Genomic DNA, 144,179 nt, shown 5'->3' on the forward strand with positions numbered 1-144,179 from the left:
GGTTTCCAATGAACTTATAGTCTCTTTCATGAATTTGCCTGTATATATGGAAGACAGTGCTATATTGGCTAAGCTATGTAGCTGGGGTGTATCAGCAGTCTCTGACATCAGGAGGAGAGTTTGGCCGGGGACGGATATAGCAGATGGCACGAGATACTGCAAAGTAAAATTTACTGATACTGTGAAATCATTGCCGTACTCTACAAAGTTTGACACACTTGAAGGTGGAGAGTACTTTAGAGTTATACATGATAAGCAGGTCAGAGTTTGTAGGCTTTGTATTCAGCCTGGGCATATTTTGAAGGACTGCCCTGAATTTAAATGTTATAAGTGTGGGAAGCAAGGGCATTATGCAAGAGAATGTGTAGGTGGAAAGGAAAGGGCATTTTGCGAAGGATGTCGCATGAGAGCTGACGAGTGCAACTGTGGAGAGGTTGTGAATGAGGAGGGGAGCCAGGATCTTTTTGTGGAGGCTGATGTATCACCCCGAGCAGAAGAAGACGATGGTGGAGAGGACGTGGTGGAGGGTGAAGAGACGGAGAAAAGAAGAGGGGAGAAGATGGAACAGAAGATGGATGAAATAGGGGGCAGTATGGATTCAGAAATAAGAAGAGGGAGTTTTCAGGAGGAGGGGGGGAGTTGGCTGGGTGGAGGTACTGGGGGCTCACAGATTTTGGGGGGGGCCTCGGGCTATATGGGTGCCTCGGAAGGAGGTGAAGTGGAGGGGAGTGGGATGCTGACAGGGGAGGAGACGCAAATGGATACAGGCAGCACAACAGGCACAGGAAAGGAGAATTCGAGTTGGTTGTAAGAGATGGATTTAGAGTCAATTTCAGATTCAGAAGACATGGAAAAGATTGATAGAACAAGGGTAAGCTACAGGAAGAGGAAAGCGGCGTTGGAGGTGAAAAAGGACGAAAAAGGAAGAAAACATGACAAAAGGTAGAGGATAATGAGAAAATATTTTTTCTTTTTATTATTTATTGGAATGGTTAATTTTATGTCAATCAATGCGAATGGTTTAAGAACAATGGAAAAATTTCAAAGAATAGTTAAAATGAAGAATTCTGATATTTTATGCCTGCAAGAAACACATTGGGACAATGTATGTATTTTAGAAGTAAAAAAAATATGGAGAGATTTAATTTTGTTAACAATGGCAGGGGGAATTCAAGTGGGGTTGCTATTTTATTGAGGAAGGATGTGGTGGATAATGTGAAACAGATATAATGATAATAATGGGAGGATTTTAATTTTAGATTTTGAATATATGAGTATGGTTTTTAGAATTATAAATATTTATGCGCCAAATACTGAAATAGAGCGCAAAGATTTATTTTTAGAAATAGGAAAATGGTGTGAGGGAAACTATTGTAGTCGGGGATTTTAATGTTAAAATGGATAGACTGGATATGACAAGAGGAGCTATTTTTAGAAGTGATGTATCTAGGGGGGTTTTAAAGATGTTAGAAAAAGGAATGATTGATATGGAGAGAGGAAAATCCAGAAAAGAGAATTTTCTAGAAGGCAGGTGGTTTTAGGGGATTTGAAACAAACGAGGATAGATCTGGTTTTAGTAAAAGAAGGTTTAAGGAATTTTATGAAAGATATTAAGTATGTTTTTACAACTTTTAGTGATCATGCAGGTTTAAGAAATCGGAAATATTGTCTGGAATCACAAGATGCCTGTCTTTCATTTGCTGTACACCATGTATTTTTCAAATGTTTTATGATGAGTATTTAGGTATTTGACGTTGGTGTCTGTAATTACTCTGGCTGCTTCGGTGCCATTTGACGGTAGCTGCAATGTAAAACTGATTTATAGCTCAAATATGCACATTTTTCGAACAAAACATAGATTTATTGAAAAACATGATAAGACTGTCATCTGATGAAGTTGTTTCTTGGTTAGTTAGGTTGGTTTTGTGCATGCTACCTGTGCTGTGAAAAATGTCTGTCCTTTTTTGTATTTGGTGGTGAGCTAACATAAATATACGTGGTGTTTTCGCTGTAAAACATTTTAAAAATCGGACATGTTGGCTGGATTCACAAGATGTTTATCTTTCAAATGCTGTATTGGACTTGTTAATGTGTGAAAGTTAAATATTTCTAAAAAATATATTTTGAATTTCGCGCCCTGCACTTGAAGTGGCTGTTGTCATTGTGCCCGGCTTCGGGCTTGCAGCCAGAAGAAGTTAAGTAAGCATGTGGAATTAATGTATAATGCAAAACTAGAGAAATTTGAAAGTATGTTTGTAAAGGGGAGTACTTTAGTGTCTATGGAGGGGGATTTAGGGTTAACTTCTGAAATGGTGTATGTCTAATGTCTATATTAGATTATGTAATTTATGTTGATTAGTGAATATGATGGTAATTGTTTTTTTTGTTTTGTTGTTGTGTAAATGTGTTTTTTTCTGATGTAGATGGAATGAAATGAATAGAAGGATTGTTAGTGTTTGTGATTTGGTTGAAAATTACTATGACATTTTAATAATAAAAAGAAAAATAAATTATACGCCTGATCTCCTCTGATCTTGGAAGCAAAGCAGGGTCGGGCCTGGTTAGTACTTGGATGGGAGACCGCCTGGGAATACCAGGTGCTGTAAGCATTTTGTCCACTAGGGTGTGCTCTTGCATTATTTCATCAGCAACACTGCCTTGTCGTAAGCATTTGATGCTACAGTATATGTAATTTCTTCCACTTTTTGACCCAAAGTTCAAGCTGCTTATCTAATTGGTGAAAATGCACTGTCTGTTTATCAGACTCACTTTGACTTTATATGGTGTACCAAGAGCTGTTCCTTCGCTTACGGCCATACCAGCCTGAATACGCCCCTTTTTGGAAGTTTCAGGAAGTGAGTGAGCAGCAGGTGTTGGATTGTTTGGAGAGAAAATCGTTTTTGGTGGTTTTTATACTTTAAGTTTGGAAGTTTGTGGGGAGTGTAGTTTATTTTCTTTGTAAATTTTAGCGTTTTTATCCCCCAACGGCGTGAGCTGTTTGGGGGATTCTACGTAAAATAACCGGACGGATTCAATGGCTTCGACATCAAGAATAACAACAACAACGAGAATGGACAACGGAGAAAAAAAGAGCGTCGAATGAAGAGTTGAGAAGAAAGTATGAGAAAGAATTGACGGTGAACGTGGAAGTTATTGGAGAAGAAAAAATAACGATGGAATTGCTGAGAGGAATAAAAGTAGTATGTGGAATGATATTGGGATGTAGAATGAAAGACAGAAACAAGTACGAAATAACCATGTCACACGCGAAGGGAAAAGAAAGACTAAGACAGGCTAAGAATAAAGAGCTGTCAAATAATGGCGAAAGAACTGGGGAACGATGAACTTGTGGTGTCCTTTTTGAACTTGCCGGCATATATTACGGATGAGGAAATACATGAGAAATTACAAGGATGGAAAGTGAACGCGACAACACCAATCAAGGAGGATGTGGCCAGGAACGGACATTGTAGACGGGATGAGATTTTGTAAGGTAAAGTTTACGGACAGTGTGCAATCATTACCTTACTCAACCAAATTCAATACTGTCGATGGATTTGAATATTTCCGAGTGATCCACGATAACCAAGGTATGTAGACTATGTATTCAACCAGGACACATACTTAAGGAATGTACAGAATTTATATGTCATAAATGTGGTGAAGGGCATTATGCCAGAGAATGTTTGAACATCGGTGATATGTGTAGAAGGTGTGATAGACCTAAAGACAGATGTAAATGTAAGAAGGGAAATTATGTCTTATTTCTGCAAACAATGGACCTCATTACTGAAGAATATGAGGGGAGTGTGGCTATGGAGAGGGAGGAAGAGAGTGATAGGGAAAGTGTGTCGCAGGTGATTCCAGAGACGGCTATAGAGATGCTTGGAGAGTATGTAATGCCTTCTGGCAGTACACGAGACGCAGTCTTGGTCTCTGCTGCTGAAAAAGTGGAGCAGCAGCACATGATTGGTGAATTGGATACACAGGTAGATATGGTGCAAGGTGCTTCTCAGGTGCCTGAACCTGCTTTAAACCTGTGTGAAAATGAAACCAAGGAGAGGGCTGGGTCCACTGGAGTTGATGGCACTGTTAAAGCGCATTTTACAAAAGGCTTGAATGTTGCTCCCCTCCCAAGTCCTAGTCATGAGTCGGACGAAGAAATAGATAGTGAGGATTTTCAGTTGTTTGCAAGAAATAAGAGATCATTGGCAAAACTAGGGAGGTGATGGGAGCGGGAAAAAAGAAGTCTATTTTGAAATGACATGTTTGTTTTTGGCTATATTTCTGGATACTTTAACAATGATTAAAGTTGCATCACTAAATGGGAACAGTTTGAGAAATATGAACAAATTGGAGCAGGTTTTGGTGTCTGTTACAGCAGACATGTGGTGTTTTCAAGAGACTAATTGGACGGACTCCAAAATGCTGGAGATTAAGAGCAAATGGTCTGAGATGTTTTTTCACTTCCGTGACTACAAAAAATTATGTGGAGTGGCTATTTTGGTAAAAAATTGTGGTTGAAAATGTCAAGCAGGTATATGCAGATAATCAGGGCAGACTTATGTTATTGAGTTTAAAGTTCAAAATGTCATTTTTCGTCTAATTAACCACCTAACTGAGGAACTCAATTTAATCTTGCGCAATACCCTAGATGCAGTTGCACCCCTAAAAACTAAAAACATTTGTCATAAGAAACTAGCTCCCTGGTATACAGAAAATACCCGAGCTCTGAAGCAAGCTTCCAGAAAATTTGAACGGAAATTCGCAACACCAAACTGGAAGTCTTCGAGTAGCTTGGAAAGACAGTACCGTGCAGTATCGAAGAGCCCTCACTGCTGCTCGATCATCCTACTTTTCCAACTTAATTGAGGAAGATAACAATCCAAAATTTATTTTTGATACTGTTGCAAAGCTAACTAAAAAGCAGCATTCCCCAAGTGAGGATGGCTTTCACTTCAGCAGTAATAAATTCATGAACTTCTTTGAGGAAAAGATCATGATCATTAGAAAGCAAATTACGGACTCTTTAAATCTTCCTCCAAAGCTTAGCTGTCCTGAGTCTGCACAACTCTGCCAGGACCTAGGATCAAGAGACACTTAAGTGTTTTAGTACTATATCTCGACACAATGATGAAAATAATCATGGCCTCTAAACCTTCAAGCTGCATCCTATTCCAACTAAACTTGGAATAGGCCCTCCTATGTTGAACATAATAAACGGCTCTATCCACCGGATGTGTACCAAACTCACTAAAAGTGGCAGTAATAAAGCCTCTTGAAAAAGCCAAACCTTGACCCAGAAAATATAAAAAACTATCGGCCTATATCGAATCTTCCATTCCTCTCAAATTTTAGAAAAAGCTGTTGCGCAGCAACTCACTGCCTTCCTGAAGACAAACAATGTATACGAAATGCTTCAGTCGGGTTTTAGACCTCATCATAGCACAGACAGCAATTGTGAAGGTGGTAAATGACCTTTTAATGGCGTCAGACCGAGGCTCTGCATCTGTCCTCGTGCTACTAGACCTTAGTGCTGCCTTTGATACCATCGATCACCACATTCTTTTGGAGAGACTGGAAACCCAAATTGGTCTACACGGACAAGTTCTGGCCTGGTTTAGATCTTATCTGTCGGAAAGATAAATTTGTCTCTGTGACCGGTTTGTCCTCTGACAAATCAACTGTACATTTCGGTGTTCCTCAAGGTTCCGTTTCAGGACCACTATTGTTTTCAGTATATATTTTACCTCTTGGGGATGTCATTCGAAAACATAATGTTAACTTTCACTGCTATGCGGATGACACATGAAAAACCTAAATTAGCGGTCACAAAGTAGACATGCTAACGACGTTACCACCATGACATTTAATCGTTCTCAACATATATATAGTCTAGCTATGTCAGCAAAATAGTTTTGTCCGTAAAATATCATTAATGAATACACAGCTGTACATTTCAGTGAAACATGGTGAAGCCCCAAAATTGCCCTCGGTAGAAGCCTGTGTTTCAGACATAAGGAAGTGGATGGCTGAAAACGTTCTACTTTTAAACTCGGACAAAACAGAGATGCTTGTTCTAGGTCCCAAGAAACAAAGAGATCTTCTGTTGAATCTGACAATTAATCTTGGTTGTAAAGTCGTCTCAAATAAAACTGTGAAGGACCTCGGCGTTACTCTGGACCCTGATCTCTTTTGACGAACATATCAAGACTGTTTCAAGGACAGCTTTTTTCCATCTACGTAACATTGCAAAAATCAGAAATTCTGTCCAAAAATGCAGAAAAATGTATCCATGCTTTTGTTAATTCTTGGTTAGACTACTGCAATGCTCTACTTTCCGGCTACCCGGATAAAGCACCAAATAAACTTCAGTTAGTGCTAAATACGGCTGCTAGAATCCTGACTAGAACCAAGAAATTTGATTATATTACTCCAGTGCTAGCTTCCCTACACTGGCTTCCTGTTAACTTCTTGTGAATAGGGGGCGCTGTTTTCACTTTGGGGAAAAATCGTGCCCAATTTAAATGGCCTCGTACTCTATTCTAGATCGTACAATATGCATATTATTATTACTATTGGATAGAAAACTCTCAAGTTTCTAAAACTCTTTGAATTATATATGTGAGTAAAACAGAACTCATTTGGCAGCAAACTTCGACAGGAAGTGAAAAATCTGAAAACGATGCTGTTCCAGGGCCTGCCTATTCAATTGCTTAATATTTATGGATATGCATGCACTGCATACGCCTTCCACTAGATGTCAACAGGCAGTGGAAGGTGGAATGGGGTGTCTAGCTTGATGTGAGGTCGAACAAGAGCTCTTGGAATGAAGTGACCAGAATTTCCTTTCTCTACCTAGGCGCGGGAAGGACATCAGCATTGGCTTCTGAAAAGCGTTCGGTATACACGGTGGATGTCTCTGGCTCTGATTTTATTTGATAGATGTGATAAAAACATCATAAAGTAGTTTTTCAACCGAGTTGTATCAGTTTATTCAACGTTTATTGCGACTTTTGGAATTTCTTTCTTTGCGTCAGGAGAAGATGGGCATGTTCGCGCCACATGGCTAGCTAAGGTTGCTAATTCGACAGGAGAGGACATTCTAAAACCAAACAACGATTTATTCTGGACAAAGGACTCCTTGTACAAGATTCTGATGGAAGCTCAGCAAAAGTAGGAAAAAAATGTTGAGTCCTATTTTCCTCCTTTTTGCGGGCGCTGTCTTGCAATAACGTAAGCTGTTTGTTATGGTAAAGTTATTTTTAAAAATCTAACACGGCGGTTGCATTAAGAACTAGTGTATCTTTCATTTGCTGTCCAACATGTATTTTTTATTAAAGTTTATGATGAGTTATTTGATTAGATTAGGTGAGTGTCAGAAATATATCCGGATAATTTTGTGCAGTTTGGCTACGTATTCACATTGTAAAACCACGATTTGTACCGCTAAATATGCACATTTTCGAACAAACCATATATGTATTGTGTAATATGAGGTTATAGGACTCATCTGATGAAGATTGTGAAGGTTAGTGAATAAATGTATATCTTTTGCTGTTTTTTTCGCTATCGCTACCGTTGCGTTGAATGAATGTGGTTGTGTGGCTGGCTACTGTAGTAAGCTAATATAATGCTATATTGCGTTTGCTGTAAAACACTTAAAATCTGAAATTGTCTGGATTCACAAGATGTTTGTCTTTCATTTGCTGTACACCATGTATTTTTCATAAATGTTTTATGATGAGTATTTAGGTATTTCACGTTGGTCTCTAGTTATTCTAGCTGCTTTGGTGAGAGTTGTGATGGTGGCTGCAATGTAAAACTATGATTTATACCTGAAATATGCACATTTTTCAAACAAAACATATGCTATACAATAAATCTGTTATAAGACTGTCATCTGATGAAGTTGTTTCTTGGTTAGTGACTATTTATATCTTTATTTGGTCGAATTTGTGATAGCTACCTATGCGGTAAAAACATTGTGAAAATATGCGGTTGAGTCTTTTGCTATTGTGGTTAGCTAATAGAAATACATAGTGTTTTCACTGTAAAACATTTTAAAAATCAGAAATGGCTGGATTCACAAGATGTGTATCTTTCATCTGGTGTCTTGGACTTGTGATTTCATGATATTTAGATGCTAGTATTTACTTGTGGCGCTATGCTAGGCTATGCTAGTCAGCTTTTTTACTGATGAGGGTGCTCCCAGATCCGGGATGGTGACTCGTGAGAAGTTATTAACCTATAAAGCGTTACATGGGCTTGCGCCTACCTATCTTTCCGAGTTGGTGCTGCCGTACATACCTACACGTACGCTATGTCACAAGCCTCCTAATTGTCCCTAGAATTTCTAGGCAAACAGCTGGAGGCAGGGCGTTCTACTATAGATCTCCATTTTTATGGAATGGTCTGCCTACCCATGTGAAAGACGCAGACTCGGTCTCAACCTTTAAGTCTTTACTGAAGACTCATCTCTTCAGTGGGTCATATGATTGAGTGTAGTCTGGCCCAGGAGTGTGAAGGTGAACGGAAAAGGCTCTGGAGCAACGAACCGCCCTTGCTGTCTCTGCCTGGCCGGTTCCCCTCTCCACTGGGATTCTCTGCCTCTAACCCTATTACAGGGGCTGAGTCACTGGCTTACTGGTGCTCTTTCATGCCGTCCCTAGGAGAGGTGCGTCACTTGAGTGGGTTGAGTTACTGACGTGATCTTCCTGTCTGGGTTGGCGCCCCCCCTTGGCTTGTGCTGTGGTGGAGATCTTTGTGGGCTATACTTGGCCTTGTCTAAGGATTGTAAGTTGGTGTTTGAAGATATCCCTCTAGTGGTGCGGGGGCTGTGCTTTGGCAAAGTGGGTGGGGTTATATCCTTCCTGTTTGGCCCTGTCCGGGGGTATCATCGGATGGGGCCACAGTGTCTCCTGACCCCTCCTGTCTCAGCCTCCAGTATTTATGCTGCAGTAGTTTGTGTCGGGGGGCTAGGGTCAGTTGGTTATATCTGGAGTACTTCTCCTGTCTTATCCGGTGTCCTGTGTGAATTTAAGTATGCTCTCTCTAATTCTCTCTCTCCTTCGCTCTTTCTTTCTCTTGGAGGACCTGAGCCCTAGGACCATGCGTCAGGACTACCTGGCATGATGACTCCTTGCTGTCCCCAGTCCACCTGGCCTTGCTGCTGTTCCAGTTTCAACTGTTCTGCCTGCGGCTATGGAACCCTGACCTGTCCACCGGACGTGCTACCTGTCCCAGACCTGCTGTTTTCAACTCGAGACCGCAGGAGCGGTAGAGATATTCTTAATGATCGGCTATGAAAAGCCAACTGACATTTATTCCTGATTATTATTTGACCATGCTGGTCATTTATGAACATCTCCACCTGGCACAGCCAGAAGAGGACTGGTCACCCCTCAGCCTGGTTCCTCTAGGTTTCTTCCTAGGTTTTGGCCTTTCTAGGGAGTTTCCTAGCCACCGTGCTTCTACACCTGCATTGCTTGCCGTTTGGGGTTTTAGGCTGGGTTTCTGTACAGCACTTGAGATATTAGCTGATGAACGAAGGGCTATATAAAATAAATTTGATTTGAATGATACATAGAAACTGGGGGGGGTGATATTTTGAAAAAATGTGGGATGAATTGGTGTTATTTGGCGTGTCTGGTAAATGTGAAGGTGTTAATGTGGGTTTGTTGAATGTTGTTTTGAGTTGTGAGGTATGCTATTTTTTGTAGGAGGAATTATGCTTTTTTTGAGGTGGAGGGTGGGATATTTTTGTAGTTTTGTTTAAGAAGCATATAGATGTGTTTTATTGTTATGGAAAGGAATGTTTTGATGAAGCTTTTGTGGAGGGGAGTGGGTTGATTTCAAGGGTGGATGGTGGAAGAATCACTTATAATTTTTTGAAAGTATTGGTATGTTTATTTTTTTGGTTTTCATTGTTCGGGAGTTGATTTCAACATTCCTGTTTTGTGAGATTGGAATTTGTTAGGCTTTTATTCGTTTGTTGTATTTTATTTATTTGAGTTTTGATTTGATAGGGGGTGAATTGTTCACCTGCCTATGTTAGTCTCGGTTTTTGTGTATTGTACATTTGATAAAATATTGTAATTGAAACTTTTTTATAAATAAAAAAAATATATAAAAAAAAAACGATCTCGTCTGATCTTGGAAGCTAAGCAGGGTCGGGTCTGGTTAGTACTTGGATGGGAGACCATCTGGGAATACCAGGTGCTGTAATCATTTTGTCCACTAGGGTGTGCTGTTGCATTATTTCATCAGCATTTGATGCTAAAGTATATGTACTTTCTTCCACTTTTTGACCCAAAGTTCAAGCTGCTTATCTAATTGGTGAAAATGCAATGTCTGTTTATCAGTATTTTATGGTGTACCAAGAGTTGATCCTTCGCTTACGGACATACCAGCCTGAATAAGCCCCTTTTTGGGATTGAGGAAGTTGGTTGTTGAGTGGGAGAAATATTTTTTTTGTTTGGTGATTTTTTGTTAAACAATTCTTGTTGGAATTATTAGTGAAGGTTTTTCCCCCTAGCAGCTTGCGCTGTTAGGGGAAAGGTATTTTCATTTCCTTAAGGGAAGTTTGAAAGACCAAACGGACTTGTAAAGAAGCATGGATGTGAGTAGGAGATTGGTTTCTGATTTGGACCGAAGAGTGGGCGATATGGCTTCGACTACTGGGAAGAATTTGAAGGGGGAAATGAAGACTGGCAGAGGTGCGGCAGGAGAAAAGATGGCTGGGGAGCGGGCTGTTCCCCGGGTATTTTAAAGAAGTTTAACGGTGGCGGTGGAGATCATTGGGGAGGACAAGATAACGATGATGGAGCTGCTACGGGGGATCAAGGAGGTATGCGGTTTGGTGGTGGGGTGTCGTTTTAAAACGAAGAATAAATATGAGATAACAATGAGTCATGCGAAAGGGAAGGAGAGACTTATGGATGGATTTAAAATTAAAGACTCGTGTGTAATGGCGAAGGATTTGTCACATGATGAACTGGTGTCCTTTTTGAATTTACCGACGTATATCTCGGATGAGGATATAATAAATAGACTGGATGGGGAGTCGCAGCAGTGTCTACAATCAAGAGGAGAATGTGGCCTGGAACGGAAATTGCAGACGGTACGCGTTTCTCTAAGGTACGATTTTCAAACAATGTCCAATCGTTGCCATATTCGAATGAAATTTGAGACTCGAGGGGGCTGAATATTTCAGGGTTATACATGACAGGCAGGTGAAAGTGTGTAGGCTTTGTATTCAGCCTGGTCATGTAGTACATGATTGCCCTGAATTTAGGTGTTACAAATGTATGGAGCAGGGGCATTATGCACGGGAGTGTCCTGGGAGAAAGATGTGAATCAATTAACTGTATATGTGGTGAAAGGGTGAAGAGCTTGCGATAATGAATTAGAGAGGCTCAGTATCTGAGGAAGGGTGTGTGGAGGAAAGTGATCTGGGAGAGGAGAATGATAGAGGGGATCAGTGGGATGCATGAAGGGGTGAGAAATCCCAGCAAGTCTGCAGAGATGGGGGTGACGGAGCTGGGATCCAGTATGGACAGTGCGGTAGAATGGTTAAATTCAGAGGGTGTGGAGGGAGAAGATGCGAGATGTGGAAGAGCTCAGATCGATTTTCAGAAAGCTGAGTGTGGCAAGGACCCATGCACAGAGCCTCTAATGGAGGATGTACAACCTGACGGGACTCTTCAGAATGTCAAACCTATTGTGGGGGAAGGGAATGCTCCAACTTCTCCTAACAGTCTGATGGGATCAGGGGATGAGATAGATTGGAGTGCTTCAGGCTTCAGTAAGTCAAAAGAGAATATCGACAAAGTGCAGTAAGAAGCTCAAATATCTGAAGGAATGAGGTGAAATCTATGGCAAATGTTTGTGTTAACTAATGTCGGGTATAAAGATATTTTCTTTAAATGGACGTGGGTTGAGTGGGGCTGACAAGCTGAATGTTAATAGCATTGACGGATGCAGATATTATATGTGCACAGGAGACAAAATGGTCTCCTGTATCTATGGGTTTTGTGAGTAGAGTATGGACAGATCTATGTTTTGTTAGTCATGGGGTAGTAGGTGCATGTGGGGTGGTGATACTGATTTAAAGGGGGGTAGTGGAAAATGTACAGAGAGTGAGAACGCCTTATGAAGGTCGACTTCTTGCTGTAGATTTCTCAGTGGGTTCTGTTGACTATCGTATAATTAATGTGTATGCCCTAAATGTAGAAAAGGAGGGAGGTTTTTTTTCAGGGCATTTCGGGCTCTGTGTAATGACAATACAATTTTGGTTGGGGATTTTAATGTGTGGTTGGGGATTTTAATGTGTGGTTAAGTCGGTTAGATGCGACGAGCAGTGTGCAATTCCGCTCTGACACCTCATGAAAGGAACTGTTGCCGGTTATGGGAGATTATGATTTACATGATGTATGGAGAGAACGTTACCCTGGGAGGGATTTTTCTAGAAGGCAAATAGTTTTAAATAAGGTGAAACAAAGCAGGATTGATTACTGTTTAACAGGAAAGCATGTACAGCATCTAATACATGATCCTGAATATGTTTTCAATGCTTTAAGTGATCGTGCTGTGTTGGTATTTTCTTGTAGAGTAAAGACACCTACTAAATCTGGTGGGCTGTGGTGTTTAAATAATAGCTTGCTAGAGGAGGAAAACTATATTGATATGATATCAGAATGTTTTTGGAGGGCCAAAAGACAGCAGTTAACCTCTACCGCTTCTCTCCCGGATCCGGGATCCTCATCAAAAAAGCTGACTAGCCTAGCGCGACAGGGATATCATATAATATGCAAGAAATCACAAGTCCAATACAGCAAATGAAAGATAAACATCTTGTGAATCCAGCCATCATTTCCGATTTTTTAAATGTTTTACAGCAAAAACACAATGTATTTCTATTAGCTAACCACAACAGCAAAAGACTCAAACGCATATTTTCACAATTTTTCTACCGCATAGGTAGCTATCACAAAACCGACCAAATAGAGTAATTAGTCACTAACCAAGAAACAACTTCAGATGACAGTCTTATAACATGTTATACAATAAATTTATGTTTTGTTCGAAAATGTGCATATTTGAGGTATAAATCATAGTTTTACATTGCAGCTACCATCAACATATCACCAAAGCAGCCAGAATAATTACAGAGAGCAACATGAAATACCTAAATACTCATCATAAAACATTTGAAAAATACATGGTGTACAGCAAATGAAAGATAATCTTGTGAATCCAGACAATATTTCAGATGTTTTACGTGTTTTACAGCGAAAACACAATATAGCATTATATTAGCTTACCACAATAGCCAAACACACAAATGCATTTATCAGCAGCAAAAGGTAGCGATCGCAAAATATATAAAATTAATCACTAACCTTGACCAACATCAGATGACAGTCCTATAACATCAGGTTATACAATACACATATGTTTTGTTCGAAAATTTGCATATTTTGAGCTGCAAATCGTGGTTATACATTGTGAATATGTAGCATCGATTCACCAGATTGTCCAATATCTCCATTCACTCACCTAATCTGACCAAAGAAATCATAAACTTTAATAAAAAATACATGTTGGACAGCAAATGAAAGATACACTAGTTCTTAATGCAACCGCCGTGTTAGATTTTTAAAAATAACTTTACCATAACAAACAGCTTACGTTATTGCAAGACAGCGCCCGCAAAAAGGAGGAAAATAGGACTCAACATTTTTTTCCTACTTTTGCTGAGCTTCCATCAGAATCTTGTACAAGGAGTCCTTTGTCCGGAATAAATCGTTGTTTGGTTTTAGAATGTCCTTCTCTCCTGTCGAATTAGCAACCTTAGCTAGCCATGTGGCGCGAACATGCCCATCTTCTGACGCGAAGGAAAATTCCAAAAGTCGCAATAAACGTTGAATAAACTGATACAACTCGGTTGAAAAAAACTACTTTATGATGTTATCACATCTATCAAATCAGAGCCGGAGACATCCACCATCTATACCAAACGCTTTTCAGAAGCCAATGCTGATGTCCTTCCCGCGCCTAGGTAGAGAAAGGAAATTCTGGTCACTTCATTCCAAGAGCTCTTGTTCGACCTCACATCAAGCTAGACACCCAATTCCACCTTCCACTGCCTGTTGACATCTAGTGGAAGGCGTATGCAGTGCATCCAAATCCATATATATTAAGCAATTGAATAGGCAGGCCCTGGAACAGAGCATCGTTTTCAGATTTTTCACTTCCTGTCGAAGTTTGCTGCCAAATGAGTTCTGTTTTACTCACAGATATAATTCAAACAGTTTTAGAAACTTGAGAGTTTTCTATCCAATAGTAATAATAATATGCATATTGTACGATCTAGAATAGAGTACGAGGCCATTTAAATTGGGCACGATTTTTTCCCAAAGTGAAAACAGCACCCACTATTCACAAGTTAATGGAGGAGAACATGGGGTTGTGGTGGGAGGAGCTGAAAATCAAATAAGGAATTGACTATAAAATATGCTGTTAAGAGGAATTATTTTTTGAAAAAGAAGGAGGGAACTACGTCAGAAGGTTCAATATGAACTTGAGTGTATAGCAAATGATGATCATGGGGTGGAGGATTATATACTGGCTAAGGATGCACTTGATGAATATGAGAAGAAGAAATGTTATGCGGCGATTGTAAGGAGTGCAATATGCGATAGAGGGAGAAAGATGTACTTCGTTTTTCTTGAATTTAGAATAAAGAAGGCAAGAGAAGACTTATATTACGGAGTTAATTAAATGATAAGGGGGCTAAGGTTAATGATTTGGTGGGGATTCTGGAAACGGTAGAGAGATATGCTTATTTAAAAAAAGAGGTTAATGTTTCCTGTATGGATAAGGTGCTTGATCATGCGGATACAAAGTTAAATGATTAATGTTGCATCACTAAATGGGAACAGTTTGATAAATATGAACAAATTGGAGCAGGTTTTGGTGTCTGTTAAAGCAGACGTGGTGTTTAAGAGACTAATTGGACGGACTCCAAAATGCTGGCGATTAAGAGCAAATGGTCTGAGCTATTTTTTGTAGTCACAGAAGTGAAAAAACATGTGGAGTGGCTATTTTGGTAAAAAATGTGGTTCAAAATGTCAAGCAGGTATATGCAGATAATCAGGGCAGACTTATGTTATTGAGTTTAAAGTTCAAGAATGTCATTTTGTCTAATTAATCTTTATGCTTCGAATATTGAATCGGAAAGGAGAGATATGTTTAATAACATAAGAAAACTGTGTTCAGAGAACTGTATACTAGTAGGAGATTTTAACGTGAAGTGTACTAGAATGGATGTCTCGAGATGTGATAGTTTGACATGATTCGTCTAGAAATGCTTTATGGGAATTAATGAATAAGGAAAATCTTGTAGATATTTGGAGGGCTGAAAATTTAAATAGAAGAGAGTTTGAGAAGGCAGGTGGTGTTAAATGAACTAAAACAAAGTAGAATTGATTTATGTTTAGCAAAGGTAGATGTGGTACAACAGGTCCAGAAGATGTCATAATTTTTACAGCATACAGTGATCATGCAGTAATGTCATTTCAGATAGGTTTTGCTGTGGAGATGGGGGGAGGTGTCTGGTGTTTAAATGCCAGTCTGTTAAAGGAAGAAAGTTATATAAAAGGAAATTTTTGAATGTATCGAGGATGAAATGTCTAATGTACTGTTAAGAGAATGTGTGTTTATGGTGGGAGGAAGTGAAAGTTAAAGTAAAAAACAGGAGTATTAGGTACTCTAAAAATCGTAACCGTTTAGATAAGCAGAAAGAAAAAATGCTTAGAAATAGGATGTTACATGAACTTGAAAAGGCTGATGCTGATCCAGACTATGATGTTGTGAACTATTTGAAAATCCATGCAGAGCTAGGGTTTTATGAAAAAAAGAAATGTTTAGGGGCTATTGTTAGGAGTAAGGCACAGTACGCCTTGGAGGGAGAGAAATGTACTTCCTTTTTTCTGGGGCTTGAAAAACAAAAGCAATTTAAGAGTTATATTGTAGAATTAGAAAATGAAAAAGGTGTAAAGGTAAATGATTTTGTTGACATCTTAGATTCAGTTGAATCCTTTTACAGAAATCTTTATAAAAAGAATGATGTGGACAAAGTGTGTGTAGCAAAAGTGTTGGAGAAAATCAGTGCCAAAGTATCTCAGGCAGATAGAATGATGTGTGATGAAGATATTAATTGTGGAAATCAAAAAAGCAATTGAGAACACTCAAGGAAATAAAAGTCCAGGTTTGGATGGTTTAACAAATGAATTCTATAAAGCTTTTGTGGATATTTTGGCACCCATTTTATTGAAGGTTTTTCAGTATATGGAAGAGAATAAGTAAATCCCTGAGTCTGTCAATTGGTATGTTAACCATCTTATTTAAAAATAGAGGCAGTAGGTTAAAGTTAGAAAATTATAGGCCTATTAGTCTTCTGAATTCAGATTATAAAATACTGACTAAAGTTTTGGCTAATAGGATGAAAAAGGTGATTGGAAGTATTATTACATCAACACAAGCCTACGGAAAACCTGGAAGAGATGTTGCCGATGTAATTTGTACAATTAGAGATGTTGTTAATCAAATGAAAAAGGTGTAGTTTTAACTTCTGGCTGCAAGCCCGAGGTCGGTACACTTATGACAACAGCCAGCTCAAGTGCAGGGCGCAAAATTCAAAATATATTTGAGAAATATTTAACTTTCACACATTAACAAGTCCAATACAGCATTTGAAAGATAAACATCTTGTGAATCCAGCCAACATGTCCGATTTTTAAAATGTTTTACAGCGAAAACACCACGTATATTTATGTTAGCTCACCACCAAATACAAAAAAGGACAGACATTTTTCACAGCACAGGTAGCATGCACAAAACCAACCTAACCAAGAACCAACCAACCTAACCAAGAACCAACCAAACTAACCAAGAAACAACTTCAGATGACAGTCTTATAACATGTTATTCAATAAATCTATGTTTTGTTTGAAAAATGTGCATATTTGAGCTATAAATCAGTTTCACATTGCAGCTACCATCACAGCTACCATCAGAAATAGCACCGAAGCAGCCAGAGTAATTACAGACACCAACGTCAAATACCTAAATACTCATCATAAAACATTTGAAAAATACATGGTGTACAGCAAATGAAAGACAGGCATCTTGTGATTCCAGCCAATATTTCCGATTTCTTAAAACTTCTTGCGACTACAGGGGGTGCTGTTCCGAATTAGCATTTTGTCGTCTCCAAATTAAACTGCCTAGTACTCAATTCTTGCTCGTACAATATGCATATTATTAATTCTATTGGAAAGAAAACACTTTCTAGTTTCATACAAAGTTGGAATGATGTCTGTGGGTGACCCAGAACTCTTTCTACAGCGAAATCCATGACAGACAGTGAAAGGTCTGAGAGCGAAGCTCTGGTTTCAGATCAGTTTTTAAGGTCTCTGTCTATCCTATGGAACGACACGAACTGCACCCGCCTTCCCCTGGATGTCAGTAACCAATGAGAAGTGGAATGGGCCTTCTCCGTAGCTCTCAGAGGTTATAAAAGACCAAGGAGTGAGAGTAGCCCCCCTTTCGACGCTCGCCCTTACGCAGGAAGGGACCTCCGGACGCCATTTTCACAGGCTCGGTTATCAACTTGAAATGTATCCGTCTGTAATTTAATTCGATATAGGACTTAGAAACATCATAAGGTAGTTAATTTAAACCGTTTTATAGGAAATTATATCCGTTTAGTGCGATTTTGAGGAATTTCTTTGTTGTGCACTCTGAAACTTTGGACACGTTTTTGGGTCCCGTTCGATCGTTAGTGGATATTTCGAAGGACAGAGGACATCTATCGACCAAAAGACGTTTATAACATAGAAAGGATACATTGCCCAAGAATATGATGGAAGAACAGCTCATAGTAAGCAATATTTAATATGATAAATTGTTGTTCTGTCGAAATATTTTAAACGCATATTTCGCCATTTTGTTTGGTGTAGCTTCACTTGGCGAACCCTGTATTGAAAAGTAAGGATAATTTTACAAATGTAAATCAGCGGTTGCATTAAGAACTAATTTGTCTTTCGATTCCTGTCAACCCTGTATTTTTTAGTCAAGTATATGATTAGCTTTCAATTAAACTAGATCACTCTGATAGATGACGTCAGACATATTGAGGCTTGATTTCCTAGTATTTTTATTGTGTAACCACGGTTTTGTATGGCTAAATATGCACCTTTTCGAACAAACTGTATATGTATGTTGTAAAATGATGTTACAGGAGTGTCATCGGAAGAATTCTGAGAAGGTTAGTGAAAAAATTAATATCTTTTGGCGATGTTGACGTTATAGCGCTCTTTGGCTGGAATCGATGCTCTGGTAACGTTTGCACATGTAGTATGCTAACTTATCGATTTATTGTGTTTTCGCTGAAAAACGCTTAGAAAATCTGAAATATGGTCTGAAATCACAAGAACTGGGTCTTTCCATTGCTATGCTTTGTCTATTTTTATGAAATGTTTTATGATGAGTAAATTGGTCATACACGTTGCTCTATCTAGTAATTCTAGTCGATTTGTGATGGTCGGTGCAATTGTAAACTGTGATTTCTACCTGAAATATGCACTTTTTTCTAACAAAAACTATCCTATACCATGAATATGTTATCAGACTGTCATCTGATGGTTTTTTTTATAGGTTATTGGCTATCAATATCTTAGTTGAGCCGAATTGGTGATAGCACCTGAAGGAGTAAGAAACTGATGGAGTTAGAATAGTGGTGTATTTTGCTAACGTGTTTAGCTAATAGATTTACATATTTTGTCTTCCCTGTAAAACATTTTAAAAATCTGAAATGGTGGCTTTATTCACAAGATCTGTATCTTTCATCTGGTGTCTTGGACTTGTGATTTAATGATATTTAGATGCTACTATCTACTTGTGAAGCTATGCTAGCTATGCTAATCAGTGTGTGGGGGGTGGGGGGTGATCCCGGATACGGGGTTGAGGTTCGGTAAAGGTTAAGTGTTTTACAGCGAAAACACAATATAGCATTATATTAGCTTACCACAATAGCCAGAAACACAAGCCATTCCCCAGCAGCAAAAGTTAGCGATCGTAACAAACCAGCAAAAGATATATAATTTTTGACTAACCTTGATAAGCTTCATCAGATGACAGTCCTATAACATCAGGTTATACATACTTATGTTTTGTTCGAAAATGTGCATATTTAGAGCTGAAATCAGTGGTTATACATTGTGCTAACGTAGCATCTTTTTCCCACAACGTCCGGATATTTTTCTGGCACTCACATATTCTGACCAAATAACTATTCATAAACATAACAAAAAAAATACATGTTGTATAGGAAATGATAGATACACTAGTTCTTAATGCAATCGCCGTGTTAGAATTCTAAAAATAACTTCATTACGATATGCAGTTTACGTTATGGCGAGAGCGTGCCCAAAACCTGGCCGCAAACTACTAGTACACATGTACGACAGATATGTGAAATAACATCATAAAATGGGTCCTACTTTTGATGATCTTTCATCAGAATGTTGTACAAGGGGTCCTCTGTCGGGAACAATCGTTGTTTGGATTTAGAATGTCCTCTTCTCCAGTCAATTAGCACAGAAAGCTAGCGAAGTGGCGCTAAGCTCGTCTGCGTTTGTTCACGAAGGAAACGCAACACGCCTAACGTCCCGAAAAAATTTCAATAATCTAATAAAACTATTGAAAAAAACATACTTTACGATGATATTGTCACGTATCAAATAAAATCAAAGCCGGAGATATTAGTCGTCCATAACTTCAGCTTATCAGAAGGCAAATCCAGGTCCCTTCACGCGCTCTCCAGAAAACAGGAAACTGGTGACACGTCATACAAAGAGCTTTTGTTCGACCCCAGATCAAGTTATTCACTCCATTTCTTCTCACTGCCTTTCGACATCTAGTGGAAGACGTATGAAGTGCATGTATTCTAATAAATATCAAGGACCTTTATAGGCAGGCCCTAGAAGAGAGCATCGATTTCAGATTTTCCACTTCCTGTCAGGAAGTTTGCTGCAAAAGGAGTTCTGTTTAACACAGATATAATTCAAACGGTTTTAGAAACTAGAGTGTTTTCTATCCAATAGTAATAATAAGCATATTGTACGAGCAAGAATTGAGTACGAGGCTGTTTGAAATGGGCACCTTTTATCCGGCTACTCAATACTGCCCCTGCAGCCCAAACAGGTTAACAGATACTTTCCCTATAGAGAGGTCAGTAAGGCAGGGTTGTCCTTTGTCAGCTCTGTTGTACAGTGTTTCTACGGAACCTTTAGCTGTTTTAATACTTGGAGACAGAGGTGAGGGGTGTTGGAATCCCAGGTGGTAGTGTCAGTGTTATACATCAGTACGCTGATGACACTACTTTTAATGTGAAGGATGTAGGTAGCATTGAAAGCATTATGAAAATCATAGATATCTATTGTAAGGCATCGGGGGCTGAAGTTAATATAGAGAAGACGGAAATTATGTTCTTTGGGGATATCAATGCAAATAAGTGTGAGATTCCATTTAAGGTAGCAAAGGATTTTATGAAGGTGCTGGGAGTAAATATTGGTGTAGAGGAGAAAGAGGCAAGGGATATAACTTGGACAGGGATCCTCAATAAAATCAAGCAAACTTTGAATTTCTGGAAAAATAGAAAATTAAAGTTAAGGTAAAATAATTGTAGTAAATGCTTTGGTATCATCTAAACTTGTGTATGTTTTGGGAGTTCTAGACATGCCAGAGTGGGTTCTAAATAAATTGAATAATGTGGTGTCAAATTTTATATGGGATGGTAAAGGTGTTAGAATTAAACAGAAAACATTGATAGCAGACTATGATGGAGGTTTAAAACTTGTAGATTTATGTTAAAAGAAAAGCTATTAGGATAAAAATAGTGAAGGAATATTTGTATGACAGCTTAGATTATGGCTGGATTTTTTTTTTTTCAAAGTCTATTTGGATGACAGTGGTGGATGTGAAGATAATGGTTTGTTGATAGGTCTTAAAAGGAAAATGTTTGAAAAGATACCAGATTTTTATAAAGAAGTGTTAAATGCATGGGCAGAGTTGTTGCCTAATGTGTATTATGAGTGTGGGCATATTGACCTAATTATGAATCATCCTGTTTTTCTGAATGAGAAAATTAAGTACAAAGAAAAGGTGTTATATAGTGAAGTATTCATGAGTGCAGGTCTTAGACAAATAAAAGATTACATATGAGGTAATTCCGGGTTTTTTTCCTGAGGAAGCTATTTGACACCATCCATGAATGGGATTTAGAGGTGGGAAGGGGAACAGTGAAGAATATGTAGTAGAAGATAAAATAAAGTATAGCAAGCACATGGGTGGATTTAAAAAAAATAATGTTAGGGTAAGGTTAAAAGAATAACAGATGAATCTGATGTGCACTGGCAACCCCTTTAGGATAAATGGTTAGACTTATGTATAAAAAGACTATAATGACTAAAAAAAATATATATATAAAAAAAGACCAGAATCAGAATTTAAAATAAGGCTTGGGTTAAGAACCAGGGATTCAGAACCAAAAATAGAGACCAGGGGCCAAGCTCAGAGCTGTGGTCTAAGAGGAACAACCCAATGAACAAACGAAATAAATAAGAGACAATCATAAGTGCTATCAAACAATGGCTATTCAACCATGTACAAATCATACCACACTAAAATTTAAAAGTGCTATAGAAGTATCCAAAAAATAAATAAAGGTAAAATCACATCACACTAAGGAATCAAAGAATATAAAAATAAGTGCCATCATATTTATGGTCAGTGCTTAAAAAAATATAAGGAGTAAATCCATAAATAAATAATTGAATATACAAACATTTATAATGGGCGGCTCTCCCACAATCCCCCACCACCTCCCCCACCAAATAACCCATGTCACTGCACCGGAGAGGCCCCCTCCCATCAGGTAAGTAAGCCAAGAAATTTTATATTTTTCATTCAGGCCCTTAGGATCTATCGTATTGAGGCGCACAATCCAAGTTCTTTCCATCCCCTGTCGTTGTGTCCTGGACCAGCTCCCGTTTGTCTCCAGACCAAGAATTCTCAAGCCCTCCACTGCATGTAGGCCAAAATGCAAATACAGTACTCTTATTACCTTTAGCCATATGGTATAGATGTTGTTTTAGTCTGACCTGTAGTGTATTCTTTGTTTCTCCTATGTAAATCTTTTGGCACAATTTACACTTGATTCCATAGATCAAGTTTACAGTGGACAATTCGATCCTCTATCTTACGAGGAACCCCCGCCCGGAGAAGGCATTAACAATATATATTTGGGTCTCCCCAAATATTTATCAAATGTATTAGGTGCCTCTCGTCTGGAAGGCAGAGTGGACTAACCTGTCCCCAAGGTTTTTGTTTCTTCTATAGGCTGAGATTACTTCAATCTACCAGCCCTTCCACAGCTTGCTGAGCTTCCCTGAAGTTAGACCTCAAGGTCCTATTAAATCCACCCAAGCTCCCAGAGTATGTTGTAACAAATGGTATCAAATTGTTTGTTTCTGGTGTTTTATTGTAACCCCCTTCCCTGCCAAATAATTCACCTACCTCTGCCTTTATCCCCCTAAAGAAACGTTTGGAATATCCCTGTGGCCCCAAGGCTCTAAAAAGAATGGTTATGGCCTCCACGTGCTCACCCAATGTACAGATTCTATTGAACCGGATCAGCTGAGATTTAATAATCCCTCTGAAAGTATGTTTTGGATGATTACTTGTTTTATGTAGCAGGGCATGCCTATCGGTCTCCTTAAAGACTTGTGGCCAATGATTTAGTTAACCCATCTGAAAATACAAAGACCTGAGTGTCCAAAAACTCTAGCTTTTCCCTTTGTATATTGTAATGGCAGGATGATGTGTATTGAGGGTTTCTAAAAAACTCAAAGTCCTGCATAGAACTCACCCAAATTCCAAAGATGTCATCCAAATACCTGAGATATAGCAAAGGAAGGGTCTTACATTTAAGAAAAGCTGTCTCTTCCCAAAAACCCATATAAGTTGACAAAGGCTGGAGCAAATTTCTTACCCATGGCAGTGCCATGGATCTGAAGATAAAACTCATCATTAAAATTGAAGTCATTCCTTAAAAAAGACTCAACTCCAACAGATCTAAGATTTCCTTATCCGGGCACTGAGGGTCAGAAAACCTATCAAAGGCTTGTTTTACTGCCCGCAGTCCCAAAGAGGTTTCAATGTTTGTATATAATGAGTTAATCTACAGACAACAAGAATGCCCCTAGTGATAGTTCGAGACCTTTAAGTTTGCCAACAAAATCATATGTATCCTTAACATAAGAAGCGTGCTTCTGGGATAGCGGATTGATAAAATAGTCAATATATTCAGCAATTCGATACGATTCCGATCCACAGTCACTAACAATTGGGCGGCCACTAGGGATCTGAAAGGGCACAGACCACTCTTCCAAAGGGTTATGAATTTTTGGAAGAAGATAAAATTGTCGCGGTCTTGGTACCTCCGGGCCCAACAGGTAAGTATATTGCTTGGAAGTAATAAACTTCTTTTCAAGCAATTCCACCAATGTCCTCTTAATCATGTTTTGAGTCTCAGATTGAATAGAGTGGTCTAACGGGACATAATTTTTCACGTTATTCAATTGCCTGTTAGCCTCCAACAAATACTGTACTCCGTCCATGATTACAATCTGTGACCCTTTATCCGCAGGTTTAATGACTATACTCTGATTGGACCCCAATGATTTAATAGTGTCTAGCGCCAATTGCGTAATATTCCCCTTAGTGACTGGCCCAGGTCGGAACCTCCTAAATGCATCCAGGTCCTTCCTAATCAATGTTTGAATGGGGGGGGGGAGATACAGATTGTACTCTAGGTTCCCAAACCGAGGGATCTGTAAACGGCACAAAAGGAATATCAGTTTCATAATTAAAATGATCCAACAATTTTAACCTCCTATGGTATAGGTGTAGGTCCCTGTGAAGCTCCATCCTATCCAGTATTCCCAGAGTGGGGATAAAAGACAATCCCCGTTCCAATACCTTTCTTTCCATCTCAGAGAGCCTGTATGAGTGTGAGAGATTAGTGATATTTGAATGTGGAGCTGTATCAAGGCACTGTTCTCCCCTTACATGTTTAAATTATCCAGCCAACAGTTTAAGATCATATTTCCTGTTTCAGATGTCCAGTGTACTGGGTCACGTGGCAGTGTGTGGAACCTACGTTTGCTAATCTCAGGTAAATAGTTGCATTTCTCTAGGATTTTTTGATTAAGTTGATCCAAGAGTAACTGTTGCCGTTTTTCCAGTCTATCTGAATAGTTGATAATGGGCAAGTAGAGTATGGCATTGGGAAATTTACTTCCCGCCATTTTCAACAGTTGTTGTAGTTGCTTCCAGGAGTTCAACACCAGTTGTTTCAAAAGGCAGTTGTTTAAACCCCCCGATAGAACCACCTTCTCCACTGTTGGGTGTTCTAATTTTTCTACTACCCCTTTTAAATGGTGGAATGTAGCACCAGGGAAGCTATCTGCCTGCACTCTAGGGTCAGTAAACCTAGGAATCCGTGAAATATTAGAGTCTCCAATTATAACAATTGGTTTTCGAATTGTAAGTTCCCAATCCCAAATTTTCCTAGTAGAATTTGGGTGCCTAACTGGTTCAAGGCAGGTGGATATAGGCTTCCTGACAGGTAAATGAATCACTGGAGTAGAATAAGAAACCCCCGGGTGCACCTCAGCTGTAACAAATCCCACTGTCTTACTCTGACCTGGATCAAGAGGCGGCGGCCCCGAAGAGAATAGCAGCGGGAGGACCGGAGCGGCAGCAACGTGGGACTCCCCGGGGGGCTCAGACAAGGACGTATTCAAGGAAGATTCCGTTTTGTCGTCACTTATCATCATATGTTCATCCCCCTCTCGGGTCCCAAGGGCAGCCCCACACGGGTCCCGCTCCCCTCCAACTCCGGGGACCTCCTGGCCAGAGTCAGATAAAGAGGAAATAGTATTACTACATTGTAGGATGACATTACTGTATAAAAAAAATCTTAGGACTGTGAACAAGAGTAGAGCTCACCTGTGTTTGCTTCCAGATATCAACCCCCCCCCCGGCGCTAACTCAGTGGTCAATGGATCTCCAGCAAGTACTTGGGGTCTAGGGGAATGCGTTTCAGCCGTGACTAAACTAGTTTTCCCCTGCTCCAGCTCTAGAGCTGGTAGACTGGGAGACATCCTAGGGGAGCTCCTTTTAGGTCTATTTTTAGCCCCACCATTAACTAACCCGCTGGCCGGACTGCTATTTCCCATTCTTTCCACGTTACTGGGAGCTGGACACAGGACAAGGGCGGAAAAGCCTCCATAGTCAGTTGGCCTGGGCCTGTCACCTCACAAGCACCCACACTGGCCTTGGGAAGCGTCGCCTGTAACGTTGCCACTGATGACTGAGTAAACTTACATTTATATCTGGCCCTTGCCCAGGCAACCGCTCGCTCAAAGGAATTGATATCAAATCTCCCCATCTCCCGTAACCCCGCTGCCAGGACTGAATCATAATGGTCCACTAAGATGCACATATTAGTGTCCATCCAGTGGTCCATATTCTCCTTCACCAGTGCCAGAGTGGTTGAATTGGGTGAGGAAGGTTTAATAAAAGCTGTAAGTCTGACAACCTGTTTCATCATGCCAGGCGGGAAAGACCTGGTCCTTTGCAATTCTGCTAAAAATGTTCGCATGGTGAATGGCTTGTAATAATTTAAAATACTGCTTAGTCAATTTAGGGTCGAAAGAGGTTTTAAGAGTGTCTGAGCTTAGGGTGGGTGTATTCTCCCCCAAGGCTATAGATTGCGCCTGAGGCCCAAACCGATTTCTTCTAGGAAGCATCATCTTCTACCACTATAAAAATAACCACAATCAACAATGTTATCCCAACTGAGTCTCCACTACACCACAGACCATTTTAAAATCAAAGACAAAGGGGAAGGGAAAATAAGGGGGGGAGAAAAAAAGAAAAAAGAAAATCACATTTTCATAAAAAACCAAAACATGAAACATACAAACAATTAAAATCATGAGTCCCTAGATGTTATGCTACCAACACCTGCTTTGGTAATGGTTCACTAACCAAAGGAAATTGTCCATGAAATTAGCAATGTTCAAAGGTTAAAAGGTTATAAAAAAATCCTTCACCTTAATCCTTTGTTCAGGTATTTGTACTCACTGGAACTTCCTTTCGAGTGAATTGTCAGTCCAAGAGGCCTTCATAAGCTAAATTCCATGGCTGTTGTATGGTTTGTTGAAGCAAAACATCTGTCAAGGGGAACTTTCAGAAGTTTTAAAACAGAAAACAAACAGAGACCTGACGTTTCAGCATCATAGCTTTCTTCAGAGGTAATGAGTAGTCACCAACACCTGTGTTAATATGAGGAATTGAGGGGGCGGATCCATTCTTCCCAAGACCTGTGTATGGCTTAGTCCTCCGTCCATCCCCCCCCATTCTCCTCCCATCAACCGTCCCAATTAGGATAGGTGTTCAATCATTGTGACCTACTTGACAAACAAATCAAGACAATAAAAATACTAAAACAATCCAGTCAAAGAAGAATTAAAAAAAAAAAAAATGTATAAAATGCCAGGCGCGGGCTGGGTTAGGTTAAAAGAATAACAGACGAATCTGATGTGCACTGGCAACCCCTTTAGGATAAATGGTTAGACTTATGTATAAAAATACTTTAATGACTAAAAAAAAATATATATAAAAAAGATCAGAATCAGAATTTAAAATAAGGCTTGGGTTAAGAACCAGGGATTCAGAACCAAAAATAGAGATCAGGGGCCAAGCTCAGAGCTGTGGTCTAAGAGGTAAAGTTAGATATGAGGGTCTAGGGGTTAAGGTTAGGGTTGGGAATTAAGGTTAGGATTTAGGAGCTAGGGGTTAAGGTTAGAGTTCGGGTTGGGGTTACGGTTAGGGTCAGGATTAGAGTACAAGTCAGGATCAGGTATGGGGGTCCAACGGTTAAGGTTAGGCATGAGGATCTCGGGGTTAGGGTGGGGGATTAGGGTCTGCAAGGAGAACCACCCAATGAACAAACAAAAGAAATAAATAAATAAAAAGAGTCAATCATAAGTGCCAACAAACAATGGCTATTCAACCATGTACAAATCATCATACCACACTAAAATATAAAAGTGCTATAGAAGTATCCAAAAAATAAATAAGGTAAAATCACTTCACACTAAGGAATCAAAGAATATAAAAATAAGTGCCATCATATTTATGGTCAGTGCTTAAAAAATATAAGGAGTAAATCCATAAATAAATAAATAATTGAATATACAAACATTTATAATGGGCGGCTCTCCCACAATCCCCCACCACCTCCCCCACCAAATAACCCATGTCACTGCACCGGAGAGGCCCCCTCCCATCAGGTAAGTAAGCCAAGATAAATTTTATATTTTTCATTCAGGCCCTTAGGATCTATCGTATTGAGGCGCACAATCCAAGTTCTTTCCATCCCCTGTCGTTGTGTCCTGGACCAGCTCCTGTTTGTCTCCAGACCAAGAATTATCAAGCCCTCCACTGCACGTAGGCCAAAATGCAAATACAGTACAGTACTCTTATTACCTTTAGCCATATGGTATAGATGTTGTTTTAGTCTGACCTGTAGTGTATTCTTTGTTTCTCCTATGTAAATCTTTTGGCACAATTTACACTTGATTCCATAGATCAAGTTTAGAGTGGACAATTCGATCCTCTATCTTACGAGGAACCCCCGCCCGGAGAAGGCATTAACAATATATATTTGGGTCTCCCCAAATATTTATCAAATGTATTAGGTGCCTCTCGTCTGGAAGGCAGAGTGGACTAACCTATCCCTCTTCTGATGATCTGTTATATTAGATGTAGTACTTAAAAAGGCCCGTAGGTGTCCTCCTAAGATCATAAATTAAACTGAAGTAAGTTCTAAAATGCCTCTTTTTCTAGGTGACAGTGCAGGAGCCGATGTGGTGAGAGATTCATTCAACCATAATGTTGTTAAATATGAACATAAAAGCAATATTGTGCATTTAGTTGGTTTTATTGTTTTATTCTGTTAAAAGAAAGGAAAGACCTAAAAAAAGGAAATGCCAAACTAAACCGAACAAAACATAAATATATAGAGTATAGATAAAATATAAATAAAACCATGTTCTTCTCCATCCATTTTCCTGTCTGTTAAAACCCATTTTCTAAACCCTCTCGTTCAGGCCATTTGGCCTTATTGTCTGTAGGTGGTGGATCAACTCCCGTTCTACCCTCTTTCGCTGCCCACAGGTCCAGCCTATATGTGACTGTAACCCTGATATGGTAAGGTGAGTGTTGGGGTGCTCCTGGAAGTGGGTTATGAGTGCCGTTTGTAGGTGTGCCCTTTTAATGTTATACAGGTGTTGTTTGAGTCTGGTTTCTATGGTGTGTTTGGTTTCTCCGATGTATTGTTTATTGCAGAGTGTGCATGTAATGATATAAATGGTGTTATGGGTGTTCAATTAATAGGATTCTTGTACTGGTGCTGATGTATGGCTGTGTATGTTTGTAATGAACTTTATCTGTCGAAAATGGAAATTGTGAGATTTGGGGTCTTGTGGTGGCTTACTACTGAATCTTGCTTTGGTGAGGAGGTCCTTTAAAACCTTTTCTCAATAGGGGGTGCTGTTTTCACTTTGTAAAAATTTCGTTCCCAAAATAAACTGCCTCGTACTCAATTCTTGCTCGTACAATATGCATATTATTATTACTATTGGATAGAAAACACTCTCTAGTTTCTAAAAACGTTTGAATTATATCTGTGAGTAAAACAGAACTCAAGTTGGAGCAATTTTCCTGTGAGGAAGTGAGAAATCTGAAATCAGGCAGGCTGTTCTGAGGTCAGTTTATTAATTTGCATGTCTTCTATTGGTCGAGATGCACTGCATACGCCTTCCCCTAGATGTCAGCAAATAGTGAGAATTGGAATGGTGTTGCTAGGCAGATTTGAGGCCATATAAAGGGTTTTGGAACGTGGGGTGCAGTCTTTTCAACATTCGCCATGACGCAAGACAGACCTCAGGATGGCGTTCTGGAAAGCTACCGTTAGAGGCCTTAGATATATCCGGCTCTGATTTTATTCGATATAGGTGTTAAAGACATCATAATGTTGTTATTTTAAACCGAGTTATATCAGTTTATATCAGTATATTGCGATTTTCGGATATTTCTTTGTGCTGCGTTCTAGTGAGTTGGGCACGTCTGGGCCACATGGCTAATGTTTACTGCTAATTCCAAAGTTGAAGGTGACAATCTACAACCGAGCAACGATTCTTTTGGACAAAGGACAACTTGCCCAAGATTCTGATGAAAGCTCATCAAAAAGTAAGAACTATTTATGATGTTAATTCGTTGTTCTGTTGAAAAATTTAAAACTCCAATTCCGCCATTAATTTCGGTGCGGTCTCGCTTTAACGCACGCTGTATGTCGTAGTAACGTTCATTTTAAAAATCTAACACAGCGGTTGCATTAAGAACTAATGTATCTTTCATTTGCTGTCAAACCTGTATTTTTTAGTCAAGTTTATGATTAGTTAATGATTAGATTAGGTGCCTCTCCCAAGATTTCTCCCGACATTTTGTTGGCAGCTTGGCTACTATTCTCATTGTATAACCACGATTTGTGCCGCTAAATATGCACATTTTCGAACAAACTCTATATGTATTGTGTAATATGATGTTATAGGACTGTCATCTGAAGAAGTTTGAGAAGGTTAGTGAAAAAATTTATATATTTTGCTGGTTTATTCGTTATCGCTATTGTTTGCCTGAATCAATGCTGTTGTGTGTTTGGCTATTGTAGTAAGCTAATATAATGCTATATTGTGTTTTCGCTGTAAAACACTTTAAAAATCTGAAATATTGGCTGGATTCACAAGATCTTTGTCTTTCATTTGCTGTACGCTGTGTATTTTTCATAAATGTTTTATGATGAGTATTTAGGTAATTCACATTGCTCTCTGTAGTTATTCTAGTTGCTTTGGTGAGAGTTGTGATGGTGGCTGCAATGTAAAACTATGATTTATACCTGAAATATGCACATTTTTCGAACAAAACATATGCTATACAATAAATATGTTATCAGACTGTCATCTGATGAAGTTGTTTCTTAGTTAGTGACTATTTATATCTTTATTTGGTCGAATTTGTGATAGCTACTGATGGAGTAAAAAACTGGTGGAGTAAAAAAAGTGGTGTCTTTTGCTAACGTGGTTAGCTAATAGATTTACATATTGTGTCTTCCCTGTAAAACATTTTAAAAATCGGACATGTTGGCTGGATTCACAAGATGTTTATCTTTCAAATGCTGTATTGGACTTGTTAATGTGTGAAAGTTAAATATTTCTAAAAAATATCTTTTGAATTTCGCGCCCTGCACTTGAAGTGGCTGTTATCATAAGTGTACCGACCTCGGGCTTGCAGCCAGAAGAAGTTAAAAATACCTAACGTTGTATTACCAAAGTAGTTTGAAATGTTTTGGTAAAGTTTACATGTAACTTTTGATATATTTTGTAGTGAAGTGGCGAAAGTTGGAAGCTGTGTTTTTCTGGATGAAACGGTCCAAAGAAATTGACATTTTGGATATATATCGACGGAATTAATCGAACAAAAGGACCATTTGTGATGTTTATGGGACATATTGGAGTGCCAACAAAAGAATTTCGTCAAAGGTAAGGCATGATTTATATTTTATTTCTGCGTTTTGTGTCGTGCTTGCAGTGATGAAATATGCTTCTCTCTTTGTTTACTGTTGTGCTATCATCAGATAATAGCATCTTATGCTTTCGCCGAAAATACTTTTTGAAATCTGACATGTTGGCTGGATTCACAACGACTGTAGCTTTAATATGGTATCTTACATGTGTGATTTAATGAAAGTTTGATTTTTATATCATGTTATTTGAATATGGCGCGCTGTATTTTCCCTGGCTATTGGCCGGTGGGACGATTGCGTCCCCAGAGAAGTTAAGTCATCCCTTTAAATACAGTGCACCTTTTAACTTTGATTTTTGTCAACAGTCTCAATAGAATATATTGAGAGAACGGGTTCAGAATATTAGGGATCAATGAAGGAAAGACATCTAAATATATGCATATTCATCTCCGTTTCAACCCCAATTTGTAGATTTAAAAATACTCTGATCTTGTAGGTTATTTAGGGTTAGGAAAGTATTTATGAATCATAAAAAAATGTTGAGAGCCTTTATGCACGAAAGAAAGTAAACAGTGGTTTGATTCATTCTGAATATTGCCACATTCACTTATTTAACCCGTGGTAATGTTGGAAGATTTGTGTACATAGAGAATAGTGTACAATAGCTATACCCACGTCTATTGCCTGCACCAGCTATGGAACTGGGTGATGACACAGTCAAGTATTGTGCCATACGTCGGGTTCAAACTGCTATGTCTTGGTCTGTGTTCCGCTCCATAATGATTTAATTAGCCTTTTATTTTTTTATATTATCAATTGTTACTAATGATCCTTAGCAATAGCCACATGGCCGTGACGGCGTTTACAGAGGAAGCAAATAAAGGTAAACCAAACAATGGAATTATAATTTAGGTTATACCTACTGAAGGGAACTAATAGTAAATTGGCAGTTGAATAAGTGTTATTATGAAGCCTACTGACAGTCGATACTGATAGTGGTTAATATTTAACATGATAGAAATAGGAGACAAAGTCGGGGTAGCCTATAATTAAGACATTCAAGAGTGTCCATCCCTGCAAGTTAAAAGGCTGTGCAATTGAAATTCTGCATAATGGCACGACATTTCATAAACATAAGTTGATATGCTTTAGTTTTCTGCCATATGACTGGCTTCACTTTTGTCTCCAGCGACTACAAGGTCAAATAATTCTAAAAATGAATGTAATTTATATTTACAATTTTCTTATCCCAAAAATATTACTAATTTACCTAGCTCTTATCAAGCTGTAAATTACAGTGCATGGACAATGGTGTTATTGCAATCGGAAAAAGTAAAGTAGAAGATATTTTCACTTGGAGCCGATAGGTTTGCTAGACCATATTCATGGTTTCCTCATGCGTGAAGGTGGTGGAATTAGAGAATTAAGAATACGGCATTTCATTAGACATCTCTGCCACACATTAATTTATTCAATCTCCTCCCAAAATGATTAGCAGACGAATAGCATGCTATTCATGCTTAAATTTGTCACAATAGGCATGGAGAGAGAAGTGCATAGAAAGGGAATTGCGGTCCAATTACGCATGTTTAACTCGGGACGGAATCGGGCACAGTGTCCCGTGTGTAATGAATACGATTATATGAACAGTCTTTATGCCTCCTTCAGTAGGAAAGTTCAGACCTCTTCACTTTTTCAACATTTTATTACTTTACAGCCTTATTCTAAAATGGATTTAAAAAAATTTAAACTCAATCTACACATAATACCCCATAATGTCAATTTCTTTTTAAATTAGATTTTTTTTTGTAAATATATCACATTTCCTTAAGTGTTCAGACCCTTTACTCAGTACTTTGTTGAAGCACCTTTGGCAGTGATGACAGCCTTCTTGGGAATGACACTACAAGCTTGGCACACCTGTATTTGGGGGACTTTATCCCATTCTTCTCTGCAGATCCTCTCAAGGTCTCAGGTTGGATCGGGAGCATTGCTGGACAGCTGCTTTCAGGTCTCTCTAGAGATGTTTGATCAGGTTCAAATCCGGGCTGGGCCACTCAAGGACATTGAGACTTGTCCCGAAGCCACCCCTGCGTTGTCTTGGCTGTGTGCTTAGGGTCGTTGTCCTGTTGGAAGGTGAACCTTCGACCCAGTCTGAGGCCCGGAGCGCTCTGGAGTAAGTTTTCATCAAGGATCTCTCTGTACTTTGCTCCATTCATCTTTCCCTCGATCCTGACTAGTCTCCCAGTCCCTGCTCCTGAAAAACCTCTCCACAAAATGATGCTGCCATCACCATGCTTCACTGTAGGGATGATTTTGGCTAGGTGATGAGCGGTGCCTGGTTTCCTCCAGACATGACTGTTGGCATTCAGGCCAAATAGTTCAATCTTGGTTTCATCAGACCAGAAAATCTTGTTTCTCATGTCTGAGAGTCCTTCAAGTTGTAGAACCACCTCAAGGATGATCAATGGAAACAGGATGCACCTCAGCTCAATTTCGAGTCTCATAGCAAAGGGTCTGAATACTTATGTAAATAAGGTATTTCTGTTTTTTATTTGCAATAAATTTGCAAACATTTCTAAACCTGTTTTTGTTGTGTCATTATGGGGTGTTGTGTGTAGATTGAGAGGGGGGGAATAAATTAATACATTGTTAGAGTTACGCTGTAACATAACAATGTGGAAAAAGTGAAGTGGTCTGAATACTTTCTGAATGCACTGTAGATGTGCAGTATTGGGTTGAGTGCAATTTATAATACTGTCTGCAAAATTCTAACTATACCCAGTACTAGGCATCTCTGAGGCTATGGTACTAAACTGCAATTGCTTTTGAATGATGTAGTGTAACTAAAATGTTATTGTATAATGTTTAAGATCTGTAGATGGAAAAGAGGCAGTATTACTGTTTTCAATGGACTACATTCATGTCTGGACCTGTTCTGTCGGCAGCTTACAACCTGGCCAAGGAGCAGAGACTGAACTTTGGAGACGACATCCCGAGTGCCCTGCGATTCGCTAAGAAGAAGCGCTGGAATAGCATTGAGGAAAAGCGCATCAACCAGGAGAACAAGCTGCATGCATACCTCACCAAACTTATCCTAACAGAGAAGGAGACGTGAGGGAGGGACTGGGAGCAAGGCTTTTGGGCTGATACTCGTATGAGCAAAATGTCTGCACTGATATTCCTTCATTGCCAGAACCACCTTGTATGACATTCAATGAGTTGCTACACATTAATAATCATGTGTGATTAGGGCTGTCCCTGATTTTTTTTTCTTCAAATATATATCTTTTTTTATATAAAAAAAATTGAGATTAGGAGATCTCTCTTGGTGGACCGAAAGTAGTCTGTTCTTTCGATCAATCAATGGTCATTTTAAAAACGTTTTTTTTTCCAGATAGAAACTCTGTTTTAATAAAATCAACTATATGCTTTGAGCTTGTCTTCAACTACAATTGAAGTCAGAATTGTACATACACCTTAGCCAAATACATTTAAACTCAGTTTTCACAATTTAACATTTAATCCTAGTAAAAATCCCCTGTCTTAGGTCAGTTAGGATCACCCCTTTATTTTAAGAATGTGAAATGTCAGAATAATAGTAGAGAGAATTATTTATTTCAGCTTTTATTTCTTTCATCACATTCCCAGTTGGTCAGAAGTTTACATACAGTCAATTAGTATTTGGTAGCATTGCCTTTAAATTGTTTAACTTGGGTCAAATGTTTCGGGTAGCCTTCCACAAGCTTCCCACAATAAGTTGGGTGAATTTTGGCCCATTCCTCCTGACAGCTGGTGTAACTGAGTCAGGTTTGTAGCCCTCTTTGCTCGCACAGGCTTTTTCAGTTCTGCCCACACATTTTCTATAGGATTGAGGTCAGGGCTTTGTGATGGCCACTCCAATACCTTGACTTTGTTGTCCTTAAGCCATTCTGCCACAACTTTGGAAGTATGCTTGTGGTCATTGTCCTTTTGGAAGACCCATTTGTGACCAAGCTTTAACATCCTGACTGATGTCTTGAAATGCTGCTTCAATATGTCCACATAATGTTCCTTCTTCATGATGCCATCCTATTTTGTGAAGTGCACCAGTCCCTCCTGCAGCAAAGCACCCCCACAACATGATGTTGCCACCCCCGTGCTTCACGGTTGGGATGGTGTTCTTCGGCTTGCAAGCCTCCCCCTTTTCCTCCAAATATAACTATGGTCATTATGGCCAAACAGTTCTATTTTTGTTTCATCAGACCAGAGAACATTTCCTCAAAAATACGATCTTTGTCCCCATGTGCAGTTGCAAACAGTAGTATGGCTTTTTTTTATGGCGGTTTTGGAGCAGTGGCTTCTTCCTTGATGAGCGACCTTTCAAGTTGTGTGGATATAGATACTTTTGTACCTGTTTCCTCCAGCATCTTCACAAGGTCCTTTGCTGTTGATCTGGGATTGATTTGCACTTCTCGAACCAAAGTACGTTCATCTCTAGGATACAGAACGCATCTCCTTCCTGAGTGGTATGTTGGCTACGTGGTCCTCTGGTGTTTATACTTGCGTACTATTGTTTGTACAGGTGGACCTGGTACCTTCAGGCGTTTTGAAATTGCTCCCAAGGATGAACCAGACTTGTGGAGGTCTACAATTTTATTTAATGAGGTCGTGGCTGATATCTTTTGATTTTCCCATGATGTCAAGCAAAGAGGCACTGAGTTTGAAGGTAGACCTTGAAATACATCCACAGGTACACCTCCAATTGACTCAAATTATGTCAATTAGCCTATCAGAAGCTTCTAAAGACATGACGACATTTTCTGGCATTTTCCAAGCTGTTCAAAGGCACAATCAACTTAGTGTATGTACACTTCTGACCCACTGGAATTGTGATACAGTGAAATAATCTGTCTGTAAACAATTGTTGAAATAATTACTTGCGTCATGCACAAAGTAGATTCCTAACCGACTTGCCAAAACTATAGTTTGGCAACAAGAAATGTGTGGAGTGGTTGAAAAATGAGTTTTAATGACTCCAACTTAAGTGTATGTAAACTTCTGACTTCAACTGTATATTCATTGATCTTGTCTGATGCTTTAAGCACACTCTTTGATGAAATGAGACAGCCTGAAGAGAGGAGGAAAAACTCTATTCGACCATCCTCCTACTCCCTTTCACGCCAAGTTGTTATCAAAAGGGAGAGAGCTGGAAAGATTTTTCAAATATGTTGAGGAACTAGTGTCATTCTCAGACTTCGTTTACTTGCTGTTTTGAGGTGAAGAAAACGTTACTTTGAGAAGCTCCACAGCTCAGTGGCGTTAACAGTAAATGTTCTTCTGTTGATATATATCATGGGGAATTGATAGACGCTAACAATCAAAGGGCACACAATGAAACAATGAACGTGCACAAATTGGTGGGAGAGAATGCATTCTGGAGAGAGGTTGTGCATATTAGCAACACTCCCCTTTTTGTACTGTTCCATCCCGCTGCCTCTGCAATGGATTAGTCCACTGAGATAGGTGTGAATCAGACTGGTGTCTCGTGTGCCATAAATTTTTTTGCTGCTGCTCGACTAAAAAAAATCGACCAGTCGATTAAATGGGATCATCTCTAGTGAGAATACAACTGTTGAGATGTTGATGCAAACTTTAGGAATGTGTCTGGTTAATTAATGCATTACAATTTGATGGTGCATTTTCTCTTGTTCAATAGGGCTGGAATGGTAATTGTGTAACCAATGATTAAGGATGAAGACCGTGAATAAAATAACTGTTCTTAGACATTCATTTTATTGTATTTTTAAGTAAATATATGTTAACAGTAGTGTAGATTAATGATTATTATAAACAATATTTTTTCTACCTTATTCTGTCAATCTGTCTCCATCTCTTGCTTCCAATGTGCTCCCTTTGATGCTGTAACATGATCCTTTTGTACTACCTTATGCATAGTGCTCTGGCCGAACTGCGCATGTTCAGGCCGTCAAATCAAAGGCACTCCTTCGAATATAAAGTTATTTTTAACGAAGATGATAATGTGTCAGTTTGTCACTTTCGCGAGGTTGGACTAATAACATGTTCAACTATTTTAGACATTGGCTTGAATCTAGGCTGTGCCTTTAGATTTAGAGAAAATTAACATTTTAAGGAAGAATTTTTCACTTCTCATTGAATTTTCAAAATCCGACCTGTTCTGTTTAGTCTGTGTAGCAAGCCTTCCCAGAGGTCTTGCGATATTGCTTAGAAACTCTTTGGTGCTGCCTTGCAGCCAATGACTGTATATATGAATGGACAACACCATTGATCACAAATCAAAGTCTACTTGTCACATGCTGGATACAACAAGCCCTTAATCAATAATTCAGTTTTCAGAAAAATAAGAGTTACATGCTGACAAGACCGCTTGCGTATGTTGATTTTTGTCCACACACACCAGATGCGATCAGAACACGCAGGTTCAAATATCAAAACAAGCTCTGAACCAACTGTATTAATTTGGGGACAGGTCGAAAATCATTAAACATTTATGGCAATTTAGCTAGCTTGCTGTTGCTAGCTAATTTATCCTGGGATATAAACATTGGCTTATTATACCTGAAATGCACAAGGTCCTCTACTCTGACAATTAATCCACAGATAAAAGTGTAAACCCAGTTAGTTTCTTGTAATCTTTCCTCCTTTAGGCTTCTTTGGACTTTATTTGGCAGTTGGCAACCAACATTAAGGTGCACTACCGACGAGTGTGGACCTCAGTTCATCTTTCAATCACCCACGTGGGTATATGGTCCTAAAAACCATTGAGGGGATGGGAGAGGTGAGACTTGCAGCGTGTCAAGCATCACAAATAGAACCAAGTTCTATTTTAGCGCCTGGCTATGCAGATGCTCGTTGGCGTGCGCAAGCAGTGTGGGTGCAATGATTGAATACATTTATTTTTCAATGTTCGTGAGCGGTGTGGTCAGCATTTTTTTAAAGAAAATATTTACTAAATAAACTAAAGTAACAATAAAATAACAATAATGAGGCTATATACAGGAGGTACCGGTACCCAGTCAACTTGCGGGGTAATTGAGATAATATGTAGGTAGGGATAAAGTGACAATGCGTAGATAAAACATTGAGTAGCAGCACTGAAAAAAGGTAAATGCAAATAGCCCGGGTAGCCATTTGATTAACTGTTCAATAGTCTTATGGCTTGGGGTAGAGGAGCCTTTTGGACCTAGACTTGGCGCTCTGGTAACGCTTGCCGTGCGGTAGCACAGAGAACAGTCTGACTAGAGTGGCTGGAGTCTTTGACAATTTTTAGGGCCGTCCTCTGACACCTCCTTTGATGTACTGGGCCAAACGCACTACCCTCTGTAGCGCCTTGCGGCCGAAGGCGGAGCAGTTGCCATACCAAGCGATGATGCAACCAGTCAGGATGCTCTCGATGGTGACACCATTAATTCCTATGTAAAGACTCTATAGCGCAGTGAAGCCAAATGAGGTTGGTTCAGATTGCGTCTCATGGAGACGTAACATTTGCAGTTTGAACTCCTCCAGGAATTGACTTTGCAGGCTAGCTGAATGCTGCCCCCTCTCATTGAGTAACTCTAGTTGAAGGCAGACCATGGTACTGCACCTAAATTATCAAAAATTCTTTGTGCCATTTCAATAATTGGTTAATGGACATACATTTGGTTCATTAAGAGCAATTATTGGTACCGTGATTGTCATACAAACATTTTAATTTATTTTTGCACGAAGATTGATATTTTTCCGTTCTGTTTTCTGCTAACAATGCCTGCAGTACCGCGGTTGACCTTGAACTGCCGCAGCTTCAATGAGAGGGGGCAGTCGTTTTCCCGCTCTGAGAGCAGCAGACAGAGAAAAGTGTGCCAACATTTTTTTCTGTTATAAAGGTGACCGTGACAAATAACCATAACCCAAAATTCCATGACTGTCACAGCCCTATTGTTCAATGACTCCTGTGATTTTTTGTGAATGGTACGTCTTTATATTATTTCAGGGAAGTGGAGGATTGCCGGGAAAACAAAGAGGACAATCAGAGTGGAGGTGATGTCGTTAAGATCAAATCAAAACATGTGGGTTATGTCTATATGCAGGGTCCACTCGCCTTAAGTATTCGAGCACTGGCGTTGTGTAACTGATTTGCTATAATATAGCCTGTTTCTCAATATTCCATTGATATTGAGAAGTATTTGTATTAATGCTAGCCTCACCAACTCTGCCCTTTTCCTAAATAGAACAAGTTCCTTATGCACATGGATGAGCTCTTTTCACAAGTGGACGATAAGAGAAAAGTGAGTGATACATTTTATTTACCTGAACACACCATGAACTGTTATAGAGCTTGCCAGCTTGTAGTCCTAAAAAATGCAAATGAGTGTCAACCCACTGTTCACCTGTCTTGGAGTACCTGATGGTCAAATGCTGCCCCTTCTACCTCCCGAGGTAGTCTTCAGCTGTTACTGTGACTGCTGTATACATTCCACTTCAGGACAATAAAAATAACAAGCAGACGCTTAACAAACTGTACAAGGCTATAAACAAGCAGGAAAACCTACACCTAGAAGCTGCCTTTCTGATTGCCGGTGATTTAAATTTGGCGTCACTAAGACAATTCCATCAACACGTCTCCAACTCCACTAGGGGCAATAAAGTCCTAGACTTTACCACTATTCTACCCACAAGCAAGCATACAAGGCCTTTCATCGCCATGTGGCAAATCAGATCATGAATCCGTACTTTTACTTCCTGTTTACAAGCAGAAGCTAAAACAGGAAGTACCCACGATTCGCTCCATTGAGAAATGGTTAGCAGAATCAGAGGTTATAATACAGGACTACTTTGCTCTCACTGATTGGAATATGTTTCGAGACTCCACAGATAACATAGACGAGCTAACCACCTCCATGCATCAGCGACGACGTACCCGCGGTGAGGGTTCGCCAAATCAAAAGCCCTGGATTAACACAGAGGTTGGTCCTAAACTATAGAACAGGGCTACCGCACAAAGAGATCGTAGACAACCCTGATGCTACGGCTAAAGACAGGAATAAGTACAAGAAGGCCCGCTATGACCTCGGCAGAGTCATCAAATAAGCAAAAGGTACAATCTAGGAATAAGGTAGAATCATATTACAAAGGCTACGACGTCCGCCGCATGTGGCAGGGGGGCTACAGTCATTAGGGATTACAAAGGAAGACCCAACGGTGATCTGCCCAATGATCAGTCAAATGAATTTATAATGCCCCTTTTACATTGGCCGATGTCACAATGTGCAATACAGAAACCCAGCCTAAAACCCCAAACGGCAACCAACGCAGATGTAGAAGCACGGTGGCTAGGAGAAACTCCCTAGAAAGGCAGGAACCTAGGAAGGAACCGAGAGAGGAACCAGGCTCTGAGGGGTGGCCAGTCCTCTTCTGGCTGTGTCGGGTGGAGATTATAACAGTACATGGTCAAGATGTTCAAATGTTCATAGATGACCAGCAGGGTCATATCATAATAATCACAGTGGTTGTAGAGGGTGCAACAGGTCAGCGCCTCAGGAATAAATGTCAGTTGGCTTTTCATAGCTGATCATTCAGAGTTAGAGACAGCAGGTGCAGTAGAGAGAGTCGAAAACAGCAGGTCCGGTAGAGCGAGTCGAAAACATCAGGTCCGGTACAAGGTAGTACTTCCGGTGAACAGGTCAGGGTTCCATAGCCGCAGGCAGAACAGTTGAAACTGGAGCAGCAGCACGAGCAGGTGGACTGGTGCAGCAAGGAGTTATCAGGCCAGGTAGTCCTGAGGCATGGTCCTAGGTCTCAGGGAGGGGGAGATAGAGAGGGAGCTCTCTGAGGCTGACCCTTAACACAGTGTGTTTAGTCCCCTCCTGTTCACCCACGACTTCAACACCATTATCAAATACACTGACGACATGATGGCGGTCGGCCTGCTCAAAGGTGAGGATGAGTCAGTCTACAGGGAGAAGGTTAGTGACCTGTCAGTGTGGTGCTGGAGCAACAACCTTTTCCTCAATGTCAGCAAGACCGAGTAGCTGATTGTGGACTACAGGAAAGGGAGGGGGATGAGCTCGTCCACATCGACGGTGCGACATGTATAAAAACTGAGCAGACAGCCATGCATTCTCCATAAACAAACATTGGCAGGAGAATGGCCCATACTGAAGAGCTCAGTGACTTTCAACGTGGCACCGTCATAGGATGCGACATTTCCGACAAGTCAGTGCGTCGAATTTCTGCCCAGGTCAACTGTAAGTGTTATTGTTAAGTGGAAACTTCGAGGCGCACGAATGGCTCAGCCGCAAGGTGATAGCCCACAGAAGCTCGCAGAACGGGAGCGCCTAGTGCTGAAGCACGTAGAAATCGTCTGTCCTCAGTTGCAACACTCTGCCTCCGGAAGCAACGTCAGCACAAGAACAGTTAGCCGGGAGCTTCATGAAATGGATTTCGATTGCCGAGCAGCCGCACATAAACCTAAGATCATCATGCGCAATGCTAAGCGTCGGCTGGAGTGGTGTAAAGCTCGCCGCTGTTGGACTCTGGAGCAGTGGAAACGTGTTCTCTGGAGTGATTAATCATGTTTCACCATCTGGCAGTCCAACGAACGAATCTAAGTTTGGCAGATGCCAGGAGAATGCTGCCTGCCCCAATGCATAGCGCCAACTGTAAAGTTTTGAGGAATAATAATGGTCTGGGGCTGTTTTTCATGGGTCGGGCTAGGTCCCTTTGTTCCAATGAAGGGAAATATTAATGCTACAGCATACGATGACATTCTAGACGATTCTGTGTTTTCAACTTTGTGGCAACCGTTTGGGGAAGACCATTTCCTGGTTCAACGTGACAATGATTCAACGTGACAATGTCCCCATGCACAAAGCGAGGTCCATACAGAAATGGTTGGTCAAGATCGGTGTGGAAGAACTTGACTGGCCTGCACAGAGCCCTAACTTCAACCCCATTGAAAACCTTTGGGATGAATTGGAATGCCGACTGCGAGCCAGGCCTAATCGCCCAATTTCATTGCCCGACCTCACAATTAAAAAATGTATAAATAAATATTTGTTTCACCTTTATTTAACCAGGTAGGCCAGTTGAGAACAAATTCTCATTTATAATGGCGACCTGGCCAAGATTAAGCAAAGCAGTGCGACACAAACAACAACAGAGTTACACATGGAATAAACAAACGTACAGTCAATAACACAATAGAAAAAATATATATACAGTGTGTGCAAATTAGGTAAGATTAGGGAGGTAAGGCAATAAATAAGGCAGTAGTGGTGAAGTAATTACAATAGCAATTTAACACTGGAGTGATAGATGTGCAAGTAGAAATACTGGGGTGCAAAGAAGCAAAAAAATAAATAACATGGGGATGAGGTAGTTGGATGGGATATTTACAGATGGGCTATGCACAGGTGCAATAATCTGTGAGCAGCTCTGACAGCTGATGCTTAAAGTTAGTGAGGGAAATATGAGTCTCCAGCTTCAGTGATTTTTGCAATTTCTTCCAGTCATTTGCAGCAGAGAACTGTAAGGAAAGGTGGCCGAAGTAGGAATTGGCTTTGGGGTGACCAGTGAAATATACCTACTGGAGCGCGTGCTACGGGTGGGTGCTGCTATGGTGACCAGTGAGCTGAGATAAGGCGGGGCTTTACCTAGCAAAGACTTATAGATGACCTGGAGCCAGTGGGTTTGGCGACGAATATGAAGCAAGGGCCAGCCAACGAGAGCATACAGGTCGCAGTGGTGGGTAGTATATGGGGCTTTGGTGACAAAACGGATGGCACTGTGATAGACTGCATCCAATTTGCTGAGTAGAGTGTCAGAGGCTATTTTCTAAATGGCATCGCCGAAGTCAAGGGTCGGTAGAATATAGTCAGTTTTACGAGGGTATGTTTGGCAGCATAAGTGAAGGATGCTTTGTTGCGAAATAGGAAGCCGATTCTAGATTTAATTTTGGATTGGAGATGTTTAATGTGAGTCTGGAAGGAGAGTTTACAGTCTAACCAGACACCTAGGTATTTGTAATTGTCCACATATTCTAAGTCAGAACCGTCCAGAGTAGTGATGCTGGACTGGCGGGCAGGTGCCGGCAGCGATTGGTTGAAGAGCATGCATTTAGTTTTACTTGCATTTAAGCTTTGAAGCTTGTCTGGTGTCCGGGATGCTGGACTTCTAGGCAGAGTTGCAAAGAGAGAGCCATATCTCAGACTGGCCAATTAAAATTTAAAGATAAGATGGGCAAAGAACACACACTGGACAGAGGAACTCTGCATAGAAGGCCAGCATCCCGGAGTCGCCTCTTCTCTATTGACGTTGAGACTGGTGTTTTGCGGGTACTATTTAATGAAGCTGCCAGTTGAGACTTGTGAGGCATCTGTTTCTCAAACTATACTCTCTAATGTACTTGTCCTCTTGCTCAGTTGTGCACTGGGGCCTCCCACTCTTTCTATTCTGGTTAGAGACAGTTTGCGCTGTTCTGTGAAGGGAGTAGTACACCGGGTTGTACCAGATCTTCAGTTTCTTGGCAATTTCTCGCATGGAATAGCCTTCATTTCTCAGAACAAGAATAGACTGACTAGTTTCAGAAGAATGTTCTTTGTTTCTGGCCATTTTGAGCCTTTAATCTAACCCACAAATGCTGATGCTCCGGAAACTCAATTAGTCTAAAGAAGGCCAGTTTTATTGCTTCTTTAATCAGCACACACTTTTCAGCTGTGCTAACATAATAGCAAAGGGGTTTTCTAATGATCAATTAACTAATCCAAGGTTATTTTAAAAGGCTAACGCAACGTGCCATTGGAACACAGGAGTGATGGTTGCTGATAATGTATGCCTATGTAGATATTCCATAAAAGAATTTGCCGTTTCCAGCTACAATAGTCATTTACAACATTAACAATGTCTACACTGTGTTTCTGATCAATTTTATGTTATTTTAATGGACAAGAAATTTAGTTTTGTTTCAAAAACAAGGACATATCTAAGTGACCCCAAACTTTTGAACGGTAGTGACGAAAGTTGAAGATTATCTCATAGAACAAACATATAAGATCTCCTATGCTTGTGTTTACCACAGACCTTATTTTCAGCTTTTTATACAAAAACCCTACGTAAAAACATTTTCCCTATGGCCTTTGGCCAACGAGCCATGGCAGAGTTAGTGTCTACAAAAAGATGCCATTACTGTTGCACTTTTCAACTTTCAATCCAGACTAATTTTTATTTTATTTTACCTTTATTTAACTAGGCAAGTCATTTAAGAACAAATTCTTATTTTCAATGACTGCCTAAGACAGTGGGTTAACTGCCTTGTTCAGGGGCAGAACGACAGATTTTTACCTTATCAGCTCGGGAATTCAATCTTGCAACTTTTCGGTTACTAGTCCAACGCTCTAACCACTAGGCTACCTGCTGCCCCTAATGGTCATTTTCACTGGATGTTACAGATTTTTCAATATCGTTAGATATAGCACAAACCCGAGCTCTTTGCATTACTTAAATAACAATACATTTTCCATCTTATTCTTAAAATATCACAATTTATTTTTGAGAAACTTGTATATAGTCTGTACCCACTGTTTCTGTGATCAGCTGGATCTGTCCCGCCACATTACTTTGACACTTAGAGGTGCCAGTGTTATCATCACCAAAATAGACTAGCCACTCCATCTCCTATTTCCAGTCCAGTTTCTATGGCATCCACCACCTTAAGTTGCCTGTCGAGGCTTATTATGAATGATTATTTGGGGCCTATACATAGTTATTGATTTAGTGCATGTAATTGTCATCAGTTAGCAAGACACTGTCTTGTTAGTCATTGTTATTGGGCTGGGAATTGCCAGGGGCCTCACGACATCACGATTCTTAAATGCCGATACGATATGTATTGGGATTCTCAACATTCTATGTGTATTGAGTAAATCCATTTGAATTCCTAATTTTTGACAGCAACCCTTTTGATTTGAGTGAAACCTTCCATACATACAGTACCAGTACAAAAGTTTGAACAAGCCTACTCATTCAAGGGTTTTTATTCTATTTTTTGTATTTTCTAAATTCTAGAATAATAGTGAAGACATCAAAACTATGAAATAACACACAGAATCATGTAGTAGCCAAAAAAGTGTTAAACAAATCAACATATATTATAGATTCTTCAAAGTAGCCACCCTTTGCCTTGATGACAGCCTTGCACACTCTTGGCATTCTCTCAACTAGCTTTTCCAACAGTTTTGAAGGAGTTCCCACATGCTGAGCACTTGCAATCTGCTGCAATCTGAGGTGTAGTTAACTCGAATGAACTGCAGCAGAGGTAAATCTGTGTCTTCTTTGCCTGTGGCGGTCCTCATGAGAACCAATTTCATCGTAGTGCTTGATGGTTTTTGTGACTTTTCTTCTTTTCTAGAAACGTTAAAAGTTATTGAAATGTTCCGGATTGACTGATCTTCCCTCTTAACCTTTCTGGTGCAGGCGTTCCGCTAGCGACCCACCTCGACAACATCCGGTGAAATTGCAATTTCAAAATACAGAAATAGTCATAATAAACATTCATATAAAATACAAGTGTTATACATCGGTTTACAGATTAACTTCTTGTTAATCCAGTCGCTTTGTCAAATTTCAAAAAGGCTTTACGGCAAAAGCATACAATGCGATTATCTGAGGACAGCGCCCTGCATACAAAAGCATGAATAAAATTTTCCAACCAAACTCTAATTGTAGACCGGCTTGGTATTCACACCTCTAGATGGCCGGGCAGGGGTTTGTTGTGGAGCCAGAGAGAGCAGCAGTCAAACTGAGTGGGGGGATGGAGGACTTGAATGTGGTCTCTTTGAAGTCAGTCTTTACCACTATTGAAGATTTTTTCCCCAATCAGTAAGAACTCAAGTTTATTTTATTGAACCGTTATTTTAGTAATACATCAAATAAACAACACATCTATAAACATATATTATATAGAGTAGGAAGAACACTGTGGTGAAGTGTGTGCAACAATTATTATTTAAGAAAATGATTTATTAACATTTAAGTCATTTAGCAGATGCTCTTATCCAGAGCGACTTACAAGTACATACATTCATACTTTTTTTTTTGTACTGGCCCCCCGTGGGAATCGAACCCACAACCCTGGCGTTGCAAGCGCCATGCTCTACCAACTGAGCCACACAGGGCAGCCAAAATGTATGTTTGTGCATACTATATGGACCTTTAGGATATGAAAAAGGATTTTATCAAACATAACTACACTACATTTTATCTCTGGGACCCTTAGGATGACAAATCAGAGCAAGATTTCAGAATGTAAGTAAATGATTTACCTTCAGATGTGAATGTATCAAACCTGTCGCTGTGATAAAAGTGTTTTGTTGTTGTGCACCCAAACAATAGCATGGTATTTTTTCGCTGTAGTAGCTACTGTAAATTGTACAATGCAGTTAGATTAACAAGAATTTAAGCTTTCTGCCCATATAAGAAACTTATATGTACCAAATTGTTTTTTTGGTTTAAAACAGCGTTTTAGTCACATTATGCATATTGGGCAACAACTGTCCCGTAGATGGGACACCGATCCATACGAATTTTTTTAAAGTAATGATTGACTGTCGTTTTCTCTTTGCTTATTTGAGCTGTTCTTGCTATAATATGGACTTGATATTTTACCAAATAGGGCAATCTTCTGTATAGCACCCCTACCTTGTCACAACACAACTGATTGGCTCAAACGCATTAACCTGTTTGGGCTGCAGGGGCAGTATTGAGTAGCCTGGATAAAAGGTGCCCATTTCAAACGGCCTCGTACTCAATTCTTGCTCGTACAATATGCATATTATTATTACTATTGGATAGAAAACACTCTCTAGTTTCTAAAACCGTTTGAATTATTTCTCTGAGTGAAACAGAACTCATTCTGCAGCACTTTTCCTGACCAGGAAGTGGAACATCTGAAATCGATGCTCTGTTCTTCTTCATGCCTATACATGGGCACAAGACCTATTAGTATACATACACGTCATACACCTTCCTCTGGTTGTCAAGAGGCTGTGAGAGAAGAAATGAGGTGATTATCTCGATCTGAGTTGGAACACATCATCTTGGAATCTCGTGTCCACCATTTTCGGTACTCTGAATAGCGCGAGCTGGACAGTGTGATTGCCTTTTGTTTAGCTTCCGTTATAGGCGACTACAATCTCCGGCTTTGATTTTATTTGATACATGTCACCATATCATCGTAAAGTATGTTTTTTCAATATGGTTTCATCAGATTATTGAAATTTTTTCGGGAGTTTTGCTGTGTTCCGTTCTCTTCCGTTTGTTGACATGGAGAGTGTCGTGGCACCCGGCTAGCGCGCTTGCTAAATGAAGAGGGAAAGTGTCCGTTCTGAATCCAAACAACGACTGTTCTGGACAAAGGACACCTTGTCCAACATTCTGATGAAAGATCAGCAAAAGTAAGACCCATTTTATGATGTTATTTCATATATCTGCCGTAGTCGCCGGCGCCCAAGTGTTTCTGGCTATTGTGCTAAGCTAATATAACGCTACATTTTGTTTTCGCTGTAAAACACTTGATAAATCGGAAATATTGTCTGGAATCACAAGATGCCTGTCTTTCAATTGCTGTACACTATGTATTTTTCAGAAATGTTTTATGATGAGTATTTAGTTATTTGGCGTTGGTGTCTGTAATTTTTCTGTCTGCTTTCGGTGCAATTTCTGACTGTAGCTGCAATGTAAACTATGATTTATACCTGAAATATGCACATTTTTCTAACAAAACATATGCTATACAATAAATATGTTATCAGACTGTCATCTGATGAATTTGTTTCTTGGTTAGTGGCTATTTATATCTTTATTTGGTCGAATTTGTGATAGCTACTGATGGAGTAAATAACTGGTGGAGTAATGAAAAATGGTGTCTTTTGCTAACGTGGTTAACTAATAGATTTACATATTGTGTCTTCCCTGTAAAACATTTTAAAAATCGGACATGTTGGCTTGATTCACAAGATGTGTACCTTTCATCTGGTGTCTTGGACTTGATTTAACTGGCTACTCAATACTGCCCCTTGCAGCCATAAGAAGTTAACAAGTCCAATACAGCATATGAAAGATAAACATCTTGTGAATCGAGCCAACATGTCCGATTTTTAAAATGTTTTACAGCGAAAACACCACGTATATTTATGTTAGCTCACCACCAAATACAAAAAAGGACAGACATTTTTCACAGCACAGGTAGCATGCACAAAACCAACCTAACTAACCAAGAACCAACCAAACTAACCAAGAAACAACTCCATCAGATGACAGTCTTATAACATGTTATTCAATAAATCTATGTTTTGTTCGAAAAATATTTGAGCTATAAATCAGTTTTACATTGCAGCTACCGTCAGAAATAGCACCGAAGCAGCCAGAGTAATTACAGACACCAACGTCAAATACCTAAATACTCATCATAAAACATTTCTGAAAAATACATGGTGTACAGCAAATGAAAGACAGGCATCTTGTGATTCCAGCCAATATTTCCGATTTCTTAAGTGTTTTACAGCGAAAACACAATATAGCATTATATTAGCTTACCACAATAGCCAGAAACACAAGCCATTTACCAGCAGCAAAAGTTAGCGATCGTAACAAACCAGCAAAAGATATATGATTTTTGACTAACCTTGATAAGCTTCATCAGATGACAGTCCTATAAGATCAGGTTATACATACACTTATGTTTTGTTCAAAAATGTGCATATTTAGAGCTGAAATCAGTGGTTATACATTGTGCTAACGTGGCTACTTTTCCCCACAACGTCCGGATATTTTTCTGACACTCACATATTCTGACCAAATAACTATTCATAAACATTACTAAAAAATACATGTTGTATAGGAAATGATAGATACACTAGTTCTTAATGCAATCGCCGTGTTAGAATTCTAAAAATAACTTCATTACGACATGCAGTTTACGTTATGGCGAGAGTGTGCCCAAAATCTGGGCGCAAACTACTAGTTCACATGTTCGACAGATATATGAAATAGCATCATAAAATGGGTCCTACTTTTGATGATCTTCCATCAGAATGTTGTACAAGGGGTCCTTTGTCCAGAACAATCGTTGTTTGGATGTAGAATGTCCTCTTCTCCAGTCAATTAGCACGGAAAGCTAGCAAAGTGGCGCGAAGCTCTCCTTCCTGAACATACGCAGACAAAGCAACACGCCTAACGTCCCGAAAAAATTTCAATAATCTAATAAAACTATATTGAAAAAACATACTTTACGATGATATTGTCACATGTATCAAATAAAATCAAAGCCGGAGATATTAGTCGTCTATAACGACAGCTTTACAGAAGGCAATACCAGGTCACTTCTCGCACGTTCCAGAAAACAGGAAATTGGGGTCACGTCATGCCAAGAGCTTTTATTCGACCTCAGATCATGTTATACACTCCATTTCTTCTCTCACTGCCTGTTGACATCTAGTGGAAGGCGTATGAAGTGCATGTATACTAATAAATATCAAGCACATTTATAGGCAGGCCCTAGAACAGAGCATCGATTTCAGATTTTCCACTTCCTGTCAGGAAGTTTGCTGCAAAATGAGTTCTGTTTTACTCACAGATATAATTCAAACGGTTTTAGAAACTAGAGAGTGTTTTCTATCCAATAGTAATAATAATATGCATATTGTACGAGCAAGAATTGAGTACGAGGCCGTTTGAAATGGGCACCTTTATCCAAGTTACTCAATACTGCCCCTGCAGCCATAAGAAGATAAAGGTTAAATAAATACCTTTCTCAGGGCATGAGCGCTAAAATGTGTCAAGCGCTTCAAGCGTCCCACAGTTGTGTCAAGTTGCCTGGATGTCCTTTGGGTGGTGGACTATTCTTGATACACATGGGAAACTGTTGAGCATGTGAACCCCAGCAGTGTTACTATTCCTGACGCCCTCAAACCGGTGTGCCTGCCACCTACTACCATACCCTGTCCAAAGGCAGTTAAATCTTTTGATTTGCCCATTCATCTTCTGAATGGCGCACACACAATCCATGTCTCAATTGTCTTAAGGCTTAAAATCCTTCTTTAACCTTTCTAGCGCAGGCGTTCTGCTAGCAAAACCCCTCGACAACATTCCCTTGAAAAGGCAGCGCGGGATTTTTTTGTTTGTTGTTGAAATATGTAACTTTCACACATTAACAAGTCCAATACAGCAATTGAAAGATAAACTTCTTGTTAATCTCCCCATCGTGTCCGATTTCAAAAAGGCTTTACAGCGAAAGCACAACATATGATTATGTTAGTTCAGAGCCAAGTCAAAAGAACACAGCCATTTTCCAGCCAAAGACAGGAGTTACAAAAAGCAGAAATATAGATAAAATGAATAACTAACCTTTGATCTTCATCAGATGACACTCATAGGACATTATGTTACACAATACATGTATGTTTTGTTCGATAATGTGCATATTTATATCCAAAAATCTCAGTTTACATTGGCACGTTACGTGCAGTAATGTTTTGATTCCAAAACATGCAGTGATTTTGCAGATAGCCACATCAAATCCCAGAAATATTCATAATAAACATTGATAAAATATACAAGTGTTATTCAAAGAATTAAAGATAGACTTCTCGTTAATGCAACCGCTGTGTCAGATTTTAAAAAATAATTACGGAAAAAGCATAATCTGAGTACGGCGCTCAGAGCCCAATCCAGCCAAAGAAATATCCACCATGTTGGAGTCAACAGAAGTTAGAAATAACATTATAAATATTCACGTACCTTTGATGATCTTCATCAGAATGCACTCCCAGGAATCCCAGTTCGATAATAAATGACTGATTTGTTCCACAAAGTCCATTATTTATGTCCAAATAGCCACTTGTTGTTAGCGTGTTCAGCCCAGTAATCCATCTTCATGAGGCACTACGTCCAGACAAAAACTCAAAAAGTTCCGTTACAGGTCGTAGAAACATGTCAAACGATGTATGGAATCAATCTTTAGGATGTTTTTAACATAACACTTCAATAATGTTCCAACCGGAAAATTCCATTGTCTGTAGAAAAGCACTGGAACGAGAGCTAATCTATGTCGGGTCCGCGCGTCACGAGCCTGAGAGACTCTGCCAGACTACTGACTCATTCAGCTCCCATTCCCCCCTCCTTTATAGCAGAAGCCTGAAACAAGTTTCTAAAGACGGTTGACATCTACTGGAAGCCTTATGAAGTGCAACTTGACCCTATAGACACTGTGTATTCGGTAGGCCAAGCTTTAAAAATGGACAAACCTCAGATTTCCCACTTCCTGGTTGGGTTTTTCTCAGGTTTTCGCCTGCCATATGAGTTGTTATACTCACAGACATCATTCAAACAGTTTTAGAAACTTCAGAGTGTTTTCTATCCAATACTACTAATAATATGCATATATTAGCATCTGGGACAGAGTAGCAGGCAGTTTACTCTGGGCACGCATTTCATCCAAAAGTGAAAATGCTGCCCCCTATCCAAATCAAATCAAATCAAATTATATTTGTCACATACACATGGTTAGCAGATGTTAATGCGAGTGTAGCGAAATGCTTGTGCTTCTAGTTCCGACAATGCAGTAATAACCAACAAGTTATCTAACCTAACAATTCCACAACTACTACCTTATACACACAAGTGTAAAGGGATAAAGAATATGTACATAAAGATATATGAATGAGTGATGGTACAGAACGGCATAGGCAAGATGCAGTAGATGGTATAGAGTACAGTATATACATATGAGATGGGTAATGTAGGGTATGTAAACATAAAGTGGCATAGTTTAAAGTGGCTAGTGATACATGTATTACATAAAGATGGGAAGATGCAGTAGATGATATAGAGTACAGTATATACATATACATATGAGATGAGTAATGTAGGGTATGTAAACATTATATTAAGTGGCATGTTTAAAGTGGCTAGTGGTACATTTTTACATAATTCCCATCAATTCCCATTATTAAAGCGGCTGGAGTTGAGTCAGTATGTTGGCAGCGGCCACTAAATGTTAGTGGTGTCTGTTTAACAGTCTGATGGCCTTGAGATAGAAGCTGTTTTTCAGTCTCTCGGTCCCTGCTTTGATGCACCTGTACTGACCTCGCCTTCTGGATGATAGCGGGGTGAACAGGCAGTGGCTTGGGTGGTTGTTGTCCTTGATGATCTTTATGGCCTTCCTGTGACATCGGGTGGTGTAGGTGTCCTGGAGGGCAGGTAGTTTGCCCCCGGTGATGCGTTGTGCAGACCTCACTACCCTCTGGAGAGCCTTACGGTTGTGGGCGGAGCAGTTGCCGTACCAGGCGGTGATACAGCCCGACAGGATGCTCTCGATTGTGCATCTGTAGAAGTTTGTGAGTGCTTTTGGTGACAAGCCGAATTTCTTCAGCCTCCTGAGGTTGAAGAGGCGCTGCTGCGCCTTCTTCACAACGCTGTCTGTGTGGGTGGACCAATTCAGTTTGTCCGTGATGTGTACACCGAGGAACTTAAAACGTTCCACCTTCTCCACTACTGTCCCGTCGATGTGGATAGGGGGGTGCTCCCTCTGCTGTTTCCTGAAGTCCACAATCATCTCCTTTGTTTTGTTGACGTTGAGTGTGAGGTTATTTTCCTGACACCACACTCCGAGGGCCCTCACCTCCTCCCTGTAGGCCGTCTCGTCGTTGTTGGTAATCAAGCCTACCACTGTAGTGTCGTCCGCAAACTTGATGATTGAGTTGGAGGCGTGCATGGCCACGCAGTCGTGGGTGAACAGGGAGTACAGGAGAGGGCTCAGAACGCACCCTTGTGGGGCCCCGGTGTTGAGGATCAGCGGGGTGGAGATGTTGTTACCTACCCTCACCACCTGGGGGTGGCCCGTCAGGAAGTCCAGGACCCAGTTGCACAGGGCGGGGTCGAGACCCAGGGTCTCGAGCTTGATGACGAGTTTGGAGGGTACTATGGTGTTAACCTGTTTGGCGTGCAAGCCCGACGTCGGTACACTTATGACAACAGCCACTTCAAGTGCAGGGCGCGAAATTCAAAAGATATTTTTTTTAAATATTTAACTTTCACACATTAACAAGTCCAATACAGCATATGAAAGGTACACATCTCGTGAATCCAGCCAACATGTCCGATTTTTAAAATGTTTTACAGGGAAGACTAAATATTTACATATTTACACGTTAAGACTCCACTTTTATTACTCCATCAGTTTTTGACTCCATCAGTAGCTATCACAAATTCGGCCAAATAAAGATATAAATAGCCACTAACCAAGAAACAACCTCATCAGATGACAGTCTGATAACATATTTATTGTATAACATATGTTTTTTTTTGAAAAATTTGCATATTTCAGGTATAAATCATAGTTTACATTGCAGCTACATTCAGAAATTGCACCGAAAGCACCCATAATATTTACAGACACCAACGTCAAATACCTAATTACTCATCATAAAACATTTCTGAAAAATACATAGTGTACAGCAAATGAAAGACAGGCATCTTGTGATGCCAGACAATATTTCCGATTTATTAAGTGTTTTACAGCGAAAACAAAATGTTGCGTTATATTAGCTTAGCACAATAGCCAGAAACACTTGGGCGCCGGCGACTACGACAGATATATGAAATAACATCATAAATTGGGTCTTACTTTTGCTGATCTTTCATCAGAATGTTGAACAAGGTGTCCTTTGTCCAGATGAGTCGTTGTTTGGATTCAGAATGGCAACTTTCTCTCTCCATTTAGCAAGCGCGCTAGCCGGGTTGCACGGATCTCTCCATGTAAACAAACGGAAGAGAACGGAACACGGCAAAACTCCCGAAAAAATTTCAATAATCTGATGAAACTATATTGAAAAAACATACTTTACGATGATATGGTGACATGTATCAAATAAAATCAAAGCCGGAAATAATAGTCGCCTATAACGTCAGCAAAACAAAAGGCAACCCCACTGTCCAAATCGCGTTCTTCAGAGTACCGGAACTGGGGTACACGTCATTCCAAGAGGATTTATTCCATCCCAGATTGAGATAATCACCTCATTTCTTCTCTCACAGCCTTCTTGACACCCAGAGGAAGGTGTATGACGTGTATGTATACTAATAGGTCTTGTGCCCATGTATAGGCATGAAGAAGAACAGAGCATCGATTTCAGACGTTCCACTTCCTGGTCAGGAAAAGTGCTGCAGAATGAGAGAATGAGTTCTGTTTCACTCAGAGAAATAATTCAAACGGTTTTAGAAACTAGAGAGTGTTTTCTATCCAATAGTAATAATAATATGCATATTGTACGAGCAAGAATTGAGTACGAGGCCGTTTGAAATGGACACATTTTATCAGGCTACTCAATACTGCCCCTTGCAGCCATAAGAAGTTAAATGCTGAGCTGTAGTCGATGAACAGCATTCTCACATAAGTATTCCTCTTGTCCAGATGGGTTAGGGCAGTGTGCAGTGTGGTTGCGATTGCGTCGTCTGTGGACCTATTGGGTCGGTAAGCAAATTGGAGTGGGTCTAGGGTGTCAGGTAGGGTGGAGGTGATATGGTCCTTGACTAGTCTCTCAAAGCACTTCATGATGACGGAAGTGAGTGCTACGGGGCGGTAGTCGTTTAGCTCAGTTACCTTAGCTTTCTTGGGAACAGGAACAATGGTGGCCCTCTTGAAGCATGTGGGAACAGCAGACTGGGATAAGGATTGATTGAATATGTCCTTAAACACACCAGCCAGCTGGTCTGCGCATGCTCTGAGGATGCGGCTGGGAATGCCGTCTGGGCCTGCAGCCTTGCGAGGGTTAACACGTTTAAATGTTTTACTCACCTCGGCTGCAGTGAAGGAGAGCCCGCAGGTTTTGGAAGCGGGCCGTGTCAGTGGCACTGTATTGTCCTCAAAGCGAGCAAAAAAGTTATTTAGCCTGTCTGGAAGCAAGACATCCTGGTCCGCGACGGGGCTGGTTTTCTTTTTGTAATCTGTGATTGACTGTAGACCCTGCCACATACCTCTTGTGTCTGAGCTGTTGAATTGCGACTCTACTTTGTCTCTATACTGGGACGTAGCTTGTTTGATTGCCTTGCGGAGAGAATAGCTACACTGTTTGTATTCGGTCATGTTTCTGGTCACCTTGCCCTGGTTAAAAGCAGTGGTTCGCGCTTTCAGTTTCACGCGAATGCTGCCATCAATCCACGGTTTCTGGTTTGGGAATGTTTTAATCGTTGCTGTGGGTACGACATCGTCAATGCACTTTCTAATGAACTCGCTCACCGAATCAGCGTATTCGTCAATATTGTTGTTGGACGCAATGCGGAACATCTTCCAATCCACGTGGTCGAAGCAGTCTTGAAGCGTGGAATCAGATTGGTCGGACCAGCGTTGAACAGACAGGTTAACCTGTCTCCTCCCTTTCATCTACACTGATTGAAGTGAATTTAACAGGTAATATCAATAAGGGATCATAGCTTTCACCTGGTCAGTTATGTAATGGAAAGAACAGGTGTTCCTAATGTTTTTCCCATTGTTCTCACAGTGACTTTTTGGATTTGAATGCCAAAACATTCAAGAGATGGTGGTCGAAGTTGACACAAAAACCTCAGATGTAAAATAGGGTTTAAACTATACGACTATAGACAAAATCTGGAATTTACAAATTTTTTGATAATTGATGTTGAAGGTTATTCACAATAATTGTTTTCAATAAATGTATAAATTAGTTTGTCAACCATGTTTGTAAGCTTTTAAATGATATCAAACGTTTATATTTTCCAGTGTTAAATACATGGATGTTTCATGGTATGGTGGAGTATGCAAAATGGGTGCAAAAACTTTGAGCACCTCTATTTTCTGCATGTTTTGGCATTTAGGTCCAAGAAGTCACTTTCTGAACACTTATTCCATGGAAATGAAAATATGAAAAGTTTTTTTATTAAATGAAAAGGGATGCTGTCAAAGTGATTGAATTCAAATGTATTTACCCTATTATGATTCGATATTGAGATTTGATGTTCCAAACATATTGCTCACTATATGCCTACTGCAGAGAGATGAGAGCATGAGAAATTTAGTTTTGATCAGTTATGGAAATAAGTGCTGAAAACATGTTGGCTCATTATTTAAAAAGAAGATGGAGAACAAGCTATAGGATGAAAAATACCAGAGTTTTGGCACAGGTACAGATGACTAGCGCTACCTAATGCTACCTAGCAAAATATATTTTACATTTTTAATATCGTCCAAAAATAATATTGCTATATCGAGCTATCGATTTCCCCCCCGTCCCCGCCCCTGTCACTAGTTTCGTATTGGACAAGTTCAGGTAGTCCGTCCCCGTTTCAGTCAGTTTTCTTCAGTTTGGTACCTAATGAATATGACCCAGATCTGAGATGGTGTCTAGGGGGAAGTATTTAGATTTACATACGTTTATCTGAACCCCACAGAAGCGGGAGATCTCTGACTACCTGTGTGGAAAGATGAGCTTTGAGTTGATGAGGGAGCCCTGCATTACCCCCAGTGGGATCACCTACGACCGCAAAGACATTGAGGAGCACCTACAGGTACAGTATACCATCCTTTCATAGTCATACACATAGAGCTCTACTCAACAGGAGTATAGGTAAACCGTCGCCCGTTCAAAGACAAACTGTTTTATCCTCTCACCTACATTCTATGTTCTATTCCACACTACCAATCAATTACTGCTAAATTACCATCCATTCATATACCTTTATATACACAGGCAGTTGCTAGACTATCAACCACTCATCCACAGAGGTAATACTGTCCAATGTAAATCATGATTAAAATCATAATGAAAGCTACCATCTCACAGCAACACCAATATCTCAAACAATCATAAAAGTTTTCCTCCATCTTCTGTAGAGAGTTGGCCATTTTGACCCAGTCACCCGGAGTCCTCTGACCCAGGACCAGCTGATCCCCAACCTGGCCATGAAGGAAGTCATCGACGCTTTTATCCAGGAGAACGGTTGGGTGGAGGACTATTGAACTTTCGTAACCCCCCATGTCTCAGAGACCCGCACAGCCCATTTCTCAGAGACCCGCACAGCCCATTTCTCAGAGACCCACACAGCCCAGAGCTGAGACCCACACCAGAAGTGTAAAAAAGACGAGACAGAATTGACTTCCTCCAGGACATGCACTTTACACACGGGGGCCATACTATGGACTACCAAATGACAGCCATATCTCAAGGTGGTTCCTCTCTCTTTCTCAATCAGTCTTCTCTATCTTCTCTAAATCTTTCTCTCTACCCTTCCTCTGATAGTCCTCTCTCTCCCTCAGAATCGGAGGCCATGTTTCTCAGGTCTCTCTCTGTCTCTCGCGCTCTCTCTTTCTCCCTGACTATGTCTCTTCCCTTCTAACTCTCTCAGTGCCACAATCCTCTCTGAACAGATCACTCTGCACTCAGGTGTCTCAGAACCCTCTAATGTAAAGCTTACAATCTTTTCTCAAATAACATCGGAACCATCTATCCAAAGTATGAAAATGTTGGCCTTTTATCATGCTCTTACTCCAGTGTTATTAGATTTTTGAAAAAATTCTGGGTTACTAGTATAGTTAGTTGTACTTAACGTAATTACTTATTTCCCACAATTCAGTGTTGGTGGTCTTGGTCAATGCCAAAAAATTGTTTTAGTTTTCAAACAATCTAGTGTCATTTTTTTAATGCAAGACAATATAAAATGTGAGATATGGATTATAAAAAAACTGACCAACCAAATCAGTCTTTATCAAGTCATTGCCTGTGCTGGCGAGTTATAACATGAGGTCATACAAACTAGAATGTTCTGACCGATGGTCAACTGACCTCTATTACATTATAGCCCCCGTAGTGGGCATTTATACTGTGTTGAATGTATGCTTATAGTGAGAGTGAATAGATTAAACCAATTTTATTTTACGACAAGTTGTCAGATGTGAATGATGGACCATTAATCAGTGGAAAGCACAGACACACTACATGGTGTTTTCTATTACCACTCTAATGGTTCAAATAATATCTACATTGTGATGGTACGTGAAGGTCATCTTTACTTTCTTTGTGGGTTTGAAGTTCTTGAAACATGTTTTGAAGACTGTGCTGTACTTTCTGTTATTCGAGACAAAACAATTGGTCTGTGCGCATTAACAATGTGTTTGGCTGATGGCTAGTAGGGTAACCGTCGCTACAGCATGCGATTGACATGACAAGGGACTCCCTAAAATGCTAAGCAAGAGGTCTGCTTAGGTTAACCCTTAACACTTGTGTGAATTGGCCTATATGGATAAGGCTAAATTGAAATGTTTCTTACTGAATAAATATGAAAAGCATATGAATAGCCATGGTAGCAATTGAAAGCGAACAGTTTCAGCATTATGGGAAAATTATTAGACCGAAGGACAAGTTTACTTGACACAAGACTGAATCCAAACATAACACTGTTGATTTAATGTGAATTTTACATTTACTATTCTTTTTGCTGCATTTGTTGATAATGAAATCTGAAAATATGGCTGTCAGTCAAAACCCATACAGCGCTGCGAAGTGCAGAGCCAGAGCTCTGACATTATGTATAGCATGTTTAAGTGAAAATGCCCAAGGAGCCGGTGTTTAGAGGATACAGTGGCAAGAAAAAGTATGTGAAACCTTTGGAATTACCAGGATTTCTGTATAAATTGGTCATCAAATTTGATCTGGTCTTCATCTACGTCACAACAATAGACAGTGTGCTTAAACTAATAACACACAAATGATTGTATTTTTCTTGTCTATATTGAATACATAATTTAACCATTCACAGTGTGGGTTGGAAAAAGTTTGTGAACCCCTAGGCTAATGACTTCTCCAAAAGATAATTGGAGTGTGGAGTCCGCTAACCTCGAGTCCAATCAATGAGACGAAATTGGAGATGTTGGTTAGAGCTGCCTTGCCCTATAAAAAAACACTCACAAAATGTGATTTTGCTATTCACAAGAAGCATTGCCTGATGTGAACCATGCCTCGAACAAAAGAGATCTCAGAAGACCTAAGATTAAGAATGGTCGACTTAAAGCTGGAAAGGGTTATAAAAGTATCTCTAAAAGCCTTTATGTTCATCAGTCCACGGTAAGACAAATTGTCTATAAATGGAGAAAGTTCAGCACTGTTGCTACTCTCCCTATGAGTGGCCGTCCTGCAAAGATGACTGCAAGAGCACAGCGCTGAATGCTCAATGCGGTTAAGAAGAATCCTAGAGTGTCAAGTAAAGATTTACAGAAATCTGTAGAACATGCTAACATCTCTGCTGACGAGTCTATGACACGATAAACACTAAACAAGAATGCTGTTACTGGGAGGACACCACGGAAGAAGCCACTGCTGTCCAAAAAAATATTTCTGCATTTCTGAAGTTTGCAAAAGTGTACCTGGATGTTCCACAGCACAGAAAAAAGGCACAGCACACCAACATCAAAACATCATCCCAACTGTAAAGTATGGTGGAGGGAGCATCATGGTTTGGGGCTGCCTCAGGGCCTGGACAGCTTGCTATCATCAATGGAAAAATGAATTCCCAAGTTTATCATGACATTTTGCAGGAGAATGTTAGGCTATCTGTCGGCCAATTGAAGCTCAACAGAAGTTGGGTGACGCAACAGGACAACGACCCAAAAGACAAGTAAATCAACAACAAAATGGCTTCAACAGAAGAAAATACACCTTCTGGAGTGGCCCAGTCAGTCCTGACCTCAACCCGATTTGAGATGCTGTGGCATGACCTCGAGAAGTTCACAGCAGACATCCCAAGAATATTGCTGAACTGAAACAGTTTTGTAAAGAGGAATCGTCCAAAATTACTCCTGACCGTTGTGCAGGTCTGATCCGCAACTACAGAAAACGTTTGGTTGAGGTTATTGCTGCCCAAGGTGGGTCAACCAGTTATTAAATCCAAGGGTTCACATACTTTTTCCACCCTGCCCTGTGAATGTTTACACGGTGTGTTTAATAAAAACATAAAAATATATAATTGTTTCTGTGTTATTTGTTTAAGCGGACTGTTTGTCTATTGTTGTGACCTAGATGAAGATCAGATCAAATTTTATGGCCAATTTATACAGAAATCCAGGTATTTCCAAAGGATTCACACAATTTTTCTTGTCACTGTATATTGGCACGGGTGTTGGCACCGAGACAAAGTCGAGGGTTGGCAAACCTTGCCAATATATCCTCCAAATACCGGCTTTGAGGGCATTATCACTTTTATACAACAGGTTACCAACATATTCAAATAATAAAAAATGTTATTTTGATTAATTTATTCATACTATTTCCTCCTTCCACAAGATATAGTCCTGACACAAATCTAGGGTTGCTACCCAAGCTGGCTGGTCGTTCTTTCCATCAGTTCGGTTGAATTCAGTCTTTCATTCTTTTTGTTCTGTATCTATGGACACGACCCAGTCGTTCTAAATGTTCCATTGCCATACTGGCTGGCAATGTTCTTATCCCTTGCTTGCTAGCTAGCCAACTACTGCTAACTTAGTCACGTCAAGCAGTGCAGCCAGAGTAACAGTAGCTGCTGTTTTCTAGTGACATTTATTTGGATACATCCACAGTAATGAGCTAATGAGGTGCGATTTCGCCTGGCATAGAACATTTACTCTCTCGTCAGGACACTGTTGTTCAGAGGAGCTAGCCAACAACACAGCTAACACAATCACTTCAAACTGAAGCTGGAAAGATGGCAAGCTAGCTGCACTTTGTTTTGTTTTAACTGTTTTCTATTGATAGTTTTTTTTTATATCCATAAAAATGATGCTGATTTGTGATTTAGACTGACTGAGAAAGTGGATTGTGCAGTCAGATAGAACAGAGAAAATAGGGATTTTAACATCATAGATTTAGCCTGTGGTAACTTGTGGAATATACACCGACTGGAATGCCGTTTAAACCAATCAGGATTAGACCCACTCGTTGTATAATACTTTGTTATTACCACTGCATTTTCCCATTTAGGTGTTTATCAGTGCCCATATCTGCCATTTTCAACACGTCTACAGTTACGAGTGTAAAGGGCTACGCATTCCGGTCTGCTTCGCAAAGAATAGTTTTCCTCCTCCATTACATTATATACGAAAAGCCCTGTCATACATGCTTACATTATTACAACCAATAAGTAGTAGTAGTAGGTAGTCACAACTTAATGTTAGTCAACAACTGACTTTAATCGTCAAGCATTCAAATTCTCAATATTTTGAGTCTCCTATACCTCCTAATTTTATTGTTTGAAAGTGTCTTGCCTTATTTTGATCTGGCCTATGGTTAGAAATGCTGGAAGGGGGACAATCACCACAATCGATGTCCCAGTACCTCGACTAGGAGCTTGGAATTCTCGACTAATGACAGATTCCGTTTAGATGTTTTTCTTAATTAGTTTACATGTCCGCTTTCCCCTCAACTAAATGTATGTTAATTTAGTGAACTGCAAGTTTTGTTGGGATGAAGGTGGATTTCTGATTTTATTTCTTGATGATACTGATTGGGTTTTTAAGATGTATGGAAAACTTGAAAAAACCCTACTGTATTAAATGTAGATATGTTAATAATACACTTGACCTTGGTTTGTTGTTCCTTTTGTCTCCTTGTAAAATGTTCATCTGATTTTGCTTACAACTGCCATTGTGCCCTTTAGCAAGTTACTTAATTAATCCCTAACCCAGTGGCTCCCAATCTTTTTGGAACCGTGGCACACCTTGATGGGATGAAAAATGATGTGGCACATCTACAGTGCCTAGAGAAACTATTCACACCCCTTGACATTTTCCACATTTTGTTGTTACAAAGTGGGAATAAAATAGATTTGATTGTCTTTTTTTTTAACGATCTACACAGAACTCTGTCTACGTGGAAGAAAATTCTAACATTTATAAAAAACAATGTCACGTGTGCTCCCTCCCCGGCCTCTAGGTCACCAGGCTGCTCGTTATGGCGCACACTTGTCCACATCGTTACGCGCACCTGCGCGTCAGACTCACCTTGCCTCCATCACTTCCCTGAATACCTTCCCAATATCTGTCACTCCCTTTGGTTCCTTCCCCAGGCGTTATTGTTTGTGTCATATCTGTGCGTTGTTCGTGTTTCTTATTTTGTATTATGTTGTGTTTATTTATTAAAACACTCCCTCCCTGAACTTCCTTCCCAACTCTCAGCACACATCGTTATACAGAAACGAATATAAAACGCTAATATATCTCGATTCGATAAGTATTCAACCCCCTAAATCACATTAAAATCACATTTGGCAGCGATTTATTTCTGGGTAAGTCTAAGAGCTTTGCACATCTTTGATTGTACAATATTTGCACATTCTTTTAACAATTCTTCAAGCTCTGTCAAGTTGCTTGTTGATCATTGCCATAGGTTTTCAATCCGATTTAAGTCAATACTGTAACTAGGCCACTCAGGCACATTCAATTTAGCACCCAGGCACGTTTGATTTAGCAACTCCATATATAATTGTTTCTGTGTTATTTGTATAAGCGGAGTGTTTGTCTATTGTTGTGACCTAGATGAAGATCAGATCAAATTTTATGGCCAATTTATACAGAAATCCAGGTATTTCCAAAGGATTCACACAATTTTTCTTGTCACTGTATATTGGCACGGGTGTTGGCACCGAGACAAAGTCGAGGGTTGGCAAACCTTGCCAATATATCCTCCAAATACCGGCTTTGAGGGCATTATCACTTTTATACAACAGGTTACCAACATATTCAAATAATAAAAAATGTTATTTTGATTAATTTATTCATACTATTTCCTCCTTCCACAAGATATAGTCCTGACACAAATCTAGGGTTGCTACCCAAGCTGGCTGGTCGTTCTTTCCATCAGTTCGGTTGAATTCAGTCTTTCATTCTTTTTGTTCTGTATCTATGGACACGACCCAGTCGTTCTAAATGTTCCATTGCCATACTGGCTGGCAATGTTCTTATCCCTTGCTTGCTAGCTAGCCAATTACTGCTAACTTAGTCACGTCAAGCAGTGCAGCCAGAGTAACAGTAGCTGCTGTTTTCTAGTGACATTTATTTGGATACATCCACAGTAATGAGCTAATGAGGTGCGATTTCGCCTGGCATAGAACATTTACTCTCTCGTCAGGACACTGTTGTTCAGAGGAGCTAGCCAACAACACAGCTAACACAATCACTTCAAACTGAAGCTGGAAAGATGGCAAGCTAGCTGCACTTTGTTTTGTTTTAACTGTTTTCTATTGATAGTTTTTTTTTATATCCATAAAAATGATGCTGATTTGTGATTTAGACTGACTGAGAAAGTGGATTGTGCAGTCAGATAGAACAGAGAAAATAGGGATTTTAACATCATAGATTTAGCCTGTGGGAACTTGTGGAATATACACCGACTGGAATGCCGTTTAAACCAATCAGGATTAGACCCACTCGTTGTATAATACTTTGTTATTACCACTGCATTTTCCCATTTAGGTGTTTATCAGTGCCCATATCTGCCATTTTCAACACGTCTACAGTTACAAGTGTAAAGGGCTACGCATTCCGGTCTGCTTCGCAAAGAATAGTTTTCCTCCTCCATTACATTATATACGAAAAGCCCTGTCATACATGCTTACATTATTACAACCAATAAGTAGTAGTAGTAGGTAGTCACAACTTAATGTTAGTCAACAACTGACTTTAATCGTCAAGCATTCAAATTCTCAATATTTTGAGTCTCCTATACCTCCTAATTTTATTGTTTGAAAGTGTCTTGCCTTATTTTGGTCTGGCCTATGGTTAGAAATGCTGGAAGGGGGACAATCACCACAATCGATGTCCCAGTACCTCGACTAGGAGCTTGGAATTCTCGACTAATGACAGATTCCGTTTAGATGTTTTTCTTAATTAGTTTACATGTCCGCTTTCCCCTCAACTAAATGTATGTTAATTTAGTGAACTGCAAGTTTTGTTGGGATGAAGGTGGATTTCTGATTTTATTTCTTGATGATACTGATTGGGTTTTTAAGATGTATGGAAAACTTGAAAAAACCCTACTGTATTAAATGTAGATATGTTAATAATACACTTGACCTTGGTTTGTTGTTCCTTTTGTCTCCTTGTAAAATGTTCATCTGATTTTGCTTATAACTGCCATTGTGCCCTTTAGCAAGTTACTTAATTAATCCCTAACCCAGTGGCTCCCAATCTTTTTGGAACCGTGGCACACCTTGATGGGATGAAAAATGATGTGGCACATCTACAGTGCCTAGAGAAACTATTCACACCCCTTGACATTTTCCACATTTTGTTGTTACAAAGTGGGAATAAAATTGATTTGATTGTCTTTTTTTTTAACGATCTACACAGAACTCTGTCTACGTGGAAGAAATTCTAACATTTATAAAAAACAATGTCACGTGTGCTCCCTCCCCGGCCTCTAGGTCACCAGGCTGCTCGTTATGGCGCACACTTGTCCACATCGTTACGCGCACCTGCGCGTCAGACTCACCTTGCCTCCATCACTTCCCTGAATACCTTCCCAATATCTGTCACTCCCTTTGGTTCCTTCCCCAGGCGTTATTGTTTGTGTCATATCTGTGCGTTGTTCGTGTTTCTTATTTTGTATTATGTTGTGTTTATTTATTAAAACACTCCCTCCCTGAACTTGCTTCCCAACTCTCAGCACACATCGTTATACAGAAACTAATATAAAACGCTAATATATCTCGATTCGATAAGTATTCAACCCCCTAAATCACATTAAAATCACATTTGGCAGCCCATGTTCTACATAGTTTAGCACAGAATATGTGATAACTACACAGAACAAAAATATAAATGTAACATGTAAGGTCTTGGTCCCATGTTTCATGAGCTGAAATAAAAAATCCCAGTGTGGCATATCAAGAAGCTGATTAAGCAGCATGATCATTACACAGGTGCTGGGGACAATAAAAGGCCACTCTAAAATGTGCAATGTTGTTACACAACACAATGCCAGATGTCTCAAGTTGAGGGTGTGTGCAATTGTCATGCTGACTGCAGGAATGTCCCCCAGAGCTGTTGCCAGAGAATGTGATGTTCATTTCTCTACCATAAGCCGCCTCCAATGTCTTTTTAGAGAATTTGGCATGACAACCACAGACCACGTGTAACCATGCCAGTCCAGGAACTCCACATCCGGCTTCTTCACCTGCGGGATTGACTGAGACCAGCCATCCGGACAGCTGATGAAACTGTGGCTCTGCACAAGCTGTCAGACAGTCTCTTCACGGATGAATCTCGGTTTCAACTGTACCGGACAGATGACAGACTGGTGTCGTATGGTGTAGTGTGTGCGAGTGGTTGTTGATGTCAACGTTGTGAACAGAGTGCCCCATGGTGGCGTTGAGTTATGGTATAAGCATAAGCTACAGACAACGAACACAATTACATTTTATCGATGCCAATTTGAATGCACAGAGATACCGTAACAAGATCCTGAGGCCCATTGTCGTGCCATTCATCCGCCACCATCACGTTTCAGCATGATAATGCACGGCCCCATGTTGCAAGGATCTGTACACAAAGCTGAATGCTGAAAATGTCCCAGTTCTTTCATGGCCTGCGTACTCACCAGACATGTCACTCATTGAGCATGTTTAGATTCTCTGGATCGACATGTCCAACAGCGTGTTCCAGTTCCCACCAATATACAGCAACTTTGCACAACCATTGAGGAGGAGTGGGACAACTTTCCACAGGCCACAATCAACAGCCTGATAAACTCTATGCAAAGGAGATGTTGCACTGCATGAGGCAAATGGTGGACATATACCTTTTTTAAGGTATCTGTGACCAACAGATGCATATCTGTATTACCAGCCATGTGAAATCCATAGATTAGGGCCTAATGAATTTACTGATTTCCTTGTATGAACCGTGACTCTCAGTAAAATCTGTTAAATTGTTGATTGTTTACATATTATATTTTTTGACCATAATCTGTTGCGCTCCTTCGTGTCCGGTCTGTTTCTTTTATGCCCGCTACGTAAGAGACATGCACAATCTCCACTGGGATTCTCTGCCTCTAACCCTATTACAGGGGCTGAGTCACTGGCTTACTGGTGCTCTTTCATGCCGTCCCTAGGAGGGGTGCGTCACTTGAGTGGGTTGAGTCACTGACATGATCTTCCTGTCTGGGTTGGCGCCCCCCCCTTGGTTTGTGCCGTGGCGGAGATCTTTGTGGGCTATACTCAGCCTTGTCTCAGGATGGTAAGGTGGTGGTTGAAGATATCCTTCTAGTGGTGTTGGGGCTGTGCTTTGGCAAAGTGGGTGGGGTTATATCCTTCCTGTTTGGCCCTGTCTGGGGGTATCATCGGATGGGGCCACAGTGTCTCCTGACCCCTCCTGTCTCAGCCTCCAGTATTTATGCTGCAGTAGTTTATGTGTCGGGGGGCTAGGGTCAGTTTGTTATATCTGGAGTACTTCTCCTGTCTTATCCGGTGTCCTGTGTGAATTTAAGTATGCTCTCTCTAATTCTCTCCTTCTCTCTTTCTTTCTCCCTCTCGGAGGACCTGAGCCCTAGGACCATGCCTCAGGACTACCTGGCATGATGACTCCTTGCTGTCCCCAGTCCACCTGGCCTTGCTGCTTCTCCAGTTTCAACTGTTCTGCCTGCAGCTATGGAACCCTGACCTGTTCACCGGACGTGCTACCTGTCCCAGACCTGCTGTTTTCAACTCTCTAGAGACCGCAGGAGCGGTAGAGATACTCTTAATGATCGGCTATGAAAAGCCAACTGACATTTACTCCTGAGGTGCTGACTTGCTGCACCTTCGATAACTACTGTGATTATTATTATTTGACCATGCTGGTCATTTATGAACATTTGAACATCTTGGCCATGTTCTGTTATAATCTCCACCCGGCACAGCCAGAAGAGGACTGGCCACCCCTCATAGCCTGGTTCCTCACTAGGTTTCTTCCTAGGTTTTGGCCTTTCTAGGGAGTTTTTCCTAGCCACCGTGCTTCTATACCTGCATTGCTTGCTGTTTGGGGTTTTAGGCTGGGTTTCTGTACAGCACTTTGAGATATCAGCTGATGTACGAAGGGCTATATAAATAAATTTGATTTGATACAAACATAACAGTTATTTCTACCTGAAAATACATGATCTAAGTTATTGTCATAAATGTTGTCATAAATAGTCATAAATGTATGCCTTATTTACTTTGAAACCTACTAAAATAGTGATTTGTCAGCCATTCTAGGCAACTGAAATATTTTATTTAAGTAAAGTCGAATCAAATCAAAGTTTATTTGTCACGTGCGCCGAATACAACAGTGAAATGCTTACTTACAGGCTCTAACCAATAGTGCAAAAAAGGTGTTAGGTGAACAATAGGTAAGTAAAGAAATAAAACAACAGTAAAAAGACAGGCTATATACAGTAACGAGGCTATAAAAGTAGCAAGGCTACATACAGACACCGGTTAGTCAGGCTGATTGAGGTAGTATGTACATGTAGATATGGTTAAAGTGACTTCATATATGATGAACAGAGAGTAGCAGTATCGTAAAAAAGAGGTTGGCGGGTGGTGGGGAGCGGGACACAATGCAGATAGCCTGGTTAGCCAATGTGCGGGAGCATTGGTTGGTCGGCCCAATTGAGGTAGTATGTACATTAATGTATAGTTAAAGTGACTATGCATATATGATAAACAGAGAGTAGCGGCAGCGTAAAAAGAGGGGTTGGGGGGGGCACACAATGCAAATAGTCCGGGTAGGCATTTGATTAATGGTTCAGGAGTCTAATGGCTTTGGGGTAAAAACTGTTGAGAAGCATTTTTGTCCTAGACTTGGCCCGGTACTGCTTGCCATGCGGTAGTAGAGAGAACAGTCTATGATTGGGGTGGCTGGGGTCTTTGACAATTTTTAGGGCCTTCCTCTGACACCGCCTGGTGTAGAGGTCCTGGATGGCAGGCAGCTTAGCCCCAGTGATGTACTGGGCCGTACGCACTACCCTCTGTAATGCCTTGCGGTCAGAGGCCGAGCAATTGCCGTACCAGTCAGGATGCTCTCGATGTTGCAGCTGTAGAACCTTTTGAGGATCTCAGGACCCATGCCAAATCTTTTTCGTTTTCTGAGGGGGAATAGGTTTTGTCATGCCAATAGGCTTTGTCAGGCTTTGTCATTGGTGTGTTTGGACCATTCTAGTTTGTTGTTGATGTGGACACCAAGGAACTTGAAGCTCTCAACCTGCTCCACTACAGCCCCGTCGATGAGAATGGGAGCGTGCTCGGTCCTCCTTTTCCTGTAGTCCACAATCATCTCCTTAGTCTTGGTTAGGTTGAGGGATAGGTTGTTGTTCTGGCACCGCCCGTCCAGGTCTCTGACCTCCTCTCTATAGGCTGTCTCGTCGTTGTCGGTGATCAGGCCTACCACTGTTGTGTCGTCTGCAAACTTAATGATGGTGTTGGAGTCGTGCCTGGCCATGCAGTCGTGGGTGAACAGGGACTACAGGAGGGGACTGAGCACACACCCCTGTGGAGCTCCAGTGTCAGCGTGGCAGATGTGTTGCTACCTACCCTCACTACCTGGGGGCGGCCCGTCAGGAAGTCCAGGATCCAGTTGCAGAGGGAGGTGTTTAGTCCCAGGATCCTTACCTTAGTGATGAGCTTTGAGGGTACTATGGTGTTGAATGCTGAGCTGTAGTCAATGAATAGCATTCTCACATAAGTGTTCCTTTTGTCCAGGTGGGAAGGGCAGTGTGGAGTGCAATAGAGATTGCATCATCTGTGGATCTGTTTGGGCAGTATGCAAATTGGAGTGGGTCTAGGGTTTCTGGGATAATGGTGTTGATGTGAGCCATTACCAACCTTTCAAAGCACTTCATGGCTATGGACGTGAGTGCTATGGGTCTGTAGTCATTTAGGCAGGTTGCCTTTGTGTTCTTGGAAACAGGGACTATGGTGTTCTGCTTGAAACATGTTGGTATTACAGACTCAATCAGGGACATGTTGAAATGTCAGTGAAGACACCTGCCAGTTGGTCAGCACATGCCCGCAGCACACATCCTGGTAATCCGTTTGGCCCCGCAGCCTTGTGTATGTTGACCTGTTTAAAGGTCTTACTCACGTCGGCTACGGAGAGCGTGATCACACAGTCGTCCGGAACAGCTGATGCTCTCATGCATGCCTCAGTTTTGCTTGCCTCGAAGTGAGCATAGAAGTGATTTAGCTTGTCTGGTAGGCTCGTGTCACTGGGCAACTCGCGGCTGTGCTTCCCTTTTTAGTCTGTAATAGTTTGCAAGCACTGCCACATAAGACGAGCGTCGGAACCGGTGTCGTATGATTCAATCTTAGCCCTGTATTGACGCTTTGCCTTTTTGATGGTTCGTCGCAGGGCTTAGCAGGATTTCTTGTAAGCTTCCGGGTTAGAGTCCCGCACCTTGAAAGCGGCAGCTCTACCCTTTAACTCAGTGCGAATGTTGCCTGTAATCCATGGCTTCTGGTTGAGATATGTACGTATAGTCACTGTGGGGACGACATCCTCTTGATAAAGCCAGTGACTGATGTGGTGTACTCCTCAATACCATCGGAAGAATCCCGGAACATGTTCCAGTCTGTGATAGCAATACAGTCCTGTAGTGTAGCATCTGCTTCATCTGACCACCTTTTTTATAGACCGATTCACTGGTTGCTTCCTGCTTTCATTTTTGCTTGTAAGCAGGAATCAGGAGGACAGAGTTGTGGTCGGATTTACCAAATGTAGAGCGAGGGAGAGCTTTGTACGCGTCTCTGTGTGTGGAGTACAGGTGATCTAGAATTTTTTCCCCTATGGTTGCACATTTAACATGTTGATAGAAATTTGGTAGAACTGCATTAAAGTTTGGTAGAACTGCATTAAAGTCTCCGGCCACTAGTTGCGCCGCCTCTGGGTGAGTGGTTTCTTGTTTGCTTATTTCCTTATACAGCTGACTGAGTGCGGACTTAGTGCCAGCATCTGTCTGTGGTGGTAAATAAACAGCCACAAAAAGTATAGCTGAAAACTCTCTAGGCAAGTAGTGGCCTGCAATTTATCACAATATACTCTACTTCAGGCAAGCAAAATCTAGAGACTTCTTTAGATTGCGTGCACCAGCTGTTGTTTACAAATATGCACAGACCACCTCCCCTTGTGCTGTTCTATCTTGCCGGTGCAGCGTATATCCCGCTAGCTGAATATCCATGTCGTCATTCAGCCACAATTCCGTGAAACATATGATATTACAGTTTTTGATGTCCTGTTGGTAGGATATTCGTGATCGTACCTCGTTTAACTTATTGTCCAAGTCATGAATAAATGATGGTTAATAAGTGATAAGCAGTAATGGGCAGTCACTACCATCATGGGACTTTTATTAATTGTTGTATTCTGTGTTACAGCATTCAACCCACATAATGCATAGTGCATTTAATGAAAAATAATTTAAACTGAACTGACCTCAAAAAGCACTTTTTCGACATTTTGTTGTTACAGCCATATTCTAAAATTGAATAACATATTTTGTTCCCCTCATCAATACCCGATAATGACGAAGCAAAAACAGGTTTACATTTTTTTGGGCAAATGTATTTAGGACAAAAAAACGATACCGTATTTACATAAGTATTCAGACCCTTTGATATGAGACTCGAAATCGAGGTCAGGTACATCCTGTTTCTATTGATCATCATTGAGATGTTCATACAACTTCATTGAAGACATTATTAAAGTGGCCAGTGATTCCTAATCTATGTCTATAGGCAGCAGCCTCTGATGTGCTGGAGATTGCTGTTTAACATTCAGTTGTGTAGTATAGAATACAATGCAGTATATACATATTAAATGGAAGATGTAATATGTAAACACAATTTAAAAGTTACTAATATACAGTAGAATAGTGTGGAGTGCAGTTTATACAAATGAGATCAGTAATGCTAGATACAGAAACATTATTAAAGTGGCTAGTGATCCATTTCTAAAAGTGGCCAGTGATTCCTAATCTATGTCTATAGGCAGCCGCCTCTGATGTGCTAGTGATAGCTGTTTAGCAGTTTGATGGCCTTGAGATAGAAGCTGTTTTTCAGTCTCTCGGTCCCAGATTTGATGCACCTGCCAAATTTCTTTAGCCTCCTGAGGTTGAAGAGGCGCTGTTGCACCTTCTTCACCACACTTTCTTTGTGGGTGGAACATTTCAGTTTGTCAGTGATGTGTACGCCGAGGAACTTGAAGCTTTCCACCTTCTCCACTGCGGTCCCATCGATGTAGATACGGGGTTGCTCCCTCTGCTGTTTCCTGAAGTCCACGATCATCCCTTTGTTGACGTTGAGTGAGAGGTTATTTTCCCGGCACCACGCTCCCAGAGCCCTCACCTCCTCCATGTAGGCTGTCTCATCGTTGATGGTAATCAAGCCTACTACTGTTGTTTTGTCTGCAAACTTGATGATTGAGTTGGAGGCGTGCATGGACAAGCAGTCATGGGTGAACAGGGAGTACAGGAGTACACACCTGTCTAGATAAGGTCCCACAGTTGACAGTGCATGTCAGAGGAAAAACCAAGCTATGAGGTCGAAGGAATTGTCCGTAGAGCTACGAGACAGGATTCTGTCGAGGCACAGATCTGGGGAAGGGTACCAAAAAATATCTGCAGCATTGAAGGTCCCCAAGAACCTAGTGGCCGCCATCATTCTTAAATGGAGGAAGTTTGGAACTACCAAGACTGGCCGCCCGGCCAAACTGAGCAATCTGGGGAGAAGGGCCTTTGTCAGGGAGGTGACCAAGAACACGATGGCCACTCTGACAGAGCTCTAGAGTTCCTCTGTAGAGATGGGAGAACCTTCCAGAAGGACAACCATCTTTGCAGCGCTCCACCAATCAGGCCCTTATGGTAGTGGCCAGCCGGAAGCCACTCTTCAGTAAAAGGCATATGACAGCCAGCTTGGAGTTTGCCAAAAGGCAGCTAATGGATTCTCAGACCATGAGAAACAAGATTCTCTGGTCTGATGATACCAAGATTGAACTCTTTGGCCTGAATGTCAGCATCCCATCTGGAGGAAACCTGGCGCCATCCCTATGGTGAAGCATCATGCTGTGGGGATGTTTTTCAGTGGCAGGGACTGGGAGACTAGCCAGGATCAAGGGAAAGATGAACGGAGCAAAGTACAAAGAGATCCTTGACGAGAACATGCTCCAGAGCGCTTAGGACCACAGACTGGGCCGAAGGTTGTCGTGGATAATCGTCTCAGAAATATAACACTCTTATAAGAACTTGTAAAATCAATAAAGACTTTTAATATATTCAATGTATCACAAGCCGGGGTGATCCGCGGATCACACACCGTTTCCCAGAGCCCTGGCTCTTGTATTTATACACATACAGCATATGAGTTCATTAGATATGTAAATGAAGATGCTTCCCACCATTATCTTTTATGGTTTAGGCTTCATGCTTGTTTACGCCCAATAACGCCCATGTCTGGTTTCAGTTAGGTTATAATGGTGGCAGGACCCTTTCTTGTCCTAAAAATAATATATGTCTGTCTATCCTATAGGCCTACGTCTTTGGCATGTTTGCCTTTATTAGAAGCAGCAAACTATGTGCCCCTCTATCATTAGTGTGTTAATGTCAGCAGCCTATGTGTCCCTCTATCATTAGTGTGTTAAATGTACTCTTTGTTATGTTTGCCTTTATTAGAAGCAGCAGACTGTGTCTCTTCTATCATTAGTGTGTCCAGTTGTCCTAGGCGCCTATGCGTCGCCTTCTCTTCCTGTAGTCTGTTTTAGTGTTCAGCTGTTTTTACCAGCATGTATCCATTAACTCATGTCTGCCTTCTCTTATGTACACCTCTATGTCTGTCCCTAAATGTATCATTCACTCCCACAAGGTTCACCTTCCAACAGGACAACAACCCTAAGCGCAGAGCCAAGACAACGCAGGAGTAGCTTCGGGACAAGTCTCAATGTCCTTGAGTGTCCCAGCCAGATTCCGGACTTGAACCCGATCGAACATCTCTGGCGAGACCTGAAAATGGTTAAGCAGTGACGCTCCCCATCCAACCTGACAGAGCTTGAGAGGATCTGCAAAGAATGGGAGAAACTCCCCAAATACAGGTGTGCCAAGCTTGCAGCATCATACCAATGAAGACTCAAGGCTGTAAGCACTGCCAAAGGTGCTTCAACAAAGTACTGCATAAAGGGTCTGAATACTTATGTAAATGTGATATTTCAGTTTTAGATTTTTAATACATTTACAAAAATGTATAAAAACCAATTTTGGCTTTGTCATTATGGGGTATTGTGTGTAGATTGATGAGGGGGAAAAAAAGATTTAATACATTTTAAAATAAGGCTGTAATGTAACAAAGTGGAAAAAGTCAAGGGGTCTGAAAACTTTCCAAGGCACTGTTATAATTAAGTTAATTTCTTTGCATTTTTTTTTTCAGCTTTACTTTATTGCCTTATTGCAAAAAGGATGCATGTTTTGAAATATTTGTATTCTGTACAGGCGTCTTTCTTTTCACTTTGTGTCACGTTCTGACCTTAGTTCTTTTGTATTTTCTTTGTTTTAGTATGGTCAGGGCGTGAGTTGGGTGGGTTATCTATGTTTGTGTTTCTATGTTGGGTTTTTTGTTTGGCCTGATATGGTTCTCAATCAGAGGCAGGTGTTAGTCATTGTCTCTGATTGGGAACCATATTTAGGGAGCCTGTTTTCTGTTGTGTTTTGTGGGTGGTTGTCTTCCGTGTCTGTGTGTTCCACACGGAACTGTTTCGGTTTTTGTTCGTTCAATTTATTGTTTTGTATTTCAGTGTTCAGTTTGTTCTATTAAAGTTTCATCATGAACACTTACCACGCTGCGCTTTGGTCCTCCTCTCTTTCTCCCAAAGAAGATCGTTACACTTTGTCAATAAGGTTAGTGTTTGTATAACTACAATGATGTTGATCCATCCAAATGTTTTTCCTATCACAGCCATTAAACTCTGCAAGGGTTTTAAAGTCACCATTGGCCTCATGGTGAAATCCCTGAGCGGTTTCCTTCCTCTCGACAACTGAGGAAGGATGCCTGTATCTTTGTAGTGACTGGGTGTTTTGATACACCATCCAAAATGTATTTAATAACTTCACCATGCTCAAAGGGATATTCATTGTCTGCTTTTTATTTTTACGTTACACATCTACCAATATGTGTCCTTCTTTGTGAGGCATTGGAAAACCTCACTGGTCTTTGTGGTTGAATCTGTGTTTGAAATGCACTGCTCAACTGAGGGACCTTACAGATAATTGTATGTGTGGGGTACAGAGATGAGTAAGTCCTTCAAAAATAATGTTAAACGTTATAAAGTTATGTTACACTATTATTGAACACAAAGTGAGTCAATGCAACGTATGTGACTTGTTAACTTCTTCTTAATAGGGGGCGCCATTTCCACTTTGGGGAAAAATAGTGCCCAAATTAAACGGCCTCGTACTCTGTTCTAGATCATATGATATGCATAGTATTATTACTATTGGATAGAAAACACTTTGAAGTTTCTAAAACTGTTTGAATTATATCTGTGAGTAAAACAGAACTTATTTGGCAGGCAAACTTCCAAACAGGAAGTGAAAATTCTGAAATGGGTCTCTGTGAAAGGCTTCGCCTATTCAATTGCCTTGTATTTATGGATATGTATGCACTTCATACGCCTTCCACTAGATGTCAACAGGCAGTAGAACGTTGAATGAGGTGTCTAGCCTGATGTGGGACCGAATGAGAGCTTTTGGAGTGACAGGTCAGCCATATTGGCAGTATTTTGCTGCGCACTAGGGTTTGTCACATCGTTTTCTGCAATGCGTTAGGTAGACACGAAGAAATGCTCCGTCTGGGACGTTATTGGATTGATTTCTGAAAAACATCCTAAAGATGGATTATCAACTGAGTTTGACCAGTTTATTAGACTATTATTATGACTTTTTGAATTTTTCGTTCATGCGTAAAATCTTCATGGACACGTGAGCTCCACTATGCTAGCCAAAGTTGCTAATTCAACAGAAGAAATTGACATTCTAAAACAAAACAACGATTTATTGTGGAACTAGGACTCCTTGCACTGCATTCTGATGAAAGATCATCAAAGGTAAGAGAATATTTATGATGTTATTTCGTATTTTTGTTGAATATGTTGACCCCAACATGGCGGAGAATGGCTGAGCGCTGTCTCAGATTATTGTATGCTGTGCTTTTTACTAAAGTTATTTTTTTTTAAATCTAACACAGCGGTTGCATTAACCTGTTTGGGCTGCAAGGGGCAGTATTGAGTAGCCAGATAAAAGGTGTCCATTTCAAACGGCCTCGTACTCAATTCTTGCTTGTACAATATGCATATTATTATTACTATTGGATAGAAAACACTATCTAGTTTCTAAAACCGTTTGAATTATTTCTCTGAGTGAAACAGAACTCATTCTGCAGCACATTTCCTGACCAGGAAGTGGAATGTCTGAAATCGATGCTCTGTTCTTCTTCCTGCCTATAAATGGGCACAAGACCTATTAGTATACATGCACGTCATACACCTTCCTCTGGGTGTCAAGAGGCTGTGAGAGAAGAAATGAGGTGATTATCTTGGTCTGAGATGGAACACATCATCTTGGAATGACGTGTCCCCCATTTTCGGTACTCTGAAGAGCGCGAGCTAGACAGTGGGGTTGCCTTTTGTTTAGCTGCCGTAATAGGCGACTACAATCTCCGGCTTTGATTTTATTTGATACATGTCACCATATCATCGTAAAGTATGTTTTTTCAATAGAGTTTCATCAGATTATTGAAATTTTTTCGGGAGTTTTGCCGTGTTCCGTTCTCTTCCGTTTGTTGACATGGAGAGTGTCGTGCCACCCGGCTAGCGCGCTTGCTAAATGAAGAGGGAAAGTTGCCGTTCTGAATCCAAACATCGACTGTTCTGGACAAAGGACACCTTGTCCAACATTCTGATGAAAGATCAGCAAAAGTAAGACCCATTTTATGATGTTATTTCATATATCTGTCGTAGTCGCCGGCGCCCAAGTGTTTCTGGCTATTGTGCTAAGCTAATATAACGCTACATTTTTTTTCCGCTGTAAAACACTTAATAAATCGGAAATATTGGCTGGAATCACAAGATGCCTGTCTTTCATTTGCTGTACACTATGTATTTTTCATAAATGTTTTATGATGAGTAATTAGGTATTTGACGTTGGTGCCTGTAATTATTATGGCTGCTTTCGGTGCAATTTCTGACTGTAGCTGCAATGTAAACTATGATTTATACCTGAAATATGCACATTTTTCTAACAAAACATATGCTGTACAATAAATATGTTATCAGACTGTCATCTGATGAAGTTGTTTCTTGGTTAGTGGCTATTTATATCTTTATTTGGTCGAATTTGTGATAGCTACTGATGGAGTCAAAAACTGATGGAGTAAAAAAAGTGGTGTCTTTTGCTAACGTGGTTAGCTAATAGATTTACATATTGTGTCTTCCCTGTAAAACATTTTAAAAATCGGACATGTTGGCTGGATTCACAAGATGTGTACCTTTCATATGCTGTATTGGACTTGTTAATGTGTGAAAGTTAAATATTTAAAAAAAATATCTTTTGAATTTCGCGCCCTGCACTTTGAGCTGGCTGTTGTCATAAGTGTACCGGTGTCGGGCTGCAGCCATAAGAAGTTAAGAACCAGTAAATCTTTAATTATATGTCCAACATGTATTTTTCAGCAAAGTTTATGATGAGTTTTTCTGTTAGATTACGTGACTCTCTAAAATTTCTCCGGACAATTTGGAGCATTTTGGCGCCATGTTCACAATGTAAAACCAGGATTTGTAGCTATAAATATGCACATTTTCAAACAAAACATAAATGTATTGTATAACATGATGTTATAAGACTGTCATCTGATGAAGTTGTTCAAAGGTTAGTGATTATTTTTATCTCTATTTGTGGGTTTTGTGAAAGCTATCTTTGCGGTGAAAAAATGGCGTTGTGTTTTGGGCTATTGTGGTGAGCTAACATAAATATATGTTGTGTTTTGGATGTAAAATCATTTTAAAAATCGGACATGTTGGCTGGATTCACAAGATGTTTATCTTTAATTATGTGTACAACATGTATTTTTCATAAATGTTTTATGATGAGTATTTCTGTATTTCACGTTGCTCTCTGTAATTATTCCGGCTGTTTTGGAGCCATTTATGATCATGGCACCAATGTAAAACCAGGATTTGTAGCTATAAATATGCACATTTTCGAACAAAACATAAATGTATTGTATAACATGATGTTATAAGACTGTCATCTGATGAAGTTGTTCAAAGGTTAGTGATTATTTTTATCTCTATTTGTGGGTTTTGTGAAAGCTATCTTTGCTGTGAAAAAATGGCTGTGTTTTTTTGGATATGGTGGTGAGCTAACATAAATATATGTTGTGTTTTCGCTGTAAAACATTTTAAAAATCGGACATGTTGGCTGGATTCACAAGATGTTTATCTTTCATTTGCTGTATTGGACTTGTGATTTCATGAAATTATATTATATGATATTCCCTGTGGCGCTAGGCTAGGCTATGCTAGTCAGCGTTTCTGATGAGGAGGATCCCGGATCCGGACCCCTGAACTTATTTTGGCTTGCCATAACAAAGTGGTGGAATACTTGTTGACTCAAGACATTAAATCTAAATTTAATCAATTTTAAATTCAGTGATGTCCCTATTAATTTATTTAGTTGCAATTACTTCCATCACATCTCAACCATACTGCAAAATCTATTTTCTCCGACAAATGTTTTTTATAGATTAAATATGGTTTATTTTAACTATTTTCATAGTTCCTTACTCATGATGAGGGTGTACCATTCTTGATACACATGGGAAACTGTTAAGAGTGAAAAACCCAGCAGTGTTGCAGTTCTTGACACACTCTGGCACATCCTGCCTGGTACCTCCTGCCATACCCTGTTCAAAGGCACCTAAATATTTTCTCTTGCCTGTTCACCTTTTGAATGGCACACATACACAATCCATGTGTCAATTGTCTCAAGGCTTAAAAATCTTTCTTTAACCTGTCTCCTCCCCTTCATCTACACTGATTGAAGTGGATTTAACAAGTGACACCAATAAGGGATCTTAGCTTTCACCAGGTCAGGCTATGTCATGGTGTTCCTAATGTTTTGTACACTCAGTGTAGATGTAGCCATGTGCTTTTAAATGTATTTATTTGAGCGGCACTGGTGCACAAAATTCCATGAGCATTCCACAGGTGACATAAGTGAGTATTCAAAAAAATGATCAAGATTAGGAAAGGTTTGAAAACCACTGCCCTAACCTGCTCCAGGAGTGCTGCATGACCTGCTTCCAGCATCTGAAGTGTGTATCCTGCCCAGGTTGGGAATTAAAAAGCAGACTTCAAAAAGACGAGTTCTGCTTCGATGGACAATAAAGTTGTATGTAGATGAACCTGTCAATCAGAAATCAGTAAAGGTATAAACAAAATGTACATACTCAAGATACCATGAGGTTGCTCAACTGTAGAGGCCACCCTAACTCAAAACATACATTAATTGACAGGCACACTCACCCACAATCGGATGTCCCAGAATGGGGGCCAAAGTGTGTGTGTGTGTGTGCACATCTGCACGTGTCAGTCAACACAAACAGACCAGTATCACCCAGACCCAAGCCACCCTCACACACACTGGATCCATTGTCAGCACAGATTGAAGTGATGTAATGATCTGGTACTAGGAGGGAAGAGGAGTACAGACCCATGGCATTAAGAATAGACAGGCGTGACAGTGAGCTAGCATCACAAGGCTTTTCACTAGAATAACAACCTTAAATCATCATGGTAAGAGCAATTCTGTTAGTGTTTTGTGTGTGTTGAGGCATTTCGTTAGAGGATATGCAGTTTATAGTATATGATGTATTTACTACTATTTATTATTTTCATACTAGTTATGATTATTTCTTTCTATCACAGAACTTTTTTTATAGAAGATACAGAAAATAATGTCATACAATTGTTATTGGTAAAATCCCAAATAGTAGATCCAATAGCTCACATCATATTAGTTTCAAAGCATTACGTGTGCATACCTCCTCAAGTGAAAGATTCCCTTTTCACTCATGCTTTTCAATTTTGCACTTCTCAGAGAGAAGTCATATGTCCTAATTGCGTTCATGTAAAGCTGTTTTTATACTGTTGTGACCGTAGTACAACGTAATGACCGTCAAGGGGTTTGGACCTCCTAACGGTTAAGGTGTTGGACTGACAGTCAGAGGAACCCAGGTTCAAGTTCCAGTCAGTTAATTTGCTACAATACTGTTGTCATCTTCACCAGTGACTGCTCTAAGTTGATGATGTTATTGTTGTTGATATTGTTTGTGGTATTGTTTACAGTTGGCCTGGGTAGGAAGGTTATGGTCTTTCCGTATGAGACAGACTTCAGCTTCGTGGCGCTCATCCCCCAGAAGGAAATGGGCCTGCGCGCATTCACTCTGTGTATGCGTGTGGCCACCGAGCTGGAAGGCGAGCAGCAGATCATCCTGTTTGCCTACCGCACCACAGACTACGACGAGTTCAACGTGTGGCGAGAGAAAGATGGCCATGTCGCCTTCTACCTGAGCGGCGATGGCGCTTTCTTCCACCTGCCGCCCATCACCACCTTCAGAACAAGTCTCTGCCTCACCTGGGAGTCCCGTACTGAGCTGGCTGCCTTCTGGGTGGACGGCCACCGCAGCACCTACCAGCTGTACAAGCAGGGCCACACTATCCGGCCCAAGGGGACCGTCCTCATGGGGCAAGACACGGACAAACACCTTGGCGACCTGGAGACTTTGCAGAGCTTTGTGGGAGAGGTGACCGACCTCAACATGTGGGACTATGTCTTGCCGAGGAGCCAAATCCAAGCCCTGCATTACGGACATAAGATCACCAAGGGAAACATCTTTGACTGGGCCACCATTGAGTACCAGCTGAACGGGAATGTGATGGTGGTGGATGATGACTGACTCGGAGTGGAATCACAAACAAATGCGGATGTGATCCATTTGTGTGTCTGTGCTGGACTGCTACTGACCTTTTAAGTTTAGTTTGGTGTCCGAGGTTTAGTCACGTTCACACCTTATGCAGTCAATGGACTATGCTCACGCACAGAATATCAGTGGTTCATAAGAAAATATGACTTACATTTTGTGATCATTAAATAGTCTATGCAAGTCAAAACCAGATCCTTCACCAGACAGGCACCATGTATAGACCATGTATAGCACTACCCTCTTTCAACACAATTCTTCTTTAGACATTCACTATTTATAGAATACTGTAGATACAGTATGTCCTCTCACCTTCTGCATGGATGGTGAGATTAACTATATTTTCTAAGCATTACATTCATTATGTTAATTTATGAAACAAGATGCCAAAATGTTGACACTTTTTTCACAGTGGAAGTTTATTAGTCGCCTTTTGCAACCTGCTAATTATCAGAAATGTTCAGTACAATTTACATACAGTATTAAAATTAAGCTGGTATTTAGTTACAGAGCTAATGTATTTTTTGCTCTCAGCATGATTTCATGTTTTATGTGGCTTTTTATACATTTCTCACGTGGCTGGTGAGTACTAATTTCAGTGGAATGTATTGTTGATGTACCTAATTTTACCACAAGGTGGCAGTATATGCTCGAGTTTTTATTCAGTGAGCGACGAATAAGACTATTTATTTGTTTATTTGGATCCCCATTAGCTTTTGCAAAGGCAGTAGCTACTCTTCCTGGGGTCCACAAAAAACACAACATGACAAGTAACAAAACATTGATACACTGATATACAAGGACAGTCGCACAAATGTATAATACAATGATATACAAACAATACAACAAACAAAAATTATTCAAACATTACAACTAAAAAATGTGTGTGTTAGAGTTTGTTGGTGTGTGTCCCCTCACACAAACATACGAATGGTGTGGCATTCTTATGCTCAAGATTTCAATTGCCTTTGATACCACTAATGATTCATTATTTTTATACTTAATATTTTAACTGTGCTTCGAGACAAACCATTGCCATAATGTTGCCTTTGGTTAGCACACTCCCTCATAAATTGTCTATGTTTAAACTGATGTAAGAATGCTTTTGGGTCTGAAATTAAATCCTGGCATGTGCATAACTAAAAGTATGTGTTATTTAAGAGAAAATAGGTATTTGAAGTTTTTGAGCATCCTATTTGTATTATTGCCTACCTATAATGCCGGTGAGACCTTCACAATATTAAATATTGTTGTTATATTTTATTCCATTGTTTTAACTTGTATTCTTTTAAATTGTTGTTCTTAAATGAAATTGCCTTTGTACATGTTTATTAGCCTATATTTTGTGAATGATGTTCTAACTCAAAAGGAACAACACCACAGAAACAGTATAGACTTTTGTTCACTGTGACAATAATATAGTATAGGGTATAGTCCTGGTAATATTGACCACTGAGAGAAAGCATGTCTCCTCAAGTCCCTGTGCAGACTTAGTAGCTGCCATGTACTGTAGTAGTATGATTGTTGTTCACTATGAACATGTTCTACCTCCTGCCCTCCACCTCCTTAGAGAGGAAGAAGTTTTCAGTGAACACACAGCCTAGGCTCCCCAGAGGGTAGGAAAGTGCAGCGTTCCGAATGTGTGTGTGTGTGTGTGTGTGTGTGTGCTTATTCGGACCCAATCTCCCGCAGCAGCAGCTAAATAAGTTGGGAGGGAAGGCAAATGAGTTCTGACTGCGGGTCAGCAGCCAAATGTTCCACCTTCTTGAATGTTGCAATGCATCAATCGCACTGCCCACTCACTGTGTGGTAACACCTTTGTGGACCATCTGCCCAGGCAGGCTCCTCAGCCCTCTGGTTCCAAGCACATGGCTCTCTTTCTCCTCTCCTCCTTTCTCTCCAATCGTATCCCTACCCAAGAGGAGTGCTAGCTGCCTCCCAGCCTACACACACACACACCGACCTCCATAACACTACACCGACCTCCATAACACTACACCCCCTACTCATACCCCCCGTATCACCATATCGTCTTTACTTTACTTAAAAGTTAACCTTCCATAAGTCAAAGTATTTTATTTTATATTTTTTTAAATCAGATGGACTATGAATTAAATATAAATACATCCCATATTGGAGTAGAGATTAGTGATTAAGAATATTTTGGGAGTATTTCTGAACAAATAATTATATTTCATTAGCCTACTTTGGACTGAACTAAAGGTTTATGGCATGTTAAATGTCAACCTTTAGTTTTTTTGTTCGATATCTAGGCACTGTTTTTCACCTTTTCAATAATAAGAATAGACTTTAGTGCCCAAAATACAAATTAAAACCCTTTATACACAATCAACTATCAGCATATTTGTTTCAAACATTATTTTATAGGATTATGTACAACCTGATCTCATCCCGTTTGTTTGTCACCAAAAAAATTAACAAATTGATGTTAAAAATGAGTCACATATGTTTTGAACCCCCCTCAACTTCTAAGCAACAATACAACACATTTGACGTTTTACCTAAAAGTTAGGTTCATCTACAACCCCTAAACATTGCTTGTAGAGCCTTTTTCACCTTTTATGGCCAACTCTAGTGAAAAGGTAGGCATATAATGATTTACTCTCTGTCCTCTGAATAGGGTCTATAGCTTGTATTATACAACTGAGGAAACAGTTGTGGGCCGCCTTGTCATGCTCGCAGAGCCAGAGAGAGTCAGCATCGGCGGCCTGTGAGATCTGCATAATCGCCCATGGTGGGGCCGTCTGAGGCGGCACAGTGTGGTGCATGCGGCTCGCTGCCCGTCCCTGCGTGTGTGAGCTGGTGAAATCTCTTCCACACGAGAGGAGATAGACGGCGCAATGGAGGCCCGCGAGCCGGTGGGGGAGACAGGAGGCCCGTTCTGGATTCCTTCGAGCAACTCCAAATAGATTTCCAGGCAAAACATATTTGCATAAGCAAGACAGTGCTACGAGCTATCCATGTGAGCTCTGGCATGTGAGCAATGAACAGATGGATAATTTTTAAAGAGCTTTCTTGCAGAAATGTTCATCCCATTAAAATGCGGATGTTCAGCCTGCTATTGTCTTCATAAAATAACTACTGTTTAATCCTAACAAGACATACTGTATAACACGATATACAGTTCACAATATTGGAGTAATATAAAAAAGTATGAATACCTCATTTTAATATATGTTACATGCATTGGATGGTTACTGGCTTATTCACCCTGCTACCATCTAGCAAGAGAACAATAGAGGTGCATTAAAGCTGGGAAGGAGAGACTGAAAACAGCTTCTATCTCTAGGCTTCAGTGTGTATAACAGTCATCACTAGACGGCCTCAGCCCGGTACCCTGCCCTGCACCTTACAAAGTCAACAGGTACTCTACCCTGCATCTTCCAGACTGCTGCCACATATATACAGTATAGTCATTGAACCCTGGTCACTTCAATAATGTTAACATAATGTTTATTATTCTGAAATTCTTTATGTACACGGAACAAATATATGAAACAATTTCAAATATTTTACTGACTTACAGTTCATATAAGGAAATCAGTCAATTGAAATGAATTCATTAGGCCCTTATCTATGGATTTCACATGACTGGGAATACAGATATGTATCTGTTGGTACCTTAAAAAATAGGTAGGGCTGTGGATCAGAAAACCAGTCAGGATCTGGTGACCACCATTTGCCTCATGCAGCGCGACACATCTTATTCACATAGAGTTGATCAGGCTGTTGATTGAGGCCTGTGGAATGTATTTCCACTTCTCTTCAATTTCTGTGCAAAGTTGTGGATATTGGCGAGAACTGGAATACGCTGTCGTACACGTAGATTCGGAACATCCCAAACATGCTCAATGGGTCTAGTGAGTATGCTGGCCATGGAAGAACTGGGAAATGTTCAGCTTCCAGGAATTGTGTATAAATCCTTGCAACATGGGGCCTTGCATTATCATGGTGAAACATGAATGGCAATGGGCCTCAAGTTCTCATCACGGTATCTCTGTGCATTCATATTTCCATTGTTAAAATGCAATTGTGTTCGTTGTCCTTAGCTTAGCCCATACCATAACCCCACCGCCACCATGGGGCACTCTGTTCACAATGTTGACATCAGCAAACCGCTCATCCACACAATGCCATACACGCAGTCTGCCATCTGCCCGGTAGAGTTGAAACCGGGATTCATCCGTGAAGGGCACACATCTCCAGCATGCCAGTGGCCATCGAAGGTGAGCTTTTACCCACTGAGGTCGGTTACGCCAAACTAAAGTCAGGTCAAGACACTGGTGAGGACGATGAGCATTGCAGATGAGCTTCCCTGAGACTGTTTCTGACAGTTTGTTCAGAAATTCTTTGGTTGTGCAAATCCACAATTTCATCAGCTTTCCGGGTGGCTGGTGTTAGACGATCCTGCATGTGAAGAAGCTGGATGTGGAATCCTGGGATGGCGTGGTTACACGTGGTCTACGGTTGTGAGGCTGGTTGGCCGTACCGCCAAATTCTCTAAAAATACTATATGGTAGAGAAATTAACATTCATTTCTCTGGCAATAGCTCTGGTGGACATTCCTGCAGTCAGCATGCCAATTGCACGCCCCCAAAACTTAAGGCATCTGTGGCATTGTGTTGTGTGACAATCTGCACATTTTAGAGTGGCCTTATATTGTCCCCAGCACAAGGTGCACATGTGTATTGATCATGCTGTTTATTCAGCTTCATGATATGCCACACCTGTCAGGTGGATTAATTATCTTGGCAAAGGAAAAATGCTCACTAACAAGGATGTAAACTCATTTTTGCACAAAATTTGAGAGAAATACGATTTTTGTGCATATAGAACATAAACATGCGTATATATTTTTGTTCAGTGTAGTTAGAAACAGATAAGATTAGCATTCCTACAACATTATTTAGCTGACATGTTATTTGATCTGAGAAATTAAGCTAATTGATTACTCACTTTATATGTACATACTGTATTCACAACATAGCTCATCCTATTGTTACGAATCCCTTTGGCCCGATACTAGGGGGGATGTTAATGGGACCCGTAACACAACTCATGCAAATTATAGTAGTGAAAACGTAACAGTGAGAACAAATAACACAGACAACTTAATTACCGTCAAACACTGAATGTTTATTTATAAACACACGGTAAATGGGGGGGGGAAGCAGGAAAAGGGGCTGAGCGGGACCCAAGGAATGAAAGAATAATAATTCAAAAACACCCCTAAGCTAGACTAGCCTACTTCACAAACAGCTAACTAACTAACCAAAAATACAGGGGGTGGTCCGCCCAGTTCTAACTAGTGTTTTTAACAATGTTTAACTACGGGTAGTGTAGCCCAAGGGCGACTTGTCTGGTTACCCCCTTTTCCCACCATTAAACAAACACTCAAACACCATAACCAAAACAATACTCACAGGTGGGGACCAAGTGACATGTAGCTGCAAAACACACAAGCGATCTACAGACAGAAGGCATGTTACAAAGAGATTGAGCTGGGGAGACAACAACTGACAGGGGTTTTAAACCAAGGGAAAGGGACTGTGATTGGGTAAGGGAAAAGGAGCAGGTGTCTTCCGATTAGCGACTGATTGATGACTGATTGGGGAATGATTATTGTCACCTGTGAGTAGGGGAGAAGGAGAGAAAAGAAATACACACAGGATACACACAGAACACTTGTATCCGTAACACTATACTACTACTGTACATACCTTCTTTCTACGTATATATTTTCCATGCTGTCCATACACACCACATATTTATATTCCGGACTCTGACATCTGATATTGATGAATTTCTTGTTTCTTTTTTTTTGGGGGGGGGGGGGTGATTTGTGTATTAGTATTTTACTGTAAGACATTGCCTGCAATGCTGGAGCTAGAAACACAAGCATTTTGCTGCACCTGCTTTATTATGCTAATCTGTGTATGCGACTGATAAACTTTGATTTACTGTGTGTGAGAGACATGGAAATGTGCATTGGAAAGTTAAGAGGGTGTCTGGTGTTTAATCCAATACAGTAATAAGCACATATCATCAGGTTATTTATTTTCATCACACAATTTCAACAAATGTGTTATAGCCGTTTATTACAGATTCATGAGATAGGATTACATTCTAACAATATGTGTCTCTTTGTGAATAAAATCAAGCTTTATTTATACAGCACATTTCAGACATGGAATGCAACACAATGTGCTTCACAGGAAAAAACAAAAAACGTAAATATTTGCTACACAACAAACATAGAAGGATAAAAAATACTAAGGAATAACAATAATAACTGAACGACTAAAAAGCACCCTAAGGAAAAGCAAATAAAAAAAAATTGTGTTTTAGGATCTCTTTTAAATATGTCCAGTTTTGGCCCCCCTCAAATTCTCTGGCAGGCTATTCCAGAGGCTTGGAGCAAAATAACTAAAGGCTGCCTCTCTATGCCCCTTGGTCTTAGTCTTTGGGATAGTTAAAAGGCCAGTGCCAAAGGACCTGAGAGACCTACTAGGTATATAACTTAAAAGCATGTCTGAGATGTTTTGGGGTGCAAAATCATGGATTGATTTAAATCCAATAGAAGAATCTTAAAATGAATTCTAAAACTCACAGGCAGTCAGTACAGAGACCTTAAAACTTCTTATGGCTGCAAGCCCGACGTCGGTACACTTATGACAGCCAGCTCAAGTGCAGGGCGCGAAATTCAAAATATATTTTTTTTTAATATTTAACTTTCACACATTAACAAGTCCAATACAGCATATGAAAGGTACACATCTTGTGAATCCAGCCACCATGTCCGATTTTTAAAATGTTTTACAGCGAAAACAGCACGTATATTTATGTTAGCTCACCACCAAATACAAAAAAGGACAGACATTTTTCACAGCACAGGTAGCATGCACAAAGCCAACCTAACTAACCAAGAACCAACCAAACTAACCAACAAACAACTTCATCAGATGACAGTCTTATAACATGTTATTCAATAAATCTATGTTTTGTTCGAAAAATGTGCATATTTCAGGTATAAATCATAGTTACATTGCAGCTACAATCAGAAATTGCACCGAAAGCAGACAGAATAATTACAGACACCAACGCCAAATAACTAAATACTCATCATAAAACATTTCTGAAAAATACATAGTGTACAGCAATTGAAAGACAGGCATCTTGTGATTCCAGACAATATTTCCGATTTATCAAGTGTTTTACAGCGAAAACACAATATAGCGTTATATTAGCTTACCACAATAGCCAAAAACACAAGCGATCGTAACAAACAAGCAAAATATATATAATTTTTGACTAACCTTGATTTTCTTCCTCAGATGACAGTCCTATAACATCAGGTTATACATACACTTATGTTTTGTTCGAAAATGTGCATATTTAGAGCTGAAATCAATGGTTACACATTGTGCTAACTTAGCTACTTTTTCCCCACTACGTCCGGATTTTTCCTGACACTTTTTTTGACACACATATTCTGACCAAATAGCTATTCATAAACATAACTAAAAAATACATGTTGTATAGGAAATGATAGATCCATTAGTTCTTAATGAAATCGCAGTGTTAGAATTCTAAAAATAACTTCATTACGATATGCAGCTTCGGTATAGCTAGAGTACCCAAACGTTGGGCGCCCACGACTAGTTCACATGTACGACAGATATATGAAATAGCATCATAAAATGTTTCTTACTTTTGAATGTTGGACAAGGTGTCCTTTGTCCAGAACAATCGTTGTTTGGATTTAGAACAGCAACTTTCCCTCTTGATTTAGCACGCGCACTAGCCAAGTGGCACGGATCTCTCCATCGTCAACAAAGTCAGAGAACGGAACACGGCAAAACTCCCGAAAAAATTTCAATAATCTGATTAAATTATATTGAAAAAACATACTTTACGATGATATGGTCACATGTATCAAATAAAATCAAAGCTGGAGATAGTAGTCGTCCATAACGGCAGCTAAACAGAAGGCAATCCCACTGTCCACCTCGCGCTCCCCAGAGTACCGGAAATGAGGGACACGTCATACAAAGAGCTTGTATTCCAATTCAGACCAAGATAAACACTAAATTTCTTCTCTCACAGCCTCTTGACATCCAGGGGAAGGTCTATGAAGTGCACGTAGACTCTTACGTTTCATGCCCATTTATAGGCAGGAAGAAGAACAGAGCCTCGATTTCAGACTTTCCACTTCCTGGTCAGGAAGTTTGTGCCAAATGAGTTCTGTTTGACTCACAGATATAATTCAAACGGTTTTAGAAACTAGAGAGTGTTTTCTATCCAATAGTAATAATAATATGCATATTGTACGAGCAAGAATTGAGTACGAGGCCGTTTGAAATGGGCACCTTTAATCAGAGCTACTCAATACTGCCCCTGCAGCCATAAAGGTTAATACCGGTGTAATATGTGCTCTTGGTCAGTATCCGTGCTGCAGCATTCTGTATGTTTTGCATTTGACCAATGGCTTTCTTGGGTAGACCAGATAGGAGAGCATTAGGTACTTCTTGCTCTTTTGTTTTGGGATTCTACCCTGTGTTTTGTTACGTGTTTGTTTGGTCTTCGTCCCAGTGCCTTTACAAGGCAAGCCGTAATTTGGGTTTAATAAAAAAAACTACTACGCTTCCTGCGCCTGTCTCCCGAGTCTATTCATACCAACGTGACACCAGTTGCCGTGGAAAGTGTTTTGTTGTTGTGTACTATCCTCAAACAATAGCATGGTATTTTATTTTGCTGTAATAGTTACTGTAAATTGGACACTGCAGTTAGATTAACAAGAATTTAATCTTTCTGCCCATATAAGACATGTCTATGTCCAGGAAAGTTGGCTGTTGTTTACAACGTTTTCTAGTCCCAATATCGCATATTGAGCAACTGTCCTGGTTTAGGGACACCGATCCCGTTGTGATATGACTTTCCTGAGCCTGTCTGTGTCAACCAGGGACAATAAATCCATAGTGCCTTTATGTGGTAGGCTAAGGCACATATCAAACTTTTCATCAGGTCTGGCATGACTGATACCCACTCTAACATTTAGATGTGGAGCAAAGTTCATAGGTTTGCGGGGGTAGGATTTATCAGGCCATCAATGGTCGAGAAGAGCACTCTCAAATTATTCTAATTCTTAGTGATCGAGTTAGAAAAAATGTGTCCGTCTGGCATTTCTAATTGCTTTGTTATATATGCCAAGTTGCTCTCTCAGAATATCATAATGGACCTGCAACTTTGACTTTCTCCACTTCTACTCTGCCTTTTTGCAATTTCTATTAAATTGATTAGCTTCCTCATTCATCCGAAGGGCTCTCCGTTTGGATGTGGCATTTTTAAACTTTACTGGAGCTATTGCATCAATGGTTGCCCTTAATTTGCTATTAAAGTTAACTAAATCATCACAAGAGGAATGCAGAATAGGCGATGGAGTATTGTTCATCCACTAAATAAAATCTATAGCAACTTCAGAGGTAAGATAGTGTTTCTTAATAATACATTCAGTATTACCCTGTGCTATGGGCAACAAGGTAGTAAAAAATACAAAGTTAACTTCTACTTGGTCACAATCCCGGATCCGGGAGCACCCTCATCAGTAAAAAAGCTGACTAGCATAGCCTAGCATAGCGCCACAAGTAAATACTAGCATCTAAATATCATGAAATCACAAGTCCAAGACACCAGATGAAAGATACACATCTTGTGAATCCAGCCATCATTTCCGATTTTTAAAATGTTTTACAGGGAAAACACAATGTATTTCTATTAGCTAACCATGATAGCAAAAGACCCAACCGCATATTTTCACCATTTTTTTTACTGCATGGGTAGCTATCACAATTTCGACCAAATAAAGATATAAATAGTCACTAACCAAGAAACAACTTCATCAGATGACAGTCTGATAACATATTTATTGTATAGCATATGTTTTGTTCGAAAAATGTGCATATTTCAGGTATAAATCATAGTTTTACATTGCAGTAGTCTCACCAAAGCAGCTAGAATAACTACAGAAACCAACGTGAAATACCTAAATACTCATCATAAAACATTTATGAAAAATACACAGTGTACAGCAAATGAAAGACAAACATCTTGTGAATCCAGCCAATATTTCAGATTTTTTAAGTGTTTTACAGCGAAAACACAATATAGCATTATATTAGCTTACTACAATAGCCTACCACACAGCCGCATTCATTCAAGACACGTTAGCGATAGCGAATAAACCAGCAAAAGACATTAATTTTTTCACTAACCTTCTCAAACTTCATCAGATGACAGTCCTATAACATCATATTACACAATACATATATGGTTTGTTCGAAAATGTGCATATTTAGCGGCACAAATCGTGGTTGAACAATGTGAATACGTAGTGAAAATGCAGAAATATTGTCCGGAGAAATCTTGGAAGCACCTATTCTAATCAAATAACTAATCATAAGCTTTACTAAAAAATACATGTTGGACAGCAAATTAAAGATACACTAGTTCTTAAAACTTCTTGGGGATAGGGTGCAGAGTTTTCACATATGGAAAAATAGCGTGCACAATTTCAACTTCGTTCTACTCATCCCCAGAATATACGATATGCATATTATTAGTAGATTTGGATAGAAAACACTCTGAAGTTTCTAAAACTGTTGGAATCATATCTGTAAGTATAACAGAACTTATATAGCAGTCAAAACCCTGAGGACCAACCTTTTTTTTTTTAAGTCACTGTGTGTTCAATGGGTTCTCATGGGCAAACCAGAATTCTAATCACTATCCACGCAGTTTCTACTGCTTCCACTGGATGTCGCCATTGTATGGAAAAAGGTTAAGGTTTTTCATTAGAGAACTGAGAAAGATATTGACCCGGAAGTGGAGTGACGTCTTGTATTTATGTTTGAGAGTTGAGCAAGACTTGAAAAGTACCGTGAGTTTGTTGATATCCTGTATTGAAAACAGATTGACCCGTCTTCAATTTGATCGATTATTAACGTTTACAAATACCTACAGTTGTATTACAAAAGTACTTTGAAATGTTTTGGCAAAGTTTAGAGGTAATTTTTTTAGATATTTTGTCGTGACTTTGTGCAAATTGGACGATGCTTTTTCTGGTACAACGGCGCCAAATAAATGGACAATTTGGATATATATGGACGGAATTAATCGAACAAAAGGACCATTTGTGATGTTTATGGGACATATTGGAGTGCCAACAAAAGAATCTCGTCAAAGGTAATGCATGTTTTATATATGCGTTTTGAGTAGCGCCAGCATGGTTGAAATAGGCTACACTCTCTTGTTTACATTGGGCTATCATCAGATAATAGCATCTTATGCTTTCGCCGAAAAGCCTTTTTGAAATCTGACATGTTGGCTGGATTCACAGCTTTAATTTGGTATCTTATATGTGTGATTTAATCAAGTTTAATTTTATATAATTTTTTTGAATCTGGCGCTCTACATTTTAACAGGCTGTTGGGACGCAAGCGTCCCGCGATCCCAGAGAGGTTTAATGCAACCGCTGTGTTAGATTTTTAAAATTAACTTTAGTACGACTTACAGCTTACGTTATAACGATACAGCACCCAAAATCAGCGCCCAAATTTCGCCTAAACATTTGACAGAAATACGAAAAAACATCATAAATCGTTCCTACTATTTGATGAGCTTCCATCAGAATCTTGTACAAGTTGTCCTTTGTCCAGAATAATCGTTGCTCGGTTGTAGAATGTCGTCTTCATCTGTAGAACGCTAGCCAACGTTAGCCATGCGGCACAGAAGTGTCCAAATCCCCAGAACGCATCACAAAGAAAATACCGAAAATCGGAAAATAAACTTATATAAGTCGGTTTAATATAACTAGTTGATGATGTTAACACATATCGAATAAAATCAGAGCCGGATATATCTAAGGCCTATAACGACAGCTTTTCAGAACGCTATCCAGGTGACCGATTCGCGCCATGGTGAAGAAATGAAAGAGTGGTCGCGTCATTCCAACAGGTCTTATTCGGCCTCAGATAGAGCTATACACCCCATTCCAATTCTCACTGCCTACTGACATCTAGGGGAAGGCGTATGCAGTGCATGTAGACCCATAGATTCCATGCAAATTAATAAACTGACCCTGGAACAGAGCCCTCGATTTCAGATTTCTCACTTCATGACAGGAAGTTTGCTGCAAAATGAGTTCTGTTTTACTCACAGATATATTTCAAACGGTTTTAGAAACTAGAGTGTTTTCTATCCAATAGTAATAATAATATGCATATTGTACGAGCAAGAATTGAGTACGAGGCAGTTTAATTTGGGAACGATTTTTTACAAAGTGAGAACAGCGCCCCCCTATTGAGAAAAGGATAAAGCAACATCAACAGAGGATATGTCAGTAGAAAGCCCCTTGGTAATAACCATGTCCAGAGTATCTCCTGAGACTATTATTCAAGGGGCGGCAATTTTTTTGTATTGCCTAGGATTGCAGAACGGCTAGGACCGGCCCTGTATACATGATCAGTGCAGTAATCTACCTATGTCTCTAAAGTGATTATTGTCTTCAACATGCCAAAATCACAAGTACTTGAAATACTGTATGTGACAGGTCAATTTTACAGAACTTCACATTTACAAGAAACCAGTGGCGAATTTAGCATGTAAATACTGGTGGGGCAAAAAAGCGTTTTATGCATGCCAGCAAAGCCACTACACAACACTAAACAATACATTACTTGCACTATAACGGTGATAAACTGTGCCCACAAACTGTTAGGGCCTACATAAAGCTGTCCCAACAGCAGAGCATGTTGGACGCTTACAAAGCTTACAACCGCTACACCTGGCTAGCAGCAGAGCTTTGTCTGGCTGCGAAACAGTTCATTCAGCCTCATGTAATGCCTTAAAAAAAAATAGCTGATTTTGCTGACTTGCTTAAACAAATGTGGTTTGTACTGACAATTGAGATGTACAGACTATGGCATAAGGGAACGATGAGCGGATCAGAGGTAATACGTAATTGAAATGCATTCTAGGCGACGACCTCATGAAATTTGTTGAGAGAATGCCAAGAGTGTGCAAAGCTGTCATCAAGACAACGGGTGGCTACTTTGAAGAATCTCAAATATGAAATATATTTAGATTTGTTTAACACTTTTTTGGTTACTACATGATTCCATGTGTTATTTCATAATTTTGATGTCTTCACTATTATTCTATAATGTAGAAAATAGTCAAAATAAAGAAAAACCCTTGAATGAGTAGGTGTCCAAACTTTTGACTGTCACATATATATATATATATATATATATGTACAGTTGAAGTCGGAAGTTCACATACACTTAGGTTGGAGTCATTAAAACTCGTTTTTCAACCAATCCTCACATTTCTTGTTAACAAACTATAGTTTTGGCAAGTCGGTTAGGACATCTACTTTGTGCATGACACAAGTAATTTTTCCAACAATTGTTTACAGACAGATTATTTCACTGTATCACAATTCCAGTGGGTCAGAAGTTTACATACACTAAGTTGACTGTGCCTTTAAACAGCTTGGAAAATTCCAGAAAATTATGTCATGGCTTTAGAAGCTTCTGATAGGCTAATTGACATCATTTGACTCAATTGGCGGTGTACCTGTGGATGTACTTCAAGGCCTACCTTCAAACTCAGTGCCTCTTTGCTTTTTAGACCTCCACAAGTCTGGTTCATCCTTGGGAGCAATTTCCAAATGGCTGAAGGTACCACGTTCACATGTACAAACAATAATACGCAAGTATAAACACCAGGCGACCACGCAGCCACCACACCGCTCAGGAAGGAGATGCGTTCTGTCTCCTAGAGATGAACATACTTTGGTTCGAAAAGTGCAAATCAATCCCAGAACAGCAAAAGACCTGGAGGAAATAGGTACAAAAGTATCTATATCCACAGTAAAACGAGTCCTAAATCGACATAAGCTGAAATACTGCTCAGCAAGGAAGAAGCTGCTGCTCCAAAACCACCATAAAAAGCCAGACTACGGTTTGCAATTGCACATGGGGACAAAGATTGTACTTTTTGGAGAAATGTCCTCTGGTCTGATGAAACAAAAATAGAACTGTTTGACCATAATGACCATCGTTATGCTTGGAGGAAAAAGGGGGAGGCTTGCAAGCCGAAGATCACCATCCCAACCGTGAAGCACGGGGGTGGCAGCATCATGTTGTGGGGGTGCTTTGCTGCAGTAGGGTCTGGTGCATTTCACAAAATAGATGGCATCATGAGGAGGAACATTATGTGGATATATTGAAGCAACATCTCAAGACATCCGTCAGGAAGTTAAAGCTTGGTCGCAAATGGGTCTTCCAAATGAACAATGACCCCAAGCATACTTCCAAAGGTGTGGCAAAACAGCTAAAGGACAAGAAAGTCAAGGTATTGGCGTGGCCATCACAAAGCCCTGACTTCAATCCCATAGAACATGTGTGGGCAGAACTGAAAAAGAATGTGCGAGCAAGGAGGCCTACAAACCTGACTCAGTTACACCAGCTCTGTCAGGAGGAATGGGACAGAATTCACCCAACTTATTGTGGTAAGCTTGTGGAAAGCTACCAGAAACGTTTGACCCAAGTTAAACATTTTAAAGGCAATGCTACCAAATACTAATTGAGTGTATGTAAACTTCTGACCCACTGGGAATGTGATGAAATAAAAAAAGATGTAATAAATCACTCTACTATTATTCTGACATTTCACATTCTTAAAATAAAGTGGTAATCCTAACTGACCTAAGACATGGCATTTTTACTAGGATTAAATGTCAGGAATTGTGAAAAACTGATGTCACGTTTTTCGTAATAATGATCGGACCAAGGCTCAGCATATTTGAGTTCCACATACTTTTAATGAATAAAGTGAAACTTAAGCAAATACAAAACAAATAAAGAATAAACGAACGTGACGAAAATGCAGTGCGAACAAACAACTAAACATGAACAATATCCCATAACCCACAGGTGGAAAAAATGCTAGTTAAGTATGATCCCCAATTAGAGACAACGATAACCAGCTGCCTCTAATTGGGAATCATACAAATCACCAACATAGAAAATCAAACCTAGAACCCCACATAGAAAAAAATAAACTAGAACAAAAACCCTTAGTCACACCTTGACCAACTCTGCCATAGAAAATACAGGTTTTCTATGGTCAGGACGTGACAACTGAGTTTAAATTCATTTGGCTACGGTGTATGCAAACTTCTAACTTCAACTGTATATAAAAATATTTTATTTTTATCAAATCAAATTTGATTTGTCACATGCGCCAAATACAGCAGGTGTAGACCTTACAGTGAAATGCTTACTTACAAGTGTAACGCTCGTCGTGGGTGGAAGAAGAGGAGGACCAATGTGCAGCGTGGTATGTGTCCATGTCAATATTTAATTAATCAACTGAACACTGAAAATACAAAATAACAACGTGAAAGACAGAAACGAAAACGAAACAGTTCTGTATGGTGCAGACACACAACAGAAAATACTCACCCACAAACACAATGAAAAACAGGCTACCTAAATATGGCTCCCAATCAGAGACAACGACTGACACCTGCCTCTGATTGAGAACCATACAAGGCCAAACACATAGAAAAGGACAATAGAACAAAACAGAAAATAAACATAGAATGCCCACCCCAACTCACGCCCTGACCAAACTAAAATAAAGACATAACAAAGGAACTAAGGTCAGAACGTGACAACAAGCCCTTAACCAACAATGCATTTTTAAGAAAATACAACAAAAAATTAAGAGATAAGAATAACTAATAATTAAAGAGCAGCAGTAAATAACAATAGTGTGGCTATATACAGGGGGTATTGGTACAGAGTCAATGTCAATGTGCGGGGGCACCGGTGTCGAGGTAATTGAGGTAATAGGTACATGTAGGTAGAGTTGTTAAAGTGACCATGCATAGATAATAACAGAGAGTAGCAGCAGCGTTCCAGAGGGGCGGGGGGCAATGCAAATAGTCTGAGATGATTAGCTGTTCAGGAGTCTTATAGCTTGGACGTAGAAGCTATTTAGGAGCCTCTTGGACCTAGACTTAGCGCTCCGGTACCGCTTTCCGTGCGGTAGCAGAGAGAACAGTCTATGAGTAGGGTGGCTGGAGTCTTTGACAATTTTTAGGGCCTACCTCTGACACCGCCTGGAAGCTTGGCCTCGGTGATGTATTGGGCCGTACGCACTACCCTCTGTAGTACTTTGCACTCTGCGGCCGAGCAGTTGCCATACCAGGCAGTGATGCAACCCGTCAGGATGCTCTCGATGGTGCAGCTGTAAAACTAGCTAAACAGTTGGGGCTAAAAACAGATGGGGCTCTGCCAACATGTATTCTCTCTCCGTCTCTCTCTCTCTCTGCCTTCCGAGAGGTTATAATGTCCCCTGTATACTGTCTCTTCCTCCCCCTCTGGGCTGTGTGGAAAATTCACCAGACCTCCCCATTAGAGTCAGTCTGAATCAGGGAGCAGGCGTTGCTATGGCCGCCCTCCTGGCACTATTACCGCTCTGCAATGGCAAATTATATGTTTAAAAAACACAAAATCACTGCCTTGCTGGAATTAATCACTCTCCCCACTGGTATCAAAGTAGTAGTGTCGCACGCACACACACACCACCACCACCAACAACCCCCCTCTTGTTAAAACCATCCCTTTTCCATAGAGGCTTTTCACACTTCTTGTGTGACCTTTAGCCTGACCTTTAGTTTAATGTGTGAGCGTGAGAGAGTGTGGAAGACCTTCAGGACAGCTAGGCACGGCACATAACTTTAGAGTTATGCACATGCCTTTAGGTATACTTAGTACATGAGTATAATATAGTAAGCCTGTACATCACGGTTTCCAAACTGGCGGCACGCTGGCCGAATTTGGCCCTCTGGGGATTTATTTCGTCCTCCAAGTTTTCTGAGCAAACAAAAAAAGTAAAAAAAACAACATATTGCTGGACACCAAAGACTGTATAAACACCATCTGTTCCATGGTATTCCCACATATAGTAGAGAGATATCAAGTGAAGCTATTCAGACCCCTTCACCTTTTCCACATTTTGTTACGTTACTGCCTTATTCTAAAATTGATAAAATAAAATAAAACACCTCATCAATCTACACACCATTACCCCATAATGAAGGAATCAAAACAGGTTTTTAAACATTTTTGCAAAACAGAAACACCTTATTTACATAAGTAAATCCTGTTTACATTGATCATCCTTGAGATGTTTCTACAACTTGATTGGAGTCCGCTGTGGTAAATTCAATTGATTGGACTTGATTTGGAAAGGCACACACCTGTCTATATAAGGTCCCACAGTTGACAATGCATGTCAGAGCAAAAACCAAGCCATGAGGTCAAAGGAATTGTCCGTAGAGCTCCGAGACAGGATTGTGTCGAGGCACAGATCTGGCGAAGAGCACCAAAACATTTCTGCAGCACTGAAGGTCCCCAAGACCACAGCGGCCTCCATGATTCTTAAATGGAAGAAGTTCAGTTCACATTTTGTTATGTTACAGCCTGTAACGTCCGTCGTTAAATGAAGACCAAGGTGCAGCGTGGTAGGCGTACATTTTCTTTGTTAAAATGTTCCACCAAAAAAAACAATAAACAACTCAACGAATGAAAAGCTTAGGAGTGCAACCCATGCCAGAAACAAAGACAAGATCCCACAACAGAAGGTGGGTGAAAGGGCTGCCTAAGTATGATCCCCAATCAGAGACAGCGATAGACAGCTGCCTCTGATTGGGAACCATACTCGGCCAACAAAGAAATATAAACATAGATTTCCCACCCTAGTTACACCCTGACCTACCAAATAGAGAATTTAAAGGATCTCTAAGGTCAGGGCGTGACAGTACCCCCCCCCCCAAAGGTGCGGACTCCCGGCCGCAAACCTGAACCTATAGGGGAGGGTCCGGGTGGGCATCTACCCTCAGTGGCGCCTCCGGTTCGGGACGTAGCCCTAGCTCCCTACGCTGATCCCTCCGCTTCTGTGGAACCGGACCATGGATCGTCGACGGAGACTCCGGACCGTGAATCGTTGCCGGAGGAACCGGACCGTGGATCATCGCCGGAGGCTCTGAACTGGGAACCACCGCTGGAGGCTCCGGACTGCAGATCGTCGCCGGAGGCTCTGGACTGCAGCTCGTCGCCGAATACTCTGGACTGCGAATCGTCGCCGGAGGCTCTGGACTGCGGATCGTCGCCGGAGGCTCTGGACTGCGGATTGTCGCCGGAGGCTCCAGACCGTGAATCGTTGCCGGACTGGGGACCGTCGCCGGAGGCTCCTTGCCATGGATCGTCAATACAGGCTCCGGGCCATGGGTCATCACTGGAAGCTTCGTGCCATGGATCATCACTGGAGGCTCCGGGCCATGGATCATCACTGGAGGCTCCGGGCCATGGATCATCACTAGAGGCTCCGGGCCATGGCTCATCACTGGAGGCTTCGTGCCATGGATCATCACTGGAGGCTTCGCACCATGGATCATCACTGGAGGCTTCGTACGTGGAGCCGGAACAGGTCTCACCGGACTGAGGAGACGTACTGGAAGCCTGGTGCGGGGAGCTGCCACAACATGTCCTGGCTGGATACCCACTTTAGCTTGGTGAATGTGGAGAGCTGGCACGGGACGCACTGGGCTATGAAGGCGCACTGGAGGCATAGTGCGTAGAGCCGGCGCAGGATATGCTGGGCCGTGGAGGCGCACTGGAGGTCTGGAGCGTAGAGCTGGCACAACGCATCCTGGCTGAATCCCCCCCGTAGCACGGCAAGTGTGGGGAGCTGCCACAGGCCGCACTGGGTTGTGCTGGCTAACTGGGGATACCGTGCGTAGAGCTGGCGCAGGATATCCTGGGCCGAAGAGACGCACCGGAGGCCAGGAGCGCTGAGCCGGCACAATCCGTCCTGGCTGAATGCCCACTCTAGCACGGCAACTGCGGGAAGCTTGCACAGAGCGCACCATGCTGTGGATGCGCACTGAAGGCATGGTGCGCATCACCGCATAACACGGTGCTTGACCGGTCACTCGCTCCCCACGGTAAGCAGGGGGAGTTGGCTCAGGTCTGAACCCTGACCCCGCCAATCCCCCCGTGTGCCTCCCCCCCATTTTGTGGGGGGGGGGGGGGCTGCCTCTCGTGCTTGCTTCATTGAGCTAACTCCTCGTAACGTCGCCGTTCCGCTTTCGCTGCCTCCATCTCCTCCTTCGGACAGCGATACTCCCCGGCCCTTGTCCAGGGTCCTGCTCCCTCCAGGATTTACTCTCAGGTCAAGTCCTCCTGACCACGCTGCTTGGTCCGTTGGTGGTGGGATCTTCTGGGGCAAAGGTTCACCTTCCAACAGGACAACGGCCCTAAGCACATAGCCAAGACAACGCAGGAGTGGCTTCAGGACAAATCTCTGAATGTCCTTGAGTGGCCCAGCCAAAGACCGGACTTGAACCCAATCAAACATCCCTGGAGAGACCTGAAAATAGCTGTGTATGCTCCCCATCCAACCTGACAGAGCTTGAGAGGATCTGCAGAGAAGAATGGGATAAACTCCCCAAATACAGGTGTGCCAAGCTTGTAGTGTCATACCCAAGAAAAGGCTGTAATCGCTGCCAAAGGTGCTTCAACAAACTACTGAGTAAAGGGTCTGAATAGTTATGTAAATGTCATATTTTAAAAATATATATGTTTTTGGGGGAAAATCTTCTAAAAACCTGTTTTTGCTTTGTCATTATGGGGTATTGTGTGTAGATTGATGAGGGGGGAAAACGATTTAATTAATTTTAGAATAAGGCTGTAACATAACAAAATGTGGGAAGAGTGAAGGGGTCTGAGTACTTTCTGAATGCATTGTATGTGATCATATACAAATGCAAGCAAGGTTTGAAATCATTATGTTTTTGTCAAAAGTTATTTCTATTTGGGTTTCTTGCAGTCAATATAGTGTACAGATATTTGTTTATTTTATTTTCCGGCTCCCTGACCATCCGCTCAAGAAAAGGCACTGCTCCACTTTAGGTCCCCAAGACCAGGATTGGTAAACACTGCTTTATTGGAGTGGTTGTGTCTAAGTAGTTGATATGATTTGTAAGAAGATAAATCCTGTTATGGCTGCAAGGGGCAGTATTGAGTAGCCAGTTAAATCGTGCCCATTTCAAACGGCCTCGTACTCAATTCTTGCTCGTACAATATGCATATTATTATTACTATTGGATAGAAAACACTCTCTAGTTTCTAAAACCGTTTGAATTATTTCTCTGAGTGAAACAGAAGTCATTCTGCAGCACACTTCCTGACCAGGAAGTGGAATGTCAGAAATCGATGCTCTGTTCAACTTCATGCCTATACATGGGCGTGATACGTAAGAGTCTACATACACTTCATACACCTTCCCCTGGTTGTCAAGAGGCGGTGAGAGAAAAAAATTCGTGTTTATCTTGGTCTGAGGTGGAATTAAAGCTCTTTGTTTGACGTGACCGTCCATTTCCTGTTTCTGGAGCGCGCGAAAGAGGACATGAATTTGCCTTCTGTTTTGCTCTCGTTATGGACGACTAACATCTCCATCTTAGATTTTATTTGATACATGTGACCATATCATCGTAACGTATGTTTTTTCAATATAGTTTAATCAGATTATTGAAATTTTTTCGGGAGTTTTGCCGTGTTCCGTTCTCTGACTTTGTTGACGTTGGAGTGATCCGTGCCACTTGGCAAGTGCCCATGCTAAATGAAGAGGGATATTTGCCGTTCCAGATCAAAACAACGACTGTTCTGGACAAAGGACACCTTGTCCAACATTCTGACGGAAGATCACCAAAAGTAAGAAACATTTTATGATGCTATTTCTAATATCTGTCGTGCATGTGAACTGGTCGTGGGCGCCCAAGTGTTTCTGGCTATTGTGGCTACGCTAATATAACACTACATTTTGTTTTCGCTGTAAAACATTTAATAAATCGGAAATATTGTCTGGAATCACAAGATGCCTGTCTTTCAATTGCTGTACACTATGTATTTTTCAGAAATGTTTTATGATGAGTAATTAGGTATTTGACGTTGGTGTCTGTAAATATTATGGCTTCTTTCGGTGCAATTTCTGATTGTAGCTGAAATGTAAACTATGATTTATACCTGAAATATGCAAATTTTTCGAACAAAACATATGCTATACAATAAATATGTTATCAGACTGTCATCTGATGAAGTTGTTTCTTGGTTAGTGGCTATTTATATCTTTATTTGGTCGAATTTGTGATAGCTACTGATGGAGTAAAAAACTGATGGAGTAAGAATAGTGGTGTCTTTTGCTAACGTGGTTAGCTAATAGATTTACATATTGTGTCTTCCCTGTAAAACATTTTAAAAATCGGACATGTTGGCTTGATTCACAAGATGTGTACCTTTCATCTGGTGTCTTGGACTTGTTAATGTGTGAAAGTTAAATATTTAAAAAAAATATCTTTTGAATTTCGCGCCCTGCACTTTGAGCTGGCTGTTGTCATAAGTGTACCGACGTCGGGCTTGCACGTCAAACAGGTTAATAATCACAACAATTTTTACAGTAAATGCTGAAATTTGGTTGCAAAATTATGTCTGAGTGGCTGTTTCCAAACAGACAATAATTGAAAGTCGACATTTACATTTTTACTTTAAAAGTGAAGTAACATAAAATAAGTGCATGTTTTGCTTTAAGTTCGAAAAAAGAGAACGGACAACTTTCATTTAGGGGCGATTTATAGTTATCAAGTAGCTTATATGGTACAAAATCTCTCAGATACTGCATCGTCCACTACTAGAAGGATGCTAAACTAATCTAAACCAAGTCCAGTAATTTCCTCCAATCTCCATCTCCACTGCAGGAAGACAGACCCAAGGATAAGCAGCAAAGCAGCTCTGTGGTCGACTGCGTTGTGTGGGACTTTTAGCTGTGAATTTCCCTCGCTTCTGGGCTGGCCTCCCTCTCCTGTAAACATATGAGGCATGCCAGGGTATGTGGCACTGGGAACGAGGCCAGGGCCCTTGATTAAATATTGCAGCCCTCTAAATGGATAGAGATTAACCTCTGTGGCAATGTTAGGGGGTTAATATGCCCCCCGGCCAGAATGAAGAACTCCCCTCCACTCCATCCTCAGGAGGAGAGGAGAGTACACACTCACTGTGTGTGTGGTGTGTGGACATGAAGGGGTGGGGGGATGTTGTACGCATGGGGGGGAGGGGGGGGGGGGGGGGGGGGGTGTAAATGTATGTAATGGAGAGTAGGCCTGTTTTTTCGGTGACGGGCAGAGGCACTAACTTATAGTCTCTATACTATAATGTCTATAGTACATCACCACTTCTTACATGAAGTGAAGCCTAGTAATACTAAAACTTGAAATCTCATTGAAATCTCTAGTCTTAAAAAGTCCTCTCCAATACATCCCTAAATTCCAGTGTCATTCCTAGAAGGACTTGAATAATACTCTCTCTATTAAGTCTGTTTTCACTTCCCCAAACAGTCAAAATATCAACATTTGTTTTCTGATCCTCGCCTCATTTTACTTTTAGGGCTAGATTCAATCCGGGCCGCGGAAGATCCGCGTTATAGTGTAAGGTCATTTTCTGATTGAGCCGACATATACAGTATTTACCGTGAATGCAGTCTCCGCGAATGCGAGAACATTGCCTCTAAATTTCAATTTCACTATAGCGTGGATCTTCTGCAGCCCAGATTGAATATATGCCTAAATTGGAATACAACCTTAACACCTGGGTTGCCTTTTACAGGTTCTGAAGTTAGGAAATTTTCTATATAACTACTGAAACCACAAATAACAATTCTAGGAAGAAAGATTTTTTTTAAATGTTAGTCTACTGTTCGCCTAATGTTTGAGTGTCCAGTTATCCATTATTTAGGGGAACATTCTGTCAATGTTAGCAAAAACATTCCGAAAACCTTTCTACTGTAGCATGTTTTGGTGTTAAACTTAGGAGAACATTCCCTTGATGTCATACAAAATGTATCTAGAGCGTGGTTACAATGTTCCCAGAATACGTAAGGGATAATCAACAAGAAGCTATGCTTTCTATGGAAAATAATGAATGACGTGGAACTCACCTTCCACAGAGTTATTTTCCAGAGAACGCATAGAGCCACGAGTTTATTATCCCTTTTATATCATGGCTATAATGTAAGATATTTGCCGAAAAAAAATGTGTTCATTTGGCGCTAGAAATTTTCAACATCCACTGAAGTAGATAGCAAGTTTTCTAGATAGTGACAGTAGTTGCCTTGGTAACCAAACAAAGAGACTTGCTTGTTTGGCTAACCAAACCATCAGTCCTAGTTTGCTATTTTAAAATTCGATTTTAACAATGCCAGTAATGTTTTCAATTTGACTTTTCTTTTAAAAGCAGATCAAACATATAACATGTAAGAATTAACTATAGCCATTGAATTCTACTGTGCAAATATGCCTTTCGTCACAGGGAAATAATGCACGCTCGAATGTACTTCAAGTCAATCAGAAACGAGTGCCATGGTATAAACAACGTTAATGTTCTAGATGTGTTTTATGTTGCAACAACGTTCATATGTCCAGTTTTCTGAGGGTTAGGAGAATATTGCATCAACGTCCCACCAAACATACACAGAATATGGTAGCTATGTTCTCAGAATGTATGATATTGTTCTAGAGACGTTTCATGGGAACGCTGCAATAACATTTCAGTGTATCAGTTGTCAGGACATCGCCTGATAGTCCCAAAGAAACATTCTCCCCTCCACAATTTGTTTTATTACACATTACACATCGGACCCTATGAACATGTGCCTTCAATGCTAATAAGTCAGGAGTCTTTCTGTATTCTCTCCTATATACATATACTGTAGGCTATTAAGATTTGTAAATCCAATATAACAGGTGCATGATCTGAAATAAATTATTTTTGCCCTTGGATTAACACACATAATGATTGACTGTGGGTAAATCGACGTAAGGAAAATATCTTTCTCAGGCACATTAAGTAAATGACTGTCCCTTTTAATTGCGGGCTGTTTTCTATGCCCTGTTATGTCAGCTCAACATTCTCACTGGATTATTTACGGGTTGGTTTTGTATAGTTCAACGGGCCTGAAAAGCTTTTACGGATGTGTGTGTTTTGAGGTTCTCTCATGAAAACCCCAGAGTGAATTATTTATTAACAGACATAGCCTTTGACAATGGAAAAAATATGAATATATGATCCCAGTATTTCTTTAAGAAATGATTTGCATTTAATTGTTTATTCAGTATGATATTACGTTAATTGAGTTTGAGTGTCATCTATGTGTTATTGCAAAATCAACTGCAATGTCTATAATGAAGTTTGATCAGCACATTATTCATGATATCCTGACAATATTGTTCACAAACATCTGGATGGTATGTTTTCTTTCTGTTTATTTAGCTGCCAATAAAATGCACACATGTCCACTCATTCCTATTAGGATAATAGATTTACACACACACACACACACACACACACACACACACACACACACACACACACACACACACACACACACACACACACACACACACACACACACACACACACACACATCAACACAGAAAATAAACTGTGTACACACATGCATACGCACACACGTGTGCGAACACACACACACACACACACACACACACACACACACACACACACACACACACACACACACACACACACACACACACACACACACACACACACACACACACACACATCAACACAGAAAATAAACTGTGTACACACATGCATACGCACACACGTGTGCGAACACACACACACACACACACACACACACACACACACACACACACACACACACACACACACACACACACACACACACACACACACACACACACACACACACACACACAACCAACACACACACAACACCCAAGCACTCTACGCCAGTAGGCAGGGACTAGCCAGAAAGATTGAAAGCAATTAAAACTATCATCTGCAGTGGCTCTGGGCAGGCCTGTGGCTGCGAGAGGGGGAGCTGCCACTGTGCATCAGCCTCTCCGTCTCAGCAACACACAGCCACAGAAAGGAGTGCAGAGGAGGCCCTCTCCAAAACATAGATGTGCTGCTAGAGTCGTATACACACTCAACGCACAGTAGCACCTCAGTGCTCCATCAACCCTCCCATAATGTCTGCTATAGCCCTTGTTAACATATAGACAGAAGCGACACACCACACTGCTAGTGTGCAGTTCAACTTGAAAACATCCTATAGCTCGAGCAGCAACTGAAGACACGGCAGTCAGAACACTAGTTACAACACCAGTAGAGCTTCCTTGAAGACAGATTATGTCACGCAACAAGAGCCACACTCAACATAATGGCAATGTTCCCAAGCTCTGCAGGAGTCATATTTGCCCTCACTGTGGCAACACTGTACACAATTGCGACATAGCTGTGCCAATTAGCTCAGTGCTGGGACTTCCACTTCGTCCCCTAACTCCCTTAAAACCAAGGCCGCAAGTCTGACTGTAAGGGCCAAGTGAAATAAATGGAATATGCTTGTTACCTCAAAAAGCATGTCTTGGGCAACTTTCAGGCCCTTGGAGGTGAAATAGATGGGCTGATGTGTTTTCATGATGGTACTATAGATTTACCAGTAATAGGGAGAGCTACCCCAGTAGGCCTGTATACAGAGATACAAGCCTTCCAATAATTGCTAATTTGAAAGTAAGAATAAAGTATTTAGTATTATCTGCTCCCTGCATGAGTCTTAAAGGCCACTTGGTATGAGAATGTACTGTAGACACCGATACTCATTTGCACACACACACACACACACACACACAGAGATACACAAAAGCACACAAACAGAACCAATCTGCCCAACCTGAGTTGATGGGAGTGACTCCAAGCTGGGTTTAGAGTTCCATGAAACGGTGGCTGTCTGACTTAGTCTGTCCAGTCCTTTAACAAGTGTCCTCAGGACAGGACATCCACCCCTACATAATCAGCCATTGGAACAGTCTCTCGCTCTCTCTCTCTCTCTCTCCTCTGTCAACCTCAACAGATTGGCCCAGCCTGTCACTCTTGCTTAGAGTCAACATTACCACCGGTGGTTTCCCTCTTCCTGGCTCCTCTTTTTTTTCTCCCTGGTGCGTTTGAATACATATCCCGTCCCTGTCTAATTTGACAGGACCCTGTTTTGTTAGGCTGACAGGCTGATAGCCGGACACTAATAGGCCGCAGAGACCACCAGCAAAGCACCAGCCAGGGCGGCCCCTGCGGTGCCAGGCCCGATCACCCTCCACGTCTCTTGGGGCGATACGGGCATAGAGAAGGGATAAGGGGGGCAGAGTGGGACAGAGGGCCGGTTTGGCTGGTTGTGCAGGTTAACTCTGTCACACCGGCCACAGCAGACTGGGCCAGACTCCCATAGCCTACTGACACCCGTCACTGAGCCCCTCAAAACCGGTGTTAATTTCATCAAAAAGAAATGTGTTTAAATATTAGTCAAACATATACTTTTCAGTGGCAATTGACAAGCTGACTAAATACACCCAGAAAAAAACTATAACTAAAGAAAAATATTTTTCATTTCAGTTGACTAAAATGAGATGAGACCAAATGATCTCTGTGATTCAAATCTGACTACTACTCTAAGTGGACTGGACACTCTTTTTTTGAAGAGATTCAGAGCTTTTCATTGATATATTAATATTAGCAGTACAGATGCGAAGCGTAGTTCTGTTCAGCAGTGGGAAAAACGCAGGGTCCCGGGACAAGCGAGGACAAGCGATGCAGGTGGGCAGACAGGCTCCGCTTCAGCTCCACTTCCGATTATACACAAATGGTTACTGGACTTGAACTTCAGCCATTGGGACTCATGACTCGACCATTGGTGATTTGAACTTGGACTCGGACTCGAGAACAGGGGACTTGGGTTTCGATTCGGACTCGATTCGGTTTAGTGACTCGACTACATCACTGGTCGAAACAGTCATTAGCTCCCGTTCAAAGTCATTAACTCCGTTCTAGTTTTTGACATTAATGTGGCTGTAGCGTCTGTGGATTGTTGATAACAATGGCAATGACGCGACCGAGTGACGGAGATGCAACTCATACTACTTTTCCAATACTTTGCGGAACCATCTTGTGATTGTGCTACTCTCTCTCTCTCTCTCTCTCTCTCTCTGCGCTTGTCTGTGTCTGTTTGTTTTGTATGTAATGTGTAACATCTATGTAGGCTAAATTAGGAATTTACATGGCCAGATAATTCTTATATATTCTTATATATGTTTGTCGTATTTCTGCTGTTGGGAAGAGAATAGGATGTTATGCAGAAAAATATGTTGGTAGGAGAAGGCTATGTATGTTTGTGCACATGGAAGTGACTTCCATGTGTTTACTACAGATTAATGAGGCAATACAAATTTGATGTTACTAAAATGTGACTAAAATGAAAGGGAATTTAGTTGACTAAAATGGCCCACTAATGTCATTTTGACCATAACTAGACAAAAATGTGACTAAATAAATAAAAAAAGAGTTCCAAAATTAACACTGCTCTAAACAGGGTGGTGAAAAGAGCAGGCAGTGGGGGCATCTGATGACTGGTGACTGGGGCTGCCACTCACAGCCAAGGCCCTAGCCATCATCAGAGATATCAGGCCTGATGGGGAAAGGGGGAGAAGGGGGTTAGTCTATTATTGTGTGTGTGTGTGTGTGTGTGTGTGTGTGTGTGTGTGTGTGTGTGTGTGTGTGTGTGTGTGTGTGTGTGTGTGTGTGTGTGTGTGTGTGTGTGTGTGTGTGTGTGTGTGTGTGTGTGTGTGTGTGTGTGTGTGTGTGTGTCAGCCCCTTTAGGCTGCCTGTCTGCCTGACTGTGACCTGCTTGACTGTTATAGGGGTTACTTGGTAGGTGGGGGGAGCCTGGCTGTTTTGGCGTGGACAGGTACCCAAGATTAAGACAGTGTGTTTTGTTTTCTTTGACAGGGCTAGTTGTTGCTAGATGACCGAAGGATGGCATTAAGACAAAAACATCCCAGTCAGATTTGGGTGCGCTCATGATCTCAAATTTCAAAACCCTATCATGAGGAGATATCAATACCTTTCTCCAAAAACGTGTGATTCTAACATTCGGTCTAGCAAGCTGGTGAGGGACACTGACTTTCAACAACCTAAGAGAGAGAGAGATAAAGAAAGAGAAGAGAGAAGAATAAAGATAGAGAGACGAGAGGTGAGAGGATGACAGGCAGGCAGAGGGGTTGGCGGTGAGGGACTTACGCAGGTCTGTGCATTGTGAATTATTAAGGTTTACTAATACTTCATAAATCCCCTCTTTGTCCTGTCCATTACCGGCCTGTCACATCCGCTTGCCGTGCAGAGACTGAGTCACCCGCTTCATCCGAATGACAGAAGTTAAACAGTCTTTCTTCCAGAGGAGATGGGGGGATGGAGGGAGAAGAGGGAAAGGGGGAGGGAGGGGGCAACAGCACTCTGCAAGTAGGCCCCAGGGCTGGAGGGATGGGTTGGGAGTGTGGAGTGTGTATGCAGGACAAGTGTCTGTGCGTGTGTGTGTGAGTGAGAGAGAGTGAGTAAGAGTGTGTGTATCTGTGTGTACAGTATGAGTGAGTATAGTACATTATAATATTATATTTGTGTGTGCGTTCATGTGTGTGTATTCGTGTATGTATGTGTGTGCGTGTGTGTGTGTGTGTGTTTGTGTATTGATCTTCATGTGTGATTTTGTGGGTCCATGCTGGAGTTTCTTATATATTCCACATGCACCCCCCTAACACCAGCAAGCCCCCCATCTTACCCCCTCCTCCGCTCCTCCTCCCCAAAACAACAAGCCTCGCCTCAGTGCGTGCCTGGAGGACTATCTCCGCGGTCTCGACAGCCGAGCTGGTCGTTGCCCCGAGTGCTGAGGAGCTGTCGCCTCTCATTAGCATCGCCGTGGTGACCCAGAGTCCTGCCTGCCTGCTCCTTGATTAGAGCGAGGTGGAGAGGGGCGGGTGGTTGAAGAGTGGGGGGAACGAGGGGGAGCCCCTTCCAGAGCTGCTTTTAAAGATCAGTGATTTGGTCAATTTGCCTGGCAACTCCAATCCCACAAAAGGTCAATGATGACTCAATGGACCAGTCAGAGAAAGCAGGCTGTCACACACAGGGTGTGTGCAAGTGTGTTTTTGTGTATTGGGTGCTTGTGTATGTGTGCATGGAGGAGTGAGATGATCGACGTAAGTACGTTTTGAACAAAATTCCACAACAGTTGAGATTCAACTCAGCATTGTATTAGAAAAGTAGGCCTACACAAGTAAGTACACTCAATGGGCAAATTCACACCCAAGCAGACACATCCATAACCACGCACACTGTATACAACAAACACAGTAACCTACTCACATAAATGTGCACAGATATATGCAATATGCACATAGAGCAGACATTGATTTCTTCAAAATGTAATGATGCTTCTGTTCATGCATCCCTTTGAAAACACACTTAGGAAATGTTGAGTGCACTGTATTTTCATTAGGAACATGGCGGCTTTATTGTACATTTGATTACATGTCTCATTACAAAACAAAAACATGCAACCGACATTCATTTCAGTTAACCTCTGTTAGCTACTTGGGATGTATCCTTGATGGATGCTTGGGAGGTGTGAGCATGGCCAATAAGGTGCTAGGGAAGGTTAATGCCAGGATTAAGTTTTGGGCTAGAAAGTCCAAGCTGCTTGATAAGGACTCCATGAAAGTGCTAGCTACTGCCCTCATTCAATGCCATTTTGACTATGCTAGTACTTCCTGGTTTGGGTGCTTATCTAAATTTATGAAGGGGAAGCTCCAGATAGCCCAGAATAAGTTGATCAGGGTAGTTTTTGAAGGTGAGTCCACGTACTCACATAGGCAGGAGCTGCTTTCAGGAACTAAACTGGCTGCCTGTTGAGGCTAGGGTGTCCCAGATTAGACTAGGTTTGGTTTACATGAGTATTTATGGTCCTGCGCCCAGATATTTAAATGATTACTTTCCTCGTGTTAGGGATGCACACAATCACAGCACCAGATCAGGTGTTGCTGATGTGTGCTTATACAGGTTCAGGAGTAATGCTAATAAAAACAATGTCCTCTCTGGACAGCTTTAAAAATAAAGTAAATATATGTTTGATGTCCTCTGTGCCCATATGAATAACCCCTATGATGTAACTGGAATGATGAGATAGATGTTTTTGTTTTATTATTTCACTGCCATACTGTGTTCGATCTTGGATAGCCATCTTGTCTCAAGAGGACCACAATGGAAATAAGTCCCAGAATTTATTGTGTGTTATCCTCGATGATTTTATTCATGTGCATGTATGGCTTTTAAGTTTTATGTGTGCTTGTTTTTTAAAATGGTCGAATTAATAAACTAAACTAAACTAAAACCCGATACAGTGACAAAACCGTACAACAACGAAGAGGGTTGTCTTTCTAAGCTTGGCCACTGCAAGATGTTGCACAGAAAGGTACAGAAGATAACTGATACCATGTCTGGTAAGAATCCTAAATGAAAGTGGATTTTAGCAGACATAGAATTTTAAATTTTTCTCATTCATTCAACATAGTTTATTTTATTTTATTGTAACAGAAATGTAATCCAGTGTTTTAGAGACAACTGTTTCTAAGAACATGTAATAATGCTGAAAGACCCATAAACTAAACAACCCAAAAAATGTATTAGCCATAAGTTTCACCCATCTCTTTCCCTATGAGCCGTGGCCTCATTCCATACGGTGTTGGTACCTATGTGACGGACTGTCTCTGACCTTGTGATGAATTTTAGATAGTCATCTGTTTGCCTGTCTGCTCGGGGTGGCCAGGTCACTGAGTCGAGAGACCCCCGGGGGCCACAAATACTGCCGCACACTGCTCGTGATGTCATTTCCTATATGTCCTGCCCTGGGCACAGCTGTCCATCTCTGGCCAAAGGGGGAAATGACTCGCCCGACAGACCACACACACACACACACACACACACACACACACACACACACACACACACACACACACACACACACACACACACACACACACACACACACACACACACACACACACACACACACACCATCTGTTTAGGAGTGTCCTTCATTCGCCCTCTGAAAATACAACTGGGGGATATACTCATTTTGTAAAATTGCCAGATCTGATGGAAAAATGTGGATTCTGATTTTAACGGTGCTCCGTCTCAACTCTAATGATCCCTTTCAACTCCCCTTTTGAGTTGGTACCAAATCAAATCAAATCAAATTTTATTTGTCACATACACATGGTTAGCAGATGTTAATGCGAGTGTAGCGAAATGCTTGTGCTTCTAGTTCCGACCATGTAGTAATATCTAACAAGTAATCTAACAATTTCACAACAACTACCTTATAAGTATAAAGGAATGAATAAGAATATGTACATAAAAATATCTATGGATGAGCGATGGCCGAACGGCATAGTCAAGATGCAGTAGATGGTATAGAGTACAGTATATACATATGAAATGAGTAGTGTAGGGTATGTAAACATTATAGAAAGTGGCATAGTTTAAAGTGACTAGTGATACATTTATTACATCCAATTTTTAATTATTAAAGTGGCTAGAGATTGAGTCAGTATGTTGGCAGCAGCCACTCAATGTTAGCGATGGCTGTTTAACAGTCTGATGGCTTTGAGATAGAAGCTGTTTTTCAGTCTCTCGGTCCCAGCTTTGATGCACAATCGCTAACTTGTTAAGAAAGTAAAGATATTTGAAGGAGCCATGTCTACTGTAACTTCAAAAGATGTTTCAATGAAACCTATCCACTAGCTTTATGATACCTGCCTTAGTAATCATTATTTAATGCAATTACATTACCAGTCAAAAGTTTGGACACACCTACTCATTCAAGGGTTTTTCTTTATTTTGACTATTTTCTACATTGTAAAAAAAAAAGAAGTGTTAAACAAAACAAAATATATTTAGATTCTAGATTCTTCAAAGTAGACACCATTTGCTTTGAGGACAGCTTTGGACACTCTTGACATTTTCTCAACCAGCTTCACCTGAAATGCTTTTCCAACAGTCTTGAAGGAGTTCCCACATATGCTGAGCACTTGTTTGCTGCTTTTCCTTCACTCTGCAGTCCAACTCATCCCAAACCATCTCAATTGGGTTGAGGTCGGGTGATTGTGGAGGGCAGGTCTTCTGATGCAGCACTCAATCACTCTCCTTCTTGGTCAAAAATCCCTTACACAGCCTGGAGGTGTGTTGGGTCATTGTCCTGTTGAAAAACAAATGATAGTTCCACTAAGCGCAAACCAGATGGGATGGCGTATCGCTGGAGAATGCTGTGGTAGCCATGCTGGTTAAGTGTGCCTTGAATTCTAAATAAATCACTGACAGTGTCACCAGCAAAGCACCCCCACACCATCACACCTCCATGCTTCATGGTGGGAACCACACATGCGGAAGATCATCTGTTCACCTACTCTGCGCCTCACAAAGACACGGCGGTTGGAACCAAAAATATCAAATTTGGACTCATTAGACCAAAGGACATATTTCCACCGGTCTGAAGTCCATTGCTTGTGTTTCTTGGCCCAAGCAATTCTCTTCTTCTTATTGGTGTCCTTTAGTAGAGGTTTCTTTGCAGCAATTCGACCATGAAAGCCTTATTTACGCAGGCTGTCTCCTCTGAACAGTTGATGTTGAGATGAGTCTGTTACTTGAAGTCTGTGAAGCATATATTTGGGCTGTAATTTCTGAGGCTAGTAACTCTAATGAACGTATCCTCTGCAGCAGAGGTAACTCTGGGTCTTCCTTTCCTGTAGCGGTCCTCATGAGAGGTAGTTTCATCATAGCACTTCATGTTTTTTGCGACTCTACTTGAAAAAACGTTCAAAGTTCTTGAAATTTTCCATATAGATTGACCTTCATGTCTTAAAGTAATAATGGACTGTCATTTCTCTTTGCTTATTTGAGCTATTCTTGCCATAATATGGACTTGGTCTTTCACCAAATAGAGTTATCGTCTTTATACCACCATACCTTGTCACAACACAAGTGATTGGCTAAAGTGCATTAAGAAGGGAAGAAACTCAACAAATTAACTTTTAACTTTTAAGGCCCACCTGTTAATTGAAATGCATTCCAGGTGACTACCTCATGAAGTTGGTTGAGAGAATGCCAAGAGTGTGCAAAGCTGTCATCAAGGCAAAGTGTTGAAGAATCAAATATAAATCACTTTGAAGAATCAAATATAAAATCTATTTTGATTTGTTTAAAACTTTTTTTGTTCCTACATGATTACGTATGTGTTATTGTCAGGCAGTGGGTAACTGGTGCAGTGAATCAGGCGCAGGAGAGCAGAAATTAGTGTACAAGGTATTTAATTCCACGACAGCAACATTATACAGACAATGCTCAAGGTGTGTAGAAATATCGGTCACTCGAAAATAACGGGCGTAAATACATAACCAGGCAAACAATAACCAGCTGTCAAGAACCGACATGAACAATGAATAAACACGCACACTAACATGTGGGAAACAGAGGGTTAAATAATGAACATGTAATTGGGAATAGAAACCAGGTGTGTAGAAAACAAAGACAAAACAAATGGAAAATGAAAAGTGAATCGGCGATGGCTAAAAGACCGGTGACGTCGACCACCGAATGCCGCCCGAACAAGGAGAGGGACCGAATTCGGCGGAAGTCGTGACAGTACCCCCTTGATGCGCGACTCCAGCAGCCCGCCGACACCGGCCTCGGGGACGACCCGGAAGACGAGGCGCAGGGCGATCCGGATGGAGACGGTGTAATTCCCGCAGCATGAAAGGGTCCAATATGTCCTCCACCGGCACCCAGCATCTCTCCTACGGACCATACCCCTCCCTCTCCACAAGGTACTGAAGGCCCCTCGCCCGACGCCTCGAGTCCAGTATGCCTTGAACTGCATACGCCGGGGCCCCCTCGATGTCCAGAGGGGGCGGAGGAACCTCCCGCACCTCAGACTCCTGGAGTGGACCAGCCACCACCGGCCTGAGGAGAGACACATGGAACGAGGGGTTAATACATAAAACCGCCGGCATCCAGAACAACCAATCAATGGGAAAAAAACCATGTCGCACACCAGATAAACGTGCACATGCACTTACAATAAACAATTCCAGACAAGGACATTTAACAGAGGGTTAAATACACAACATGTAATGAGGGAATTGAAACCAGATGTGTGGGAAGACAAGAAAAAACAAATGGAAAATGAAAAGTGTATCAATGATGGCTAGAAGACCGGCAACGCCGACCGCTGAACACTGCCCGAACAGGGAGAGGAACCGACTTCGGTGGAAGTCGTGACAAATAGACTTTGGTCATACACCTTAGCCAAATACATTTAAACTCAGTTTTTCACAATTCCTGACATTTAATCCAAGTTCCCTGTCTTAGGTCAGTTAGGATCACCCCTTTATTTTAAGAATGTGAAATGTCAGAATAATAGTAGCGAGAATGATTTCTTTCAGCTTTTATTTCTTTCATCACATTCCTAGTGGGTCAGAAGTTTACATACACTCAATTACTATTTGGTAGCATTGCCTTTACATTGTTTAACTTGGGTCAAACGTTTCGGGTAGCCTTCCACAAGCTTCCTACAATAAGTTGGGTGAATTTTGTCCCATTCCTCCTAACAGAGCTGGTGTAACTGAGTCAGGTTTGTAGGCCTCCTTGCTCACACACACTTTTTCAGTTCTGCCCACACATTTTCTGTAGGATTGAGGTCAGGGCTTTGTGATGGCCACTCCAATACCTTGACTATGTTGTCCTTAAGCCATATTGCCACACCTTTGGAAGTATGCTTGGGGTCATTGTCCATTTGGACATTTGCGACCAAGACCCATTTGCGACCAAGCTTTAAGAGAGAAATTGCGCAAAAATATTAAAAAAAAAATCTTAACAGGCCCATGGACCACCGGCCATGTCACTTTTTCATTGTTTTATTTGTTTACAGTATGCTGTATATATTTTAGATGTCTGTGTGTTTCAATTTTGACCAGCCCAACAAACTGAAAAATGGTCCGGCTCATCTGCCATTTGCCAGAATTGCCAGACGGCCAATACGCCCCTGGGCACAGACATCAGTTCAACATCTAGTTTTAAATTACATTTGGTTTTCAACTAAAGTGAATTGAATGAGAAATCCCCCCCAAAATTCCCCATGTCATTGGATTTAGGTAAAAAGTTAGGTGAAAAAAGACAAAATTCCCTTATGTTGACAACTTTTTAAAAATCCAATCAGTTTTTCACGTGACTCAGTCATCACATTGAATTATTTTGGTTGAAATGACGTATAATTTCACAGGGGATAATGGGGAAGATGGGTGACACCTGGAGGGGGGTGGAGACAATCACAAAGACAGGTGAAACAGATCAGGGTGTGACAGGAAACAATGTTTGATATAATCAGTTTTTGCCCAGTGGGTTGGCACTTAATTGGCAATTACTATAATTATTTTAATTAATGTAACCTCTTGAGATGGGAAAACATGTTTTTTATGATGTTGAACAACTCTTTATGAAATAATGTTAAAAATAGGTTCAATAAATATTTTATTACACCACCCAAAAGGCACTCTATTGGTGGAATGACCTGTAATTTATATTATTATAATTGCAGGTATTTTTCCAGTAACTTTTATTTTACTCAGCTATACATCACATACTTATGCTCTTTGCCTCACAATAAACACAGGGAACACGCAACACCTGCTGAACAACAAAACTGTTTCAGATCGATGAAGTAAAATAATCCAACAAAATACTGTCAGCGTGAGGGCACTCACTTTACAGAATAAAAGTCAGCCCCTGCTTACAAAAGTCCCTGCTGTTTCACTGTTAAGATAATCCATGTCATACAATAATACATGACAGATTTCTGCTCCATTTATAATATGTGACACATGCAGCCAAAATGTACTTTGAGAGGACACACAGAGAGAGTGTGAGAGAGAAAAACAGATAGAGGAGAAAGAGAGGAGAGAGAGAGACACAACCTCCCTCTAGCTATAGCTTCTCAACTTGTTTATTTGCTAAAGGGGTGTGGGGGTGAACATATGGTATGCTAAAACATAGACTTGTAGTTTGGAAGGCTGCGGGATCCCAGGGGATGGAGCTGAGTGAGTCGAGGGGTCCTGGGTGATTGGGCCCTGTCTCCTTCCATTCCTCCCGCTTGGCCAGCCAGGGCCATGGCCGCCTCTACTCGTCCTCAGAGAACCAGAGCCAGAGCTGCAGCCTCCTCTCTCTATAAACTCCCACACGCCCACATCCAGCGCACGCTGCTCCCCAGCTGAGCCCCCATCCCACCCCACACCGCTGCAGGTCACACCCAGTGACGGCGGTCGCCGGGGGACCAGACCACGGCTGCAGCTGGGCCACACACTTACACCAACCAGCCTTCATGTTCCAAAGAGTGTGAGGGCGAAAGGTGGCATCGCATTGAGCTCTGGTGCGAAGGGATTAGAAGGGCATGGTCATGGACATGCTGGCGGTGCTGTATCCCCCAGTGGTGCTACCAGATAGTCGGTAAGCAAGATAACTGTATGTGGGATAATTTAGTCTAGTGTAATATGGTCATCAATATAATCTCTCGTGGACAGATGCATTTAACATAAATGGCAGTTGCAACTGTCGACAGACTGTGGGATGGACGAGTAACAAGGAACTGTTCTGGCACACTGAGTTATCGTCACTGATCATTTGGACAAGTCAAGATTTCCCAGGTGCTCGCATCTTTTGAATTTCGTAATGGGAGGGGACATTTGGCCCATAGACTTGCCTGAAACTTGCAGAGAGTTTCCATTTAGGGGGGTGGAGACTTTGTAAGTCGCATTAATATATTTTCTGACATGTCTCCCCAGAACTTCATCGAGCATTTGACGCAATTACACAATATTTTAGTTCTGGGTGTTGAGATTATCATAAATACAGTGTATTGTGCCTCTGGTTTGGGAATCCAATATGTACAACCTATTGATATTTACTGAGTGCAGTGCCAGTATGTTTCGTTTTTAAAGTAGTGAAGGAGGATAGGATGCACACGTAAAAGCATTTAACTTTTAACTCAATATCAAATCATGGCCAATGTTTTGGCTGCTGGGCCATTTTCAAGGGACGCTGTTGAGAAGAAACTCAATGACATATACAAACCAGACACTAACACACAGGCATGCAGTCTTACAGATCAGTGCATTAGATACACACACTACACACACACCCTCCAGGTCTATGTGTTCACGGACACACACAGGATCAAGGCGTTAATGTAATGTACTCACAAACCCTGCAATGATGGGCATGCACACGTACACATGCGCACACGCAGACACACAAGCACAAGGACGCACATACACCCCGTAGGTCAGTGACTTTATGGGCACACATATACACAAGCCAAACACACACACACACACACACACACACACACACACACACACACACACACACACACACACACACACACACACAGACACAGACACAGACACAGACACAGACACACACACACACACACACCCTGTGGGTGAGTGCGTTCATTGACTCACGCAAACACACACACTCACATAAACACACTCACACCCTGCAGGTCAGTGGTTTGACTGACAGGCGCTCTGATGCTCCGTGACAGGATCTGCTGCTTCCCTTCATTTCCACTTCCTTTTCCCCCGTCAGGTGACACCCCCACAGGTGCCACAGCAACCGAGACCCCGACTCCTCGGGGTGCGGACCGGGGCAGCTGGTAACCGGGGGCGGAGACTGACACGATGAGTTGAACCAAGACACCCTGCACCAGCTGCTTCCCATCACAGTCTGACAACACAGGACCAGTAAGTGTCAAGTCCAGTGTCTCTACACACTGACAGATATATCAATGTCACTAGGTGTAATACTAACAGTCGGTCAACCAAAAACAGAATGATAGTACACTCTCTCTTCATCTATTCCAATAGAGGGTCATGTAAACTGTGTTTATCTTGTTTAAGGAATTTCGTATTGACTCATGAGGAATAGAAGCGCATCAATATCGAGAGAGAAAAAAAACAGTCATAACCGCACTTTTTCAGAGATAAACCAAGCTCTCTTCAGAGGCTGCTTTATAAAAGTTTGGACCGTGTCCATCACTCGTCTGCCCTCCCTGGTATAATTGTGTGAGGGCATTTGAGTGGAAAACTGAAATTGTCTCAATCCTCCTGCTTCATGCTCCCAGGGCTGTTCACTTCCCTCACTCCTTCTGAGGGCAATTCACCTTTAAGGGAGTCTGTCACTGTCACTACTGGCTAGTCAGGATGGTAGGGTTGGATGGATCACTCAGCAGCGAAATGACTGATAAGAGTTTCTCCATGCTTCCCCTGAGTATTCACGGGCATGCTGAATATAGATAGGAAATAGGAGATGTTTTTAGAGTCTTTAGACTGAGTTTATGGTGTTTATAATGCAATAATGTATCTATCCAATCTTTTAGCAAGATTTATGTTGTCCTGTTATGAATTAAAGAGTGGTGGCACCTTAATTGGGGAGGACGGGCTCATAGTAATGGATGGAATTTATTCCACAGCCTGGCCGCCTGTGGTTGCCGTCTACCACCAGAAGACCACTTGTTTGCCTTCTACATAAATCCACTGGTTCCAAGGGTTTGATTCTAAGGGTTTGATTGGGTTTGATTCTATTCCAGCCATTAAAATGAGCCCGTCCTCCCCAATTAAGGTGCAACCAGCCGCCTGTGGTTGCCATCTACAACCAAAAGATCAATTGTTTGCTTTCTACATAAATCCACTGGTTCTAAGGGTTGATTGAACCACTCTTTAATTCATGGTTTCCATGTGTTTGATACCATTCCATTCACTCCATTCCAGCCATTATTATGAGCTGTGCTCGCTTCAGCAGCCTCCTGGGATGGCAACTATGTTTTCTACTGGTTGAAAAATGCATGGTATACTGTACATATGCTACACAGCAACTCAAGCTACCTACTTTTAGACACAGGCTTGCGATATGTTATGTTACATATAACAATTATGTATTACCGCATAATTAGCTAGATGAAGCTATTCCAAGCCTTTGTTAGCTACTGATTTTCTGTTAAAACAAATATTAATGTTAAAGGCTATACTGAAATAACAAAGGAAGACACTAAAGTCATTTGGTGGCTATGTTTTGGAAATGCTGGGGATGGATGTTCGGAGTTGTTCTCCTTTGAAAATGAAAGAAAGGAGCAGGGACGGGCTGTTCAATAATTGATTGTGGTTGAGAGCGATATGAGTTTAGTTAATGTGCCTTGCAGTGCAGGGCTAAGAGAGGAGCCGTTAGCTATTCCACCCCAGGCTCTAAACCCAGGCACTGGAAAAGGGAAAAGGCTTCAAGACTGAACACTCACATGGGCAATAGGCCATCAGGCCATCCGTTAGGCCAACCACTACCCATCCTCCACCCATCTCTCCATCTATCCATCTATCCATCTATCCATCTATCCATCCACAGTCCATCTTGTAAGTGTGTATATGGAGTATGTGTGTGCATGTTTGTGTGTGTGCATGTTTGCGCGTGTGAGTATCATGAATGTGTGAGTGTGTGCACTGCATGTGTGTGTGCGTGCATGTGTGTGTGTGTGTGTGCAGGGGCTGCACAGCTGGATATCCCCAGCAGCAGTGTTGTAGCTGCCCCGAAGTTCCTTTCTCTAAGTCTTAATAGAGTGCTCCTGTCAGCCTCCCCAGATGCCTCTCTATAAGGATCTTTACTACACCAGCACAACTCTCTTAACTCATCGAAGTCTCGAATTGAAAATGCTACAATCTTAGGAGTCCAATTCTCATTGGTACAGTATATATCTCCAGACTTGAACCAAAAGCCAAAACTTAAATCACGATAGCTATTTGGTGAGGCATACTTTGAAGTGTATTGGTCGCGTACACAGTTCAGCAGATGTTAAAGCAATAGGGTGTAGCGAAATGCTTGCGTTACTAGCACCTAACAGTGCAGTGAAAAGTTCAAACAAGTACACCAATAATAGAAAATAAAAAAATAGAAACAAGAAATCAAGAATGTCAAAATGAATCCAATTAACAACCCAATGTATGCGTATCTACACCAAAAATATATAGTAAGAAGGATATGTACAGTAGTAAATATATTACAGTGAGCTACCGTATGTCAAGAAATGTCAGTATCTAAATATGCGGTGTGTATAAACAGGGTAACAAAAACACAATGTACAGTAGTAGATATATTAGAATGAGCTATATGAAGAATACAGTATATGAATACAAAGTGTTAAAAACAGTATTAAAGAAACAGGAGGTGTCAAGTGTTTAATTGTCTCTATACACTACCTTTCAAAAAATGTGGGGTCACTTAGAAATGCCCTTGTTTTTGAAAGAAAAGCACATTTTTGGTCCATTAAAATAACATAAAATTGATCAGAAATACAGTCTAGACATTGTTAATGTTGTAAATGACTATTGTAGCTGGAAACTGCTGATTTTTAATTGAATATCTACATAGGTGTACAGAGGCCCATTATCAGCAACCCTCACTCCGGTGTTCCAATGGCATACTGTGTTAGCTAATCCAAGTTTATAATTTTAAAAGGCTACTTGATCATTAGAAAACCCTTTTGCAATTATGTTAGCACAGCTGAAAACTGTTGTACTGATTAAAGAAGCAATAAAGCTGGCCTTCTTTAGACTAGTTCAGTATCTGAGCATCAGCAATTTTGGGTTCGATTACAGGCTCAAAATGGCCAGAAACAAATAACTTTCTTCTGAAACTAGTCAGTCTATTCTTGTTCTGAGAAATAAAGGCTATTCCATGTGAGAAATTGCCAAGAAACTGAAGATCCCGTGCAACGCCGTGTACTACACCCTTCACAGAACAGCGCAAACTGGCCCTAACCAACGGAGGCCCCGGTGCACAACTGAGCAAGAGGACAAGTACCTTAGAGTGTCTAGTTTGAGAAACTGACGCCTCACAAGTCCCCAACTGGCAGTTTCATTAAATAGCACCCGCAAAACACCAGCCTCAACGTCAACAGTGAAGAGGCGACTCCGGGATGCTGGACTTCTAGGCAGAGATGCAAAGAAAAAGCCATATCTCAGACTGGCCAATAAAAAGAAAAGATGGGCAGAAGAACACAGACACTGGACTGGGGAACTCTGCCTAGAAGGCCAGCATCCCGGAGTCGCCTCTTCACTGTTGACGTTGAGACTGGTGTTTTACGGGTACTATTTAATGAAGCTACCAGGAGTGATGGTTGCTGATAATGGGCCTCTATGCCTATGTAGATATTCCATTCAAAATCAACCGTTTCCAGCTACAATAGTCATTTACAACATTAACAATGTCTACACTGTATTTCTGATCAATTTGAGGTTATTTTAATGGACAGTGCTTTTAGTGCTTTTCTTTCAAAAACAAGGACATTTCTAAATGACCCCAAACTTTTGAACGGCAGGGTATATGGGACAGCAGCGTTGACTGTGTGTGTGTGAGAGTGTGTGTATATGTGCGTGTGTTTAAGAGTATGGGTGTTTGTGTTTGTGAGTGAGTGTACACTGAGTTTACAACACCTGCTCTTTCCATGACATAGACTGACCAGGTGAATCCAGGTGAAAGCCATGATCCATTATTGATGTCACTTGTCAAATCCACTTCAATCAGTGTAGATGAATGGGAAGATTTTTAAGCCTTGCGATAACTGAGACATGGATTGTGTATTTGTGCCATTCAGAGAGTGAATGGGCAAGACAAAAGATTGAAGGCTGTTCTGAGTGCAAAAGAAAGGGGGGGTGCAACTGAAAATTAGGAAGATGTTCCTAATGTTTGGTATACTCAGTGTATGTGTACGCCGCCATGATAATTGGATTTCCACACTGTCAGAGTAAGAAGCTCTGTCTCTCTCTTTCTCTACCTCACTCTCTCTCAATCTCACCCTCTCATCTCATTCCTCCTGATTTGCCAGATATCCTTTTCCCCCTGCTGTCACATTTGGTACAGATGGTTAGGCCCTATGGAGTGGCCTGTCTGTCTCCATTTGCACGGTGCAGCGTGACAGCGGGCTTGATGGCTCGTGAAGGGGGCCCGACTCCCCCAGACACACGTACAATGACATTTTCAAAGGGGCCCGCACACGCCTCCACACAGCCAGATACTGTAGGAGAGAAATGAAGAACCTGGAGTTGACCCAGTGCCAGCCACAGGCTAAGAGAGAGGGAGTGAGAGAGAGAGGGAGGAAGAGAGAGAGGATAGCGAGAAGTGGTAGGGATGGGAGGTACAGAAGAGAGAGGGGAAAAAAGGAGGGAGAGAAGTGGAGAGATGGGAGGGTTGGGAGAGCAAGGAATAGGAAAGAGAGAGAGAAAGAGAGAGAGAGAGAGAAAGATTAACAAATGAGTCTGAGCTGTCAGATAAGACACGCATCAGTCATTGCCTGTGGATGTGATCTCACAGCTCACGTCAGGAACCTATCCAGTGCCACTGCACTAATCGCTTCTCTGGGAGGCTGCACTGAGTCGTGTACCAGGCAGCGCAGCCAGCCAAGCTCTGTGTGTGTGTGTGCGTGTGTGTGCTTGTGTGTGTGCTTGTGTGTGTGTGTGTGTGTGTGTGTGTGTGTGTGTGTGTGTGTGTGTGTGTGTGTGCGTGTGTGTGTGTGTGTGTGTGTTGTTGCGGGCAAGCGGAGGAGAAAGAGCCCCCGACCACCCTCAGACGCACTTCCACCTGACATACCCCTGTTCCTCATACACACAGTCAGTAGTACACAATCATACACACACGGTCAAACTCAGTAGACACATACACACAAACACACACACACACACAGGCAGAGAGTGTCATATGTACATGCTTGTGCACACACACACACACACACACACACACACACACACACACACACACACACACACACACACACACACACACACACACACACACACACACACGTGTATGAACAAATACAAACAAACACTTATTTTAACTATAGATTCTGGACAAAATCTTATATATGTTTTGATGTATGCTATTTTAATTATTTATTTATTCAATTATATAAAATCTCTGAAATTAATATCTGAAATGGGTAAACACATCTACAGAGAATAGCCTACAAGCACAAAAAGGCAAAAACAACAAGACTAAAATAAAGAAAGGAAACAGAAAAAACGCATAAAAGGAGGAAAAATTACTGACAAGTACAATTTTCCAAGCTATCTCATTCGGAACGATTTGACACAAATATCCCTATGCACAGATAGACAGCTGAGTTTCCCCCCATCTCATAATTTAGCTCCACATTTATTTATCTTTTCTCATTGATATATCATTGGGATTTTGATGTTAACTTTTACTCTAATGTCATTGACAAAGATTGTGACATTCCACAAATGTCAACATCATTAGACCTAGCTTGATGATGAAACCATCCTTTGAACAGCAATAAGAAGGAAGAAAGACATGACATTTAGATGTTAGCCTATCATATATTTATGACATTTTGATGAACATATTAACTTACATTTAAAACATAAGATTAGGCCTAGGCTACATGGTGTTTTGGTGGTCGGCCCTATAAATAAAGGCTAATAATTTTCAAAAGCAACGATATTGAAATATGCAGTAGTGCGGCTAAACTTCCCAGTAAAAGTTATACGTGACTGAACTAACAAGAACAAGAACAAACCAAATCACAACTTCTGCAGGCTGTATTAGAAATCTTAACCGGCCACTGTCGCTCATGAATAATAGGCCTATGCATTTAATATTAATACAACTTGTCTCCACTTTTAAAATAACTTCCATCCAATACAATTAAAGGTCCAATGCAACTTTTTTTTTAAATCTCAATATCAAGTCATTTCTGGGTAACAATTAAGTACATTACTGTGATTGTTGTCATTTAAAAACAGTCAAAAAGAAACTAACTTCTTATCAAGAGCAATTTCTCAAGCAAGAATTTATCTAGGACTGTCTGGGAGTGGAAACTGAAAACTAGCTGTTATTGGCAGAGAGGTTTGGAGCACTCCATCTTTTTGATTTATTAACTAATTAACAGCCTGCTGATGTCATCAGGCAGGCCAAAATTCCATCCCACCAAAACAGGCTGAAATGTCAGGCGGTCTTTCTTCTTTACCTTTACCTTTTACATTTACATTTACATTTAAGTCATTTAGCAGACGCTCTTATCCAGAGCGACTTACAAGTTGGTGCATTCACCTTATGATATCCAGTGGAACAACCACTTTACAATAGTGCATCTAACTCTTTTAAGGGGGGGGGGGTTAGAAGGATTACTTTATCCTATCCTAGGTATTCCTTAAAGAGGTGGTGTTTCAGGTGTTTCCGGAAGGTGGTGATTGACTCCGCTGACCTGGCGTCGTGGGGGAGTTTGTTCCACCATTGGGGTGCCAGAGCAGCGAACAGTTTTGACTGGGCTGAGCGGGAGCTGTACTTCCTCAGAGGTAGGGAGGCGAGCAGGCCAGAGGTGGATGAACTTTTCAAACAGCTCTTACACTAAAAGGGCATTATCATAATTTTCACAATTTCACAGTATTATTCCAATCTCATAGTGTGGAAATATATATAAAACACAGGATATATATATATATTAAATATATATAAAACATGTTTAATCAAGTTAATCACAGGAAATATATATAAAACACGTTTTAGACTGCACTGGGCCTTTAATGTTCATTTGTCTTTCAAAGATGTCCATGCTTAACTTGTTGAAACAATAGGCCTATCCTATTCCACACAAGTGCAAGCAGTTGCAAAAAAAATGTAACTAATTAACCACCAATTTGATACCAGGTTGTTTTGAAATCAATTAGGAGAGTGCTGCCTGACAGTCGAATAATTCCTGATTTGAAGGTAAGTTTTGACATTTATGCCTAGGCTATGTTGTGTGAAAAATGAAATACTCCTGAAATAGGTCGGTCAAACAAGTGTTGAGGTTGAGCGTTAGGCCTATCAGACCTAATTTGAAAACCAACTAGAAATTGTAAAATAAAATATTCTAATTGTACATACTGACTAGCCTACCTATAGTCTGCATCGAATTAACGTTGAACCAACCTTTGCTTCTGTATCCTTGCTGCAAGGTAGACACCACATGCGACAATACCGAGGACGGAGCTGCTGTATTATAGTGCCCCAAGGCAATGCTCCTAGTCAATATCTTCTACACACTCGCTTTCGCGCTCCCATTTGAGCTGGATATGCGCTGTCTGCTTGTACCGCTATACGCAGAGAATTGACATACAGACACACCACGGACACACACCAGGTAGGAATACCAGATTTATTCACTAATTTCAGATACCATATGTTGTATAATTAGTATGAGTAGGTTTTATTTAGAAGGCTATGATTATTGGGCTTTGTAGTTGTGTTGTGTCAATGTTTGTAGCCTATTGTCACAATTGGTCCATAGACACCGTTGTCCATGGGGAAACAGTGTAATGTGTTCTGTTATTTGACATTCATGAAATTTGTGTGAAAATTTAATTACAAATATTTATAATATTATATTATCTTATATAATTAAAACAGCCTACTCATTTTGGAAGATTGTTATGAAACTGTCACTCAAAATTATTTCATTACATTATTTCAAAACATTTTTAATTCACAGAAGGAAATTACTTGAAGGGTTACTTTGTATAGATTTTTGTGATTTTCATACATAGACTAAAGTTGTATTTTAGGCTTAATTGTTTATAGGATTAAAAAAACTCCTTATCTATAACATTGTGATAACTTGGGTTTAGACTATCTATCAAAGTCTAATTTAGGACTGAAGCCCAGATATTTTTGAGAAGTGTAGAAATAAATAATGTGTTATTTGGATATTGACTGTTTCACAATATCATCAACAATATCATTAATGTGAATTCCTTTTGCAACTCAAAAAAATGGAGAGGAATGTTTTAATGGTTAACTTCACAGATGTATTAAATATCACTGCATATTAATTCAATAAATGTAACACAAACAATCCCCCACAATGTCAATGTCAAACATTCAGATGTATGTACATTCTATGTACTGTATGTGTAGTTGAATATTGACCATTTTTATGAGGCCCCGACACACTATCACAGTATTATCAAGTAACTTGCATGATATTAACTAAATCTAGATTAACAACTAATATTCATGTTGAATTCTTAAATATTCTCCCATCCTCTTTTTCAGGACCTTCTCCTTAGTTGAAGTTGACAGAAGACAGAAGAAGATCATCACTCAATCTTCACTGCAAGCCACCATCTTAGGTAAAGTCACATCCCTTATGAATTTAAAATAGAATGCAAAAGTATAACAGTTATACTCTCTGTATTAGTCAATATATAACTATAACATAAAGAGAGTAAATAGAAAGGCTGATTCTGCACTCTATAAAATGTAATTATTTCCTGTCTGTGAGTAGCCAACATCTCATATTGATGCCATTTGATACATTTGCACCCTTCCCCCAACCCAACCAATGTTATAGGTTTTGTTTGTTATTGCACGCAACTTGTCAATGCTTTTAGTGATGTGAGCTATCTTAATTGAAACAATATATGTTGAAGCTGAAGCGATTATAGGCTTGTCTGACCAGGAACCCATAAAAGCTTAAAACAAGGATACGGGACCGGAGGGGAGGAGGCAGTCGAGGGTTTGGTGGCCACTAACAGTGTCCAGCAGTGAAAAAATCTAAAGGAAAAATGATTTTTATTGATTGCCTCCTAATAGCAGCTGTTAGGCTCTATTATGAGCTCAGAGGCCAGGTCAGAGCCTCAGGGGTAGACGAGCAGGATTCTGCAAAAAGGCCTGCCACCCTGTGTTAGAGTGAGTTTTGTTATCCCTCTTGTACTGCAATGAAGTCGAGTTCAATTTATGTCTATCTGTCCTCACAAGGTGTGATGTGCGGCGTGATGGTTTAATAAAAGTTTATCGTATTCTTAAACAAGTCTTACCTCAGCCCGGACCCCTAAACATCACACAAGCTTTCATCCCTGAACGACCACAGGAAAAATACAAAATAAACGATACGATTACAACGTTTCTTTCTTCCCCCCCAAAAAGACACTATACATTTTTGTGGAGTGTTTGAAATTGGTTTGAGCGAGTTATTCAAAAGGTTAATTAAACTAAAGTGATTATTATGTTGAAATATGGAAGAAAGTGGTACTCTGTTGAGATAAGACAGTAGTTAACTGTAGATAATTCAATTTATTGGTCTTGTATTTATCTATAAAAATAATGGTGAGACAACGCTGCATACAATTATGGTATTTAAATCAGCCGCATCAGTTAATAGAGTAGGTCAAGTGTGTAAAACTTTATTTTACATTAGATTTTATGTTAAAATCTATTTGACATTTAATCTGCATTGTCCAATTGTTTTGTTTACCTTTGGGAATTGTGAACTACCATAGTTATAGACGGACAGGAGGTCAACTTGCTTAAATATCCAACGAAAATTCTGAAATACAGAGAGAGAGTTGATAGGGAAGTCAGTCATTTCTTGATGACATTCCAATGTTTTTTTATTTATTTTTTACGAGTGGCAAATATATATGATTTCACTAAAGAAAACTTAAGTAGTTTCTGAAAATATTGTAACGTTGCCATATTTAGTGCACTGGCTTATTAAAAAACAAATCCCTGATAATCAGAATACATGACAAACATTACATTAGAAATAGTTCACATATTCACACAAGGAACACTTTATCTTACCTGCTATTTACTTGAAAAAAATGTTTCATGACCTAATAACCACCTCTCTGAGTCTTTGGGATTCATTAAAAAAAGTAGCACGAGTATCATTTAGTACCAATTCTTTAGTCCCAAAACGTCACAATTGTTACCATGTAATTTTACATGTAATTCTACAATTCCAGCTGTAATAAATCTCCCCTCTTATCTGTCCTGTGAAATGGATGAAAGAGTATATTTAAATTTGAGAACACCACCCCAACTCCAAAAGCACCGAAGTAGGGAGAAAAGTGGGTGAGAGGAGAGCAGTTGAACTTGGTGCGATGTGCCCTGACCAAATCCCAGCCCTGACACTAACGATGCCCTATGGGCGTGACGCCAGGCTCTCATTAAGAACCAGGGCCCATGCCCCCACTAACCCCAACACCCGCCCTCTTAATTAAACCATCACCCTGGCCATGCTGCACCGGTAGCCGGCCTCCATGGGCCCAGCCCAGAGCCCATGTAGCCAGGCCAGGGCCTTGAGTGGAGCCCCCTGCACAGGTGCAGAGCCCCCCGGGGCTGCCTGTCCCCCCCCCCCCCGGGCTGCCTGTCTGCCCCCCAGCACTGGGACTTGCTAGCGCCTGGTGCTGCACTGGAAATAATGATTAGTGGCAGGTACAGTGAGAACAGAGCAGTGGGGGCCTCCCCGCAGTTGGGTTAGTGGCAACTCAGTTCAGCAGCTCAGGCAGACAACACATGATGCACTCTCATAGACACACATATGAGCATGCTGATACATAGCCCCCCAATGCAGATAATTAGACAGTAGTTAACTGTAGATAATTACATGTATTTATCTTGTATTCATGTATACACAAAACATAGTTTCCGGGTCAGATAGAGAACGTGATCAAAACTTTGCATTTATGTACCTTTTTTAAATGTTTTTATTTGTATATTTGTTAGGCAGTCCACAAGTAAATATGATATGAACTGAATATGAAATTATATTTATTTGTATATTGCACCTATAATTTATTTACTTTTTATTGTTATTTAATTAATCTTTATTTAACTAGCCAAGTCAGTTATTTTACAATGACGGCCTACCCCGGCCAAACCCTCCCCTAACCCGGACGACGCTGGGCCAATTGTGCGCCGCCCTATGGGACTCCCGATCACGGCCGGTTGTGATACAGCCCGGGATCGAACCAGGGTCTGTAGTGACACCTCTAGCATTGAGATGCAGTGCCTTAGACCGCAGCGTCACTCAGGAGAAAAACCCACCCCCAACAAAAATATGACAAAAATTCTAATAATTGGCCACAACATTTCGGTTGACTTTCGATTGAATGTATGAGATGATTCTTTAATTTATGTTAATACTCATCCCTGAACATTTAATTGTTATGTTATAATAAAACAATATATGTATCTTGTATTCCACAGCTCCTACCCACCTGGATCCCAGGTTAAAGAGTCTTTAAAGTTATGTATATAAAGGCTAAAGAAATGTACTACATCTAGCCCGAGAAAGAACGAGAGCCTGCATCCCTACAGCCTCATCTCTCCAAGACTTTCACACACCTTCTCCTCAGAATAACCTGCATTGTGAGGACAGAATTATGTCCCCCATCATGTCCAAGGAGGACCACACGTGCAAGCACAAGGAGCGCAAGCCCAAGAAGCCCCACTACATCCCACGGCCATGGGGCAAACCCTACAACTATAAGTGCTTCCAGTGCCCCTTCACCTGCATGGAGAAGTCCCATCTGTACAACCACATGAAGTACAGCCTCTGTAAGAACTCCCTGTCTCTGTTAATCGAGTCCGACTGGCCATACAAGAAGGGCAACCTGCTGCACCTGGACCAGCTCCGGCCCCTCCAGCAAGCCCACTCTCTCCGGACCACAGTTGGGAAAGAGGAGCACGAGACAGCTACAGGGAATGAGGAGAGGCCCCGGCAGCAACGGGCCATGGAGGAGGAAGGGGAGAGCCCGGGAGGAAAGGAGGAGGAGGAGAGTGGACAAGGAGCTGAAGTCACTGAGATGACCAGAGAGAGCTCCAACAGGGGCTCAGAAGGCACAGCCAAGAGAACCAGTAAGCGTCCTGAGCCGGACCTACTGATGACTGATATGTTCTCCCTGGAGGACCAGCTCTTGAGAGCACACTCGGTGGAGAACCAGCTAAAGCACTACAAGCTGTCCAATACGTTCCTGACTGCGCCTGACCTGCTGTCGGAGCAGTGGCGCCTGCTTGCCACCAGCCACACCACGGCCGAGGGCGCCCAGCCCAGAGTGAGCGACTCCATCCCCTGCTACCCACCTCCACCCGGCCTGGTGGACTACCAGGACCTCACAGAACTCAACCGGTCTATCCTTGGGGTGGGATACCCCCTGAGCCCCAGCCTCTTCTCCTATATGAATTCAATGAATGCAATCCCCACTGCTGACACCAATATAACCGTACCGACTCAAGCGCAGCTAGCCCAGCTCCCCTTCCTGGCATCGGCCGCTCAGCTCTTGCACCCGGCATCCGGTGTGCACCATCCCACCGACCGTACCCTCCTGCCGTCTCGCTTCTACTACCCATTCCTCTGCGAGCATGCCTTTGGAGCAGCCTCCACTAAGAGCGACGTCAACAAGGTTCTCAAAACCTCTGCGAATGGCCTGGAGCCCAACCCCAGTTACCAGCCCAAAGTCAACTTGTGGAAGGTGCCTGCTCTGAGGCCAGGTACCACCACCACCTCATCCCCTACAGCATCACCAGACCCTTCCTACAGGACAGGGGACAAGCTCCAGGCTGCAGTCAAGGAGGGGAAACCAGGATGGGGCTTCAAGAGAACAGGGGCCCTCTTGGGGACCCACGAGTCCCCTGCAGAGAAGAGGCCAGCCCTCGGGTTCACCCTGGATCTACTCAAGAACATTCAGAACAACACACCCATCTCCATGGCAACAGAAAAGCTCTTCCTCCACAGCAGGTAAGATCTTACTTTTATAAATATAATTTTGGTTATTACTGTTTCACTATATATTTGTCATATTATTCGTAATTGACTTCGTATTTTCCTCTCTGAAATCTCTGATTTCTAAAATGCATTTTCTTCTCTTCTGTGGTCTCTCCATAGTTTTACAAATGCTCAGTCTCAGTCCCGGCCAGCGGAGCAGTGCTACACAAATAACTCCGTGAGCCCAGTCAGTGAGCCGCCCTCTCCTCGGCGTTGTAGAAGACCCAGCAGCCAGGACTCTACCATCGGCCAAGGGACGGGGGAGGCATCCTCAAAATCAGAATCAGCTGCTGCCCTCCTCAGCAACCTTTCCAACGCTCTACATGAGTACCAGGATGCCGAATGCAAGATCTCCCACCTGGAGAAAGAGGACCTCATCGCTCAGGGACACCTATGGGAACACCTGAACAAGATCCGCAGCGAGCTCTCCCACATCCACCATGCACTGGAGAGGACATCTCGCCAGACGGAAGGACCCCTGGATCTCTCCATCAAGAAGGAACAACCCGTGCTGACTGAGGTGGTCGCGGCCGGTTACCAGGGCCTCATGGGAGCCTCACTTAAAGACGACATCACCACGGAGACTGAGGAAGACGATGAGGAGGCAGAGGAGGAGGAAGCGGAGGAGGAAGCGGATGAGGAGGAAGATGAGAATGAGATGAGGAAGGAAGCGATGAAGGCTTCGTTAGAGCGTCGAAAGCAATCGCTGGACGTGCTGATCAAGATGAGTCAGGCTGGGGTGCAGGTGGTGAAGACGGAGGTCCTGTCACCAGGGGGGTTGGGGTTGAGGCCAAGCCAGGCGGAGGGTCTTTGGCCAGGCAGGACCACCAAGTGTGAGGCTGACTCCAGCGTGCTACTTTGCACTGATGGACGGCCCCTCGCGGTCTTCACTGACTTCCCCCCCCTCCTCCAACAAAAACTCCAAGAGGCCCCTGTCCATTCAGCGACTAGGGGTGCCAAAATGTCTGCCAAGCCCCCTGACAGCAACAGACTCCTAAACCTCACCTGAGAAGCTTAATTTCCCAGCTTGCCACGCTCCTGAAAGCCCTCCTGAAGACAACACACTTTTGTTCATGCACTCCTTATGACTCTCACTGTCCAGGCAAGAACTCTCACCACTAATATCCTCTCAAAACACCACCGCCATCTCCCCCAAAAGATAACAAAGATTAGCACCTTAAATAAAGGTGGGGGGATGAAGAAGTGATGAGGAATGACAAATGCACTAAACTAAACATGTTGATTGTTGATACAGGATTATTTGGGAAAACAATTCAAATGGGCAGTAGTGATGCTTGAAATGTTGTTGTAGGACAAAAAATAAACTTGCACTTAAAGAGCGACACTGAACACATGTAAATGAAAATATGTTTTATGATCGAAGGTATGAATCCTCTTACAATTCTGTCCCAAGTTGAGAGACAATCCTTTGAACTGATTTGTACATATTGTAATGAATTTGATTGATGTAATTAAAATTAATTAAGAAGTTAATGTTATGTTTTATATGAATGACGTCTTGTTGGATTGTCTTGTGTGTCTGATTAAACCATTGCACCGTACACGTCCACAGTACACATCTGTAACAAATGCACTTCCATTTATTTGAATAAAGAAAGAGATTGTGTATTAGGTGTTGTAGACTTTTGCTATTCTACTCTTTGTATGGGGCATTTTGAGTGAATAAGTGAATGTATAGTGGCATTACACAGTTAAAAATACACATTTATTTTGCAAGAGCATTTGATATTCTACAAAAGATATATCAAACCCTGGTTATTTTGGCTAAGACCCAGTAGGGATGAGACAGATACCCCTCAATGGTGTATTGTGCTTTCCTGCCCTTGCCTTTTGGAGGGACAATCAAGCTCAGGATCACAACTAATACAGGGCAGCAACACGACTCTGTTCATATACAGTACTGTAGTCTAACCCATGTCTACACCAATCCAATACTTTTAAATGTGTGGGGAGTAGTGAATTAGAGCACACTTCGGGAGAAAGGAGAGTGTTGGGACGCAACACCTCTATCTAGCAGGTATTCCCAAACGAGGTACTCCACAATGCCGTCGGGGGTACGCCAAATAAAAAGGTGATTCATATATATATATATATATATATATATATATTTTATATTCACATTTTCAAACAGTACATTTATATTTTCCAACGGGGCTATACATTTTGGTGAGGTTTTTTTCTCGGCTGAGTAGCCTTGTTTCACTGCCAAAAAGAAAATTAAACCATCTTCTGTTCAGCGAAATAACAACACAATGTCAAATACCGGTAGCCAAGTCAAATAATCACATTAACCGCTACTCTCTTGCGGGAAACCTTCACTCTAGCGCAGACATTTAGAAACAAAACATGACCATTTGAAAAATAAGCCACAGGAGATTTTTGAGCGAGAATAAAGACGACGTTTGAGTAGTAAGACATGTATAAAGCAACCATTAATAAGAAGGGGCTAGAAGCGTCTTATATGGTGAGCTACCGAGTGGCTAGGACAGGCAAGCCCCATACCATTGTGGAGGACTTAATTCTTCCTGCTGCCGCAGATATGGCTGGGACAATGCTGGAGGCAAAGGCCAAAAAATCTATACTTTATCTGTCATGCCCTGACCTTAGAGATCCTTTTTATGTCTCTATTTGGTTTGGTCAGGGTGTGATTTGGAGTGGGTATTCGATGTTCTATTATTTGTATTTCTATGTTTTGGCCGGGTAGGGTTCTCAATTAGGGACAGCTGTCTATCGTTGTCTTTGATTGAGAACCATACTTAGGTAGCCCTTTTTCCCACCTGTATTTGTGGGAAGTTGACTTTGTTTATGGCACATAGCCTTTAGCTTCACGGTTTGTTTTGTAGTGTTTATTGTTTTGTTCGGCATCTTTTCGAATAAAAAGAAAATGTACGCCCACCACGCTGCGCCTTGGTCCTCTTCTTTCAACGGCCATGACAGAACTTCCCACCACCAACGGATCAAGCAGCGTGGTAAGGAGGAGCAGCGTGTTCAGGATTCATTTGTCTGCATTAACAAGGACAACACACAGGTCTTTCCATCATTGTATGAATTTTTTGGGTGCAAATGAGAATGTCAAATGTGATGTAGTGCCTGAGTGAGCTGGGTGCGCAATTATGCAGGTACTGTACTTTCCCGAAATGGATGACACAAACAACTGGATTCGTTATCCCTTTCATGCCCTGCATCCAGTCTACTTACCGATATCTGAACAAGAGAGCCTCATCGAAATTGCAACAAGCGGTTCTGTGAAAATTTAATCAGAGGCCAGTGCCAGATTTCTGGATAGGGCTGCGCTCAGAGTATACGGCCTTGGCAAATCGCGCTGTTAAGACACTGATACCCTTTGCAACCACGTACCTATGTGAGAGTGGATTCTTGGCCCTCACTAGCATGAAAACTACATACAGGCACAGACTTTGTGTGGAAAATGATTAAAGACTTTCTCCAATACAACCCAACATTGCAGAGTTATGTGCATCCTTTCAAGCACACCCTTCTCATTAACCTGTGGTGTGTTATTCACAATTTTTGATGAACAAATAAGGTTTTATATGTAAGATGACTAAATAAAGAGCAAAATGATTGATTATTATTATATTATTATTTGTGCCCTGGTCCTATAAGAGCTCTTTGTCACTTCCCACAAGCCGGGTTGTGACAAAAACTCACACTCATTCTTATGTTTAATAAATGTATTGTGTAGTGTGTGTGTGGCAGGCTTACAATGATGTAAAAAAAACATTTGAGAGTGCGCTGAACCTGGTGCTAGAGGGGGTACGCAGCTGGAGGTTGAATGTTTGAAGGGGTACGGGACTATAAAACGTTTGGGAACCACTGAGCAGGGTTTCCCAAACTTTTTTGGCCCATGACCCCATTTTGATATCTGAATATTCTCGCCACCCCAACCATGTGAAAATAATTATGTAATTAACAGCCATTGTTAAACATTGTATTTGGGGTGAAGGTAGTCAATTGAAAAACATTAACAGTATTTCTGATTGTCTTCTCAACTCACCATCACATACTTTAAATGTGGGGCTATGACAGTCAATTGCAATAGTCTGACATAAAGTCTCATCTCACCATTTCACCATGAGATGGGTGTGCTTGAAACATATCGCGTTGGAGGTTCTCAAAGTCAGGGGGCATGGTCAACAGTGCACACCTCATCTCTGCTGTCACATCCAACATGGATCAATATTTTGTTTTAATGCAGACAAGGGCACTGAATTCAGCTTCACACTGATGTAAGCTGGTGAAGTGGAACCATGAGTTTTATGGTGCTTTAAAGACAACTGGGAACTTGGAAAAATACGAGGTCAAATCATGACGTCAGTGATCTTCAGGTCGGAGGCCCAAGTTCCAGAGTTGGAATTCCGAGTCAGATGACCGTTCAAAACGTGTTTTTCCCTGTCGGAGCAATTATTCTTTTTTGATTAGGGAGGTCACCGCTCCTTTGGACATGGTGATGCAGGGGGGTCACACGGAGAGAATTAGTCTCTTCCTTATTGACTCTCCTGCGTTTCCCGTGCTGCTGGGCCTACCCTGGTTTGCTTGTCATAATTCTACTGTTTCTTGGCAACAGAGGGCTCTCACGGGGTGGTCACGAGAGTGCTCAGGTAGGTGTTTAGTGGTTTCAGTTGGTGCTACTACGGTGGAGAGTTCAAATCAGGTCACCACCGTGCGCATTCCCCCTGAATATGCCGATTTGGCTCTCGCCTTCTCCAAAAAGAAGGCGACTCAATTACCACCTCGTCGACGGGGCGAGGTGCAATAAACGGTGCAATAAACGGGGCAATAAACGGTGCAATAAATCTCCTGGTAGACGCTGCACTTCCCAGGAGTCACAGGCGGATACGGAGGCTATTATAACATATGTCCCCTAATCCCTGCGTCAGGGGTACATTCGGTCCTCCACTTCACCTGCCTCTTCGAGTTTCTTTTTTTGTGAAGAAGAAGGAGGGAGGTCTGCGCACAAGTATTGACTATCGGGGTCTGAATCAGATCACTGTGAGGCATAGTTACCCGCTACCGCTCATAGCCACAGTGATAGAGTCAATGCACGGGCGCGCTTCTTCACCTAACTAGATCTCAGGAGTGCTTACAACCTGGTGCGTACCCGGGAGGGAGACGAGTGGAAGACGGCATTCGGTACCACCTCAGGGCACTATGAGTACCTCGTCATGCGGGTTGATGAATGCGCCATCAGTCTTCCAAGCCTTTGTAGACGAGATTTTCAGGGACCTGCACGGGCAGGGTGTAGTGGTGTATATTGATGACATTTTGATATACTCCGCTACACGCGCCGAGCATGTGTCCCTGGTGCGCAGAGTGATTGGTTGCCTGTTGGAGCATGACCTGTACATCAAGGCTGAGAAATGTCTGTTGTTCCAACAGTCCGTCTCCTTCCTAGGGTACCGCATTTCCACCTCAGGGGTGGAGATGGAGAGTGACCGCATTTCAGCCGTGCGTAATTGGCCGACTCCCACCACGGTAAAGGAGGTGCAGCGGTTCTTAGGGTTTGCCAACTACTACAGGAGGTTTATCCGGGGTTTTGGTCAGGTAGCGGCTCCCATTACCTCACTGCTGAAGGGGGTACTCGGTACGGTTGCAGTGGTCAGCTGAGGCGGACAGGGCTTTTAGTCACCTGAGGGCTCTGTTTACCTCGGCTCCCGTTCTGACCCATCCGGATCACTCTTTGGCGTTCATAGTGGAGGTGGACGAGTCCAAGGCTGGGATAGTAGCTGTGCTCTCTCAGCGCTCGGGTATGCCACCGAAGCTCCGCCCCTGTGCCTTCTTCTCAAAGAAGCTCAGCCCAGCGGAGCGAAACTATGACGTGGGGGACGGGGAGCTGTTGGCTGTCGTCATGGCCTTGAAGGCGTGGAGACATTGGCTTGAGGGGGCTAGACACCCTTTTCTCATCTGGACTGACCACCGCAATCTGGAGTACATCCGGGCGGCGAGGAGACTGAACCCTCGCCAGGCAATGTTTTTCACCCGTTTTGTGTTTACCCTTTCTTACAGACCAGGCTCCCAGAATGTGAAGGCAGACACATTGTCCCGGCTGTATGACACAGAGGAGCGGCCCATGGATCCCACTCCCATACTCCCCGCCTCCTGCCTGGTGGCGCTGGTAGTGTGGGAGCTGGACACGGACATTGAGCAGGCGTTACGTGCAGAGCCCGCTCCCGTCCAGTGTCCCGCTGGGCATCTGTACGTCCCGTCTGCTGTTCATGACCAGTTGATCTATTGGGCCCACACGTCACCCTCCTCTGGTCATCCTGGGATCGGTCGGACAGCGCGCTGTTTGAGCGGGAGGTACTGGTGTCCTACCTTGGCTCAGGATGTGAGGGTTTATGTTTCCTCCTGATCGGTGTGCGCCCAGTGGAAGGCTCCTAGGTACCTGCCCAGAGGTAAGCTACACCCCTTACCCGTTCCTCAGCGGCCTTGGTCGCACCTGTCGGTGGATTTTCTGACTGACCTTCCACTCTCACAGGGTAACACTGCGATCCTGGTCGTTGTGGATCGTTTCTCTAAGTCCTGTTGTCTCCTCCCTCTGCCCGGTCTCCCTACGGCCCTACAGACTGCGGAGGCCTTGTTTACACACGTCTTCCGGCACTACGGGGTGCCTGAGGATATAGTGTCTGATCGGGGTCCCCAGTTCACGTCTAGGGTCTGGAAGGGGTTCATGGAACGTCTGGGGGTCTCGATCAGCCTTACTTCAGGGTTTCACCACGAGAGTAATGGGCAGGTGGAGAGAGTGAATCAGGATGTGGGCAGGTTTCTGCGGTCCTATTGCCAGGACCGTGGGCGGAGTTCGTGCCCTGGGCCGAGATGGCACAGAACTCGCTTCGCCAGTCCTCCACTAACCTCTCTCCCTTCCAGTGCATACTGGGGTACCAGCCGGTTCTGGCGCCTTGGCATCAGAGTCAGACCGAGGTTCCTGGGGTGGACGACTGGTTCAGGCGAGCGGAGGAGACGTGGGAAGCTGTCCGTTTTCACCTTCAGCAGGCCGTGAAGCACCAAAACGTGAACGCAGAGCGCCACCACAGTGAGGCACCGGTGTTCGCACCGGGAGACCGGGTCTGGCTCTCAACCCGGAACCTGCCCCTCCACCTGCCCTGCCGGAAGTTGGGTCTGCGGTTTGTGGGGTGGTGGCTGTTCCGCTCCAGGAGTCTGAGGTGCAGGAGATTCCTCCGCCCCTCTGGACATCGGGGGGGCTCCGGCGTACTCCGTTCGCTCCATACTGGATTCGAGGCGTCGGGCGAGGGGCCTTCAGTATCTCATGGAGTAGGAGGGGTACGGTCCGGAGGAGAGGTGCTGGGTTCCGGTCGAGGACGTGTTGGACCCTTCAATGCTGCAGGAGTTCCACCGTCTTCATCCGGACCGCCCTGCGCCTCGCCCTCCGGGTCATCCCCGAGGCCGGTGTCGACGCGTAGCTGGAGCTGCGCGTCACGGGGGGGTACTGTCATGACTTCCGCCGAAGTTGGTCCCTCTCCTTGTTCGGGCGGCATTCGGCGGTCGAAGTCACCGACCTTCTAGCCATCACTGATCTACTTTTCATTTTCCATTGGTATTGTCTTGTCTTTCATCACACCTGGTTCCAATTCCATCAATTACATGTTGTGTATTTAACCCTCTGTTTCCCCCCCATGTCCTTGTCGGTAATTGTTTATTGTAAGTGCTTGTGCACGTCTGTCCTGGTGTGCGTCGGGTTATGGACCCATTCTTTGATTGTTCTGTTTTCCGGTGTTTTTTTTTTGTTATTAAACTGCGCCGTTTGGAAAACAGTTTTTGCTCTCCTGCGTCTGACTTCTCTGCTGCCAGTACGCACCCCTTACAGCATCCCCCGACATGTATAGCGAACAAAATTCAATGCATGGGCATCGCCGCTGTGACGGAGAATTCCATCACTGGCCGTGGGTAGCGTTTGGTACACTAACACACACACACTCGTTATCAGCTACGTTAGCAATTTGGGTCGACACTAAGTTAACTTCTCTATCTTAGTTCATACATTACACACTTTATTCTTACCTCCCGTCAGTAACAGTTTGTTATGGTATAAAGAATATACAGACAAGCGTTCATGTTTAAGTTAAGCAACATTTATTGTACTTATCAATGTTATGGATGGGCGGGCACTGCTTCTGACCAAAAATCAGATGTGACAGCGTGGAAGGATCTGTTTGTCCCTGACCAAGTGTTGAAGGCACTGAGAAATCTAGGGTTCGGATCACCTATGGCCATTCAAGCTCTGGCATTGCCACCTGCTATCAGAGACCATATGGACATTAAAGGGGGCAGTCGAGACGGGTAGTGGTAAGACGCTGTCTTTTGGCATCCCCATGATCCATCATACCCTGGAGTGGAAGAAGGGAGTAGATGAAAATGAGGGGGCTACAGATGGCCAGACTGAGCCAGGAACACAGGTGGAAAGCTTGTACCTGGCGACTGTGGAAGAATCTGTAGAGACTGAGACAAGTATTTCCATGGACACCAGCAATGAGTTCACTGAGGCAGCTCCAAAGACCAGTGCTAAGTCTAAAGAGGACTGCACTGAGAAAACCACAGAACAGGAAGATCCACAAGAGCAGGGGAGTGAAAATGTAGCAGAGGAAGACAAAGGTGCTGCTGTTGACAAAGAAATCATTGAGGAGGATGATGAAAAAACTATTAAACAGGAGGAAGTATGTGAGGGAGGTAGTGTCAAAAATGAAACGTCTGAAAAACCAGCTAAGAAGAAGAATAAAAAGAAAACAGCACAACAAAATAATCCAACCACACAGGATGACATTCCTGCGGACAGTAAAGTGAAAAGTGAGGAGGTGAGTGACAAATTCCAAAACCTTGAAAATGGTTCAGAGAATGTTGTGGTCAAGGAGGAAGAGGAGGAGAAATCCCATGAGGAAACTGTCTCACAAGATGCTGTTATGTGCCCTGAGGATGCTGAGCCACAATTAAACAATACAAAGACTGATGGCAAAAATAAGAAAAAGAGGAAAATAAAATAAATGTAGAAAAGCAGACAGTCCCAGAGTCACAGACAGCGCAGCAGTCACAGACCACCTCAAGGCAAAGTGTCTAAACTCTCCAAAAAGAAAGCAAAGAATTGGACCAACGCGACATATGGTGGCAGTATTGTTGTTTTTCTTCCAGATTCACTATGTAAATGAACACCCTTGCACAGAAGTACTTTTGCGGCTCAACCATCTTTTTATTTGATTGAGGTTAGGTTTTTCAGTTTAGCCTCCTGGCCTACTCTACGCGACAGCCGCCCTCACAGCTAATGTCCATTTGGAGAGCATAAGCTGGGGAGTTTTTGAGTCATTCCGTCAGTTTCCTCTTGATTGCTAGCAATAGCATAAATTATTTGTTTACCAGTGTTATCTGACAAAGGTGTGAGTTTTTGTGCCTCTGCCTCCCATACGTTTTCACCATATCAATTGCGGCCAGTATTATCTGTCTGCAATAGTGTTTGGTTTCATAACCTAGCGAGCCATTCACCGTGGGAATGATTCAAGTGCAACAGTCAAGTGCGGCCTTTTCTTATGATCTAAGGGTACTCTCTGGTTGAATTTATTCTTTTAGATTTGAATAGTTTTAATTTAGATTTTTAAGGTTAACCACATTACAATGATTTGAAATGCAAGATGATATTGTAATATATTTTTGGGGCTAGAATTTTTTTCTCCAGGATTTTTTTAATTCTCACGTGACCCCATCTTCATATCAGGCGACCCCGCAAGGGGTTGCAACCCCTAGTTTGGGAACTGCTGGGTTAGAAGGAGTTTCCATATAACAGTAATTTCCTTTAAAATCCTTGAAGGGGCCGTAACCATGGTCTTTTCAAATGCATACTGGCATGACCTCTGTAGCTCTCCTGTATCTACCCTGACATGGCAGGGTGACCGACCCATGCTAAAGGTGAAGCAGCTCCCAGAGCTAAACCGTCATCAGCATCAGGGTCACCTGTGCCTGGGCGACTGGGGTCCACCAGCCCCCTCCAAAGGTCAGGGCCCTGGGTTGGGCTCCAGATAGGCTGGGAAGAGGTCTCCCTGTCAGCCCCTAGGACAGATGCTCAGTGATGGGCCGCCCTGCACTCCCCTGCCCCCTCTTCTCCACCCCTCAAGCCTGGTCAAATCAGCAAAGGTCAACTGTCAAGACCCAAAGACCCAAAGTGGTGGCTCTTTGGTCATGATGAACAGGTCAAAGTGTCTGTCTGTTCTCTTTCCTCTCCTGGTTTTGTGGGTAAACATGGTGCCTTACAAATTCTGCACTTGCCTGTTCACCTCATTTTCGAACGTTGCTATGGGCACAGCCAAACAACGGAAGTGATGGATTTCAACTTCCGCTTTACTTCCTTACTGCAGGCCGAAGGTGGTAAATTATTTGAAGGACTCAATTTATAGAGTATAAAAGTCAAGTAAACAAGTATAAGTGTAAGTGTATTAAGCCCAACAAAATAATCCAACCACACAGGATGACATTCCTGCGGACAGTAAAGTGAAAAGTGACCACCCGAGTGGTGCAGTGGTCTATGGGCACTGCATGGGCACTAGCTGTGCCAGTAGAGATTCTGAGTTCGAGTCCAGGCTCTGTCGCAACCGGCTGCACAATTGGCCCAGCATTGTCCTGGTTAGGGGAGGGTTTGGCCGGCACGGATGTCCTTGTCCCATCGTGCACTAGTGACTCCTGTGGTGGGCCAGGTGCAGTGCACGCTTACACGGTCACCAGGTGCATGGTGCTTCCTCCAACACATTGGTGCGGCTGGTTTCCGTGTTAAGTGGGCATTGTGTCAAGAAGCAGTGCGGCTTGGTTGGATTGTGTTTCGGAGGACGCATGACTCTTGACCTTTGCCTCTCCCAAGTCCGTATGGGAGTTGCAGTGATGAGACAAGACTGTAACTACCAATTGGGGAGAAAACGGGGTATAGAAATAAATGTAATTTTATATTTATTTCATTCAATTTCGCTAACGTTAGATAGACCTACTAGTTCTGCTGTGATAACATTAGTTGTGTTGTGTTAGAGTTAAGCGCCATCCACCAAGCCAATAATGATAACTATAATGATAAACTATAGGCTACATAACTATAAAATGTTGGTTAGCATCCACACTAGAGGAAAGTTTATCGTCTACAGTCCTACACCTGTCAATCGACTGAATGCACCCTACTACAATGCAGCCTACTGCACGATGCCTATTAAGTTGGTAACACAAGACCATTCAGTGCTTTCAGAGTGTGTTCATTGTTAGTGACAACTGCAAATAATAGTTCAATGTACATGTAGGCATAATGAAAAATATAGTAACTTGTCTTTAAATGTAGCAATTCAACAACAAATGCTGTTTAGCCTGTGCACCTTTTACAGCAGGCCTATGTCATTGCCTCCTTGATCAAGTGTTTTGCAAGTGATTTCCATTTTTCTAATGGTTGTCAATTCCTTTGGGTCTTTTTGTTTACTGTGCTCATCTCTCTGTCCTGTACAACTTTTGCAATGCATAAGTGCAACAATGTTATCATAATTGGCCAAAAGTGATCACAGCAATGCACTTTCTCTCCTCAACTTTCCCCAACATGCATTTTCTATGCTGTAGGCCTGTTTTACATTAAGCAATTAACAAGAACAAACCTGCTTCTTTCCCCAAATATACATTTGGTTTATAATAAAAATGATCAAAATAACTGTGCTATATCTTTTCCTGGAATGTCATGAGAAGAAGAATGGTCTATTCCGGAGAGGCTTGCATGGTCTTTAGCCTATTGCACACGGAAACAGATGGGAGAGGCTATTGATGTGTAGCCGAAGTAAGAAGAAAAATATTATCTAGATATTAGGCCATTCATAAGCTAAATATTGAAGTACAAGAAAAAAAAGTTTACAGATTATGAAATGGCAGATCTGTAATGAGTTCCTTCAGGCTGGCTCTGTGGTTCTCAGGCACTCAACGCTCCACTATGGATTAGGCCTACGTTTTTAAACAAGACAATTATACCTACCTAGGCTTGTTATCAAGTGAGTACACAATTATTGTTCCTAGGCTGTAAACTGCAGTGATGTAGGCAAATTTGAATAACCGCCCAAACGTACAGTTTTGGTTCATGCCGAAATAACTGCATAGGCCTACAGCCTAGGTTTGATTATGCAACCACTTGGATCAATTTGAGCCTATTTTCGACCGTTGAGAAGGTCCAGAAAGGTACATTAGCAGGCCACTCATAATATGCATTTTGTCAGTATGTAGCCTATCAGTGTTAGGCCTACTATAGGGAAATATGGGCTTCTCCTTTCAAAATCCCCGCCCGTTCTTAATGCTGTAGCATATTTTACATTAAGCAAGAAAGAGCAAGTGTGCATCTCTCCTCCAATAGGCTATTACTAGGCTAAAGAACATAAGCTGAAATACTTGTCCAACAACCTTTTGTTGTCTGGCTTTTCCTGTGACTCCATACGATTTAAGAGGCAGCGGAGAGGCCAGGTTCGTTATTGTGTAACAGAACAATGAAGACAGACTTGAGATGTAGCCTAATAGCCTAAGTTAGAAGCATATGCATATTAGTCCATTATTAATAAGCTCAATGTTAGGCTTAATAATGCAGTGAATATATCCAGTCAATTTACACAGCGAAATAAAAAAGATTATCAGACAACGAATTCGTAGGCTACACTATGTGCGGTCCCGAGGCTGCGGTGAATGCCCTCACAGTCCCAGGGTATGCAGCACGAAAAGCAGGGTCTTGACTTGACTGCAGTTCGGCATCGTAACCGACTTCAGTGTGCACATGCTCTCCTTATATGGCCACTGTCATTCTGGAGAAGTGTGCTCTTCACAGATGAATCCCGGTTTCAACTGTACCGGACAGATGGCAGACAGCGTGTATGGCGTTGTATGGGCAAGCGATTTGCTGATGTCAACATTGTGAACAGAGTGCCCAATAGTGGCAGTGGGGTTATGTTATGGGCAGGTATAAGATAGGGACAACGAACACAATTGGCATTTATCAATGGCAATTTGAATGCACAGAGATACCGTGACGAGATCCTGAGGCCCATTGTTGTGCCATTCATCCGCCGCAATCACCTCATGTTTCACCATGATAATGCACAGGCCCCATGCCGCAAAGATCTGTACACAATTTGAAAACGTCCCAGTTCTTCTATGGCCTAATTAATTTATTTCAATTGACTGATTTCCTTATATGAACTGTAACTCAGTAAAATCTTTGAAATTGTTGAATGTTGCGTTAAAATTTTTGCTCGGTGTTCTTACATTCTTCCATCCCAGTATTTTTGTGAGCCATCTTTTATGAAAAAAGTCTCCCACGTTGGGTCACATAGTGTCAAATTCGTCATTGGAACCACTCGATATGATTGGTCATCGCCTACCGTTCGCCGTTGGTGATTTGCATAAAGTTAAGAAATGCTGAACTTTTTCACCGCTTCCGCCGCCACCAACGACGGTCCCCGCACACTCACCACTTTTCTTCCATTGGGCCGTTAGGCTTCAGTTTTTCAGTGGTGTAAGTACTTAA

At 41.5% G+C, this 144,179-nt stretch overlaps 2 protein-coding genes across 2 annotated transcripts; both read left to right on the top strand.

The window, feature by feature from the left end:
• The first annotated feature begins 11,466 nt into the window (after positions 1-11,466).
• On the top strand, positions 11,467-56,810 carry LOC120060832 (STIP1 homology and U box-containing protein 1-like). Its single transcript, XM_039010251.1, has 6 exons — positions 11,467-11,806; positions 33,730-33,895; positions 38,775-38,850; positions 39,013-39,069; positions 56,243-56,359; positions 56,685-56,810. Exons 1-6 carry the CDS (start codon positions 11,467-11,469, stop codon positions 56,808-56,810), a joined length of 882 nt encoding a protein of 293 aa, XP_038866179.1.
• A 22,227-nt stretch (positions 56,811-79,037) lies between these two features.
• Positions 79,038-79,825, top strand: LOC120060833 (pentraxin fusion protein-like). Its single transcript, XM_039010253.1, has 2 exons — positions 79,038-79,068; positions 79,215-79,825. The coding sequence occupies exons 1-2, from the start codon at positions 79,038-79,040 to the stop codon at positions 79,823-79,825; spliced, it is 642 nt and encodes a 213-aa protein (XP_038866181.1).
• The last annotated feature ends 64,354 nt before the right edge of the window (positions 79,826-144,179 follow it).

The sequence above is a fragment of the Salvelinus namaycush genome, chromosome 16 (assembly GCF_016432855.1).
Source record: "Salvelinus namaycush isolate Seneca chromosome 16, SaNama_1.0, whole genome shotgun sequence".
NCBI lineage: Eukaryota > Metazoa > Chordata > Actinopteri > Salmoniformes > Salmonidae > Salvelinus > Salvelinus namaycush.

Bases quoted from the DNA above. Each gene is read 5' to 3' on its own strand.
- LOC120060832 (XM_039010251.1), top strand. From the start codon at position 11,467: ATGATAGAGGGGATCAGTGGGATGCATGAAGGGGTGAGAAATCCCAGC. The intron at 11,807-33,729 runs GTAAGTCAAAAG...TTCTGTCGGCAG, and splicing joins TTGGAGTGCTTCAGGCTTCA to CTTACAACCTGGCCAAGGAG. The intron at 39,070-56,242 runs GTGAGTGATACA...TGAACCCCACAG, and splicing joins AAGTGGACGATAAGAGAAAA to AAGCGGGAGATCTCTGACTA.
- LOC120060833 (XM_039010253.1), top strand. From the start codon at position 79,038: ATGACCGTCAAGGGGTTTGGACCTCCTAACG. The intron at 79,069-79,214 runs GTTAAGGTGTTG...TATTGTTTACAG, and splicing joins GGGGTTTGGACCTCCTAACG to TTGGCCTGGGTAGGAAGGTT.